We start from the raw sequence: 144,179 nt of genomic DNA, 5'->3' as shown, positions 1-144,179 counted from the left end.
TGCCGGGGCTCGGCGGATCAGTTCTCCTTGAGCTGTGATCAGATCAAGGGTGATTTGATCGAACAGTTCCTCTAGTGGACTTACATAGCGCACCAAATGCAGTAATGCAGGATCCGTCTCGTGATCTCCATTGGCAACCTGGGGTGGCCTACCATACCCGTCACGGCTGGGGTAGTAGTAGAACGAGCGACAGTTAACTCTGGGTGACACGTGCCGGAGTTGAACTATAGCCTCTCGAGCAGCTAGCTGGATGGCTTGGGGCTCAAAGGAAGTTGTCCTTCCGGTGAACCTGTAGGGGCGTTCTGGCGATAGACCCCTACCATAGACATGCACAGTGGCCCAGAATTGACGGCTCTCACCGCTCATGGGCCCTTGGTACACAACATATTCTGGGGGCTCTTCTAAGGCAAAGGCACGACGAGTGAGGTTTGCTAGCACGGTCACAAAACCTCCAAGGTTGGTTGCTGTGGTCTCATTGTGAACAATGGGTCCTGGCATTTTAGCTCGGTTTGGGGTATGGGCGGTGCTGTGCTGGTTTGAGGCTAGCGTGCCCTTTTATAGAAAAAGGGGACGGAGTCTTCCTTTGCACGCTTGCGAATGAGACATTTTAGGTGTTTGTCACTGACACGTGATTGACAGGCTGGGCTGATAGGTTGGGCACCGACTGCCAAAAGGTGTCGGGTCACTGTGTGGCTATCTTACACGAGAAGCTTGGCCGGGGTTAGGTTAAGGTCTGATGGGTTGGTTAACCTAGGTTTTTCGACCTGGCTAAGATAGGATTAGCCAATGGTCAGCTTGGCTCTGATACCAAGGTCGTCAGGACCGAATTTACGGGATATTAATTTCCGAGAAAATGGTCCTTGTGCTCACCAGCCCCAGGATTACTGTTAGCTTATGAGGCACCAACTTGATACAGAAACTCCAAGCAAAATACAAAATATGTAGTATAAGACCATTCTGGCCTATGAGTACAACAAATGGTTACTAGTGGCCGCTGGCGGAAGCGGTTTGCAGATCATCAGCGTCTATGGGACTCCATTTCCCACAGGAACAGCTGACCTGGATAACTCCTATCTTCACGAGTCTGCTATCATCACTCCCTAGTTTCCGGGGCTGTCATAGTAGGACTCCTCTCCACGCAAGAAATCTGGCCAAGACAATAGCCAGGTAAAAGCCAGTGAGTACTCTTGAATGTACTCGCAAACATTAAGAACATAGGTATAATATAACAGATAATAATGATGCTCGGAAATTTGCCATAATTACTTGTCAGTGACGAAATAAAATTTGTGATGCACGCAAGTAGGTTATTCATATAAAAATGTGAATAAGTAACCCGAGTATAGAAATAAAGTGCACCGATCGGGTGTCTGAAGCGACGCCTCGAAAGGATAATAACATGCCATAGTCCGGCGTCTGTGCGACACCACATAAAAGGCTTATAGGTAATTGAAATAACAAGCATGCCACAGTCGGGCGTCTGAGCGACACCACATAAAGGGCTTATAAGTGATTGAAATAACAAGCATGCCATAGTCGAGCGTCTGAGCGACACCACATAAAGGGCTTATATGTAATTGAAATAACAAGCATGCTACAGTCAGGCGTCTGAGCCACACCACATAAAGGGCTTATATGAGAATAATCACAGTGAATATCCAGGAGGTAGAACTGTCCCAGGGGTACTCAGTAATGTAAATAATGGTTAGTCCACAATAACAATAGTCATAATCATCGTATGTCACAGGTCATAACCAACGTTGTGGTTTAGCAATTTTTCCTCCGAAGACCGACACTAAGACCGACATTTGACCTATCCCAGACTGTAGACCTTAACCATGGACACGGCTATTCAAATAGTTATAATCTCTACATAGGGTGTACTCTTTACCCATGAGTAACGGATTCCTTTAGCCCATCAGGACTAATTCCGTCTACGGCCTTTTAGTTGAAAACACACCTGACTCGCACACACTAGCTTAACTTTACCGGTGTCTGGAATGACCCACGACACCCGTTAAGCGAAACTCTAAGTGGGGAGGCTACACCCTCGTCTAGCATGGGATCACAAAATTTATAACGCGCGCAAACTAGGGGAGCTTCCCCCTCGGCTCCAACCGGAAACACCCATGCTCCCCGACCAGGTGGCATGCCTACCGGATGCAGCCGGTATCTTCCACTATGGCCTCTCTGTACGGTGTGTGCTAGAAAGGGTTTAACAACTTACTGAACCGTACCTCCCTATGGCAGGGACAAGTGGTAGTATGAAACAAGTATGGGGGTTACCAGAACAAGACTCGATCTATGGTCGACTCAGGAGGTTTAAGTTTTCCCCACATGATTAGCACAACAAATATATTTCCACCGATAGGCAGAATCACCACGCATCATTCCTCTTCATGCCATACCGGACACAACTGTCTCGACGGGGAACTAGAGATAAGCTCGTGTCTACCCAAGACAGAGACTTTCCCGGCTTCCTTCCGGTAAGCATGAAAGGCATACGAGGGTGACTACTATCACAAACATATCAACTCCAATAGCATAAAAACATTATTATGCACTCGTGAGTATGATCATATCATCACATAAAAATAATGGATACTCCGTGTCAAGGTGGTGTTGTAACCGTATCGAATAACACACACAATATTATGCCAGGGTTCAGAATCCTTGCCTTCAATAATATGCAAGTGGGGGTGCACTTTTTTCAAAGTTGCCTTCTTCTTCAATATCCTATTTTAAGAAAATTTGAATTAACACATAGTTTAAAAACAGTACAAAATGTTGTTTGGAAAATTTTCAAATAAATATGAAAATAAACTAGACCAAATTTGAGAAACAACAGAAAAAGAATCAAGTCAGTTGGACTTATATTTAAAAAGTTATAGCTAGTCAAAGTTCAGTCAAAATCTGTTTTTAATAAAAACAGAAAAAGAAAACGGTTCGAACGAGAATACGTTTTCGGGGCAGAGAAGGCGTACTCTGGTTTTTACGTCTCCACTTAAACCACCGCGGGCCGGCTCGGGGTCACTGATAGTGGGTCCCTCAGGCCCACTGGTCAGGTTCGACTAGTCGCCCGCGCCCTCTTTCTCCTCTGGCCGAGCGGTGGTGGGGTTCGGCGACCGCCATCGACGAACGGCGCCTCCCCTTGGGGTTCTGAGGGCGGGGATGGATCCGCCAGTCTAGGGCGGTCCTCCCGGTGGTTGACAAGCTGGCGGAGGTGGAGGGAGTCGCCGGCGGCGAGCTCTGCGGCGGAGGTGGCTTCGGGAGGGATTGGGGGTTTGGGTTATGGTGGTTCCTGATCAAGTTTGAAGGGTGGGGCGGCTCCGCAAGGTCGAGGGGAAGAGGATGGTGGCGCTGGATGGGCGGGGGAGGCTCTGTTTGTGACGAATTGAACTAGAGCGTGGCGGCGGCCGAACTGGCCGGAGGTGAGGAAGACGACCTCCCTCCGTTGTTGGCTAGCTATGGGAGCGCTAGGGGGAAGGTACGGGGTTGCCTAAGGGTCTGGATGAGCTCAGGGATCATTTTATAGGTGGTCAAGGTCGGTTCCGCGGAGGCCGTGGATAGGATCACCGGCGAACCGCCATTCTGTAGTCAGGGGGGCGCGTGGCGGCGACGGGCGCTAGCACATGTGCTCCAAGATAATCTTGAGCTACTCCAGGGCAGCTGGTGCGCTGCTCTGGCTCAGGCGGCGTCGTCCATGGCAGTGGGCCGCTGCGGCCGGCGGCGGCTTGTGGTGGCGGCGCTGTGGGGCGCCAGGAAGGGGCCAGGGCGGCTCTGCAGTGAGGGAGGGGTTGGGTGCGTCGGCTGGGAGCGGGAGGGGACCAGAACGGGCGCGAAGAGGCGGCAGTGGGACGCGGTGACTCGGGCTCTCGCCCGTGCAAAACACGCGCTCTGGCCGCGCCCAGAGCACGCACGGTGACCGCTCGACGAAAAGCCCTATTGAGCTAGGAGGCTTCGATGCAACCACAAATTAACAGGGCTAGGTTATCACCAGCTAGGGGATTGGTGGACATGATGGTTTGGTCAGGGGATCAAGTTCATAACACAAACTAAAAACTAAGCCAAAACTAGCCATGCACACAAGGTGCTTGACAGAATGCCAAGGGCATCTAGGCAGCTCTTGGGGTGGCCAAAATCTCCAGATTGGGGTCTCCTTAGATGTAGGTGATGATGGCAAGGTTAGTTGGTCAAAGCTAGAAACTTGTTAGTGCATGTTTTTGAGAAAACCAATTCTGGACAGAAGGTAAATGGCATCATTGCATGAACTTAAAATCCTCCAATGGGTCCACTCTCCTAGACTTAAGGGTTTGGTAGGGTGTGCTATAAGCAGGAAAAAGAATCAAGGGAAAAAGGGCAAGTTAGAATATGGTTGCAGTATAATTCACCAAGCTGGACCAGAATGAAGATGAGGATGATTTACTCAAATTTTTCAAAGAACATCAATGGGTTTTTGCATAAAGTTGAATTATATACTACTACCAGCATCCCATAATTTTGCTGAAGGCTTTAAGGAAATATTTAAATAGGTTGTAGTGCAATTTTACAAACTGGACCAGTTTTGAAAACTTGAGGTAGGGCTCAAAATCTCCACTGACTAAAAGATATCTTTGCATAAAAGTGATGTGGGAACATCACATGACATCCCCAAATTTTGTTGAGAATTTTAAAAGAGTTTTTAAAAGGGTTGCAGTGCAAACTGAATACAAAACTCATGAAAATCCATTTTTAGAGAAATAAAGCTTGGGAGAAAATAATTATGCAAATAAGTCCACTGATAAAAGAAATGTTTTCTTGAGAGGGTATACAAGTCCAATAATATATTTGGAAAGTTCTTGGGGTAAAAACTCCATAATATCAAAGAAATGGGTGGCCCTGAAATCAAAGAAAATCCGGAAAAAAGAAAATTTTATTTCCTGGCAAAATTTTAACTAACAAATCATGGTTAAAATTTTGGGGTGTTACATGTCGTCGCCGATCGATTACATCTTCTTGAAACCTCTCGACAAATTTGTCGTGATCAGTGTCAACAATTTGACTTCTTCCAAGTTGTGTGTCGAATTCAGGATAAGTAATACCTCCCTTGTCCCCCTCGATGATTTGTATTAACATTGACAATATTCTCGCATTCCCTCCGACACAAAACTTGGTCATGTTTTGTATAGTTTCCTTTCTATCCAACTTATATATATTATGAATCTATCTTCGAGTATTACCATCTGTTAAGTCAAGAATGTTGAGGGAATTACCTAAACTATTAATTCTTGATTTAGTAATTCTTCTCACCATCACCATTCTTTTTTGGTCCCTATGTTAGTTCTAACCGGGATACCAACAGGTGAACGGTGTTGTTTGGATTCTGCCCTTCTAGCAACCCTATTGCTATGAAGTTAATGGTCCACCGTTCATTCTTAGACTAGTGGTTATCGAATCACCATTCTAACATTGATCATTGCTACCTAAGCCCATATTATGGGTGCACCTTTCAACCAATGGTTAATTGTGTATGTTTTCCTTGAGCATACGTCATTATATTATTTGGCCTGACAAATGTTATCTCCTTGTTCACATGATTGTGGAAATCCATCTTTTTGGAAATCTCGATGAATTATCCCTGAGCCCATCAGCCACCTCGTCATCCTATCCTTGGTTTAATGATGAACTCTTGTGTCGAAACTCGCTCCCATAGTTCATTTCCCAAGAATCTTACATTGTCATCTTGTCAATTTGTGTTGCACCTTTTCTTCTCAGGCATCCTAATTCTGAGGTATCCTGACATCAATCAAATCTGAATCTCGGTCAGATATGATGGTTGGGACATATTCCCAAGAGTTATAACATTGGTCTTTAACCCTATAAGGTGATGTCATGCCTCGCACACCTGGCCGGAGGACCTATTGTTATAGTTTCCATTTTAGCAAGGTTAGCCATTCTTCCATGAGGAAATTGTAAGACTTATTATATAAGTTGTTCCTGATGGATCCTTTGTGAATCCAAAGTCTGATCTTTACCCAATGACCATGTCAATGCTTTCTCGAAGCATCTCTGTGGTACTCCGATTTTCAATAAGAAAATTTGTTGCACAATGCTAAATTTTCTTTATCATTTATCCTAACACCGTTTTATGGGTAATGTCATGAAATTCCTCCTTCCTTATCATAATGGTGTTCTACTTTCTATCATGTCATGGATATCATCCTCCGCATATCCATGGGAATGATATACCCCTGAAATATGTGTGTATAGTCATTTTCCTTTCCATTTTCCTTTCCATCAGTTTATTTAACCCTTCTTGTGATCTATACTATATAAGCAGTAATATTTCCCTGCTTATGTAAACACCTTATTGTACCAATCTGTCAGTAAGACCCTGTTACTCTCCTGTACACCCCGGTTCCCAAAGTTATTCCTCACGTGTGGCCTCGTATATAATTCACGAGCCACCTCCTAAAAGATTATCAATTCTGGTATCATACACAATACATATTCCCATTGCTTTGAACCCCTTTCACACTGTGTTTTAGGCAACGAATGATTGCCTATCCGCTAGAAACTCCTCATGGTACCTTCTTACTTCGCTCTCAATATTTTCTTAAGTTTCAATTCGAGAGTTACTATCTGCCACCTTCCTCGATGTCATTGACCAGATAGTCAACCTTGCAGAGGTCCGTTCTCCTAGAATACCCACCCTTATTCTCTCATAAGTATGTTGCAGTTCCCGAAGAAAAGATGCCGACTTCATCATGATGACCCGAAGCAGAGAAATGAAGACATCAACATAATGGATCGACCTCTTCGAGAAAAGCAACCAAGACCGAGAAGATTCATTATAATTTCATAACCAGATCTGTCACCCTTACTCCACCCCTTAAATCTCGGGACGAGATTTCTTGTAGTGGAGGAGAATTGTGACATTCGGATAATTAAGCTATAGTAACCCTCTACTAATGATGCCACATCACCATGATTACTATCGTTAATCTCGCGTTGATTCAAACCCGATTCAAATTCAAATTTAAAATAAAGTCAAATTATTATTTCTTCAAACGATAAAACAAAAATTTTCTCTGGGTTGCAAATATTCACTAACATTTTTTCATGAAAGAATTAAAATTTTTTAAAATATAAATTTTCCCCTAGACATTAAATAGTGGACCAATAGCCATTTAACCAACCATTTCAATTTATAAAATTGTTTAGACTATTCCAATTGTTGTGAGACTTTTTGTACATCACCAAAATATTGCAATGGAATTACATGCCAAGTTTCAACCCTGGAGAAAGTAATCTAGTACACAAACTAAATGTAAAATAGCGAACAAAATACAAAAAAGTAAAAGAAAAGAGAAATAGGAAAAATAGACTATGCACTTAGGGCCCATATGCCACAGTGCAGCCCAGCCCACTAGTCGGGTCGTCCCTTTCCTGTATTCACCGCGCACCTCATGGACGTAGGGCGCACATCCATGGCGCCGATTGCCACGGGGCAGCCATCCGGAGCCTCTCCCGTGCCTACAAGGCTCCCCCTCGCTCCCCTAGAAGCCCTAGCGCCCTCACTTCCCCCCCTCTTGCCTCAGATCCACCGCTCGACGCACACCCGACGCCATCGTCGCCATGGAGTAGTTCCTCGCCATGGCCACCGTCGTCCTCGCCGACTGAGATTGCGCCAAGAGCTCCGCCTGCTTTTTCTTCTTCGACTTCGACCACCAGCGCAACTTGGGTGACGCTACATCGCGGGATCTCCGTCCTCTTCTTCCTCAGACCTGCCAGCGTTCGTCTTTGATTCTGGCGCCATCGAGCCCTCCCCGAGCCCGCTAAGCACCTCTACAGACTCGAGGTGAGCCCCTTGTCAAAACCCCTTGGTTCCCCCTTCGAATTCGTGTCCGTAGGCTAGCTTTCGCCATTGCCATAGCTTACCGCCGCTTTCCATGTCACCACCGCGTGCACAACTACCGCAACTCACGCCTGAGCACATCATCGTGCTTAGCATCGAGGAACCCGTAGCGATCATCCGTTGGTCCTGTCGTGCCCTCCATCGCCATTCACCATCGTGTTCGACTCTGGCCGCCGCTGCACGCCATTGCCGCCATCGCTCCGGCCACCCTCTGCCCGCTCCCTCACGCGTGCACATCCACACATGGCCTTGCTGCCAGCTACCACGAATCGCTTGCTACGCCCGCTACTGCTTGACCACGCAATAGCCATCATCCCTGAGCTCACCTTGGTTGTGCTCTTGCACGCTCGCGCCATCCTGCGTTTGGTCGTGCTCGCTGCTGCCCGTGCCCTGCTGCACCCGGTATCAGCTCGCACGCCCCTGGCCGAGCGCCACCCGCAGTCGCTGCTACCCGCGTGCGTTGTTGTTTGTTGTTCCCACGGCCGCGCTGCTCTCTGCTTGCTACTGCCATAGCTGCCTCCTCTTACTGCTGCTGCTCTTTGTTGCCATCGCTGCTGTTTTGCTGCTACTTACTACTGATGACGCTTGCTGCTGCTCTACTTCTACTATTCCTAGCTGCTGCCACCGCCGGTGGCCGCTCTAGTTCAAGCCACTGCTCACCGGGTGGTCGTAGCCACCGTGCGCCATGTGTTCGTGTGAGCCAGCCATGCACAATCCATTTTGTAGAATTGTATTGAATAATTGTTGATACAATATTTTGCCGGTACAAGAGGTATATATAAGAGCCAAGCCGCACTGGACCTAGCCCTATTACAAACCGAGTAGGAGTCCTAATCCTATTACAAGTTATATTCTAACACCCCCCCCCGCAGTATCAACAGTAGGCTCGACGGTGTTGAGACTGAAACAAATGTCTTGAAACAGAGTAGTCGCCGGGCCTTTAGTAAAGATATCAGTGAACTGGGAAGAAGTAGGCACGTGGAGAACGAGAACTTGACTAAGAGCCACCTTATCTTGAACAAAATGAATGTTGATCTCAATATGCTTGGTGCGACGGTGTCGAACCGGATTCCCTGACATGTAGACAGCTGAAATATTATCACAGTAAACAATGGTAGCTTGCTCAATAGGACGGTGCAACTCCGACAGCAACTGGCGCAACCAAACCGTATCAACAACCGCATGAGCCATAGTGCGATACTCAACTTCAGCAGACGAGTGGCACTGTCGGTGTCAAAATCGGCAGATCTTGGGTAGGGGGTCCCGAACTATGTGTCTAAGGATCAATGGTAATAGGAGACAAGGGACACGATGTTTTACCCAGGTTCGGGCCCTCTTGATGGAGGTAATACCCTTCGTCCTGCTTGATTGACTTCGATGAGTATAGGGGTTACAAGAGTTGATCTACCACGAGATCGTAATAGCTAAACCCTAATTGTCTAACCTGTATGATTATGATTGCCTCTACATACTAAACCCTTCGGTTTATATAGACACTGGAGGGGGCTAGGGTTGTACAGAGTCGGTTTACAAAGGAAGGAATATTCATATCCGCACGCTAATCTTGCCTTCCACACAAAGGAGAGTCCCATCTGGACACGGGAGGAAGTCTTCTGTCTTGTATCTCCATGGCCCATTAGTCCAGGACTCCCTCAGTAGCCCCCGAACCAGGCTTCAATGGCGGTGTGTCCGGCGTGTAGGTTGTCTTCGACATTGCAAGGTGGGTTCCTCCTCCAAATACTTCTAAGCATCTGACCCGAAGAGTTATATTCGGCTTTTCATTTAATGTCATACCATTTGGCTCCCGTGCCTCTGTCTCTTCTGCTTCCACATGTCGAATGAATACAAAAGGTCAGATTATTTTTTGCACATAACGCCCTAGCCATAAAAAAGGCGTCTATATAAAGGGATGGGATCTCAGATGCCATTCCACACTAGGCGGAAAATCCTTAGAGCTCGCTAGGAGAAACCACTCAAACATGGCTAGCGCTCCCAGTTCTTCCTTCCGCCCTCATGGCTCCGAAAAGGGCGATTGGGAGAGATGCTCAGTATCCCATGCCCAGTTGACCAAGCTCCAGGTGCGAGGCTACCTTCCCCCTGCGGATCTAGTTCGGTGCGGGCAGGATTAACTTCTTTTACGAGCGAAGCCCTGGTAGAAAATTTCCCGAATCCTTCATAAGAGGAACGAGTGTGCTTCGTTTCCTTTCTCTTGAGAGGCGTTGGATTTCCAATCCATCCTTTCCTTCGAGGTCTCCTAGAGTACTATGGCCTCCAACTGCACAATCTTATGTCGGGCTCCATTCTTCTCATCGCGGGCTTCGTCGCTCTTTGCGAGTTGTTTCTAGGCTGTGAGGCCCACTTTGAGTTATGGAGGAAACTGTTCTGCCTCGTCCCTTGCTCCCAAAAGGGATCCATATTCGAGCTGGGCGGCGCCGAGATATGGCGCACACCGAAGAAGGCTTCCGAGGAGTGGCCCTCAGAGAGGTTTTATATTGAAGACGTCGCTCTCCCCGACCCAGTCCGAATGGGCCTTCCTGAATTTTCCAGCGCTCCACTGAAGAAACGCCACAGTTGGCACCCTCGGAGCCTCAAGGAGGAAGATAACATGGAAGTCAAGATGTTAATGGACAAGATAAGAATACTCACCCAATCCGGACTATCCATTATTGAGGTCATGGAAATTTCCATAACGCGAGGCATCTAGCCACTCCAATCCAAAGGACTCCCCATGTGGAACCACAACGGGGAGGATGATACATCTCTCTACGGGCGCAAGGGTCCGGATGACTTTGCCGCCCTGGCCACCATGCTGGCGGATCTTTATAAAGGGGAGAAAGAAGAATTCACCCTCCTTAAGTGCCGGGATGGATTTTAAGCCACAACTAGTTGGACTCAAACCGACCACCTTTAACAGGAATGGTGGAAGGCCACCGCGGGGATCTATAGCCCTACTCTGCACCCGGAGAACCATATTCGGGACCTAGATCCTGGATTTCAGGAGGATCCGGATATATTTGTAGAGCTTAAAGAGGGGTGTCAGTGTCAATACCGGCAGATCTAGGGTAGGGGGTCCCGAAGTGTGCTTCTAAGGTTGATGGTAACAGGAGGCAGGGGACACGAAGTTTTACCCAGGTTCGAGCCCTCTCAATGGAGGTAATACCCTACGTCATGCTTGATTGATATTGATGAGTATGGGGGTTACAAGAGTTCATCTACCACGAGATCGTAATGGCTAAAACCCTAGAAGTATAGCATGTATGATTATGATTGCCTCTACGGACTAAATCCTCCGGTTTATATAGACACCGGAGGGGACTAGGGTTGTACAAAGTTGGTTACAGAGAAAGGAATCTTCATATCTGAACGCTAGGCTTGCCATCCATGCAAGGAGAGTCCCATCCAGACACAGGAAAGACTCTTCATAGCCCATTAGTCCGGCCCATATCTAACAGGTCGGACGCCCGAGGACCCCTTAATCCAGGACTCCCTAAGTAGCCCCTCAACCAGGCTTCAATAACGAGGTGTCTGGTACGTAGATTGTCTTCGGCATTGCAAGGCGGGTACCTCCTCCGAATACTCCAAAACAGCTCTCGAATAGAGAATGTGTCCGGCACTGTAAAACAAACACCACATATATCCGTAGAGAGTATAATATTTTGTGAGTCCAATCCACTGACGACTTTTGAGGCGTGACATCATGTCATAGCCCGGTCATTATTTCGAACCATTTTTTAGCCTCCCGCTCCACGTTTTAAGATGCGGTTTTATTGGCACGTCTTCTCGAAGCAGAGATCGTGTCCCCTTATTACGGGATTCTCATTAATATGAGCATGGATAAACCAACCATTCTATTGGCATAATCCCTTGGGAATAGGCAGGCTTTAAGGCCTATGAGGAGGCGTTTGATATTCATCACCTTTATAAAGGGGTATAGACCCGTCTTTCTCCTCCGCGCCTACTTCTTCCTCGACCTTTCCAACCTTGAGTTCTAGCACCCTGGTCTCAATCTTAATTGTTTCGAGCCTCCCAGTCATGTCCGGACAAAGCCCTCAAGGCCGGTGGGTGGCCTCCTCTATCACAGAGGAGGATATCGCGAAGCTTCGAGCGGCAAGATATCTGACCGCGGAAATCCCCCATAGGCTCCCTGCTAAAGGACAGGTTACTCCTACTCCTAGATCCGGCGAGAGGGTAGTATTCATCTCCCACTTCCTTCGGGGGCTAGGGTTCACTCTCCATCCCTTCGTTCGCTGTCTCATGTTCTATTACAAGCTAGATTTTCACGATCTAGCTCCGGACTCCTTCCTTCACATCTCGGTTTTTATTGTCATGTACGAGGCCTTTCTCCGTATTACCCCTCACTTCGGTTTATGGCTCAAGACCTTTAATGTGAAGCCGAAGGTAATTGAGGGGAAGCAAATAGAGTGTGGTGGTGCTACGGTGAACAAGCTCACCATTCCTTTTTGGCCCAAAGGCTCTTTCACGGAAGCTTCCGACCTATGGCAGTGGGAGTGGTTTTACATCACCGAACCTCATGCTACCAAGTGGGCAGCTACACCAGCATTCTGATCTGGCCCTCCGTTACATCTTGCATCATGGATTAATAAGGGGCTGGACTAGGGATCCATTGACGAAGTGCAGACGCTACAAAGCCGCATCCGGAGCCTCCTTGAAAAGGACACCAGCCTCATCAATGTAATCCAGGTAATGCTAGTCCGCTGGGTCCTGCTGTGCCAGTGACGGCCCCTCCGCATGTGGGAGTTCAATCCAGAAGGACCACGGACCCTTCAGCACTTCTTCGGCACGACGCATAAAGGAATGTGGAAGTTATTCTTCGGGGCACGAAGGAAGTTCTCGGATACTACCAAAGACATCAGCCTTGACTGCAACCATCCAGACACCTCGGTAAGCACTCTACTCCTAAACACAGCTTAGTTAAACATCCCATAGTACTGAGAAAACCATCTTCGCATAGGGCTGGGTAAAGAAGGCAGAACGAATTAGGTGTTCGGCCCCTCTTCCCGAAGACTCGGTCGATCCTGTGTTAACAAGGATGCTGGCTCCGACGCCCTATCAAGTGCCGGCGAAGGAGGACAAGTAGGAGAGCAAGAATGCCAAAGGTGACCTCCATTCTAAAGGTACACCAGACACTATGTCCTGGGAGATTGGGACTCCCTCTTCCAAAGATAAAAGAGAAGTGGAAGCTGACATCCCTTCCCCGCATGGTAAGAAGAGGACCGCCTCCGAAGATTTGGAGGTAGAGGCTCCTAAGCGTGGGAAGATGTCCTTGCCAGGCGGTTCGGGTTCGGAAGACGACGTTGACGCGTAGTTCCTCCATAAGGACAAGCCTTTAGCCGAATCTAAGTGAACAAAGGTGTCCTAAAAATAGCCCGTTCCTTTCCACTTCCAAGGGTAACATATGAAATATATGTTTGCAGTCTGACACGCAGTCTTCCTCAACAGTCCTCCTCCTCAGGGGATCTTCTTCCGGAGATGATGGAAAGAGAGACACCTCCACAAACCCTCTCGCCCAATAGGGCGGACGACTTTGAGGTGTCGTCCTGGAGGATTTCTCTTGATCAACAACTGGTGCGAGGGACAATGAAGACCACGCCTGAAGGTGATACTTCAGCAGTCCAAGGTCCGAGGCATGCAGCCCCTTCGAGGATAAACAATAAAGGCCCCGAACTACCTGGTTTACGGCCAAAGACGACTCTAGGGTCAAGCAAACACATCCCTTCGAAGGGAGTCCGTACTCCCACCGCCGCTTCTAGGAATCAGGAGGCGCCGGATACATTGATGGACGTGTTGCAACATGCGTCCATCTCAGAGGAACATCGTACCTTGATGGGTATGGTAGCTGAGAGGATTCTGTCCGCGAGAAGAGGATTGAATGGAGCCTTCACGGGCCTGCTAAGAGGCTTCGAGGTATGGAATGTAATATCTTCAATTGCACTCTATATGCAAAAAAATGCACACGTGTATAGATAGTAGCCCCTGAGACTCTGGTTGGCGTCCAAAAGGAGGCGACCAGAGGATCAAAAAATGTATGCCCAGGAAGTAATCTAACTAAGTGGAACACGGTCTGTTTCATCCACGGCGACTGCCCGTGCTACAGAGGTTCCAGATCTGAAGCAGAAACTTAATGTGGAGGATGACAACATCACGCCTATTAACAGGTGGCTCGACGAGGCGCAAGGTATGTTTTGGGCAGTCAGTATATGTATGTATAATAATATGAGCATGAAGCTAAGAATTATATACTGAGATATGCATAATTGCAAATGGTGCTACCGCGGTTGAGACCCTGCAGACTGAGCTCGTCCGGGCCAAGGAGCAAGTCAGGATGAGTGATGTGGTTGCCAAGAAGACAAGCGCTGAGTTAAAGGCCGAACAGGTTGCTCAGCGCCAATGCGAGGAGAGAATATCTACTGCTACCTCTTGAGCACTGTGTTTGTTTTCCCTTGAAGAGGAAAGGGTGATGCAGTGAACTAGCGTAAGTATTTCCCTCATTTTTTCAGAACCAAGGTATCAATCCTGTAGGAGACTACACGCAAGTCACCTCGAACCTGCACAAACAAATAAGAACCTCGCAACCAACGTGATAAAGGGGTTGTCAATCCCTTCACGGTCACTTACGAGAGTGAGATCTAATAGAGATAATAAGATAAATATCTTTGGTATTTTTATGATATAGATTGAAAGTAAAGATTGCAAAGTAAAATAGGTTGGAAACTTATATGATGGAAGATAGACCCGAGGGCCATATGTTTCACTAGTGGCTTCTCTCAAGATAGCATAAGTATTACGGTGGGTAAACAAATTACTATCGAGCAATTGATAGAAAAGTGCATAATTATGAGAATATCTAGGCATGATCATGTATATAGGCATCACGCCCGCGACAAGTAGACCGAAATGATTCTGCATCTACTACTATTACTCCACACATCAACCGCTATACAGCATGCATCTAGAGTATTAAGTTCATAAGAATAGAGTAACGCATTAGGCAAGATGGCATGATGGAGAGGGATAAACTCAAGCAATATGATATAAACCCCATCTTTTTATCCTTGATGGCAACAATACAATATGTGCCTTGCTGCCCCTTCTATCACTGGGAAAGGACACCGCAAGATTGAACCCAAAGCTAAGCACTTCTCTCATTGCAAGAATGATCTATCTACTAGGCCAAACCAAATTAATACTTCGAAGAGACTTGCAAAGATAACAAATCATACATAAAAGATTTCAGAGAAGAATCAAATATTGTTCATAGACAATCTTGATCATAAACCCACAATTCATCGGGTCTCGACAAACACACCGTAAAAAGAATTACATCAAATGGATCTCCAAGAAGATCGAGGAGAACATTGTATTGAGATCCAAAGAGAGAGAAGAAGTCATCTAGCTAATAACTATGGATCCGAAGGTCTGTGGTAAACTACTCACACATCATCGGAGAGGTCATGGTGTTGATGTAGAAGCCCTCCGTGATTGATTCCCCCTCCGGTAGAGCTCCGGAAAAGGCCCCAAGATGGGATCTCTTGGGTACAAAAGGTTGCGGCGGTGGAAATAGGGTTTCGTGGTGCTCCTGGATGTTTTTGGGATATATGGATATATATATATATATATATATATATATATATATATAGGTGGAAGATGTAGGTCGGTGGAGCTGCGAGGGGCCCACGAGGGTGGGGGCACCCAGGGCGGCAGGCACGCCTCCCTGCCTCGTGGCCTTCTTGCTCCTTTCTTGACGTCTACTCCAAGTCCCCTGGATCACATTTGTTCCAAAAATAACTCTCCCGAAGGTTTCATTCTGTTTGGATTCCGTTTGATATTCCTTTTCTGTGAAACACTAAAATAGGCAAAAAAACAGCAATTTGCACTGGGCCTTGGGTTAGTAGGTTAGTCCCAAAAATAATATAAAAGTGTATAATAAAGCCCATTAAACATCCAAAACAGATAATATAATAGCATGGAATAATAAAAAAATATAGATACGTTGGAGAAGTATCAAGGATCCCCAAGCTTAATTCCTGCTCGTCCTTGAGTAGGTAAATGATAAAAATAGAATTTTTGATGTGGAATGCTAGCTAGCGTAATTCTCAATGTAATTTTGTTTATTGTGGCATGAATATTCAGATTTGAGAGATTCAAGACAAATGTTTAATATTGACATAAAAATAATAATACTTCAAGCATACTAACTAAGCAATCAGGTCTTCTCAAAATAACATGGCCAAAGAAAGTTCATCCCTACAAAATCATATAGTTTGGTCATGCTCCATTTTTGTCACACAAGAATGCTCTCATCATGCACAACCCTGACGACAAGCCAAGCAATTGTTTCATACTTTAGTAATCTCAAACTTGTTTCAACTTTCACGCAATACATGAGCGTGAGCCATGGATATAGCACTATGGGTGGAATAGAGTATAATGATGGGGGTTATGTGGAGAAGACAAAAAAGGAGAAAGTCTCACATTGATGCGGCTAATCAATGGGCTAGGGAGATGCCCATCAATTGATGTCAATGCAAGGAGTTGGGATTGCCAGTCAATGGATGCACTAGAGCTATAAATGTATGAAAGCTCAACAAAAGAAACTAAGTGGGTGTGCATCCAACTTGCTTGCTCACGAAGACCTAGGGCATTTGAGGAAGCCCATTGTTGGAATATACAAGCCAAGTTCTATAATAAATAATTCCCAATAGTATATGAAAGTGACAAAACAAGAGACTCTCTATCATAAAGATCATGGTGCTACTTTGAAGCACAAGTGTGGAAAAAAGGATAGTAGCATTGTCCCTTTTTATTTTTATTTTTTATTTTTTGGGCCTTTCCCCTTTTTTATTTGCACTACAAAAAAATACACTTCCGTGATGATACGTGTTTGTCGCAGTAGGTCGCATTTTCTGTCATGCATGTACATCCATGATGATTTTATGACAGAATCAAGATAGTCATACCTCTGCTGTCATAGAAGTGTTCCATGACATTACCAAAATTATCATCACGGAAGTGTCCACTTCCATGACGATAAATCCCGCATCACAGAAGTGCTTTCGTCAAGGGTGACCGACACATGGCATCCACCGTAACGGAATGCCGTTAAGCTATCGGGTCGGGTTTTCGATCCAATAACCCGTTAACAGCCCCGACCAATGGGGATTTTCCTCGTGTAAAATCATCATTGGCTGGAGGAAACACGTGTCGGCTCATCGTTGGGACAGATATCATCCACTCATTGGATAGAAGGCGCATATGATACGTCGACATGTGGCACGGCCTAACAGAGGCCCATTCGTGTGAAAAGGCCGGCCCGTTTGACTTGGTCAAAAGGTGGCGGGTCGGCCCATGTAAAGCCTGTTAACGTCATGTTCGCATATATCCCATTTACAACCCGCTAACCCAAGGCCCGTTACGCCCTATCCGAATTTGGCCCAGTAGCGTCATATGGGCCACCCAATATGATTCCAGCCCGTTTTCACTTCTGGCCCATGTATGGCCCATGAAGTCTTTCGGCCCATATGAGGCCCTATGTAACTCTTGGCCTATTAACGGTCCGTGGTGAAACTGGCCTGTAATGAACAGTGTATCACTTTACACCCATTAACGTCCCGTGGTGAAACTGGCCCGTAATGAACAGTGTATCACTTTATACCCATTAACGACCCATTATTCCATTGGGCTGTTTCCAGCCCATGTTATCTTTCGTCCTTCTCAGAGCCCATTCATTCTTGGGCTCATTTCCACCATTCGTTTACTTACGGCCCTTTACTGTCATTTTTTGCTTGTGGCCCAAATTCAGCCCGTGGTTACAGTCGGCCCGTTTGTGGTCCGTTAATACGTTGGGCCGTTTTCATAGCGTCATCAAATAAGGCTTATTATTGATGGCCCGTTATGGTCGGCCCATGAACGGACGATTCCAACTCTAGCCTGTTTACGGCAATAATGCGTCCTGTTATTGGCCCATGTTTAGCCAATCGATCATACTGCCCGTATAAGGCCCATTGATGATACGGCCGTAGAAGGCCCATTGTTTCTACGACCCGAAGGCCCATTGTTTCTACGGCCCATAGAAGGCCCACTGTTTCTATGACCCGTAGGAGGCCCAGTGTCACTATAGTAAATATTAGCCCATGGTTATTATGGCCTAGTTTTAAAAAATAGGTTATTGCAGCCACTAGCAAACCGTGGAAAAAGAACTGCAATGACTACAAGCAAACAAATAAACAAGACAACAAGGAAATAAATAAGAAAGCAACTTACGCTAGGCTATCACGGCTATCACACATATTACATCCACTGGGCATCAAAGTTCACCACTAGTGCAAATAAACGCGCCGACGAAAGAATATACAAAACTGAGAGCACTTTAGAAGGCACTAGGCCTGGCCAGGTCGGGGCTCCCAAACAGCTGAAGAAGCTGAGTAGACCTTAGTTGTGTCAACGATAGATGCATCAACACTAGATTTAAGGCATGATGGTGTGCACGGCAGTCCTCTGACTTCTTCATTGCATCTTTGACTTCAAGTCTGAGCTGAGCTGAAGCAAGCTTTTCCGCTTTAAGTTGAGACTGAAGAAGTCGAACTGATTGAGGCAGTGACTGCACAGAGGTTGTCTCACACCTGCTAGTGAGTAGCTTCAACTCACTGTCTTCATCAAGACAGGACCTTGGGGTCATCTCGCTATCCTCAAGATGGTTTGGCTCACTATCTTCCCTAAAGTTATGCCTAGCGTAAGAGATACGATTCTGAAAGAGAAACAAGGAGACACGTAATAGGTTTCACAATTATATAAGAAAATAAATGGATCTGTTCTGCATAAGGAACATGCTTTTACAACTACAATTTGAAACTGGTAGTTGTTGCAAACATCCAATTAGATGTGAACAACAAAGCAAACAGTAGTGGAGGAAATGATGCATATCCAAATCTATACTAGAACAAAGTTTGAAGGCTTGAGAAGGATGAACTTACATTACATGTTAACACGGGCTAGACAAAGCCCTTCTCCATGTTGACGGAAGGATGATTCAATAAATTGCCTAAAGAAAATTCTTTATAAGCGTTGCCATTATTCTACATTTTGCAAAGAGTAAATATAGATCAAATAATAATGGAAGAAACAGAGGATAATGAAGCTCAGATGCAGACTGATGATACATAATCAAATAGCAATTAATTAAGTACAACATTACAAGGCAAAAGAGAGAGAGGTACTGGCAAGAGCAATGCAGAGCCCATTATTGTTTTGAGATCGTATGATCCTTTGAGCAAGCAGATTCATCTGAAATTAGTTTTCATACAAGAGAGAAGGTAAGGCACAAGCAGAAATTTAGGAGTTCAAATTTTGAATTGATATCATAGACAGTACCTGACGCTGGGCTCCCATCAGTTCTAATAGGGGTTTGGCCACTGGAGTAGGGGTAAAGTGTGGTACAGTTGGGCCTGTGTTTTCTGTGGCTGCTGATCTATAGGATTTAACAGGTATCACTATCTTTTCCAAATACCTAGTTTGTACTCCTTGAGGATCTGCACTCACCCTCTTTGTTTTGGATATCTATTACGAAAGAACAACATTTGACTGGAAAAACATAGTGTGACGACACATGGAATAGGTACAGAAAATGGATAGGTATGACATATACTCATATATGATGCTTAAACTAAGCAGATGGTGTAACAACATAGAAGTAATGCAAGAGGTCAGATGCAAAATATGTGCGACCAATACAACTTTGCAAAGTTAGAGCAAGCACCTTGATGGGTGAATAAGATAGGCCATCCTCCACCATGCCAAGTTTGTTAGCCAGTTTATCGTTCCGCAATATTCCTCTCGTGCGCCCATTCTCATATTCATTTTGATAATGTTCAATATCTGACATGCATGAAAACATAAAAACAAGTGAGATTTTCTTTGTAATGCAGAAGTGATTCTAATCCAATACTGCCTCCCTGTAAACCCCTTTGTGCTATCTCTGCAATTCTTTTAAAAGATGCCATGCATGCTGTAATTTGTTGTGTGCATCAATATAATGTGGCCTACTACTCAAAATATGAGAGCTCCAAAATTGATGACACTTCGCAGATTATAGCTTCAACATATAGAAAAGAAGAACAAGTCGACCTGGCCTGACAGAATCAAAATATACTAAGGGAGAACAACTCGACCTGACCAGTCAACCGCAAGAGAATAGTATCATCTTAAAGAAGAGCAGAAGAGCAAGCAGATTGAAGATATTACAAGTCTTTCAGTACAATGTCGGTTGGCCACCCATGATGAACCAGAGCGCACAAAGAAATACTATTCTTTCCGATCTCTCCATATGTGGCTCACATGCATTTTGAAACTAAAGTAGGAACATTTAGCTAACCAATTAAACATCTCTCAGTTTTACTAATATCAGCAATAATATCAGATATGAATTTGTACAACTAAGCTTGTTTAGCTCGATGGGTGGAGCAGTGCTATTACGACACGAACCACGTAGGCTGATTGTGGTCATCATAAAATGGGGAAAACATAAGCATGATGAGTACAGTGTTGACCGTGGCAGTGGGATGGCAGATCCGAAGCTGCAAACCACGAAAAGGGTAGTTAGCAACCGATGTTTGCTTTGAAATAACAACTAAGATCTGGTGTGGACAAGAAAGTACGGTCAACAAGTGACAAAGAAATGCAAATATGATGTCTCTCTATATGTCGCGACATGCATTTGGAAACTCAAGTGGGACCTTTAGCTAACCAATTAAATGTGTCGGTTAACTAATATCAGTATCATATCACAATCATATTTGAACAACTAAGATTTCGAATTCTGAGTGTTGTGTTGTTTAGCTTGAAGGGTGGAGTAATGCTAGTACGACAGAAAGCACCTACGCAGATCATAGTAGAGTAGATAAAAGGGGAAAACCCTTAGCATCAAGAGAAAAACCAGGAAAGTGGAACTAGCTGGACCAGTGGGTGGCGCACATGCTTTTCGAAACGAATATAGGAACATTAGGTGACCAATTAAACGTTCTCTGTTTTAGTGATATGAGCATCATATCAAATTCCTATTTCAACACGTAAGCTTTGGGTTGAGGTCTTGAGGAGCAGTGCTAGCACGACACGAAGCACCTACGATGATGGTAGTGAATATAAAGGGGGGAAACCATATGCTTTACGAGTATAGTGCCCGTGCCATGGCGGATCTGAAGGTGCAAATCGGACAAAGCTACTTCACAACCAATGTTTGCTTTCAACTAGCCACTACGATTTGGTACAGACAAGAATAGTACAGTAAACAAATTACGATCTATTTTCCGGGTGAGATCAATAACTTAAGCACATATGGAAGAGTACCACCTCTCTTGCGACGCTGTGTAGGCCTATGCTGATACGTTGAGGGTGCTGCGGGTGCGATGGCTGTCGGCGGCGGGGAAGAAGACTTTAGACGGCACACAGCCGGGTCGGGGGATATATCCTGTTGTCGTGGATGAGGCAGCCTTATGAGCGGTAACGGCAAGGTGGATGACGCCGCCGATGAAGCGAGAGGAGGCGATGAAAGAATCCTGGTCCAGCGCCGTGGATGAGAGACGTCCATCTCTTGCAGTGGACGACGGGGTAGGGGTAGCGGCTCCGGCAAGGTGGAGGATGTGGTGGCGGACGGAGGAGGCTAGCCGCAGTGCGGAGGTTGTCGTGCCGCCGACGGTGTATGAATGGGAAATGGAGGGGAGGGGGGATCTCAAACTTTGGGACGCGCTTCTATGAAATGGGGGAAAGTTACGAACTTATCCCCCGTTTAAAATTTCAGACATCGCGTCGGTTGGGGATAGGACGGTAATCTCGCATCTCCCAAATATTTACCAGTAACTATTTCGGGAGAGGAGAGGGTGTTTTGCCGCCCATGGTTGGCGCCCACGATGTATGAACGGGTTTGACAGGTAGGGCGGTTGTGTCACGTCTGATGGAAGTTACACATCTGCCCCTATTTAAAATATTAGCCTACATTGATTTCGGAATAGGAGAGTTTGTTTTGCCGCCCACCGTGTATGAATGGGGAAATGGAGGAAGAGACACATGTCTTTCGGATGAGCTTGAATCAAATGTGTTTTGCCGCCCATGTTTGGCGCCCACCGTGTCTGAATGGGCTCAGAGGCCGTCGTGTCACGTCTGATTGAAGTTACTAGTCTACCCCTATCGATAGCAGTGTAAATCCGGTCGATAAGGATGTCAAGTGTTAGGGGTAGACAGTAATTTCCATCTCGCAAACATTTGCTTCGGCAACCCACAAATTATAGTGGGTGTTTAGCCACTTCATTCAAAACTTGGAGAATTAGCATTCACGTTTGCCCTGGGACCTGGAAAACTAAATTCAAATCCAATTTGTATTCGATTATGAATATCCACAGATAATTATACATTTTGTTATTTATTTCTTCAAAACCACAACAAAGATTTATTCCACCTTTATATATGATTATGATTTAGAAATGTCATGATCTTCGAATTCAGTAGGTTGGATACACTCTGAGTCAAACAGTTATTTCATCCAATACAATATGCTCACACGAAAAAAAATTCACCTTATGTCAATCATACAAGTACTGAGGATTACCTCGCCTAAAAAATTTGGATCATTACAACACATGGACAACATAGGGGGTCTTGCAACATAATCCATTCAGAGACATGACACAACATGCAAGTACAATAATCTAATGACAATTTCAACTGGTATCTAAAGAAGAACTGGGATTACCTTGGGCTTCAGATAGCAGAAACAACAGGACCTCCTCTATCTTCAAATGCAAAATTCTTACTTCCTCAAATTCTTGGGTTGCTTGCATAATGCGTGCCGCTAATTCCGTAATTTCCAGCCTCAAGATAAAGATTACCTCATTCATGGCAGCCACACCATATCTTTCTACCTCTAGTAGAGCCTCAAGCACTATAATATATGTGCTCAGACTGCTCTCTGGCGGTGTTTCCTCTGAACTGCTACCATCTGGTAACATGGATGGCGCACTGCTTCCACAAATAGATTCTGGGGTTGTACATTGTGTCCTAGTGTGAAGGGCATCCTGAAAGGTTTCCGCTGGACATCAGTAAGAGATAGTTATCATATGATCCAGGCAGTAAGCTTACATGGTAAACGACGGACGAATTATTGCCGAGCATGGCAAACTATATTGAAATGGTTCGAAGCAGCATCAGCCGAAAAGAAATTAAAATGGTAAGATGAAACTAGGGATGTAAGTGGCAAATAAACGACATCTGCCAGTCCCATCTAGTTAGTTTTTGCTACCTCCCTAGTTCATTTTCCTCAAAAAACAAAAACTCTTTTGAACTATCATACCACTAGTGGACTTTAATCAGGATTAAACGGGACCCAGTTGACATCCCTAGTTGAAAGGGAGTGTACAACCGCTATATTTAAGTTGCCAAGGCATCTAAGCAGTTGAAATAATCTGAGAAAGCACTTAACAGTGTGGCCTCATATAAACTATGAAGACAGTGTTGTGATGAAGTTGAGAGGAAAAGTTAAGGACTCAAATGAAATAGGCATGCATTTCTTTACGATAGTACAACAGGCACTGCTGACATATTGACCAACTCAGGTATAGCGTAACAACAAATAAGCATTCGAATCAAGCAATACAACAAAGCAGACAACTGAACTATTTGTAATTCGGTAGGATTACATGTTGAGGGCACAACCCAAGAAAGCGGCCCACTCGCATTACATTTCACATGTACTAAAACACACTGGCTTACCATATGTTGCTGTGAAACCTAGCTACTATTGCAATGTTCTTTGAAGATATCGTCAGCATCCCGTGGTTGCAAATCTAGTTGTTGTAGTTTATTATGCACCATCTATTTAGGTAAAATTAATTTTAATCACATGCACTGGTTCGAATTGATCATCAATGGTTCATCTAAACTAATGAAAGAAGGATGTGTGCATACACGACAATATATCTGCTTCCCTCTATTTTTATGCTTGCTCGAGGTGCGAGCCCCAAAAGAACAAATATTTTGCTTGATGGGGTTGGCAGCTCCATAATTAATAGAAGCATCAAATTAGACATGCAACTTAGGAAGATCGAAAACACACAAACAAGTAATGAAGAGAGGATCCAAGCAGTGATGTAATAGCTAGCATCAGAAAATGTAGGGTAAAACGAACAAAAAGCAGCGGAACCACATGCTAGTCTGCTGATGTGTAGTTAAGCATAGAGAACATTAAGCAGACTGATGGAACCTACAGGTGGCATCAGAACAAAACTAAAGCATATTAACTATATGTGCACTGGTATGTAATTTAGCACATGTAACATGTTCATTGCCAGAAGTATGGCCCTACAGGTGCAAGCAGAATAACGCGTCTCATGAAAACCTGAATGATGCCCTGAAGAAATTCAAAGGTGTGGTGCTTATGCTAGGAAAGTGAACGTAGGCGCCCGCCGTTGGATAATAGTACCTGATTCTCGATGGCGTATGGGTATCGTTGTCATACTTGATAGCTAAGGATCGTCGATGGTGCTCATGTTGTGGTTGAGTTTGGGCCGGCTGTCACCATCGCTGAAGCGGCTTACGTGCTACGGTTGCGGCGTCTGTCGACATACAAGAAAGCTCATCTGTGGTATGTGAACAGTTGCATGATAAAGAGAAAAACCGAAGGAGTAAAAATCGAAATAACCTGATGAGGCTGCGGCGTCGGTAAAGCAGGGCCGGTGGAGTTGAATATGGCGTCCGTGGAGCGGGTCCGGTGCAGTGGACGAAGGCTTCGGCGGGCGCGTTGTACAGTGCTTTCGGTGAGGCAGATTTGTTGTGGCGGACGAGGGCTTGTATGAAGGGCCAGCGAAGGGGCGGACGAGGGAGTAAGTGAAGGGCCTACGCGGTGGTGGACGAGGGCGCCAGTTAAGCATATCCAGTGTGGTCGACCATGATGGCGGTCAAGGAGATCTAGAGCGGTGGACAAGCCAGTCACTGAAGCGGCTCCGGTGAAGTGGTGAGTTGGCAGTTGGGGGTTCAAGGTGCGGATGGTAGATCCGGCGGGGTGTGAGGTCCACCACTACGGCAGAGGAGTAGATTCGGCGGCTTGCCGTGGTTGGGGGTCGTGGAGGGGAAGGGGAGGGGCTCTAGGGAAGAATGTTGGGGGCAATGAGGGGAAAACAATGGAGTTACCAAAGCAGCCCTTTTCCGTTCATGTGGCAGGGGTAAAACAGGAATATCGCAGGGCTAAACTTTCGGGTGCGTGATATTTCGATGTGAGCGGGAAGTTTGAAAGCTTTTGGCGCCTAAAATTATAAGTATTCTGCTCTCGTATGGCCGACTATGATATCTTGGCCGACAATTTGTTTGTTTTGCACGCAAAAAATGTGCAAGTTTTGAAAATCAATGTCTCCAACTCGAAACTTAGATTGTCCATTCAATTCAAATATGGATAATTGAGCTACTACAAGCAAATACCATCATACGGTCCAATTCAAATGAAATTCCAAATGTGTTTATCCTAAATATGATGACAAAAGCAAAAATGTGTATGTTTATGAATAAAGTGGATGATTATAAAGTTTGAACATGCCCGTATGTGTATATCTCTAGGTTTGATATATGAATTTGAAATCACGAAATCCTGGCTTAAAAAATGTACCTCCGTTTAAATGAATTACAAAAGCTAATGATGGAGTCGAATTCCAAAATTCCAATCTTAGGTTTGTAATTCTGGTACATCAAGGTATATCACGCATGTTCAAAAGTATCGTTATCTCATAGTACAAACTGTGAAACAAATTTATCAACCATGAGTGCACAATATCTTAATTATGCTAAAGTCCCTCAAATATAGACACCTCACTCTTTATATTAAGTCAACCCCCCACCACCACACACACACATAGAGAAGTCGTTCTCTCCCCCCAAACACCAACACACGAGCACGTTAACACCCCTCTCTCTTGTAAAGTCCGGACCCCAACATAGGTCTCTATCACTTTATCTCTTGGGCATGCACACATCTCTTCCCTCACTCTCTAGGTCTCCCGCTATCTCTCTTACCCAAGCACACGCACTATGTAGAGTGTATATTTCCCATACACACAAAACGTCGCCCCCAAACGTCGATCTCCCTAGTTATGTGGTTCTCGCGCACTCACCTCACACACCACCCCCACTACAAACAAGCACACTTTGTCTCCTTGTGCACCACTCTCCTCTTTCTATCTCTCCCACATGCGGACCTACCCCAGCACCTTCCCTGTATACATATATGTCGTGACTCTTTGCATAGCTCCCTAATGTATAATCGTTCTCGATTTTGCACATTGTTTTCTACACCATCTATTCTAGATCTCTCATGAAGTCCCTATCACACACACGATGACTAGCTTCCCTCGCGTCTCCGTTCATAGGACAATTTTGGACAACATCAACATTGTCTCCCTATCTATATGCCATTTATGGACACAAAAGACCCCTCTCGCCCCCTCTCTTCCTCTCTCTCTCTCCATCACTAGCTCTCTCTTTCTCTCGCTCTCACACCCCTCTCCCACACACACACTCGATGTCTCTTCCAAATAGTCTGCTCCCCCCGCCCGCACCTGTGCTATCTCACTACTACACATGTCACACCATTCCCCCTTCCCTTATACTAGGTTTACACCCTGTTCAAGAATTCATCCGGTTAACTAGTTAATTTGTCGATTAATCCCTACTCATAGGGTCACCGAGTAGCCGATAAACCAAAAAATCGTCCGATTAATTGATTAAATGACCGATTAACTTGCCGATTAGCCGATTAATCCCCTACTCGCTAGCTAATAGAGCAGCTACCAGTTAACGATTTCCTCAACAATGGGTTTACATCATCAGTGGTCTCTCTACTCCACATACACTCTCTCCCTCTCACAAACAAACGCGTGCACAAACATACACAGACACGCACAAACACCCATTTATCTGGATCCTCATCTCTCCTCATGTCCGCATGTGTATCTCACACACTCACTCTCTAATTATGTATATGTGTCTCCATGTTACACAACACAAAGCCCCATGTACATGTCTCTCTCTATCCTCCACACACATAGACACAAAGAATATGTTATCATTGCCTTCTAACATATCACACACCCACTCTCTCTCTCTCTCTCGCAAACACGCTCAACAAGGGTTTCCCCGTGAATAACTTACCGTCTATTCATCAACAGTCATGGCAGTATGGCGAACACGAGATGTGAAAAAGAATAAATCTACACGTGCTTAGACCACCTAGTATGACTACTAGGACTAGAGTAAGCCAAAAAGCGCGCCGCCGTCACCCCCTCCTTGTCGGCAATGAGAAAATCTTTGTTTCACACAGTCAAGAAGTCATTGTGCTAAGGCCCGACATGCCGAGGCGTTGAATAGAATGTAGATGCTAGTTTGCGGAAGCAAGTAATGATAATACATTTGTATCTCCATACTTATATTCCTTCTCTTATAAAAGACCGAGTTGGTGATGATGGGACGTGTGCCATCTTGCAATATAGACCATCCGATCTATATCTGACGGATGGAAATTAAACTAAAAGATACCCGCACCCCTCTCCACATTTGCAGACAAGGCCTTCCCTCGTTCATCCTTATCTCCAACAAACCTCATTGTTGAGCAATTAAGAAAGGAAGCCTCTGGAACAAACTGGCCTGGTGGTCGCTGCCGGTGTTGTCAATCCCCATGCCTCTGCTCAGTCCGACCACCAACCACCACCACACCCCACTCCTCTTCACCTTATCTCATTTTCTCGAGATATCATTAGTTTTTACACATGGGATTACTCCCGCAAGGGTCAATCACAACAAGTGTTTTATAAAAAAAATGCATCTTGATGTTCCGTGCAATGCGCGGATCTTGCTAGTACTCCTACACAACACTAAGTTGGTGATGCTGGTGTGTCTGCCATCCGTCGTTTTTGACCATTAGATCTACATCTAATGATTGTGAGGTAAGTTGTTGCCTTTTCTCACCAACATCCCACTTGTCTACCAATTTGCAGAAAAACCCATAATTAGTTTCTTAAAACCAACCACATCCCTCCCTGACCTTGCCAAAATAGCCCAAGGAACATATTCTAATTGAAACATAATATATCTCTAGTGACATATGTATATAAAAATTAGAGTGTTTTGTACCAAGTTTGTGAATAAGTATTATTCTAATTATGATTCGTTGCAATGGACATGAACATTGCTAGTATTTCCAACGATGCAGTTTTGAGTTTTCCATCAAGATATTAGTCACTCATGGTTGATATTTACTTTCAATCATGTACACATATGCACTATGTAACTAGCCTTGCTTATTGGCTTCCAAAGCTTAACTTTCATGTGGTGCACCAGACATGTGGTGCGCCATTACTATATACTAATGGCGCACCATCTGTTGGTGCGCCATTAGTGTGGAAGACACTAATGGCGCACCAGGCACACGGTGCGCCACTAGTAACAAAATGTTTTTTTATTTTTTCAAACATACTAATGGCGCATCCGGGCAGAGTGCGCCATTAGTAGTTAGAACTACTAATGGCGCACCAGCCGTAGAGTGCGCCACTACTGTATTTTTTTTACTTTTTCGCAAAACTACTAATGGCGCACCGTTGCATAGTGCGCCATTACTAGTTTAAACTAGTAATGGGCACTTTTTTTTTACTTTTTGATATCATGAATATTTTTAAATTTGATGGGCACTTTTTGAATTCATGAATATTTTTTCAAATTTGATGATATTTTTTCATATTCCATATGAAAAAATATTGAATATTCCCCCTCCCTCTCGGTAGCTATCCCCCTCGCCGCCGAGCAACCCCCCCCCCCCCCCCCCGCACCCTCCCCCCGCCCCACCGCCGCCGACGACCCCTCGCACCCTCCCCCGCTCCACCGCCGCCGACGACCCACCGCACCCTCCCCCGCTCCACCGCCGCTGACGACCCCCCGCACCCTCCCCCGCACTCTCCCCCGCTCCACCGCCGCCGCCGATGATATTTTCAAATAACAAATTTGATGATATTTTTAAAAAAATTATTACTATTTTTATAAAAAATTATTACTGTTTCATATTCATATTCATTTTCTAAAAAATAATTATAAAAAATTGTAGACTACAATTATTGTTAAACAACAATTATTACTGTTTTTATAAAAAATATTACTGTTTCATATTCATATTCATTTATTAAAAAAATATACTAATGGTGCACCGGCCTGGTGGTGCGCAATTTCTATCTAAAAAAATATTTCTAATGGCGCACCGGCGGTGGGTGCGCCATTGCTATCTAAAAAAAGATTTCTAATGGCGCACCGACGGGTGGTGCGCCATTAGTAAGCTTCCCCTATAGCTAAGTCCTCCCTCTCCCTCGCCAGAGATCCCCTTTCGTCCTTTTCTCCCTCGCCAGACCCATGACGCCGCTGCCCCGAGCCCCGCCGGACTCCACCCCCGCCGCCCACGCGCCCCCGCGCCCCCACCCCCGCCGCCCCCACCGCCCCCGCGCCCCCGCGCCCCCACCCCCGCCGCCCCGACCCTCAACGTCTTCGCCTTCCTCCTCGCCGTCGGCGCCGAGCAGCGACGCAACGCCGTACGCCCCCCGACCCTCCTCCTCCCCTTCCCCTCCTCCTCCTCCCCTTGCCCCCCGCCAGCGCCGGGGCTGACGGCCCCTTCTCTGTCTCGCAGGGCAAGGTCTCCGGCACCTCTACGACACTGACGCCTCCATCGTCTAGGGCGTCCGCGCCTTCTTCCACCTTCGGCCACCGCGGCCTCACCGTCGATCCCCGCACGAGCTCGCCATCGTCTTCCTCTCGGTGAGCTGCACCGGTTCCCCTCCCCCCTTTTGTTAACTGAACATTGTCAGGTTTAGGTTCTATTAACTGAAAAAGTTTAGATTCAAAACGTTGTTGGACTGATAGGAAGTTTGTTGAACAGAGCAATCTACACCTGTAATTTCTACTGTTATGCCTCTGTTGATTGTGATCTCTGCACATGTTTAATGTCTATGCTGTTGTGCGGCTGTTATGTGTGTCTATGTCGGTGAGCTTGTGTTATGCACTTCTGCGTTTTGATGTCCCCCCTTACCTTAGTTTTTTCATCTCACTGGTCCTTTTCATTGTATTGGTCCTTTTCATTTTTGTCAAAGAGGCCCCGAGTTCTCTCTTCACTTGTGTGGTGATTGTCTTGGTCCTTTTCATTTTTTTGTCATGGCATTCTTGAGGTGCTGATGTGTCTGAGGGCATGAACCATGATCAAGTTGAGTTCAGATTTCATTAGATTAGATGGATTATCATGCCGTGTGTCCTGATAGTTGGAAATTTGAGTAGTATTGTCAACAGTAATAACTTTTACATGTTTGCATTGCTTCCAAGAGTAACAGCGGTGCTTATGACACCTTTAGGAGATCTACTCATCTCTAATCATGCTACTCAAGGATAGGAACTGTAGGCATCTCTATATATTTTTTCAGTGTCCTTTATTGGTGGTTCTATGATGTAGTCCAGATGAAACCAATTGCATGCATTGAGAAATAGAGTATTAAAACAGGACTTGACGTGGTTTTCCACTTAGCTATCTGAATTGAGAAAAAACCTAGCTTTTGCGGTCTCTGAGGCAAAACTTGCTACTCCATATACAACTAATACTACTACTAGACAAGATACTACTCCATATACTACTAATACTACTACTGTATTTCATTTCAAAGTTCAAAATGCTGGTACTGAGATTTTCATTTCCAATGAGTGATGCTTTTCCTAGCAGTAGAAAAAACATAGCAACTTCTCTGTTTTTATAAAGTTGTTCTTATATGGGTGAAACTTCACTTGTTTTTAGGCTAGTGCAGGGTGTTGCTTCTTCTGTATGGGCCAACTATGTCACAAATAAATTGTTCCTTCTTCTGTATTTGACAAGTAATGACTTTTAAAGATGATGATCATCTTGCTAGTTTGCTGGGTTTTGTCTCCGACCATTGTGTCATGATGAATTTGCAGGTACCCCGAGAGGCCCTTGAGTTTGCCGGAATGTCGATTAACTTCTGTTCTGGCAAATTCGGGTACTCCATATGTCCTATTTTTAGCAAAGGCCATGCTGAAATTTTCTGTGAATTTTAGCATGACTTTGCTAAAAATAGGACATATGGGGTACTTGCGACTAATGCATGCATCGGCGTCGACAAAACCTAAATGATGAAAGCTTAGGCTTTTAGGGTGCCTCGACATCGAAAAACCCTAAATGATAAAACCTTGGCTTTTAGGGTGCCTCGGTGTCGATAAGAACCTAAGTGATGAAAGCTTAGGCTTTTAGGGTGCCTCTGCGTTGACAAACCCTAAATGATAAAAGCTTAGCTTTTAGGATGCCTCGGTGTCGACAAACCCTAAATGATGTAGTTTTGAATTATGAACGTAGGATATGTTGTCATCATCATCGGACGATGAATGTCTCCTGGCGGAGTGCGACTGGTGCCACGACAATCGAGGTCTATGCGACATGCCTCACCTGGATGATGATCGGTGCTTCAGCATTAAGCTCGAGGAGACCTTCGAAGTTGAAACGGTACACAATGACGACAAGTGTTATTTTCATAATTAAGCATGACTTCAACTATTTCAACGTGTAATTTTCATCTTTTACAATTCGAGTATAGCTTATCCCATGCCATGCAAGACGCTATGTCTTGGAGAGGATGGATTTTGAAGACCATGAAATTTCTGAAACAAAGAAAATTCACCTAAGGACTCATCACGATGTGGACTTTGAAGTAAATCTATATAATTCTGAGAGCGTAACCCATTTTGGTTGCAAAAATTGGGAAGCATTTTGCAAGATGTATGGTTTTGATGAGGGTATGCTTATCACCATGGATCTTGGTAATCCTGACATCAACCAAGACAATATGGACATTTGGGTCCTTGTTCATACGCCTCCAGTTCTACCGCTATGTGAGTTTCTCAAACATAGTTATTAGCTAATTTATATTGTTTATTTCAAAATAGTTGACATCTTATTTCCATTGACAGCTTATTTTTATTATTCAAAGAATGTGCGGGAGATGGTAGACAAAACCCACTACACCGATGGCTCCGAATTAACAACTTGCAAGGAGAAAAATCATCTGGTCGGATTTTGTACTGACATTGAGAATTACACTATACACAATCAAACTCGTCAACATTATGGTAAATACGTGCCACTAGTGCATGTGTTCAACTACGGTAACTACCATGGAGATACCCTAGTAAGATTTTTACTATTACGACATCCGTGCATCTTTTGCATACTTCTAAAACTAGTACATCATTGCTAACTATGAAGTTATTACTATGTTTTTCAACAGATAATCCCAGAGAATTGTGTGCCTCATATTATGTATCAGAAAGGTAGTGTTAATGTTTTGAACATACAGCCAGGTCGTCTACGAATCTCAACTGTCCATACGAGATTTCTAAAAGAAGTGGAGACATGAAAATCAAAGGATGGAAAAAATGTATGGACAGTCGTAAGGAGCTTCTTGGAAGCAAAAGGAAGCGAAGCGTAAGAATTGGAGACATGATGTTCTCCATTCTCCATAATGGAGAGTCAGGGTCTATATTGTTTTATGCTATTTTAGCTTAAATAGGGTATTTAGGTCCTGCCTAATACTGATGATCATGTGCTAAGAACAATTAAGTAGGGTTGGTTCGATGACTATCAAGATGATGATCGTATGACTTGTTATGAATAACGAGTAGAAGTTGTATGATGATGATTAGTAGGACTTCTTAGGATTAGTATTACTTCCGACAAACTTGATACTCGCGGTCTCGAGACTTGTAATGTTTTATCTTTGTTCGGTCTTTTGAATTCGGAGACTAATATGATGAATTGTATTCGGAGACTAATCTTCTATTGTATTCGATGAATCTACTGTTGTTGTGTGCTACTGTCTATATTCAGTCAAATAATATATTTTGTAACCTGTGCAAAAATCAGAAAAGTAAAAAAAAACCTAATATTCATACTAATGGCGCATCACTACAGAGTGCGCCATTAGTATGCCAAGTATACTAATGGCACATCCATCCGCAGTGCGCCATTAGTGTGCCAAAGCACATGGTTAAATATGGCCCTGGGAGGCATACTAATGGCGCATGGTGTTATATACTAATGGCCCACCACTGGGTGGTGCGCCATTAGTATACCAGATACTAATGACGCACCTGTGGTGCGCCATTAGTAATAAATACTAGTGGCGTGATACTAATGGCGCACCAGTGATGCGCCATTAGTAGGCAAAACTGGTGCGCCATTAGTAGGCCTTTTCCTAGTAGTGCTAGGAAGAATCTATTGTACAAAAAATAGCAAAAACATACCCAAAATTTCTTATCCACGCCAAAAACTACCTAGTACTCCTACCGATTAGGTTCATTTAAACCCATTTATGACAGGGTTGGCCCACACGTCCGTGCTGACGAGGCAGCTTAAACCAACACATTTTGTTTGACCGTTGACACGAGGGACCCACATCTGACCTTCTATCCTGTTATTCCCCCTCAAATCATTATTTTTCCTGAACATTACTTCAAACAGTACTGACGCGTGTTCGTCGGTGGCGCCGGTGATGAGCGAGTTCGCCGCCGCTCTGCCGGACGGGCCGGACGCCTCGCTGGCCTCCACATGGGTTGGCAGGCTAGCCCGAGCGTGACTCACAAGCGAGAAAGCCGCCGCGCTGGCCTTCGCTCAAGCCAGATGGCTGGCCTGAGCACGGCGCGCGCGAGCAAGCCGCCGCGCTACCGTGCCAATCTAGCTAGCAAACCTTGCAGACAAGCAGCTAGACGGAGCTATCTTGGCTAGCTAGCGGCCGCAAGCGCCGGACGGAGCTGGCATCCGGGCTGCCGCAACATGGGCTCCGCACCGCCGGCGGTTTTGACCTCGCCTTCTGCCGGCGGCGGTAGCTACGTCCCATGGCCGAGGATGACTAGGTGGACTGGCCGGAGGTAGGAGGTCACTCCAGGATTTTTGTTGGTAAGAGCATGTACAATGGTTGATAAGGTAGTCTTATCTTAAGTCTGCCACGTATGCAAGTGGTAGTAGTTTCTTGGCATTTTAGTGGTTTCTTGCATTATTAGAGCAAGTACAATAGAGGTGAGTCAGTGGGCTATAAGAAATAAACTAGTATATTTCTGCTTAGTTGGAGGAAAGAGAAGAGGAGAGATAAGGTAAGCGGGCTCTTCGTGAAGAGCCAGCTCTAGCACGTGCTCACTTTGGGAGAATGAGAAGTGGGTCACATAATAAAAAAGTAGTACACTCTTTTGATCTATTATTGTACATGTTGGCCATAAGATGGGCTGTAGATGACATGGCACTGTCTTATAGCCAACAGCAGATGATAGGGGTTTCTTGTAAGGAACAATGTACGTACTACTAGCGACAAAAGGCGATTCTAGGTTGTGTTGTACTCCAATGAGTACTACTAGTGGTCGCGGGAGTGTATACCTCGTTTTGTGGGTTCGATCCCTGCCGAACGCATGGCGGCCTTTTTTTTAAATAGTACTACTACACTTTGCTGCGAGCCAATATTTTACATGGGTAGTTTGAGTTTTGAAGTCAAACGGACGTGCGGCCCCACAATCTGGGTGCACTGGATAGCCTGGCCACGTGAACGGGTTTTCCTTCCCAGCATCCCGTGGCTCGCGTGCTCGCCCTAGCCGCACCTCGCTTGCAGCTTCCTCATTAGCTAGTAGCATATTTAAACTAGCGCCTCCCAATTAAGCCCGAGGAGCCGGAAAAGCCTGGCAGGGCATTGGGAACTGTGCAATATGGCTCTATAGGTAAAGTGCTCTACTCCCTCCGTCTAGGTGTGTAAGTCACCTTACGAAAACCAAATAATCCCAAAACACTTAGGCACCATACATTAACTCCCTTCTCGTTTTTTGTTTTGTGGTATATCAACCAATAAGATATGTGGGCTGTGCATGCTTTCAATGACTTGAGACTACCAAACATAACATGCGGTGGTTAGTTCATTGCATGCAATGCTATTAATTAGCAGAAGGACATTAAGTTTTCTCATTTTCCTCTCCGCCTTGGTCGCGATGCACAACATAAGATGACTTACACACCTAGACGGAGGAAGTACTACCACTCTATAGCTTGTGGTGTTGCACGCATGGACTTCACTCCATTCTCGGCTCTACTATAAAAGAAATTCCTCTTGACGTGTTTTTTTGAAACGGAGGCAAAAGCTTTGCTTCATCTCATTCATAAAGAAGGAACTACTAACAAAGTTCGACGAGATCCATTACACCTCCACAAATGGAAGCGAAAAGCCTAGTCTCGCTGTATCAAATAACTCAAATGTTCTGCCCCTGCAGTAACCGTCGCTTATAAACAGGCTGCTAGTGTGTGCGTGAGAGGAGCGGCTGAGTAGGCTAGCTACGTGAGAGGAGCGGTTGAATAGAGCACCAAGAGTACCCACTAGGCCACTACCTAGGTGTACTTCCCCTGCATTGATAGCACAGCGATGGGTCTAGAGAACAGTAGTACCCTCCACTTCCAACTATAGCTCCTTGGCCCTGAGATTCAAGAGTTCAAAACTGGTGCACTATACTAGACTAGACTAGAAGTACAGTACATCGCACTACTAGTTGAGAAAAGTAGTACTAGTACTGCTACAGTATGAGTACGTACTCCTCCGTCACATAATGTAAGACGTTTTTTGACACTAGTTGGCGTGTACAAAAAATGGCAAAAACATACCCAAAATTTCTTAATCCACGCCAAAAACTACTACCTAATGCCAAAAAATTCTTACTGGTGCTATTATTTACAGTATAATGCAATCCAATAACGTTCCATAATCCCTTTCTTTCAAAAAACTCTCTTCGGGAGAGAAGATTGCTATGTCCACGCGAGCTTCTCATAGGCCAGCACCACCACATGCAGTCATGTGAGAGAGAGGGAGACATCCATGTAGCATGCAGAGAGAGGAGAACGCGGGCAGACAGCCAATGGGCTGCATGGGGCATTTATAGCTGCTAGCTCCAACTTTTTCTCCAACTTTTTCAAGATGCTGCTTAAACAGGCCATGCTTGTTGGTCTTCCATGCGTCCTCGAGGAGAAGGTTCTTCTATGGGACAATCCTTCGAGCAGTCCACCGCTCCCTGGCCATGGTTGCACATTGACTCCGCTAGAGTTTCCGATGTTGAGAGGTAGTCGGATTTTGTCCAATGAACAGGTCAGTAATGGAGTTTGATCATGTAGTACTTAGTTATTCCATTTCCATCCCATAATTTCTCCGCTGCCCACCGTCTTATATATAGGTATGGGTTGGTTCTGGCTAGCATACCTCCGGCCGGAAACCACCATCATTTTGCACAACATCCACAGCAGTGCGGCCGTTCCGGTAGACCCCTTCTCCACCATTGGGATTGGCCTTCTGGACTGGCTGGGCTTGAATACGTATGATGATGCCTACATGAGATTGAAGAAGATAGCAATTGCGGACCCGCCGACAAAGCGATGCGGCTACGACGATTACTATCTCATCGCGGTGTTCGACATAAGGATTGCCATCAATGCAAGAGGCAGTAACGGCAGAGGCTGGCGCATGTTAGCGGCGGCAGATTTGTACCCCTACACGTCCGAAGACATCGTGCGCCATCTAGGCCGCATCTTCGCGGTGACAAGCCAGGGGACTTGTTTCATCTAGTTGCCATCCTACGGTATGGGATATTACAAACGGAATGCAAAAACCATCATTTGCATCCCTAATGGTACTCCATTATTTTGCAGGGACCAATCATCCCCCGATCAAAATAAGATCACCGATCCTGGATGTGCATTTGCATCCGTGATTCGGTCTAACCTGGAACCTTGTAGCTGACTTTGGCATATTGGGATCAACTATATTCGCAGTCGTTACCCATGGTACCACTAATGTGCAACATGGTCACACAATCTACCACGATCGGACCGTCACCATCTACTCAGGTATTCCATTTTTTAACCCTCTCGCCTTCTCTTTCATTGTTGTACTAGTAGTATACTTTGTAGTACTAGTAGGAGTACTTTTTACCTTGGAGGACGCGTATAGCTAGCTAGGCCCTTGAAGACTTGAACCCACTAGCTGCCACCATTTTTGTTTTTCCATGTCTTACTATCTCATCCATGTAGCCAAGAGTGTCTATATATAATAAGCCGGTTATTTTACTTCCTCTATACCGGAGTAGTACTATTTGCTGCACAGTATTACTGACCGCCATATTTGAGCACAACATTATTATGCATGGACCTTGACTATGTACGTCACCATGTGTCCAGATCTGGGATGCCGCGTGTACCAGATGAATGGCGCCGAGTTCGACCCCCGTGATGCTACGTGGGTGCCGAGGAACACTCTTGGAGAGTACTCACTTTTCATCGGGAACAGCTACCCCATTGTGAAGGGGATGCCACCTTCCGTGCACGACATGGAAGGCCTGCCGTTCATGAAGCATGGTTGTGTCTTCAGTGCTCACCGCCGGATGAATGACATGCTGGGACACGTTATCCCTGATTTATGCCGCTTCAGCTTGGATGACTCTCCATCGTGTGGAACCGGACTAGAAAGCTGTGACAATGATTCTCGTTGCCCACCGCTATGGATCATGCCATCCATGAAGAACACCTGGGACTGGAACCTGGAGGAGGACATGTAGCCCATCTATAACGTGTAAGTGGAGTACGGTAATTGTGAACGGTAGCGCTGTGAATATATGTAGACTAGTCGTGCACAAATTTATCACATGAATTGGAGATGAACTTGTGTGGCATACTGGCATTTTCCCTTTAGAATTTATTACTAGTAAATGTGTTATGTGTACGTGCAACTTGTGTAGTTGTTGCACGGGCTCTAACACGCTATTTGAGAAAAAGAGGTGGCACAGCTTTGGATATATGTGACATGGCGGCATCATACAGTAGCATCATTCGCTATAGTTGTAGTACACTCCTACTAGGACGACAACTCCTATAAAACCTTGCGCTTGGCTCTTTGCCTCTTTGGGAGGTTCAACAGTTCGTACTCGTGTGAACCTTGCACTTGGCTCTTTGTCTCTTCGGAAGGTCCAACAATGATGATACTACAATACAATATGCTTCTGGCAATCTGACACCGATTGAACTGTTGAACGTCCACCGCGAGGGCGAGGGCGAGGGAGAGGGAGAGGGAGAGGAAGAGGGAGAGGGTGATGTAGTCAAAACCCTCTCCTCGTCCTGTGAAACACCGCGCGCGTGGGCGAGGGAGAGGTGTAGTAAGAAAGCTTCTCCTCGTTCGCTAGTTGATGGGACACATCAAAGTAGTACTAGTACTAGTAGTAGTAGTCCATACTGCGTCCTTTCCGATTAATATGGCTTAATTTGAAACGAGAAAAATACACTGGCGGTCAACGTATGTAACAATACGCTCTTTACGGTCACTATATATAGTTTTGCGGCGATTATACGATCACTAGCTCATCGTAGAGCACCGTATTGCACCCTACTGACCGGCCACATAGTTGACGTGGCACTTTGTTGACTGGTTAAATTGTCACCTGGTTTCTGGGTCCCACCTGTCAGTTGGCAGAGCAAAGAAATTAGTTAAACAAAACTTTACGCAGGCGGGGCATGAGTCCAACCCTTGCGCACGAACCGCCCTGGCTATGTATGTGAGTGCATGCACGTGTCCTCCCTCGGTCTTCCAACAAAGAGTGTACATCGGGTATAAAACAAAGAGTGTAGTACATGATGTACATCTTCACTTCCAATGCATTTAGCCTTTAATCTAAATCGATATCGATTGACTAATGCACCAACTTGTGCTGTGGGTATAGGCTACATATCTATCCTTAATTACAACATGCAACGGCCTTCATTTAATCTTCTTATCTCAATGGTCGCATGCACACATAAGTCTGCTACTTTTGGGCGTTAATTATGCCCTAGGCATTGTGTAAATCTCTAAATGTATAGTCTTTCACGGACGTAGGGAGTAGGTTGAGCACTTGAGCGTGAGCGTGTGTGTTGTGTCGTGTGCTGTGTGCCGCATGGGTGCATGAGTGTTGCATGCGTCCATGTGTACGTGTGAGTGTTGCATGTTTCATGCATGCATGCATGCATGGGGCTTACTCCCTCCCATTGACATGTTCATATTTCAAGCTTCCTCTGTTCCCTCCATATGGTGATACTCCCTTTGTTCCCAAATAGTACGGAGTAAAAGCCTCCCTCTGTTCCCGAATACGGAGTATTTGTCTTTCTACAGATTTCAACAAGTGACTAGGTACGGAGCAAAATGAGTGAAGTGAGCGTAGAGGCATAGGGATACTGTAGAAAGGAAGTCCTCGCGATCCATTATTCCCCATATCGGTCAGAGAGAACTATTCAACAAGTCTTCGTAGTTAAGTGACAATACACGCTGCAACAGATGGGACACGTAATTAATAAGTTGAACGAGCGTGTTGGTGTTACTAAATCAGCCTTACCCAGTACTGCCATCTCTTCTTCTTCCTCCTCTCTTCTTCTTCCTCCTCTCTTCCCCATCGTCGGCTGCACACCATTTACCCCCGCTCACTGCTCACCCGCCCGCGCCATCTTCCTTGGTAGCTCGCGCATACCATATCCCCTTGCTGACTGCTCGGACACATGAGGAGAAGCTTCTTCGCTCGCCCGCCCGAATCCACTTCCCCACTGGCTCGTAGGCACTGAAAACCCCAATGGCAGAACCGACTGACACGCAGAGCCACGATTGGAATTCCCTCCCCAATGTTCTCTTGGAGCAGATCAGTAGTCGTATGGACCTACTCAGCACCGTCCGTCTGGCAGCATGCTCGGTGTCTTTGTACCGTCTAATCGTCTGCAACCGGCCGGCTCTTTTCAAGACACCCTGCTTGCTGATGCCCGATCCTCGCAGGTGGCCCAGACACTGAGTTGACGATCCTACGGAGGTTGCCGTGGTGCCCCTCGACATGCTACCACTACCCGTCCACATGTCCTTCATGCGCGGCCACTATTGGGCGGGCATGAAGGCCAACTGGATCATCCTCATCCACCACACCGACAGTCCATGGCGTCTCGTGGATATCTACACCCAGCGAGAGATCACCCTTTCATCGTTGGATACCGCCGCCATCAAGCCTCATGGCCCGCCGGACACTCCTGCCTACTACGCACGAGACGCGTCAACCTTTTGGCTTGACCTCTGTTTGCAGAAAGTTGTAATCTGCGAAGTGCCCACACCATTAGAAGACTACATGGATTACAAGCTCATTGCCTTGTTTAACATGGGATTAGTTTATCTGGAATTCGGTTGCCATACATCGTTATGGCTCATCATCAATCCTGTTGAGGCAACATTTCTGTCTGATGCTATAGTGCACGATGGCATCGTTTACGCGGTCGACGCACAGATTGGCCGCCTATACTGGTGGAATCTATCATCGTGTAATTGTTCTATCTCATCTCATCTTTACCTTATGAATACGACTGCCTGTTCATTTGTTACAAATTTAGAATGCATAGCATGTCTATAACCACATCATTGCTATATGTTCCTCTCATTTCCTAGATGTTTATGACCACACATGTTATTGTTAGAGTTGATATGAGAACAATTGGCATCTAATGATTGTTAGAATACATATTATGAGCATAACATCATGATTGCTATATCTTACTCTCGTTTACAAGATTTTTATAACAACGCATGTTATTGCTTAGAGTTGATATGAGAACAGTAGTAGTAAGTGCTATGGTAGAATATGAGTAGGCGATGCCATAGTTATTTTCCTCTCATTGTTACATGATGTTTGAACCATGACATATTGCTAGAATATGAAAGCCATTGCCTTATTTTTTAACTTGGGGTATGATTATGACCATGGCATTGCAATTCTCTGTCTATGATATGTGTCACTGTTATAATAATCTTAATTCCACACATACTCTGAACGTGATTGTTTATTTTTGTCCTTTTGGTCTACTACACAACCTTCTTCTTGTAGACGTTGTTGGGCCTCCAAGTGCAGAGGTTTGTAGGACAGTAGCAAATTTCCCTCAAGTGGATGACCTAAGGTTTATCAATCCGTAGGAGGCGTAGGATGAAGATGGTCTCTCTCAAGCAACCCTGCAACCAAATAACAAAGAGTCTCTTGTGTCCCCAACACACCCAATACAATGGTAAATTGTATAGGTGCACTAGTTCGGCGAAGAGATGATGAAACAAGTGGTATGTGGATGGTAGATAAAGGTATTTGTAATCTGAAATTATAAAAACAGCAAGGTAACGAATGATAAAACTGAGCGTAAACGGTATTGCAATGCTAGGAAACAAGGCCTAGGGTTCATACTTTCGCTAGTGTAAGTTCCCTCAACAATACTAACATAATTGGATCACATAACTATCCGTCAACATGCAACAAAGAGTCACTCCAAAGTCACTAATAGCAGAGAACGAACGAAGATATTATGGTAGGGTACAAAACCACCTCAAAGTTATTCTTTCCAATCAATCTGATGGGCTATTCCTATAAGTTTCACAACAGCCCTAGAGTTCGTACTAGAATAACACCCTAAGTTACAAATCAACCAAAACCCTAATGTCACCTAGATACTCCAATGTCACCTCAAGTATCCGTGGGTATGATTATACGATATGCATCACACAATCTCACATTCATCTATTCAACCAACACAAAGGACCTCAAAGAGTGCCCCAAAGTTCTACCGGCGAATCACGACGAAAACGTGTGCCAACCCCTATGCATAGGTTCATGGGTGGAACCCGCAAGTTGATCACCAAAACATACATCAAGTGAATCACGTGATATCCGATTGTCACCACAGATATCCACGGCAAGATATACATCAAGTGTTCTCAAATCTATAAAGACTCAATCCGATAAGATAACTCCAAAGGGGAAACTCAATTCATTACAAGAGAGAAGAGGGGGAGAAGAAACATAGGATCCAACTATAATAACAAAGCTCGTGATACATCAAGATCATACCACCTCAAGAACACGAGAGAGAGAGAGAGAGAGATCAAACACATAGCTACTGGTACATACCCTCAGCCACTACTCCCTCCTCGTCATGGAGAGCGCCGGGATGATGAAGATGGCCACCGGTGAGGGTTCCCCCCTCCGGCAGGGTGCTGGAACAGGGTCCCGATTGACTTTTGGTGGCTACGGAGGCTTCTGGCGGCAGAACTCCCGATATAATATCTGTTCTGGAAGTTTTAGGGTATATGGAGTTATATAGGCAGAAGAAGCACGTCAGGGGAGCCACGGGGGCCCCATGAGACAGGGGGTGCGCCCTAGGGGGGTGGGCGCGCCCCCCACCCTCGTGGGCAGCTCCCGTATCTTCTGATGTGGGGTCCAAGTCCATCAGGTGTGCTTCCTTCCAAAAATAACTTCTCCAGTTGATTTCGTTCTGTTTCGACTCCATCTGATATTCCTTTTCTTCAAAACACTGAAATAGGCATAAAACAGCAAATCTGGGCTGGGCCTCCGGTTAATAGGTTAGTCCCAAAATAATATAAAAGTGGATAATAAAGCCCAATATTGCCCAAACAGTAGATAATATAGCATGGAGCAATCAAAAATTATAGATACATTGGAGATGTATCAGCGTCAAGTTCGATCCCACGGATCAGGAGCTGATCGAGCACCTTGAGGCCAAAGTGAGTGCTGACAGCGAGAGATTTTAGACACTCATCGATTTGTTCATACCAACCATTGACAGCGAGCACGACATATGCTACACCCAACCTGAGAAACTTCCAGGTAAGACACCGATCGGCCGTCTACTTGCACAAACATATTCCTTTGTTTATAGCTCTATTTTTCTTTTTAGACGCAGACCTGGTGAAGCAATTGCAATTTGACAGTTAATAAAAAGTGAAACAAGTGACTGCAACATGCCAAAGATGTTATGAAAATGCCAACTAGGTACACTAAAACATGTATTCCACAATACTGTAGGTATCACACTAAGTGGCCTAAGGAAGCATTTCTTCCAGTGCAATTCCAGGGCGTTCAAAAGGGGCACGTGGACGCATCGTAAGATACAGTCGGAGTGCGGCATGCACGCGATGTGGCACAAGACCGGCGATACCTTTCCGGTGATGGTCAACGGCCGGCAGACGGGCAGCAAAAAAGGTTCTGGTGCTGCACACCAACAAGAACTTCGACCAGCAGAGGACCAACTGGGTGATGCACCAGTACCACCTCGGGGACCTGGAGCAAGAGAAGGAGCGGGAGCTGGTCCTCTGCAAGATTTTCTACCAGACGAACACTAGGGCCAGGAGTAAAAAGATTATAAGTTAGTTTGGTATTGGTAGTTTTACTACCTTGTCATCCGCAAGTTGGTATTGTTGTCAACGATCTTTTGGTATGAACTTGCATTTGCTTCCAACCATCATGCCGAGGGTCGACGTGGATATAAAGCTGAATCATTTGTTTCAAAACGAATTTTCATGCACCTGATTTTTATTTGATGGGTAGCATAAGCACCCGCTGTTCGAATTCCCAGTTCTCCAATTTTTTCGAAACAAGTGCATGCACTTATTATCACGATAAAAAAATATCCGTGCTGCATCCCAGTTATCAGTCTGTACTTGCAGAATTCTCTCATTTATTGAGCACGTATATTGTTTTTTCAGGTCGAGCAAGTTTCAACTAGGCTATAGACTACCTAGGGTTGGTTTTTTTAACAGGATCAGCCCATGATGACAACGGGGCACAAAGATCCAGTGGGTATCTACTAGCCTCTGGCCCACCAGCGTTAGTTATATTTTGTCTTACAACATCCACAGGCAGTTTTTTTACTGAATCAAACACACAGCCCAGTTCTATTATCCTCTTGAAATGCATGCCCTACATCCGTTTTCTAATCTCTACCTATAGTTTTACTAGTTCATATACATGTATCATTATGTTGAAAACACATAAATTCCCTTTTCATATTTACATACTTATTTTTGTTGTTTTTCCCACCCAGTGCTGATTTTTTTACCACTGGTTTTCCCTTAAACCAACTCAATTGTCCCACGTCTTATTTGCTTACAAAAACAAAACGATTTTTTGGCAAATCAATAAGTTCTTAAAAATGTTTATCATTTCAGGATTACAATAGTTCGAACTCCACCGAAATATGCAAAATAAGGTTGAACTTTTTGACTGTGGTCCTGGGTAGAAAATGGGCTGTCATAAATTACTTAAGAATTAGCAAATGGGCTGCAAATTATAAAAAATAGCAAATGGGCTTTATGTTGTCTGCCACAGATTTGGAGGCTGACTTGTGGGCCTACTAAGTTCATTCGTACACAAGGTTTCTCAAAAAAAAACTTAGTCAACAATCGACTCTACCAGCGTCAGACCGTTAGATGTCAATCTAATGGCAATCGTGCTTCTTCAGTCTCTGATCTTCCCGCCCCAGCCGCCCAAACCAGCACCGTCAGAACCGCCTGCTCCCGCCTCCCGTGGCCGGCAGTGCTGCCGGGCAGGCCTCACGGCTCCATCATACTCGCATCCCTGGCCTGTCTATCCCTCTACTCACCCACACCTCCTGTTATTTTCCGGCGACGGCAGCCGAACCAGTCAACCCTCGTACTCTCCACTGCGTGGGCAGCCATTGTCGTGTCTTCCCCGGCTCCGTGTCGTTCCCTTTGTAGGCCTCGCCGTCGTCCACCACCCAGGTGCTCTCGACGCGGCGTGGTCAACGATGTCCATCCAACGGCCGTAGTGCTTCTTCAACCTCTAGTCTTCTTGCCCCAGCCACCCAAAGCAGCACCAGTCGTGTCGCATGCAGCCTCCCGTGGCTGGCTATGTTGTCGCGGAGGCCTCACCGTCCGCATACTACTCCCACCGCTGGATAGGCCATCCCTCCACTCACCCACTCCCCCTGTTATTCTGCGGCGACGGCAGCCTCACACCGCAGCCGAACCAGCGAACCCTCGTACTCACCTCCGCGTGGGCATCCACTGTCACGTCTTCCCCGGCTCCACGTCATCCCCTTCCTAGGCCTCACTATCGTCCACCGCCGTGGTGCTCTCGGCGCGGCATGGTCAATGTGGTCAACGACCGACTTCCATCGGAAGAGTACTGTACGTGGAGAGGCTGACAGCTGGGTCCACGGCAGCCGCAAGGAAGTGCCTCCTTATTACGCGCAAAATAATTATTCCTCCACCTGACAGCAGGGACCCATCGGACAGGCCACCAGTATTTCATGGAAAAAACGTTTCCCCCTGACAGCTGGGACCCACCGGACGGGCCACCGTATTTCGTGAAAAAATGTTTGCCCCTAACTGCTGGGACCCACCGGACGGACCACCGTATTTCACGAAAAAACGTTCCCCCCACTATCAGCTCGGACCCACCGGAAGTGCCCCCTTATTACGCACACAAAAATGAATAGCCCCCCTGCTAGCTGGGACCCACCATGGTGGGAGGCTGACTTGTGGGCCTACTAAGTTGACGGGGACGGAGGGCTTTGTCAACTTAGTCAATATGAACGATTCTAGCTCCAGTGACCGTACGATGTCCATCGAACGGCCGCCGTGCTTCTTTAATCTCTGCTCTTCCTGCTCCAACCGCTCAAACAAGCGCCAGCGAGACTGCCTGCTCCCTCCTCCCTGTGGCCGACTGTGCTGCCACGCAGTCCTCACCGCCCCACCGTACTCTCATCGCTGGCCTAGCCATCCCTCTACTCACCCACACCTGCTGTTATTCTCCGGCGACGGCAGACAAACCAGTAAATCCTCGTACAGTCATACTCCCCTCCGCGTGGGAAACAATTGCCGAGTCTTCCCTGCCTCTGTGTCATTCCCTTCCTAGGCCTCACCGTCGTCCACCGCCTTGGTGCTCTCGGCGCGGCCTCGTCAACATGGTCAACGACCGACATGCATCTGAAGTGGACTATATGTGGAGAGGCCGACAGCTAGGTCCACGGCCGCACGCAAGGAAATGCCTCCTTATTATGCGCAAAATAATGATTCCTCCACCTGACATCAGGGACCCACCGAAAGGGCCTCTGTATTTCGCGAAAAAAACATTACCGCCGCTGACAGCTCGGACCCACCAGCTATATCTTCGCACGCAAGGAAGTGCCTCCCTATTACGCACAAAAAAATGAATACTCCCCTGTTAGCTGGGACCTAGTATAGTGGCAGGCTGACTTGTGGTCCTACTAAGTTGACGGGGACGGAGGGCTTTGTCAACTTAGTCAATATGCACGATTCTAGCTCTAGTGACTGTACGATGTCCATCCAACGGCCGTAGTGCTTCTTCAACCTCTGGTCTTCTTGCTCCAGTCGCCCAAACCAGCGCCGGTTATTCCTCGTGCTCCTGCCTCCCGTGGCCTGCTGCGATGCGGCGAAGGCCTCACCACCCCCTACTAATCCCACCGCTAGCCAGGCCATCCCTCTACTCACCCACACCCCCTATTATTCTGCGGCGACGACAGCCTCACACCGCAGTGAACCAGTGAACCCTCGTACTCCTCTACGCGTGGGCATCCACTACCGCGTCTTCCCCGGCTCCGCTTCGTCCCCTTCCTAGGCCTCGCCGTCGTCCATCGCCCTGGTGCTCTCGGTGCGACATGGTCAATGTGGTCAAGGAACGGCTTCCATCGGACGTGGACTGTACGTGGAGAGGCTGACAGCTGGGTCCACGGCCGCAGCAAGGAAGTGCCTCCTTATTACGTGCAAAATAATTATTCCTCCACCTGACAGCGGGGACCCACCGGACGGGCCGTATTTCGTGACAAAACGTTTCCCCCCTGACTGCTGGGACCCACCAGCTACACCTTCACACACAAGGAAGTGCGTCCGGGCAAAAAAAACGATTCGCCCCTGACTGCTGGGACCCACCAGCTACATCTTCGCACGCAAGGAAGTGCCTGACAGTCGGGACCCACCTAGTCGAAGCGTACGTAGCATTGTCATTCTGGTCGCGAATGTGTACGTACATACTGGTCGATGTAGAGGCGTGCACGTGTCGTAGTAGAGGCACGCACGTAGCATGTACACGTACGTACAGCGGCCAGGGTGCAAGAAAGAAAATACGGCCATGTATGTGTACATACGGGTGGGGTCTCGAACGCCTACTCGCGCATACGTACGGCCAGGGCTCGTGTACATGGCTGGGTCAGAACGGAGGAACATCGTCGTCGTCGTGTTCATGGGGAGGCAACGGAATGCGTCATGTTGATGGGGAGGCAACGAAATGCGTCGTGTTCATCGGGAGTCAACGGAACACGTGGGAGCCAACCGGCTGGGTCGGAACGGAATGCGTGGTCGTGTTCATCGGGAGGGCTTGGATGGAATAGGCGATGGAAACGAGGCCTGGCGTACCGCAGAACGGAGGAAACAGACCTCCTGTGGTCGAAACGGGGGTCCTATTGATCGGGAGGGGTGTGGCGTACCACAAAACGGAGGAAACGGACCTCCTACGGTCGAAACGGGAGTCCTGTTGATCGGGAGGGGTGTGGCGTACCGCAAAACGGACGAAACGGACCTCCTACGGTCGAAATGGGGGTCCTGTTCATCGGGAGGGGTGTGGCGTACCGCAAAACGGGACTCCACAGGATACTGTTCATCTCCACCGTCGACCTCCTCCAGCCTCCACGGACTACCGTCGACCTCCTCCAGCCTCCACGGGCTCTTGTTCATCCAGCCTCCACCGCGCGCTACTCCACCGGCTACTGTTCAACCACCCCTCCACCGTCTACTGTTCATCCAGCCCTCCACACCACGGGGTCCTATTCAACCACCCCTCCACGGGCACCCCTCCATCGTCTACTGTTCATCCAGCCCTCCATCACACCACCAGGTCCTGTTCATCCAGAGGCAACGCCACCGCTCACTGTTCATCCAACCCCCCCCCCACCCGCAACGCTCACTATTCATCCAATCGATCGGCTTCAATTAGCAGCAGTAGCGAAGGAATTGCTCGATCGGGTTCATTTAACAGCTATCGATCGATCGCTCGTGTTCAGTAACGCGTAGCCTGCAATGCAATCGCTCAGGTTCAGTTAGAGCCCAACGTCTCGCTTGGGTTCAGTTAGAGCCAACGCCTCGCACACACGCACATGTGTGTACGAGAGAAACGCGCATCGCTCGGCCCCCGACCTCCCACCGTAACCAGGAACTCCCCAAAATTTTCCTCACCCTCGCTTCTACCATGGTTTTTCCGTCATAGACGGCCCAAAGAATGTCATGCAGCTGCATCTCCGGCCCGCCCAGGATGAAAAGCCCATTTTCTGTCATAGAAGTAGGAGCCCACCACATCTATGATGATACCTGGTTTTGTCACAATTATCGTCATAGAAGTGACATATGTATGACAGAAAAAAAATTTGTTCGGCCCAAAATGTCACGGATGTGTCTTTTTTTTGTAGTGTTGGCCTTTCCCTTTTTTGGGGATGATGCTCTATTAATGATGATCATCACACTTCTATTTATTTACAACTCAATGATTACAACTCGATACTAGAATAAAATATGACTATATATGAATGCCTCCGGCGGTGTATCGGGAAGGGCAATGAATCAAGAGTGACATGTATGATAAATTATGCATGGTGGAATTGCCACAAATACGATGTCAACTACATGATCATGCAAGGCAATATGACAATGATGAAGCATGTCATAAATGAAATGGTGGAAAATTGCATGGCAATATATCTCGGAATGGCTATGGAAATGCCATAATAGGTAGGTGTGGTGGCTGTTTCGAGGAAGATATAGGAGGTTTATGTGTGATAGAGCGTATCATGTCATGGGGTTTGGATGCACTGGCAAATTTTGCACCAACTCTCAAGGTGAGAAAGGGCAATGCATGGTACCGAATAGGCTAGCAATGATGGAAAGGTGAGAGTGCGTATAATCCATGGACTCAACATTAGTCATAAAGAACTCACATACTTATTGCAAAAATCTACAAGTCATCAAAAACCAAGCATTACGCGCATGCTCCTAGGGGGATAGATTGGTAGGAAAAGACCATCGCTCGTCCCCGACCGCCACTCATAAGGAAGACAATCAAAGAACACCTCATGTTTCAAGTTTGTTACACAACGGTTACCATACGTGCATGCTACGGGACTTGCAATCTTCAACACAAGTATTTCTCAAATTCACAACTACTCAATTAGCACAACTCTAATATCACCATCTTTATATCTCAAAACAATTATCAAGTATGAAACTTCTCATGGTACTCAATGCACCTTTTTATGAAAGTTTTTATTATACCAATCTTGGATGCCTATCATATTAGGACCAATTTCATAGCCAAAGCAAATTACCATGCTGTTATAAAGGACTCTCAAAATAATACATGTGAAGCATGATAGATCAATAATTTCTATAAAATAAAACCACCACCGTGCTCTAAAAGATATAAGTGAAGCACTAGAGCAAAATTATCTAGCTCAAAAAATATAAGTGGAGCACATAGAGTATTCTAATAAATTCCGATTCATGTGTGTCTCTCCCAAAAGGTGTGTACATAAAGGATGATTGTGGTAAACTAAAAAAGCAAATACTCAAATCATACAAGACGCTCCAAGCAAAACACATATCATTTGGGGAATAAAAATATAGCCTCAAGTAAATTTACCGAAGGACGAAGACGAAAGAGGGGATGCCTTCCGGGGCATCCCCAAGCTTAGGCTTTTGGTTGTACTTGCATTTTACCTTGGGGTGCCTTGGGCATACCCAAGCTTAGGCTCTTGCCACTCCTTATTCCATAATCCATCAAATCTTTACCCAAAACATGAAAACTTCACAACACAAAACTCAACAGAAAATCTCATGAGCTCCGTTAGTATAAGAAAACAAACCACCACTTAAGGTACTGTAATGAACTCATTATTTATTTATATTGGTGTTAAACCTACTGTTTTCCAACTTCTCTATGGTTCATACCCTCCGATACTAGCCATAGATTCATCAAAATAAGCAAACAACACACGAAAAATAGAATCTGTCAAAAACAGAACAGTCTGTAGTAATCTGTAGGTTTCGAATATTTCTGTAACTCCAAAAATTCTGAAATAAATTGGTGGACGTGAGGAAGTTTTATATTAATCATCTGCAAAAAGAATCAACCTAATCGCGCTCTGCAGTAAAAATGGCAGCAAATCTCGTGAGCGCTAAAGTTTCTGTTTTTTACAGCAAGATCGCAAAAACTTCCCTCAAGTCTTCCCAAAGGTTATACTTGGCACAAACACTAATTAAAAGCATAAAACCACATCTAAACATAGGCTAGATGAATTATTTATTACTAAACATAACCAAAAAGCAAGAAGCAAAAATAAAATTGGGTTCCCTCCCAAAAAGCGCTATCGTTTAACGCCCCTAGCTAGGCATAAAAGCAAGAATAGATCTAGGTATTATCATCTTTGGTATGCAATCCATAAGTGGCTCTCATAATAGATTCATAAGGTAATTTAATTTTATTTCTAGGAAAGTGTTCCATGCCTTTCCTTAGCAGAACTTGGAATATAATATTCCCTTCTTTCATATCAATAATTGCACCAGTCGTTCTAAGGAATGGTCTACCAAGAATAATGGGACATGTAGGATTGCAACCAATGTCAAGAACGATGAAATCTACGGGCACATAATTCCTATATGCAACAATAAGAACATCATTAATCCTTCCCATAGGTTTCTTAATAGTGGAATCCGCGAGGTGCAAATATAAAGAACAATCATCAAATTCACGGAAACCTAACACATCACACAAAGTTTTTGGAATCATGGAAACTAGCACCCAAATCACATAAAGCATAGCATTCATGATCTTTAATTTTAATTTTAATAGTAGGTTCCCACACATCATGAAGTTTTCTAGGGATAGAAACTTCTAATTCAAGCTTTTCTTCATAAGATTGCATTAAAGCATCAACGATATGTTTGCTAAAAGCTTTATTTTGACTATAAGCATGCGGAGAATTTAGCACATATTGCAACAAGGAAATACAATCTATCAAAGAGCAATTATCATAATTAAATTCCTTGAAATCCAAAAGAGTGGGTTCATTGCTATGTAAAGTTTTGACCTCTCCAATCCCACTGTTATCAATTTTTGCATCAAGATCTAAAAACTCTGAATCATTGGGACGCCTTTTAACTAAAGTTGACTCATCTCCAGTCCCATCATTATCAAGAATCATATTGCAAAACAAATATTTAATAGGAGACACATCAATCACTTTTAGATCTTCATCCCTATTATCATCAAGTTCTTCCGGTTGGCGTCCATCTTATTGACTAAGGTGGCCTGCTTATCCGGAATTTGGGCTATTAAGTTTTCAAGATGAGCGAACTGAGATTTCAGACCATAAAATTCTTTAGACATATCATCGAGCTCTTTATTCATGTACCCATAAAACTTTTTTATTCTTTAAGCTAGTTTCTGAAGAAATTATTATGCTCAAACTGCAAGGACATAAAACTTCTAACACTATTTTCAATTTCTTCCAACCTTCTAAGGTGAGGATCAACACTATTTGGTAAAGCCATCGCGGCAAACAATCCAACATACAAGCACACAAGAAGCGAGCAAAAAAAGGCGAACAGAAAAAGAGGGCGAATAAAACGGCAAGGGTGAAGTGGGGGAGTGGAAAATCAGAGGCAAATGGAAAATAATGTAATGCGAGGGATAAGAGTTTGTGATAGGTACTTGGTATGTCTTGACTTGCGCGTAGATCTCCCCGGCAACGGCGCCAAAAATCCTTCTTGCTACCTCTTGAGCACTGCGTTGGTTTTCCCTTGAAGAGGAAAGGGTGATGCAGCAAAGTAGCGTAAGTATTTCCCTCAGTTTTTTAGAACCAAGGTATCAATCCAGTAGGAGACTACACGCAAGTTACCTCGAACCTGCACAAACAAATGAGAACCTCGCAACCAATGCGATAAAGCGGTTGTCAATCCCTTCACGGTCACATACGAGAGTGAGACCTGATAGAGATAATAAGATAAATATTTTTGGTATTTTTATGATATAGATTGAAATTAAAGATTGCAAAGTAAACTAGATTGGAAACTTATGTGATGGAAGATAGACCCAGGGGCCATAGGTTTCACTAGTGGCTTCTCCCAAGATAGCATAAGTATTACGGTGGGTAAACAAATTACGGTCGAGCAATTGATAGAGAAGTGCATAATTATGAGAATATCTAGGCATGATCATGTATATAGGCATCATGTCCGCACAAGTAGACCGAAATGATTCTGCATCTACTACTATTACTCCACACATCGACCGCTATCCAGCATGCATCTAGAGTATTAAGTTCATAAGAATAGAGTAACCCATTAGGCAAGATGACATGATGTAGAGGGATAAACTCAAGCAATATGATATAAACCCCATGTTTTTATCCTCGATGACAACAATTCAATACGTGCCTTGCTGCCCCTACTGTCACTGGGAAAGGACACCACAAGATTGAACCCAAAGCTAAGCACTTCTCCCATTGCAAGAAAGATCAATCTACTAGGCCAAACCAAACTGATACTTCGAAGAGACTTGCAAAGATAACAAATCGTACATAAAAGATTTCAGAGAAGAATCAAATATTGTTCATAGATAATCTTGATCATAAACCCACAATTCATTGGATCTCGACAAACACACCGCAAAAAGAATTACATCGAATAGATCTCTAAGAAGATCGAGGAGAACTGTGTATTGAGATCCAAAGAAAGATAAGAAACCATCTAGCTAATAACTATGGACCCGAAGTTCTATGGTAAACAACTCACACATCATCGGAGAGGTTATGGTGTTGATGTAGAAGCCCTCCTTGATTGATTCCCCCTCCAGTGGAGCTCCGGAGAAGGCCCCAAGATGGGATCTCTTGGGTACAGATGGTTGCGGAGGTGGAAATAGGGTTTCGTGGTGCTCCTGGATGGTTTTGTGGTATATGGATATATATATATATATATATATATATAGGAGGAGGAGGAGGAAGTAGGTCGGTGGAGCTAGGAGGGGCCCACGAGGGTGGGGCGCGCCCAAGGGGGCAGGCATGCCTCCCTGCCGCGTGGCCTCCTCGCTCCTTTCTTGACGTCTACTCCAAGTCCCCTAGATCACATTTGTTCCAAAAATAACTCTCCCAGAGGTTTCATTCCGTTTGGATTTCGTTTGATATTCCTTTTCAGTAAAACATTGAAATAGGCAAAAAACAGCAATTTGCACTGGGCCTTGGGTTAGTAGGTTAGTCCCAAAAATAATATAAAAGTCTATCATAAAGCCCATTAAACATCCAAAACAGATAATATAATAGCATGGAACAATCATAAATTATAGATACGTTGGAGACGTATCATCTACCATGGCGCGCGAGCTAAAGGATGCCACTGTCCGATGTGAATTCCTCGAAAAGGATAGCAAAGTCAAAATGACCGATCTTGACAAGGCCTTACAAGAGGCGAGAGAAGCACGGTCTGAGTCTAGAGTGGCTCGGGAGGAGATCCGGCAAGCTGGGGAAGTAATGGCCGGTAAGCCCTTCTTATTACAGCCTAAATTTGGTGATCCGAAGTATGCCCGCTTAACCAAATGTGGAGTTCTCCAGACGCATTCTTGGTCTTGCCGAAGAGTGTCTCTGATGCGGCGCAGTTTTACCAGGCGCAAGAAGGACACGTAATGGAGAAGCTTTTCTAGTTGCAATTCAGCATGCCAAAGCGTCCGCTATTGCTGAACGAACAGATGGCCTAGTGGGCCGAGCTCCACAGAATGTCCAGATCTGCCATGAAGGACGTCGTGGTCCGGCTGTGGCCGACGGAGCCAATTCCGAATAGTTATTTCGGTTTGGTGCAGCGACTTGTGTTGGGGAACGCAGTAATTTAAAAAAAATCCTACACACACGCAAGATCATGGTGATGCATAGCAACGAGAGGGGATAGTATCGTCCACGTACCCTCGTAGACCGTAAGCGGAAGCATTATGAGAATGCGGTTTATGTAGTCGTACGTCTTCACGATCCGACCGATCCAAGTACCGACCGCACGACACCTCCGAGTTCAGCACACGTTCAGCTTGATGACGTCCCATGAACTCCGATCCAGCAGAGCTTCATGGGAGAGTTCCGTCAACATGATGGCGTGATGACGGTGATGATGTTGCTACCGGGGCAGGGCTTCACCTAAGCACCGCTACGATATGATCGAGGTGGATTATGGTTGACAGGGGCACCGCACACGGCTTGGAACAATCAACTTCTGTGTCTTTGGGTGCCCCCCCCCCCCGCCCCCGTATATAAAGGAGCAAGGGGGAGGTCGGCCAACCTTGGTGCGCCCCAAGGAGAGGAGGAATCATCTTCCTACTTGGAAGAGGATTCATCCTTTCCTAGTCCAACTAGGAAGAGGGAAGGGGAAGGAAAGAGAGGGAGAGGGAGAGGGAAAGAGGGGCCGCGCCCCCCTCCCCTAGTCCAATTCGGACTCCTCATGGGAGGGGGTGCGCCACCTCATGGGCTGCAGCCCTCTATCTCCCCTTAGGCCCAGTAAGGCCCAATACTTCCTCGGGGGGTTCCGGTAACCCCTGCGGCACTCCGGTTTTCTCCGAAATCATCCGGAACGCTTCCGGTGTCCGAATATAGCCGTACAATATATCAATATTTACGTCTCGACCATTTCAAGACTCCTCGTCATGTCCGTGATCACATCCGGGACTCCTAACTACCTTCGGTACATCAAAATACATAAACTCATAATACCGATCGTCACCGAACTTTAAGCGTGCGAACCCTAGGGGTTCGAGAACTATGTAGACATGACAGAGACTCGTCACCGGTCAATAACCAATAGTGGGACCTAGATGCTCATATTGGTTCCTACATATTCTGCGAAGATCTTCATTGTTCAAACCGCATAACAACATATGTTGTTCCCTTTGTCATATGTATGTTACTTGCCTGAGATTCCATCGTCGGTATCTCAATACCTAGTTCAATCTCGTTACCGGCAAGTCTCTATACTCATTCCGTAATACATCATCCCGCAACTAACTCATTAGTCACAATGCTTGCAAGGCTTACAGTGATGTGCATTATCGAGAGGGTCCAGAGATACCTCTCCGACAATCGGAGTGACAAATCCTAATCTTGATCTATGCAAACTCAACAAGCACCATCGGAGACACCTATAGAGCACCTTTATAATCACCCAGTTACATTGTGACGTTTGGTAGCACACAAAATGTTCCTCCGTTACTCGAGAGTTGCATAATCTCATAGTCATAGGAACATGTATAAGTCATGAAGAAAGCAATAGCAACAAACTAAATGAACATCATGCTAAGCTAACGGATGGGTCAAGTCAATCACATCATTCTCTAATGATGTGATCCCGTTAATCAAATGACAACTCAGGTCTATGGTTAGGAAACCTAACCATCATTGATTCAATGAGCTAGTCAAGTAAAGGCAAACTAGTGACACTCTGTTTGTCTATATATTCACACATGTACTAAGTTTCCGGTTAATACAATTCTAGCATGAATAATAAACATTTATCATGGTATAAGGAAATATAAATAACAACTTTATTATTGCCTCTAGGGCATATTTCCTTCAGTCTCCCACTTGCACTAGAGTCAATAATCTAGATTACACAGTAATGATTCTAACACCCATGGAGTCTTGGTGCTGATCATGTTTTGCTCGTGAGAGAGCCTTAGTCAACGGGTCTGCAACATTCAGATCCGTATGTATCTTGCAAATCTCTATGTCTCCCTCCTTGACTTGATCGTGGATGGAATTGAAGCGTCTCTTGATGTGCTTAGTTCTTTTGTGAAATCTGGATTCCTTTGCCAAGGCAATTGCACCAGTATTGTCACAAAAGATTTTCATTGGACCCGATGCAATAGGTATGACACCTAGATCGGATATGAACTCCTTCATCCAGACTCCTTCATTTGCTGCTTCCGAAGCAGCTATGTACTCCGCTTCACACGTAGATCCTGTCACGATGCTTTGCTTAGAACTGCACGAACTGACAGCTCCACTGTTCAATAAGAACACGTATCTGGTTTGTGACTTAGAGTCATCCGGATCAGTGTCAAAGCTTGCATCGATGTAACCATTTACGATGAGCTCTCTGTCACCTCCATAAACAAGAAACATATCCTTAGTCCTTTTCAGGTATTTCAGGATGTTCTTGACCGCTGTCCAGTGATCCACTCCTGGATTACTTTGGTACCTCCCTGCTAAGCTAATAGCAAGGAACACATCAGGTCTGGTACAGAGCATTGCATACATGATAGAGCCTATGGCTGAAGCATAGGGAACATCTTTCATTTTCTCTCTATCTTCTGCAGTGGTCGGGCATTGAGTGTGACTCAACTTCACACCTTGTAACACAGGCAAGAACACTTTCTTTGCTTGATCCATTTTGAACTTCTTCAAAAATTTATCAAGGTCGTGGAATTGTCACGGCAGATGTCCTAGTGTGAGGACTTAGTCGAGGGGCCAACGCATCTATGTGGTAGCTTGAGACGGGTTGAGCGGAATCGAGAGACGCAACACACAAGACAAGGGTTTAGACAGCTTCGGGCCCCGGGAAACATCATCCGGTAATAGCCCTATATGTTGTTTGTGGCTAGATCTCATTATGCTCATGAGAGAGTCGTGTAAGTGCATCTAGTGCCACCCGTAGTTGGTTTTGGAGTATTGACGACAAACCTAGTTGAGGGACTAATGTGTTTGTGAGAATTGCAGGATAACACAGGTAGAAGTCCCTCATTGATTCGGTTTTACTACCAGAGATGACCCCTAAAACTGTATGAAGACATTGAAGTAAAAGGTGGTATATGAAGATATTCACATTGAAGACTATGACAAGAGAAGACACTATATGAAGCCTATGGAGCTCGAAGACTTAGATCTTTCGTAGTTCTTTTTCTTTTGTGTTGAGTCATAGGAACCACCGTACTGTTAAGTGGGGTCCAAGAGAACCAGTCAGAATGACTAAAGTGATGCCTAAACCAAAAACCTATGTCTTCGAGTGAAGACTATGAGAGCGAATCTTGTCCAGAGTGGGACAAGTAAGCTTTGCTTGTAGCCCAAGTAAAGTTGTCGTGTGAGTTTGAAATCTGACCGTTGGAACACGTGTCAGTTCCTAAGTGACCCAGGGTCATTTCGGAGAAATCAGGTCGGGTTGCCAAGTGGCTATAAATAGCCCACCCCCTACAACCATAAACGGTTGGCTGCTCAGATTGAAAGCACGGCTTTTGTCGTTTGAGAGCAACCCACCTCGAAGCCTTTGAGAGAGAATTCCTTGCGAGGATAAAGCCCTAACCACCAGAGCCAGAGAGAATTGGGCATCACTTAAGTCTTATTATCTGTGTGATCTGAAGACTTATTACACTTGAGGACTGTGCATCCTCCAGCCGGTTAGGCGTCGTCTTCTGAGCTTCCAAGAGACATTGTGGATTGTCAGTGAACGAAGTCTGTGAAGGTTTGGGAGTCTACCTTGAAGACTTACCAGAGTGATTGGGCGAGGTCTATGTGACCTTAGCTCAAGGAGAATACGGTGAGGACTGGGTGTCCTGAGCTGCGTGTTCAGGACTGGGTGTCCTAAGGTTTAAATACCTAGCCGCTCCAACCAGACGTACAGTTGTCACAGCAACTGGAACTGGTCCAACAAATCATTGTCTTCAACGAGTCACTGGTTTCATCTTCACTTCCCTTTACTTACTGTTACTCCTTGTGAAGTCATTGTATGATTGCACTATCATTTGTCTTCACTGAGTGACTGCGTGTTCTGCTTGGCTTCACAATATCTTCCTACCTGATCCTTACTACCTAGCTGCTATTAGTCTTTGTGCTTTCACTTTATTGAATACTTGACTATGGTTTGCCTAGTGTAGTCTACCTTCCGCTGCATGGTAATAGGTTTAATTTTATCGTTTGTCTTCAAAACCTCTATGTTCTGAAGACTTCCATAAAAATCACCTATTCACCCCCCTCTAGTCGATATAACGCACTTTCAATTGGTATCAGAGCTAGGTGCTCCCTTGTTCTGTGTGATTCGGTTTAACCACCTGGAGTTTTAGCTATGTTGACTGCAGGGATAATTAAAGTCTCCGCTGCGTGCCCCGTCTTTGATGGAACTGAATATCCCTACTGGAAGAATAAGATGCGCATGCATCTTGAAGCCATTGACGTCGACCTATGGTATGTCGTCGAGAACGGTGTTCCCAAGGCTGGAGAAGGTGTGACTGCTGCTGATGTCAAGAAATTCGTTCAACTGGACTCTACTGCCAAGAATATCATCTGTGGTCATCTGACCAAAGGACAGTATGGCCGTGTGAGTGCTTTGAAGACATCCAAGCTGGTCTGGGACTGGCTCTCCAAGGTTAATGAAGGCATCTCAACCCAGAGAGATCAGAGAATCAGTGTCCTTCGCAACCTCTTCAACCTCTTCAAGCGAAATGACAATGAGAATGTCCAGCACACATTTGACCGACTCACTGACATCACAAATGATCTTCAAGCCCTCGGCGCCACTGAGATTACCAAACACGAAGTTGTCAAGACGCTGCTGAGATCACTTGATAGTTCGTTTGACATCCTGGCCCTGATGATTCAAGAACGTCCTGATTTCAAGACACTCGATCCGTCTGACATACTTGAGAGGCTCAACACACATGAGTTTCAGCTTTCGGAGAAAAGAGATATCTATGGTCCAAACTATGGGGGAACTCGTGCCTTGAAGGAAAAAGCTGTCTCCTCATCTGAAGAAGAATCTGACAGCAGTTCTGATGATCCTGAAGACATTGGAAGGGAACTTGCTATGCTTGTCAACAAGTTCCAAAAATTCACCAAGAAGAAAGGCTTCAGAAAGTCTTCCCGATCAAGTTCAAGGAATGATGAAGCTCCTGCTCATGACTACAAGAAGAAAACATGTCACAAGTGAAAGAAACTTGGCCACTTCATCTCTGAGTGTCCACAGTGGGACAATGAGAACAAAAAGAAGAAGAGCAAGGAATATGACTCTGACGGCAAGAAGAAGAATAAGAAATACTCAAAGTCTTCTTCCAAGTCTTCCTCAAAGCCTTCATCACACAAGAAGAGCTCATCTGGCAAGGCACATGTGTTTTATGGCAAGGAAATGGATTCAGAGGAGGAGTCTGCTTCTGAGGAGGCGGAGGTGGAGTCTGAGGAGGAATCTGATTCAGGCGTCGCAAGTCTGGCTACAGCATACGTGTAACACCCCGGATATAACTTTCCCTATTTGTACTCCAACTCTTGTCATTTCCGTCTTTAAGTTATATTTATTTCCTCGGGTTCGGGTTTTGTCTCCGTGTGTTGTTATCATTGTCATGCATCTCATATCATGTCATCATGTGCATTGCATTTGCATACGTGCTCGTCTCAGGCATTCGAGCATTTTTCCCGTTGTCCATTTTGCATTTCGGCGCTTCGTTCTCCTCTGGTGGTCATTTCTAGCCTTCTTTCGTGTGTGGGGATTAAACATTTCCGGATTGGACCGAGACTTGCCAAGCGGCCTTGGTTTACTACCGGTAGACCGCCTGTCAAGTTTCGTATCATTTGGACTTCGTTTGATACTCCAACGGGTAACCGAGGGACCGAAAAGGCCTCGTGTGTGTTGCAGCCCAACACCCCTCCAATTTGGCCCAAAACCCACCTAACTCTGCTCCATCATCTAGAGCGTTCGATCACGATCGCGTGGCCGAAAACCGCACCTCATTTGGACTCTCCTAGCTCCTCCTATGCCTATAAATAGATCCCTCCACGAAATTCCGGATCCCCCTCATCCTCAAACCCTAATCCCAGATCCGCGCTGGCCGGACACGTCCGCCCCGGCCGGACGCGTCCGCCCTGCCGCCTCGGCCACTCCCGCGGCGCCAAGTGTCACCGCCGCCGTCTTCCCCCGTGCGGCCCAGGGAAGGCCCTCCCGGCCCGCGCGCCGCCGCCTCCCGGCCGCCGCCTCACGCCGCCCCGCGCCGCCTCCTCGCGCCACTGCCGCCGCCGCGCCGCGGCGCCGCCTCGCCCAGCCGCCGCCGCCACCGCCGACCCCGGGAGCACCTCGCCGGCCTTCTCCTTCCCCCGGCGAGCCGCTACGAACTCCGGCGTCTACAGTGTTTCCAGCCAACTTCGAAATCCATGCAAACCCTAGATCTGAGGGTTGTTTTTTTTTCCAAGTCCCAGTTATTCTCAGTCAATATGCACATGTTCATAGCCCCGTAACTTTGCATCCGTAGTTCCGATTCATGCATATAGAATATCAAAATGTTCATCTCGGAGAGTACATCATTTCATTCCATTGCATCATTTTCATTTGAGCTCATCTTGATGCCCGAAATGCTGTTAGAAAAGAGCTACTTGAGTTAATTGTCAGATCTGCTACTCCATTTAGGCTTTTGTCATTTTTGCCATGATTAATGTGTGCATCATATGCCCGTGAGTTCTACTTATGTTTTGTTAAGGGTTTTGTCATCTTTCCAGAGGTGCAACCCATGTATTTTTAGGATGTGTGTGGTGACTTGTGCAAGCTTGCAAAGTGGTGCACTTGCTAATTCTGTTTTCAGGGACTTAGTGATTTCACCAAGTCCTAGAGCTGTTTATCTCATGTTGCCATATGTTCATGTTGTTTCCTAGTGATCCGTGCCTCTTTTGAGGATGATCAGTAAGGGAGTTTTGTTAATATTGTAGTGCTCTACCAATCCATGTCTTTGTTTGCATTTATGGAGCACCCTAGCTTGAGTCAATCAAGATCTACTTTTGCTACTTTGTGAATCTGGGCAGATTGTCAACTGGTTTGCAATTTTGCCGGTGATGTTGTAGTTGATCCGTGCATGCTATGCTATTGTTCTTGCCATGTCTAGCTTGCATTTTGTGCCTTCTTGATGGGTGTATGCTTGTCTTGCCATGACTTGCTCTGTAGTGAGTGCATCGAGCTCGTAAACATGCCTACTTGAGTTATATTTTAGCATGTGTCAGTTTTTCACTAAGTCTGAAACTGATTATGTTTTTGCTATGTTCACATGCTTGCAATTGTATTTTCTGATCCCTTTTGGCTCAAGGTCACTAAGGGACTTTTGTTAAGCTCTTTGAGTAGCTCCATGCCATGCTTTACTTTGCCATGTTCAGGTCCTGTAGCATGTAGTTTTGTTGCTCCGAAGAGGGCTACCTGATCTGAAATTCCAGACAAGTGTTGATTTCACTAAGTCTGAGATCTGTTTGCCATTTGCATTTTTGCCATGCTTGTTTGAACCTGTTAATGGATGATTTGGCCGTAGCTCAGTGCTAGACTTTTGTTAAGCATCTTGTGTGCATCCCTGCCATGTATTTTGTTGTCATGTTTGAGTGCTGTAGCATGTTCATTTCTTTGCATTTAGATGCCTACTTGCTGTAAATCGCAGACCGGTGTCATTTTTGAATCGCTTGCCATTTCCAAACCGTAACTCCGATTCCGGCGTTCTTTATATCGTTTTCAAGCGATTTCATCTCATCTTTCCAGTGGCACACTTGGATTTCCAAGTTGAGGCCAGGTTCATGCATTTCCTGTCATATCTTGCATTTTGCATCCCGCATCGCATCCCGCATAGCATATCATCTTTGCATTGTGTTGTTTGAGTTTGCACGTGGTTGATTGTGTCCTTGTTGCTTGTTTGTCTTGTTTGGGTAGAGCCGGGAGACGAGTTCGCTAACGAGGAGCCCGTTGAGTTTGCTTTCGAGGATCCAGTCAACTCTGACAACTGTGCAGGCAAGATGATCATACCCTCGAAATCACTACTATCTTTGCTATGCTAGTTTGCTCGCTCTTTTGCTATGCCATTGCTACGATGCCTACCACTTGCTTGCAAGCCTCCCAAATTGCCATGTCAAACCTCTAACCCACCAATGTCCTAGCAAACCGTTGATTGGCTATGTTACCGCTTTGCTTAGCCCCTCTTATAGCGTTGCTAGTTGCAGGTGAAGATTGGAGGCCGTTCCTTGTTGGAACATATATTTTACTTGTTGGGGATATCATTATATTGCTATGTTATCTTAATGCATCTATATACTTGGTAAAGGGTGGAAGGCTCGGCCTCTCGCCTAGTGTTTTGTTCCACTCTTGCCGCCCTAGTTTCCGTCATATCGGTGTTATGTTCCCGGATTTTGCGTTCCTTACGCGGTTGGGTTATAATGGGAACCCCTTGATAGTTCGCCTTGATTAAAGCTTTTCCAGCAATGCCCAACATTGGTCTTACCATTCGCCACCTAGCCTTTTCTTTCCCTTGGGTTCTGCAGACTCAAGGGTCATCTTATTTTAACCCCCCCCCCGGGCCAGTGCTCCTCTGAGTGTTGGTCCCACCGAGCGATGTCCGGGGCTACCAGGGGCAACTCTGGGCTGGCCTACCCGACGTCTGGCTCATCTGAGTGTGCCCTGAGAAAGAGATATGTGCAGCTCCTATCGGGATTTGTCGGCACATTCGGGCGGTGTTGCTGGTCTTGTTTTAACCTGTCGAAGTGTCTTGAATTACCGAGATACCGAGTCTGATCGGAACGTCTTGGGAGGAGGTCTATTCCTTCGTTGACCGTGAGAGCTTGTCATGGGCTAAGTTGGGACTCCCCTGCAGGGATTTGAACTTTCGAAAGCCGTGCCCGCGGTTATGGGCAGATGGGAATTTGTTAATGTCTGGTTGTAGATAACTTGAACCTTAACTTAATTAAAATGAATCAACTGAGTGTGTTACCGTGATGGCCTCTTCTCGGCGGAGTCCGGGAAGTGGACACGGTGTTGGAGTAATGTTTGCGCAGGTTGCTCTCTAGTTTCTCGCTCGCGCTTTGCCTCCTCTTCTCGCTCTCTTTTGCGAATAAGTTAGCCACCATATTTGCTAGTCGCTTGCTGCAGCTCCACTCATATTTTACCTTGCCATTCCTATAAGCTTAAATAGTCTTGATCGCGAGGGTGCGAGATTGCTGAGTCCCTGTGGCTCACAGATTACTATTACACCAGATGGAGGGCCTGAAGATTCCGCTCCGGGAGACGCGTATGAGCTCAAGTGGGAGTTCGACGAAGACTCTCAACGTTACTATGTTTCCTTTCCCGATGATCAGTAGTGGTGCCCAGTTGGGGGTGAACGGGACCGTTGTCGCATGTTGGGTTCTCTTTTATTTTGGCGCCGTAGTTGGGCCATGAGTGTTTGGATGATGTAATGTTATTTATGTACTTGATTGACGTGGCGAGTGTAAGCCAACTATGTTATCTCCCCTTTATTATTTATATTACATGAGATGTTGTGAAGATTGCCTAACTTGCGACATATGCCTTCAATGCGATTATGCCTCTAAGTCATGCCTCGACACGTGGGAGATAAAGTCGCATCGAGGGTGTTATAAGTTGGTATCAGAGCCTTCCCCGACCTTAGGCGCCCCATTGCTTGATCGTTTTTAGCGGCCGAGTTGTGTCTAGAAAAATGTTTTGAGTCTTTAGGAATTATATATCGGAGAGATTAGGAATTCTTTTTACTTCCCAGTCTCCTCATCGCTCTGGTAAGGCATCCTGACGTAGAGTTTTGACTTTTCTCTTCTCAAATTTCACTAAAAATTTTTTAGGATCACGCGGGTATCTTGGAATCGTTCCGATGGTTTTATGATGAGAACATTGTCTTGGTGCCTCCTGTCAGGGGTTTAGTGGAAGTGTCCCGGGGAGTTGAGCTCTGAGGTGTTGTCATCATAATTTTATCGTTGCAGTTCTGGAATACCTGAGTCTAGTACGCCGACATCGAAAATCTCTTTTATGCAGTTCGTTGGTGAGATAACCTCGACGCCACCCAGTACTGGGGCGGGAGTTCGGGAGTATCGCCATAACTTGTATAACGGATGCTTTTCGAAGGTTGAGGTAGATGGTTTCCGAAGGTTTCTTGGTTATGTGTTGAAGGATGGATACAGCTGGATGTAGGATTTGCTAGTTTGGGTGAGATATTATGCTTCCCCTGTATCCCCAACACCTGATTGCATAACCGGAAAGGTTCGGGAGTTTCATAGGTGGGAATTCTAGTAGCTCTAGTTCTTCTTCCACGGATATTGGTTTGAGATTGGGATTTCTTACCGATTATTCGTTCTTGATCCGTACCTTGTTGAATTATTTCTCTACCTTAATTCTACGTGGCTTCTCAATTTATGGATATGTGACCATTTCAAGAGGAATGCATTCGTTCATTTTGTTCGGATGTGAAGACTATATGTTGCAATTTTCATTCCGTTGGATTCAGCTTCAATATTTGTCTATCAATGTGCTAATGGTGGTCAACCTCTTCAGGATGGCTCCTCCAACGCGCACGACTCCGAATCCTGATCCGCCACCACCTCCACCTCCTCCAGAGGCATGGCAAGCTGTGATGGCCGCAACCAATGCAAACACACAGTTGATCATGCAAATTCTTCAAGAGCGCAATCAAGGCAACCAAGGGAATCAAGGCAGCAATCAGAATCACTTTGCTACACTCAACCAGTTCCTTGCTAACGGGCCAAAGACTTTCAGCAATTGTGTTGAGGCAACCGATGCTGACGATTGGCTTGTGGATCTGTGCAAGCATTTCGAGTGCAGTAACGTCAGGCCTGAGGACTTTGTCAAGTTCGCTTCCTTCCAACTCAAAGATCAAGCTGCAGAATGGTTCCAGCAGTACAAGGACTCCAGAGGTGGACGTGTTATCACTTGGGATGATTTCCGTCGAGATTTCCGAGCTCATCATATTCCCCAGAGCGTGGTTGAAAGCAAGCGTGAGGAATTCCGCAATCTGAAGCAAGGCTCTTTGTCTGTCTATGACTACAACAAGTTGTTCCAGAAGCTCGCCCGCTTTGCCAAGCAGGACGTCCCTGATGAGAAGAGCATGATATACCAGTTCAGGGGTGGTCTCAGAGAAGAAATTCAGCTAGCTCTTGTTCTCTTCGAGCCCTTGAGATACGATGAGTTCTACAACATGGCACTGAAGCAAGAGGCTGCTCAGTTGAGGTGTGATGCTTCCAAGAAGCGAGTCAGAGATGTTACTCCTTCTTCCTCTACTCAAGTGGCCAAGCAGCAGAAGTATTGGCTTCCTCCTCCTCCGTTCGTCAGCCGTATCAGCAGAAGAGCAAAGGTGGCAGTGGTTCTTCCCACCCACCCAACCCTGGCTTTCAGAACAAGACTTCGTCTCAACCTCCAAGATCGAGTGCTCCGTATCACCGTCCGCTTTCAGAGGTCACGTGCAACAAGTGCCAACAGAAGGGTCACTATGCCAACAAGTGTTTCAACCAGAGGCGTCTTCCTCCTCCTCCTCCTGTCAGATCGGCAAGTACAGCTGTGGTCAAGCATAACCCCAAGTCCGCCAAGGTCAACTTGCTGAATGCAGCTCAGGCAGAGGAATCACCAGATGTGATCATGGGTAACCTTCCTGTTAATGATATTCCTGCAAAAGTTCTTTTTGACACGGGTGCATCGCATTGTTTCATCTCGAGGCCATTTGTTTCTAAGCATGAGTTGCCTTTACAAGATTTGCCTAGACAGTTATCTGTTGTTTCTCCGGGTAAATTCATGAATGCAAGCGCTATTGCCCCAGATGTTTCTATCACTTTGGGCGATTACAAGTTTCTCTCTTCTCCGGTGGTTCTTGGTAACTCGGATATTGATCTTATTCTCGGGATGGATTGGCTTTCTAAGCACAAGGCACATCTCGATTGTGCAGCCAGGCAGATTCAATTGACTCATTCGTCTGAGGATGTAATTGTCTTTGCCGCTCGGGATAATACCATCCGTCTGTTTTCTCTCAATGAGAAGGGTGAATTGGACGCTATCTCGCAAATTCCAGTCGTTTGCGAATATCAAGACGTCTTTCCAGAAGAGCTTCCAGGAATGCCTCCGCACCGGCCAGTCGAATTCGTTATTGATCTTGAGCCTGGCACGGAACCTGTGTGCAAACGTCCTTACAAGCTCGGACCTGAAGAGTTGAAGGAGCTGAAGAAGCAACTCGATATTCAAGAGAAAATGGGTCTCATCCGGCCTAGTTCTTCTCCGTGGGGTTGTGGTGTTCTTTTTGTGAAGAAGAAGGATGGAACGGACCGACTTTGTGTTGATTACCGTCCAGTGAACAAGAAGACCATCAAGAACAAATATCCACTTCCCAACATCAATGAGCTCTTCGAACAACTCAAAGGTGCCCAAGTATTCTCCAAGCTTGATCTCCGCATGGGTTATCACCAGATTCGCATTCGTGAGCAAGATATTCCCAAGACGGCTTTCAGGACAAGCTTTGGTTCATATGAATACACTGTCATGTCTTTTGGTCTCGCCAACGCTCCTCCGACGTTCTCTCGCATGATGAACTTCATCTTCAACGCCTACACCAATGACTTCGTTTTGGTCTATCTCGACGACATTCTGGTTTTCTCGAAGAACAAGGAAGATCATGCCAAGCACTTGCGTTTGGTTCTTGATAAGCTCAGGGAACATCAGTTCTACGCCAAGTTCTCCAAGTGTGAGTTTTGGCTCGATGAGGTTCTTTATCTTGGTCATATCATCTCTGCCAAGGGCATTGCCGTGAATCCTGAGAAGGTGTCTGCAATTGTGAATTGGGAACCTCCTCAGAACGTGAAGCAACTCCGTAGCTTCCTCGGTCTCGCAAGCTATTGCCGAAGATTCGTTGAAAACTTTTCTAAGATCGCGAAGCCTCTCTCAAATCTTCTCCAGAAGCACGTCAAGTACGTTTGGTCTCCGGAGTGTGATATTGCTTTCAACACTTTGAAAGAGAAATTGATCACTGCTCCAGTTCTGACTCCGCCTGATGAATCCAAGCCGTACGAGGTCTTTTGTGATGCCTCTCTCCAAGGTCTTGGCGCAGTATTGATGCAAGAGAAGAAAGTTGTTGCTTATACATCTCGCCAGTTGAAGCCTAATGAGAAGAACTACCCCACTCATGATCTCGAGTTGGCGGCAGTTGTGCATGCTCTTTTGACTTGGAGACATCTTCTATTGGGAAGAAAAGTGGACATTTTCACTGATCACAAGAGTCTCAAGTACATCTTCACTCAGCCTAATCTCAACCTCAGGCAAACTCGATGGGTCGAAATGATTCAAGAGTATAATCCGAGTATCGAGTATACTCCAGGCAAGGCCAATGTGATTGCTGACGCTTTGAGCAGAAAGGCTTACTGCAACAGTCTGATTCTCAAGCCTTATCAACCCGAGCTTTGTGAAGCTTTCCGCAAACTTAATCTGCAAGTTGTTCCTCAAGGTTTCCTCGCCAACCTTCAAGTCTCTCCTACCTTGGAAGACCAGATTCGCCAAGCCCAGCTTCTTGATGCTATGGTGAAAAAGGTGAAGATTGGGATTGCCAAGAGTCAGTCCAAGTACAAGTGCTACCGCCTTGATGACAAGGACACTCTCTTCTTCGAGGATCGTATTGTTGTACCCAAAGGTGACCTCCGTAAAGTGATCATGAACGAGGCTCACAATTCTCTCCTCTCCATCCACCCTGGGAGCACGAAGATGTATCAGGACCTTAAGCAAGCTTATTGGTGGACTCGAATGAAGCGCGAGATCGCTCAATTCGTGAATGAATGTGATGTCTGCAGAAGAGTGAAGGCAGAACACCAAAGGCCAGCAGGTCTCCTCCAACCTCTTGCCATTCCAGAATGGAAGTTTGACCACATTGAAATGGACTTCGTGACTGGGTTTCCAAAGTCCAAGCGTGGCAATGATGCTATATTCGTTGTCATCGACAAACTCACCAAAGTGGCTCACTTTCTGCCTATCAAAGAGTCGATCACTGCAGCTCAATTGGCGGAACTCTATACCTCTCGTATTGTCTCTCTGCACGGTATTCCTCAAGTGATCTCTTCAGACCGTGGCAGCATCTTTACCTCGAAGTTTTGGGATTCTTTTCAGAAGGCCATGGGCACCAACATCCGCTTCAGCACAGCTTTCCATCCTCAAACTAGCGGTCAAGTCGAGCGTGTCAACCAGATTCTTGAAGATATGCTCAGGGCTTGTGTGATCTCCTTCGGCATGAAGTGGGAGGATTGTCTTCCTTATGCTGAATTCTCCTACAACAACAGTTTTCAAGCAAGTTCGGGCAAGGCCCCTTTTGAAATTCTGTATGGCAGGAAGTGTCGTACCCCTCTCAACTGGTCTGAAACCGGTGAACGTCAGCTTTTGGGTAATGACTTAATCACAGAGGCAGAAGAAATGTGCAAAGTCATTCGTGATAACCTCAAAGCAGCCCAATCCCGCCAGAAGAGCTACTATGATAGTAAGCACCGTGATTTGGCTTTCGAGATCGGAGATCATGTTTACCTCCGCGTCTCTCCTATGAAAGGTACTCGTCGCTTCGGTATCAAAGGGAAGCTTGCCCCTAGATACGTGGGACCTTTCAAGATTGTCAGCAAGAGAGGCGACCTCGCCTATCAACTCGAGCTTCCTTCAAACTTTGCAAATGTTCATGACGTGTTCCATGTCTCTCAGCTTCGAAAGTGCTTCAAGACTCCTGACCGCACCGTCAACTTCGAGGACATTGAGCTCCAAGAAGATCTCTCTTATCGTGAGCACCCAGTTGCTATTCTTGAAGAGACTGAACGCAAGACTCGCAACAAGTCAATCAAATTTCTCAAAGTCAAGTGGTCACACCATTCCGACCGTGAAGCTACCTGGGAACGCGAGGATCACCTCTGTTTTGAGTACCTGGCGTTCTTTTAGTCCTAGATCTCGGGACGAGATCATTTCATAGTGGTGGAGTGTTGTAACACCCCGGATATAACTTTCCCTATTTGTACTCCAACTCTTGTCGTTTCCGGCGTTAAGTTATATTTATTTCCTCGGGTTCGGGTTTTGTTTCCATGTGTTGTTATCGTTGTCATGCATCTCATATCATGTCATCATGTGCATTGCATTTGCATACGTGCTCGTCTCAGGCATTTGAGCATTTTTCCCGTTGTCCGTTTTGCATTCCGGCGCTTCGTTCTCCTCCGGTGGTCATTTCTAGCCTTCTTTCATGTGTGGGGATTAAAAATTTCCGGATTGGACCAAGACTTGCCAAGCGGCCTTGGTTTACTACCGGTAGACCGCCTGTCAAGTTTTGTATCATTTGGACTTCGTTTGATACTCCAACGGGTAACCGAGGGACCGAAAAGGCCTTGTGTGTGTTGCAGCCCAACACCCCTCCAATTTGTCCCAAAACCCACCTAACTCTGCTCCATCATCTAGAGCGTTCGATCACGATTGCGTGGCCGAAAACCGCACCTCATTTGGACTCTCCTAGCTCCTCCTATGCTTATAAATAGATCCCTCCACAAAATTCTGGATCCCCCTCGTCCTCAAACCCTAATCCCAGATCCGCGCCGGCTGGACACGTCCGCCCCAGCCGGACGCGTCCGCCCCGCCGCCTCGGCCACTCCCGCGGCGCCAAGTGTCACCGCCGCCGTCTTCCCCCGCGCCGGCCCGCGCGGCCCAGGGAAGGCCCTCCCGGCCCGCGCGCCGCCGCCGCCGCCTCCTCGCGCCGTTGCCGCCGCCTCGCCTAGCCGCCGCCGCCACCGCCGACCCCGGGAGCACCTCGCCAGCCTTCTCCTTCCCCTGGCGAGCCTCGACGAACTCCGGCATCTACAGTGTTTCCGGCCAACTTCGAAATCCGTGCAAACCCTAGATCTGAGGGTTGTTTTTTCTCTAAGTCCCAGTTATTCTCAATCCATTGCACATGTTCGTAGCCCCGTAACTTTGCATCCGTAGCTCCGATTCATGCATATAGCATATCAAAATGTTCATCTCGGAGAGTACATCATTTCATTCCATTGCATAATTTTCATTTGAGCTCATCTTGATGCCCGAAATGCTGTTAGAAGAGGGGCTACTTGAGTTAATTGTCAGATCTGCTACTCCATTTAGGCTTTTGTCATTTTTGCCATGATTAATGTGTGCATGATATGCCCGTGAGTTCTACTTATGTTTTGTTAAGGGTTTTGTCATCTTTCCAGAGGTGCAACCCATGTATTTTTAGGATGTGTGTGGTGACTTGTGCAAGCTTGCAAAGTGGTGCTCTTGCTAATTCTGTTTTCAGGGACTTAGTGATTTCACTAAGTCCTGGAGCTGTTTATCTCATGTTGCCATATGTTCATGTTGTTTCCTAGTGATCTGTGCCTCTTTTGAGGATGATCAGTAAGGGAGTTTTGTTAATATTGTAGTGCTCTATCAATCCATGTCTTTGTTTGCATTTATGGAGCACCCTAGCTTGAGTCAATCGAGCTCTACTTTTGCTACTTTGTGAATCTGGGCAGATTGTCAACTTGTTCGCAATTTTGCCGGTGATGTTGTAGTTGATCCGTGCATGCTATGCTATTGTTCTTGCCATTTCTAGCTCGCATTTTGTGCCTTCTTGCCATGCTTTACTTTGCCATGTTCAGATACTGTAGCATGTAGTTTTGTTGCTCCGAAGAGGGCTACCTGATCTGAAATTCCAGACAAGTGTTGATTTCACTAAGTCTGAGATTTGTTTGCCATTTGCATTTTTGCCATGCTTGTTTGAACCTGTTAATGGATGATTTGGCCGTAGCTCAGTGCTAGACTTTTGTTAAGAATCTTGTGTGCATCCCTGCCATGTATTTTGTTGTCATGTTTGAGTGTTGTAGCATGTTCATTTCTTTGCATTTAGATGCCTACTTGCTGTAAATCGCAGACCGGTGTCATTTTTGGATCGCTTGCCATTTCCAAACCGTAACTCCGATTCTGGCCTTCTTTATATCGTTTTCAACAGATTTCATCTCATCTTTCCAGTGGCACACTTGGATTTCCAAGTTGAGGCCAGGTTCATGCATTTCCTGTCATATCTTGCATTTTGCATCCCGCATCGCATCCCGCATAGCATATCATCTTTGCATTGTGTTGTTTGAGTTTGTACGTGGTTGATTGTGTCCTTGTTGCTTGTTTGTCTTGTTTGGGTAGAGCCGGGAGATGAGTTCGCTAACGAGGAGCCCGTTGAGTTTGCTTTCGAGGATCCAGTCAACTCTGACAAGTGTGCAGGCAAGATGATCATACCCTCGAAATCACTACTATCTTTGCTATGCTAGTTTGCTCGCTCTTTTGCTATGCCATTGCCACGATGCCTACCACTTGCTTGCAAGCCTCCCAAATTGCCATGTCAAACCTCTAACCCACCAATGTCCTAGCAAACCGTTGATTGGCTATGTTACCGCTTTGCTTAGCCCCTCTTATAGCGTTGCTAGTTGCAGGTGAAGATTGGAGGTCGTTCCTTGTTGGAACATATATTTTACTTGTTGGGGATATCATTATATTGCTATGTTATCTTAACGCATCTAAACACTTGGTAAAGGGTGGAAGGCTCGGCCTCTCGCCTAGTGTTTTGTTCCACTCTTGCCGCCCTAGTTTCCAATATATCGGTGTTATGTTCCCGGATTTTGCGTTCCTTATGCGGTTGGGTTATAATGGGAACCCCTTGATAGTTCGCCTTGATTAAAGCTTTTCCAGCAATGCCCAACATTGGTCTTACCATTCGCCACCTAGCCTTTTCTTTCCCTTGGGTTCTGCAGACTCAAGGGTCATCTTATCTTAACCCCCCCCCCGGGGCTAGTGCTCCTCTGAGTGTTGGTCCCACCGAGCGATGTCCGGGGCTACCAGGGGAAACTCTTGGCTGGCCTACCCGACGTCTGGCTCATATGAGTGTGCCCTGAGAAAGAGATATGTGCAGCTCCTATCGGGATTTGTCGGCACATTCGGGCGGTGTTGCTGGACTTGCTTTAACCTGTCGAAGTGTCTTGAATTATCGAGATACCGAGTCTGATCGGAACGTCTTGGGAGGAGGTCTATTCCTTCGTTGACCGTGAGAGCTTGTCATGGGCTAAGTTGGGACTCCCCTGCAGGGATTTGAACTTTCAAAAGCCGTGCCCGCGGTTATGGGCAGATGGGAATTTGTTAATGTCCGGTTGTAGATAACTTGAACCATAACTTAATTAAAATGAATCAACTGAGTGTGTTACCGTGATGGCCTCTTCTCGGCGGAGTCCGGGAAGTGGACACGGTGTTGGAGTAATGTTTGCGCAGGTTGCTCTCTAGTTTCTCGCTCGCGCTTTGCCTCCTCTTCTCGCTCTCTTTTGCGAATAAGTTAGCCACCATATTTGCTAGTCGCTTGCTGCAGCTCCACTCATATTTTACCTTGCCATTCCTATAAGCTTAAATAGTTTTGATCGCGAGGGTGCGAGATTGCTGAGTCCCTGTGGCTCACAGATTACTATTACACCAGATGCAATGCCTGATTATTCTGCTCCAGGAGACGCGTATGAGCTCAAGTGTGAGTTCGACGAAGACTCTCAACGTTACTATGTTTCCTTTCCCGATGATCAGTAGTGGTGCCCAGTTGGGGGTGAACGGGACCGTTGTCGCATTTTGGGTTCTCTTTTATTTTGGCGCCGTAGTCGGGCCATGAGTGTTTGGATGATGTAATGTTATTTATGTACTTGATTCACGTGGCGAGTGTAAGCCAACTATGTTATCTCCCCTTTATTATTTATATTACACGGGATGTTGTGAAGATTGACTAACTTGCAACATATGCCTTCAATGCGATTATGCCTCTAAGTCGTGCCTCGACACGTGGGAGATATAGCCGCATCGAGGGTGTTACAATACGTTGCCAAGTCCATCTTCAACACTGAAGACAATGACTTCATCACCGACACCGATGCAAATGACAAGGACTACTCCGCTTCTACCTACTACTTCATGGCACGCGGTGCCAAGGTAAACACACGCACTACTCACTATCAAACATCTTGTGATGATGACTCTGATTGTGGTTCAAAACGTAGCTACAAAACACTTGCTAAAATTGCAACTGAACAACAGAAAGCTATGGAACATATTCAAAAATTGTTAGACAGAAGCGATGATCTGTTAGGTGCTGAAATGACTCGATCTGAATCCTTAATTGAAGACATAAAAAATCTTCAAGTTAAGTATCAGGAACTTGAAAGTCGTCATGAAACTCTCTCAACAACTCATGAAAAGCTTTCCTATGATTATCTTCAAAGGAAGCAAGATCTTGAGAAATTGAGAGCGGTTCATGAAGACCTTCAAACGGAAAATGAGTCACTTCACGCCAAATAGATCAGTCCCGCTCAGGAAGGATTTGAACCACCATGTCTTAAATGCATTGAGCGTGATAATGCTATTTCTGTTGCTGAATGTTCTACTGCTACTGCTGTTGCAATATCTTCAACTATTGATGTGGTAACTAACCCCTCTGCTGAGGATACCACGCTATTGCTAATGAGAATGCCAGGTTGAAGACATTGCTTGAAATAGGGATGTACAAAAGTCTTAAAGGGCATCAGATGCTATGTGATGTCCTGAAAAAGCAGATTCTGAACCGAAGCCCTAGGAAGAGGGTGTAGGGTTCGTAAGGAAAATGAATGCAGATGGCTCTTACTGGAAACCTGAGCAGTACCCCAAAACCATGTGGGTTGCTGCAAAGGAACCTTCAGCAGATCCATTCAATCTATCTCGCTTCACTTGTGCTAACCCCATTATCATTGATGAATCCTTTGATGCAAACTATATACTGTTTAAGTATCAGAATGGTGAAGTGTTTGCCAGGTACATTGGTACTAACTGCAGGAATGGACCGCCTATGAAGAAGATCTGGGTTCCGAAAAGGTGTCTGGAGAGTCTTCCTATGAATGTCATCATGACACCTCACGTGAAGAAGACAAACCTCAGACCAAAGTCTTCATACGGTCGAAAGGCTTCATACAGACAGAGGACTCACCTGAGTCGCACTAACGCAAATGTTTTGCAGGGAAACCATACTCAGGCATATGAATATGAGAGCGGTTCATCAAACCGCCATGTTCATAAGACCAAGAACTATTCTGCTTATTCTTATGAGTACTATTGTCCGCCTGCAAGACTGTTTGCTAAGGCTTCAAAGCCAAAATTCTCAGATGCTGCACTTAGACTTATTCCTTCTAAGCCACCCTTAAAGATGTGGGTGGTTAAGAGGGCTTAACTCTCTTTTGCAGGGAAAGGTCTCTAGCAGAAAACCAAAATCGTCTGACGCTATTGCTGGGGACCTTAAACATCTTGTAGGACGCAAGATCAAATGCCCAAATGGTCTTACTATGTACTTCGTACCTGAATCGCTTGCTACTCTCCCTATTAGTCCTAACCTAGATCTAAGCACTACTAGAAAAACCCCTACTAATGGCGCACATAATATGGCCATTAATGGCGCATCTGTGGTGCGCCATTAACAGCACGCCATTAGTAATTTTTACTAATGGCGCACCACCTGGTGTGCCATTAGTATCTGGTATACTAATGGCGCACCGCGGGTGCGCCATTAGTATAGGCCAGCGTGCGCCATTAGTATGCCTCCCAGGGGCCATGTATACCCAGGTGCTTTGGCATACTAATGGCGCACCACCACTGGATGCGCCATTAGTAACCGCAGCATACTAATGGCGCACTACCCAGTGATGCGCCATTAGTATGCACTGTCATACTAATGGCGCACTGTCCTGTGATGCGCCATTAGTATGAATATTAGGTTTTTTTTATCTTTTTATTTTCTGTTTTTTGCACAGGTTACAAAATGTATAGTTTGACAAAATATAGACAGCACACATCAACAACAGATTCATCGAATACAATAGAAGATTAGTCTTTGAATACAATTCATCATATTAGTCTCCGAATACAATTCATCATATTAGTCTCCGAATTAAAAAGACCGAACAAAGATAGAACATTATATTACAAGTCTCGAGACCGCGAGTAGCGAGTTTGTCTTCACATTACAAGTCGATATCGATCATCTAAACTACCATCACATAGAAGAGAGCTGCGGTCATCACGATGAGCATCATCACGATGAAACTCGTCTTCATCCGGTTCCTCCAACACTCCCTCCCCTCTCCCGCTAGATAGCGGGCGTATCTAGATTCGGCCTCGGCCCTAGTGATGTACCCTTTGTAACTGTTACCGCTGAATCGGTGAACCTGTCTCCGACACTCCTCCCAGTCATCGTAGACTCCGGGAACCTTACCCTTGTACACGACATACGTCGGCATCGCTATGCACTAGCCAAACGAAACGTTAGTACCAATTCACAGACAATACATAAGCAATATATAATTATGCAACAGAACGATCGGAAGAGAAAAGGAAGACATTAATAGCATCGATTACATCTAAGTTGAACGACTCTCGAAACCAAAGAGACATACTACAAGTTCATTAAAGTTTAATTACAACATGAGCCAATCGATGTTTCAGAACTAGACAACTCGACTCAAGGGACCGGAGCGTGGATGAAGCCGCCGTCTATCGTGGGAGTCATGAAAGAACAGGCGTTGTCATCCTGCATTTGTAGCATTGTGTCGATGTCACTGTTGGACGGTTGATTTCTGAGGTAGAACTGCCCCGAGGTACGAAGGACATCTTGATGGATGATTTCCGCAAACTCCGACTGGATGCGAAAGAATTCTTGTCGGAGGTCCGCGTCCTGGATTGCCGACACGCTCGCGGCCCAATCTTTGAGTTTACTCGGTAGCAGAAGTTGATGATGGTCCCGTACGATCGCCCGCATGTGATGGATGGCGTAGTAGGCACCCTTCTGACCGCCAGGCGGCTGCTTGACGCAGCAGAACATCGTATTGTGGGAGAACACGTGCTTGCCGTACTTACGAATAGGCCTGGTGAAGGTGCCTCCAGATTGGGCATAGCCGGGGAGAACATCATCAAGAACCTTCTTGACATTTGTGTAGTCTACGTTCGACTGACGGTCCGGGTCGAAATACGTGGCCATGGAATATTTGGGGCTTAGGAGGATGAGCGTGCAACGTGTGTCACTGCAGAAAACACGGACTGTTAAAAGAAAAACGATCGAAAAGTAAGAATTCATATGTTAAGGGCCGGTTGAGGGGAGGACTTACTCGGGAAAGTAAGGCACGAGGAAGTTATCCTTATCTTGGTTTGCCAGAATGACGCCTTCGAGGTAAGAACTCGCGACCTGCCGGTCCCCAGCGCTGCCCAAGATCTTGGCACGCATGTAGAAGGGGTCGACTATCACGATGTCCGGGGTCTTGTCGCGAATGATCCGCATCTCCATACTCAGCGAAAATAGCCGAATGAAGGTGTAGTGCAGCGGATGAAGGTTCAACATAGCGTGGATGTCATCAAAACGCAGGACGATCGTACGCCCGATGGAGTTATCCACAAAGCCCTTGCCCTCTGGCACCTTGGCCGCGAAAACCGGGTATGCCACATCCTTCTCCCTGAGACGCCGCTTCTCCAAAGCAAGAACACTGTCATGCAGACTCCGCATAGCACCGGTTGCAGCATTGAGCATATTTGTCGGTAGCATCGCCCTACCCGCCACATGCACCCTCCTCGAGATATCCTGCGGTGAAGGTAGCCCGTCCTGAGCACGGATCGTACTCGGTGCCGGCTGGCTCGCACCCTTCTTAGTCTTTCTTTTGCGTGCCTTCTTCTTCTCCTGTAATGGGACCGAGTTCTGCTCACAGACCGCCTTCTTGAGTGTGTTGGGGCTGATAATATTTCGCACCTCGCCTATCTGAGGCTCGGTGAAGTCGGCAGCTGGAGGCGTCTCCTGAGAGCTGAACGCCAGACGGCGCCTGTTGCAACTTGGCTTCTCCGCGGTACGAGCTAGATCGCACACGTCTTTTGTTGGGTTTGGTTCTTGAGAAGGAGGCCCCATGAAGTCGCCATCGTACCCATGCTCGGCAAAGTACTGATCGACGTTGCCAAATGTATCATCATCGTCGTTCTGATCCTATGCCATATGCATGTTTGGATCCAGTGGCATAGGGATGTCCGGCACCGCTACGGCGGTCTTGCCATGGGGCCGACTTGGCGCCGGCACGACTGGCGGTGTTGTCTTTGGGGTGGTGTCCCCCGCCCCCAAACGAATCTGGCTCTTCGGTCAAAGTAGGGGCCAGCTCAGGCAGGCGCTGAGGGTCATCACGTCATCATCGTCGGCCCCGACGGGTCGAATCGGAGGTAACAAGTCGTCGCAGCCTGGCAGCACCCGAACCAGTTGAACCCTAAACAAGTTGGGTGGCATCTGGGTACCGTGGAACAAGGGGTTGCCCGGTTGAACGATTTTGCCCTTGGCGACATCGACCAAGTCGTTGTTCACGAAGTGGAGGAGAGTGCACGGAACGTCGGCGGTGCCCTGCGAAAACATGTAGGGTGTCAGGGATGCCCAGTCAAAGGCAAGGAGATGAAGTCCTCGGCCGAGAGAGGCTTAATTAGTTACCGTGATGATGGTGTCGAGCTCGGCTAATGTCGAGGCACCGCCAACGGCGGGCGTGCAGTTGACGGAGCGGCCGCTTGCTGAAGAGGTGCCGGCCGGCGTACACCCGGGTGCATTAAGCTCCCGTGCCGGCGTCGGAGACACCAATGCCGCCTCCGCCGGAGGCACCAATGGCCCCGCCATCGCATTATGCGAGTTGCTGGCCGTGAAGCTAGGAATCGGGGGCGGCCCCTGTTGGCCGCCCGCAATCCACGCACTCAACCCCGAGATCAAGGTAGGCACAAGGGCGGTGATCGTCGCTCCGAGTCGTTGTTCCACTTGCTCTTGGACAATCTCCGGAATCCGCGCCACCTGTGCCTTGAGTTCTTGAACCTCTCGCGCCTGGCTTTCCGAGCTGGTCTTTTTCTCCTTCCGCACACCAGCGGTATAGTATGACCCCCATTTTGTCGACAAGCCTTTGCCGGCCACACGACCAGCTGATGTCGGCTTACTGAGCTTATCCTTGTTCTTCATTATATTCAACCCCCTATTTAGAGTGGTGTCCCAAGGGTTGCTCTTAGTCGACCCCGCGCTACTGCTTTCAGTCGCCTGCGGAAGGAATGTGAACCATTTAGAAATTCGGCTTCATTAATTAGAATGCAACCATATGGAGCTAATTACGTGGGGGTGTATTCCTTACCAGAACAAGCTCAAGCCGCCTGGTCTTCGGATCCGTGGTAAGCTCCTTTGTTTTCGGGTCCTTCTTGTACCGGGCCCTGACAAAGTTCCTGGTCTGCTTGTCACCGTATTTATCGAAGAGGGGCGGTAGGCCTTGCTCGGCACGGTCCTCCTCCTCCTTGTCCCATATAGGCTCCGCCACTCTGTAACCGCCGGGACCGAGTGTGTGTTCCCCTATGTTCAGCTCCTGCATTTGTTTCCCCCACTCACTTGATTGGGAGCTTGCGGTGCTCGAGCAATTGATCTTGAAGTCGTTGTAGTCCTCTTCGGTGATCGAAGGATTTTTCTCCTTGATCTTCTCATAACTCTCACCTTTCTTGATCATTCTCTTCACATTGCTTTTCCAAGTAGACAGGGCCTTGCTCATCTTCGTGAGGGCAGCATTGTTCACTTTATTCCCTTTGAGGCTTGTGTTTTCGAATTCAGCGGGGAACTTGTATCGTTCGTGCAGCTTCGTCAAGAGGAGGTGGCGCAAATTCCCTCGGTCAGGATGCCTCAGGTTCTCGGTGTTGATCGAGACGGTGCTCCGGACAATGCACCCGAGCTGAAGCGAGTACCCCTTGACTATTCGTTCGGGCGCCGTTGGATTCCCGTTGGAGTCCACTTCAGTAACTTCCTCCTTGAGGGTGCGGAGCACGATCGGGCGCCGGTCCTTCCGTTGCCTCTTCGGCTGGCTGCTATCTGTGCGTGCGCCGCCATCATCAGTGGTGGCATCCTCGGCGGCACCATCAGTGGTGGCATCAGTGTGGTCATCCTCGGCAGCACCATCCGTGGTCTCAGGATCGGTGGGGAAGGCGGCGGCCTCATACAAGTGAGGTTGTTCCTCCATCTCCTGGGACAGCTCCCAGAATGCCTTGCCGCCCGAACCCCCGGCCTCATCGTTGTGGGCCATGTTTCTCTCTAAATAGAAACAAAGTTTGGTCAAAAAGTTGGTTATTGTCAAGGAACATAAATGTTCATCACTTTCCTGACATTCATTTATTCATTCTTCTAGTAAATAGGTGCATAAATGTTCTTGCCAAATGGGTTTATTTTTTGTTGATCTATATGCTCATATATGCAGACGAGGCTAGCCAGTTTTCTGCCACTCATATGCCACTGATAAAAAAAATGAACTTTCACCAGTAAGTTGTAACTTGGCAGCCAGTCAGTTTATACAACAAAGATAATCATATATTTCTATGAACAATAGACGCCAATCTGAGGATAAAAAAGCATCTACTAGTAACTAGTGCATATGATCATCACTAGCCCATAATAGTAATTAAGTTTTTTTTGTAGACAAACAACATGTTTATCTTTCAGGCATCTACATCTCAGAGTGTACCGAACAAAACCCAGAGCTTGGTGCTAGTGCTTTGCTGCTCAAATTGGGTCGAGAAGCATCTACTAGTAACTAGTGCATATGATCATCACTAGCCCATAATTCGTGTACTCCAAAAATTCAAGCAATTGTACCAAATTTTGAAAGAGATTTTTCTAATTTATATTTAAATAGAATTGGGGTATATACCTTGGAATCCTCCTAATGGAAACAGCACTAACTGGCGTCTTTATTTCAGCACGAACTGTCAGAAGACTTTTGACCTAAATAATATTTAAATGGTTCTAAGTTAGTAAAGTACATAAAGAAAGATCATCGAGTAATTCTCCATGGCATAATTTTTACCTACCAACAGGAGACCTATAACATTTCTAGGGTTTCTTGAATACACAGGTACACGGCTGTGGCCCCGGGCAAGAATTGTACCAATTGTTTCCCTGTAAATACAAGTAAAGAAGGTTCACTATAAATAACAGTATGTGATGAGCATGTCAAAGGTTGCATAGTGGAGTCCTCTCGATATATACTATTCACAACTGTTTATTAATTATAGTATCTAGGTCAAACTTTAAAATGATTACATCACCGAAGTAAAGAACCACAGATAGACAAAATGGTAAGGGAATTCAATCAGGAGCAATGGAATATGCTTGCTAGAAGAACCAACAAAATTAGAAGCAGAAAATGGCACAAATGGACAATGCAAACTGCTCATTTCAACCTTTCAACTAAGGACTTAATACTTCAACGAATCTAAAACTAATATGATTCAACTTTGTTATTTGCCATCAATAAGCATACACACACTGACCAGAATCAGTGGAATGGAGAAGGAAGCAAGCACGTGAGAGGAGGCTATGGACTTGCGGAATGGAGAAGTAAGGAGGAGGTGGTCGTACCTTGGGCATCTAGTCTAGGTCCAGCGGCGCGGTGGCGTCGAGGGAGGCGGGTCGACGGTGGTGTGGACGGGGCGGGGTCGAGGTGGGGCAGCGGCGTCGGGGCGGGGTCGAGGCGGCGTCGGGGCGGCGGGGCAGCGTCCGGGCGGCGGGGTCGGGGCGGCGTCTGGGCGGCGGGGTCGGGGCGGCGTCCGGGGCGGCGTCCGGGCGGCGGGGTCGGGGCGGCGTCCGGGCGGCGGGGTCGGGGCGGGGTCGAGGCGGCGTCGGCGCGGCGTCCGGGCGACGTCCGGGCGGCGAGGAGAGGGCGAGGGAGGGAGAGGGCGAGGGCGAGGGCAGCGGCGGCGGCGGCGGTGGATCGAGAGGCAGAGAACTGGCGAGGGGGATCGGGCGAAGGGGGATCGGGCGAAGGGGGGATCGGGCGAAGGGGGGCCACAATACTAATGGCGCACCTCACCGTGGTGCGCCATTAGCATGTCCATACTAATGGCGCACCTCACCGTGGTGCGCCATTAGTATTTTTTTATTTCAACTCGAGCCAAAAGGTTATGTAGTACCAGAACCTATCTATGTCAAGCCCACTCTACTAGCTCGACTGGTCAGCAGCCAGTTCTCACACCAGGAGGTCCTGGGTTCGACTCCCAGGCTCCACAATTTTTTTTAGCATTTAAAAAGCTGTTTGATACTTATTTATGTTTAAATATGTTCAAACTTGTTTAAATAATAACGGTAATATTTTTTTTATAAGACAGTAGCATTTAAAAAGCTGTTTGATACTAATTTTTTTATAAGACGGTGCGCGGGGTGCGGGGGGTCGGCGGCGGCGGTTGAGTAGGGGAATCGAGGGTGCGGGGGGTCGGCGGCGGCGGCCGGTGGACTGGGGGGGTGCTCGGCGACGAGGGGGGCCGGATCTGGCGAGGTGGGATAGCGATCGAGGTGGAGGGGGATCGAGATCGAGTGTCCATGAAATTTAAAAATATTCATGATAGTTCAAAAAGTACCCATGAAATACAATCGAGAAATGAAGGCTACGATTTAAATACAATCGATCTTAGCTAGCTATCTGTTCACAATCTTCTTGCCCTTCTTTTTCGCAAATGGAGTTCTTCTGTGGAACGGACGTCCTTTAGGTAGGGTGGTCCTGCTTCTTCTTGTGGTGTATGCTGCTACTTCATCATCGTCGTCATGTTCGATCCTCGGGTCGCCGTACTTGTCGAAGTCTTGCTCATTGGCTACTCCATCCATTCCGATGATCTTCCTTTTGCCTCTCCTCACGACAACACGACTGGGCTTTGGCGGGTCGGTAATGAAGAAGCATTGGTCCACTTGGGAAGCCAGTACCCATGGCTCATTTTTCGCGGTGACGTTTGCGCCCGCGGTCTTGGATTTGGCTTCGGGTATAACCATGGTGGTGAAATACCGGTCTTCTTTTATGACGTTCTTGGCCCATCTGACACGGAACATCGGGACCTTCTCTCCAGCGTAGCTCAGCTCCCAGATCTCCTCGATCCTTCCGTAGTATCTGTCCTTGTCGTTACCGGTGTAGGATTCCATCGTTACCCCGGAGTTCTGATAACCATCGCTCTTCATGTCCTTGGCCTCGGTGTAGAATGTGTAGCCGTTGATATCGTACGCCTCATAGGTCATCAGGTTGTGCTCGGCGCCCTGTGACAAGGCGAATATGAGTTGTTCTTCCGCGGAAGAATCCTCATGTAAAGGGTACGACAGAAGCTTATGCTTGAACCAACGCGTGAAACATGAGTTGTGCTCTTTGAGTGTATCTCCGTCCGTCCTCTGTTGGCCTCGGTCATTGTACGTCTTTTTAATAAAGGTTTTGTGCTCTACCACCCAAGGATCGACCACGTCTATGTGTTGTAGCGCGACTAGGTTTGCTCTTTCGAAGTCGGCGAGTCGACCCTTGAAGTCGACATGCATTTCGCGGCGACCCTCACGGTGACCCCATCCAGCGAGCCTGCCGAGGTGCCTGTTGACGGGCAGACCAACGGGGTTCTCGATGCCTAGATAATTCGTGCAGTAGGAGATGCACTCTTCGGTCAGAAAGCCCCTGGCTATGCTTCCTTCTGGACGTGACATGTTGCGAACGTATCCTTTGATGACACCATTCATCCTTTCGAACGGCATCATGCTGTGCAGGAACGTCGGCCCGAGTTGGATGATATCCTCCACTATATGGACCAGCAGATGCACCATAACGTCGAAGAATGCGGGCGGGAAGTACATCTCAAGCTCGCATAGTATCACCACGATCTCTTCCTGTAGCCTTCTGAGTTGCCTCACGCCAATCGACTTCCGAGAGATGACGTCGAAGAAGTTGCATAGGCCAAATAGCGTTTCACGGACGTGCGCGTCCATGATCCCACGGATTGCAACTGGAAGTATCTGCGTCATCAGCACGTGACAGTCGTGAGACTTCATCCCGCTGAACTTCTGCTTCGCTGGGTCTAGGTATCTGCTTATCTTCCCCGCGTAACCGTAAGGAAGTTTTACTCCTAGGAGGCAGGTGAAAAACTGCTCGATCTCCTCCTGACTTAGAGTGAAGCACGCGGGAGGGTAGTCATTTCCGGTCTTCTTGGCCTTTTTGCCTTTGCGACGACTTTCTGTGTCCTGCTTCGCCTCATCATCATCATCATCATCATCATCATCATCATCATCATCATCATATATAGCGTGAAGCTCCTGCCTGATGCCCATTGATTTCAAGTCTGCCCTTGCTTTCGGCCCATCTTTGGTCCTCTCTGGCATGTTGAGCAGGGTACCAAGCAGACTCTCGCACACGTTCTTCGTGATATGCATGACATCAAGGCTGTGAGGCACACGGTGGATCTTCCAGTACGGCAAGTCCCAGAAAACAGACCTCGTTTTCCATACCTTCAGCAGCGGCTCTGGCGCCTTTCGCTTCTTTCCCGGCTCTGGCGCCTTTTGCTTCTTTCCCGGCAGTGGGCAGTCTTTCCAATTTTTCAACAGCTTGTCTATTTCCTCGCCGCTCCTCGTACACGGGCGTTTTCGGGGTTCGGTTTCACCATCGAACAGATCCTTGCGTTTCCTCCACGGGTCATCGTCGCGAAGCCACCTTCGATGTCCCATGAACACGGTTTTCGAAGACCCGGGATCTCTATCTAGCTGGCGATACGTTGTGTCATCCATGCACCTTACGCATCCAGAAAATCCGTGGACTACCTGCCCCGCAAGATATCCGTAACCAAGATAGTCGTGCACCGTCGTGAGCAGTGCGGCTCTCATAGGGAAATATTCTTTCTCTGCGGCGTCCCACGTATTGGCTGGCGTTTTCCACAGCGTGTCAAGCTCCTCTTTCAGCAGCCCCAGATACAGATTGATGTCATTCCCTAGTTGTTTCGGCCCTTCAATTAGCATACTCATGTGAATGTACTTCCTCTTCATGCACAACCAGGGGGAAGGTTGTACATCCACACAAACACAGGCCAGGTGCTATGTGTGCTTCTCTGGCTGCCAAACGGATTGACTCCATCGGTGCTCGCGCCCAGCACGATGTTCCTTGGATCGTTCCCAAATTCTGGGTATTCGAAGTTCAATGCTTGCCACTGGCTCGCATCCTTAGGGTGACTCAGCATCTTGTCTTTTTTATCTATCTCCGGATCATTTGCGTCATCTTCTCGCTTCTTCTCCTCCCTATCCGCGTGCCAACGCAGGAGCTTTGCTACCTTAGGATCCGCGAAATACCGCTGCAGACGAGGAGTGATCGGAAAGTACCACACCACTTTTCGAGGAGCTTTCTTCCTCTTCTTGTATCGAGTGACACCGCACACCGGACATATTGTAGACTCCGCGTGCTCGTCCCGATAAATGATGCAATTGTTCATGCACACATGGTATTTCACGTGCGGTAAATCCAGAGGACACACGATTTTCTTTGCCTCCTCCAAACTGGTCGGGCACTTGTTCCCCTTGGGAAGACGTTCGTGCCAGAATGACATGTTCTCGTCGAAGCATGCGTCGGTCATTTTGTGTTTTACCTTCATCTCCAGAGCCATGAGCGTTACTTTCAGGCGGGTATCCTCGGGCCTGCATCCTTCATACAACGGAGTAACCGCGTCTAACTCAAGTTGATCCATCTTGGCTTTCTCTCGGGCGGCAGCTCTTGCGTTATCCGTCTGCTTGAGAAGCAGCTCTTGAATATGAGGGTCCTGCACCCAGCCCATCGATGGTCCAACGTCGTCTGCTCCGCCGGCATCATCATCATGTCCTGCATCTTCTACATGATGACTGTGTACAGCATCACCGTCGTGATCATCTCCTGGGGATTCTTCGTCTTCTCGCCCCCCCGAGCCGCGGTGGTTGTCTTGCTGCCCTTCCTCATTTCTTGCCCGGCCCCCATGAACGACTTCGTAGTCATCATCATCACCTTGCCACCGATAGCCATCCATGAAACCACGCAAGAGCAGGTGGTCCCGCACCTGCCCGGAATCCGGGTCCGCAATAAGGCTATTCAGCTTGCATCTTCGACACGGACATCTTATCTCCGTCTCGTTCTTTTGAAGCATCTCGGCCTTCGCGGACCTCAAAAACCTATTCACGATGCCTTCGGTCATCGTGCGGACCATGGTCGCCTGCGGGGTAGAGCAAAACGATATTTTAGAACCAAGAAAAAATTTGGCATGACTTTCCCTAAAAATAGGACCAAAAAGAATGCTTAATGCCAAAATTCTCGCCGAAACGGAAATGAATCAACATTCCGGCAAAATATTGGCAACTATCGCATTTCAAATACCGGTACACCTCCAAACACAAACACATATGCAACACCACAAACATATGCAACACCACGAACATACATAGATCTAGCTAGGCCATAAAAAGTGCATGTGCACATTGTTTGTAGGGAGAACAACATAAATATAGCTTCCCCCCTTACTTACCTAGCAAAACAAGGTAACTTAACCACTTAATTTGAATGAATCTATGGTGGAAATGAGGTGAAAAAGAGGAGGCACCCGAGACAAGGAGGAGGCGGTGGAGAGAATGAAGTGGGGAGAAAGTGAGTGTGGGAGGAGAGGCTGTCCAAAATATCTTGTTGCTGCCCACTTACTAATGGCGCACCAGCAACAAATGCGCCATTAGTAATCCAGGTTACTAATGGCGCACCCCCTGGCGGTGCGCCATTAGAACTTTTGCAAAAAAAGGAATAAAAGCAATAATAAAAAAATAACATTAGTGGCGCACCTCCTGGATGGTGCGCCATTACTAGTTACAACTAGTAATGGCGCACCACCAGGGGATGCGCCATTAGTATGTTTGGACAGGCGCACTAGTTCAAAAAAAAATTTGGTACTAATGGCGCACCGTGGTCAGGGTGCGCCATTAGTAGTTTCAACACTAATGGCGCATCAGAGGGTGGTGCGCCATTAGTACATACTAATGGCGCACCACTTGTCTGGTGCGCCATTAGTGTCATTTCCATCTATAGCCCTTTTCCTAGTAGTGAAGCTTTCATAACCCACTAGTTCGTCAAATGTTTTTGCTTCACAATGCTCTTGGTGCAGCGTATCCCCCTAACTGCACTGTAGGGTACGACACCAGCGTCTTCAGAATGGATTATTGACAGTGGGTGTACAAATCACATGACTGGCAAAAGAAGTCTTCTTATGGACTCAACCTTACGTCGATCTGACAAGAGCCACATCACATTTGCTGACAATGGTAAAAGTAAGGTATTGGGTCTAGGTAGAGTTGCAATCTCAAGGGATCAACACATGGATAAAGTCATGCTTGTTGAATCCCTTGGCTTCAACTTAATGTCTGTCTCAATGCTTTGCGATTTGAACATGATCATAATGTTTGGAAAATACCGTTGCCTTGTACTAATGGAATCTGACAAGTCTCTATTTTTTGAAGGGTATCGAAAAGATGATTTGTACGTGGTAGATTTCTCAGCAGGGCCACAGCTTGCAGTATGTCTTCTAGCAAAGGCTTCAGAATGCTAGCTCTGGCATCGGAGGCTTGGACATGCTGGCATGAGGAACCTTCACACCCTTGCGAAGAAGAAGCATGTCATAGGCATCGAGGGCATCAAGTTCAAGAAAGACCACTTATGCGGTGCCTGTGAAGCAAGGAAGATGATGAGGGCCAAACATCCCTCGAAGACAATCATGACCACTACTCGACCCTTCGAACTGCTTCACATGGATCTTTTCGGTCCCACTCATTACTCAACTCTAACTACTACTGCTTGCCTCTATGGCTTCGTTATTGTTGATGATTATTCTAGATATACTTGGGTGCACATAATCCTTTACAAGACTGAAGTGCAGGATGTCTTCAGACGCTTCGCCAATCGAGCTATGAACAATTTTGGCGCCAAGATAAAGCACATCAGAAGTGACAATGGCACTGAATTCAAGAACACTGGCCTTGATACATATCTTGATACCTTGGGCATCACACATGAATTCTCAGCCCCGTACACGCCACAGCAGAATGGCGTCGTCGAACGCAAGAACAGAACACTAATTTAGATGGCCAGAACGATGCTAGATGAATACAAGACCCCATGAAAATTCTGGCCCGAAGCCATTGATACTGCATGCCATACAATCAATCGTGTTTATCTTCACAAGCAACTGAGCAAGACATCTTATGAGCTCCTTACTGGCAAGAAGACAAATGTTAGTTACTTCAGAGTATTTGGCGCAAGGTGCTGGATCAAGGACCCACATCACACCTCAAAATTTGCACCAAAAGCACATGAGGGTTTTATGCTTGGATATGGAAAGGATTCGCACTCCTACAGAGTCTTCAATCTCTTTCATTACAAAGTGGTTGAAACAGTGGATGTGTGGTTCGATGAGACCAACGGTTCACAAAGAGAGCAGCTGCCAAATGTGCTAGATGAAGTTCCATCCAGTGAATCAATCAAGCTAATGGGAACTGGAGAAATTATACCTTCTAAAGCTCATCCTGAAGAAGAACTTATCATTTCAGCACCTGATCAACATGAAGACAATGCTCAGCCTGAAGACATTCCTTCCAACAACGACAATGAACAGCAAGAGCAAAGTCTTCGCCCTGTACATCCTCGCGTTGCCAATGAAGTGCAGATTGAAAGAATAATTGATAGCATCAATGCACCTGGTCCACTCACTCGTTCAAGGGCAACTCAGCTAGCAAATTTCTATGGGCACTTCGCATTCGTCTCAATATCAGAACCCAAGAAAGTTGAAGAAGCCTTCATGGAACCTGAATGGATTCAAGCTATGCAAGAAGAGCTTCAACAGTTTGAGCTGAATAATGTATGGGAACTGGTTAAGCGTCCTGATCCACGGAAGCACAATATAATAGGCACCAAATGGATATACCACAACAAGCAAGCTGAGCATGGTCAAGTTGTCAGAAACAAAGCTCGTCTCGTTGCTCAAGGATATACTCAAGTGGAAGGCATTGACTTCGATGAAACATTTGCTCCTGTGGCTAGACTTGAAGCCATACGCATACTGTTGGCCTATGCAAATCATCATAACATACTTCTATATCAAATGGATGTGAAGAGTGCCTTTCTCAATGGCAAGATTGAAGAAGAAGTGTATGTTGCACAACCGCCTGGCTTTGAAAATTCAAAACATCCTGACATGGTATACAAGCTCAACAAGGCACTGTATGGCCTCAAACAAACCCCTCGAGCCTGGTATGACACACTCAAATACTTCTTGAAGAGCAAAGGCTTCATACCTGGTTCCCTAGATCCCACTCTTTTCACGAAGACATATGATGGTGAACTGTCTGTGTGCCAAATATATGTCGATGACATTATCTTCGACTGCACCAATCAGAAGTACAGTGAAGAGTTTGGATATATGATGCAAAAGCAATATCAGATGTCCATGATGGGGGAGTTGAAGTTCTTCCTCGGTCTTCAAATACGACAACAACGCAATGGCATCTTCATATCTCAAGAGAAGTATCTCAAAGATTGCCTGAAGAAGTTCAGTATGCAAGACTGCAAAGGCTTCACAACACCAATGCCAGCCAAACATCATCTGGGTCCTGACGACAATGGTAAAGAGTTCGATCAAAAGGTATACCACTCCATGATTGGTTCTTTACTTTATCTATGTGCATCTAGGCCAGATATTATGCTTAGTGTTTGCATGTGTGCTCGATTTCAAGCGGCACCAAAGGAGTCGCATCACTTAGCTGTGAAGCGAATTCTTCGATATTTGGCTCACACCCCAACTCTAGGATTATGGTATCCAAAGGGCTCAGAGTTTGATCTGGTTGGATTCCCGGATGCTGATTATGCTGGTGACAAAGTTGATCGCAAGTCTACATCAGGCACATGTCACTTTCTGGGACGATCACTTCTATGTTGGTCTTCAAAGAAGCAGAACCGTGTATCTCTCTCCACTAGTGAATCTGAATACATTGCTGCTGGATCTTGCTGCGCTCAGCTTCTGTGGATGAAGCAACTCAAGGACTATGGCATTCATCTGAAGCAAGTGCCACTTTGCTGCGACAACGAAAGCGCCATCAAGATTGCCAACAACCCAGTTCAGCACTCGAAGACAAAGCACATTGAAATTCGTCATCACTTTCTTAGAGATCATGTTGTGAAGGAAGACACTGATATCATACACGTCAACACTGAAGAGCAATTGGCAGATATCTTCACCAAGCCCTTGGATGAGAAGAGGTTTTGCAAGTTACGGTGTGAGCTAAATATCCTGGAATCCTCAAATGTCATGTGATCAGGCACACATCCTAACCCTTATGCATATTGATGACTTAAATGTGCAACACACGAAGTAAAGTATATCTTCAATCAATGAAGACATACATTCTAAGTGTGAATACATTAATGTGGAATTTGACTTCGGAGCATCACGATAATTGTGCGCCGTGTCTGGGTCTAATACTTCCTATACGGTGGGTAACGCCACCACCAAACGTTCTATTTTGAAGCGTTTCACTCATGGCGTTACTTTGCAATGTCCTCACATTTGGTTTGGCTTTGATCTCAACATAGTTTCATGATTATCTTCACTATGTTGATTATATATATATATATATATATATATATATATATATATATATATATATGCTAGTGTTCTGTCCTCTACAACATTCACTTATAGCTGTGTCTTCGTGTTGAATCTTTTGAACTAAGTGAATGTGATCGGACCCTAACCTCTCTATGCTTTCTATCTCAAACTATATCTCCCCAAGTCATATGCATTCTATTGAAACTGTCGAATGTCTTCTCTGCATCCTTGTCAGCAGAAGATACAGAGACAACCATTAAGTCCGTTTTCAATGCTCATTCCTCCACATGAAATCCAGAGAAGTAGGAACGACCACCCGACAATCCAGACGTGCGTGGGACGTGGAACAAACCCCAAAATTCCGCATAATGGCCTCGTGTTCCTCAGATGCGAATTGCCAGGGGCACCTATGTAATAGCATAGTGCCGCCCCTGTGCCTATAAATACACACTCACAACGGTCATTATCTCTTCTTCCACCCTTGCACGAACCCTAGCGCCACCGCTAGCTCTCGACGACGCCGGCGACGAAGCGCTTCGCTACCGCAACCTCTCCGACACCGTCTTCACACCGACCGCGGACATCGTCCTCTCCGCCGTCGTCGTAGGTGTCCTCCGTCGCCAAGTTAGGGCACGGAAGAGTGAACTGCTCGTCCTCATCTCCCACTCCGTCTAGCAGTTCTCAGTGTGGTAAATAAAACTCCCTTTTACAGCACCGTTGATCCTATTGATTTGTCACTTTCTACCACAAGCAGTTTCTGTTCACACAAGCTAGATCTCTCTCATACTGCATCTCATAACATGCCTAGTATATTCACTTGTGCTTCACAAAGTAGTTAGATTCCTCACTTGTACTGATCTGTGGATTCGTACAAATCTGGAACCAACTTCTTATCTATGAGTGAATGTCTTCGCACGATGAGGTCAATGTCTTCTAAACAGATTTATCTTCAAAATCTTCTGAGAATGCATATGACCTCTTCCCCTTCCCTCGCACCTTAATGTTGTCACAGGTACATGTCCGTGGGAGAATCCTTTGGTTCTCATAGTCTACATTCATTTGCAGAATTCTTACAACATCACATAAATTCTCCCGAAGCCAGTTCCTGTTGGTCCAGCAAACGAAAACCTTTGAAGCCTTTGAATGTCTTGAAGCCTTTCAAGTTAAAGTTTATGGCTTCAGAGAAAGCAGCAAGGAAGGGTGGCAGAAAGCGTCGTGGTGAGACCTCCAGAGATCTGCCAGATGAACTCTCAGAAATGTACAAGACAGATCCTGAAGAGGATTACAGTCAGCGCAAGACACGAATCCAATGGATTCGAAGATATTGGGCAGAACAATGGTTCAAATACAGATTTGTGTCCCAGGAGTATGCTGAGAAAAACGCCATCAAGAGACCGTGGGGTGACATCCTATTCAAGAATCTTCTACCCAGGTCCAGAGATGAAGCCATTGCTAAATGCTTCTATCCATGCATGGTCCATGGACCACAGCCTGCTGATGCACACTCGTCGTCACTGCTATGGTGTCGTGACGACAATCTGTTCAAGCGCAACTTCCAGTTTTCTCAGAACTCAGCGAAGCAGAACAAGAAGACTTTTGGGTTAGACTTCAACCCTGGTCCCTCATCTCCAAGGGCAGATGGCACACGACATGCAGAACCCAATGTCATCGGTCCTTTTGCCAACCTTGAAGGCCTCATCACCTACATCTTGGTTCAAGGGACTGCATTGAATGAGCCTGCAGCTGACACTAAGTCTGATGACGCGCCTGCAGTGCCGAAGCCAAAGCAGTTGAAGAAGCCAAAAGCTTCAAAGCCGGCCCCTTCACCAAAAATCTCAAGGGCGAAGCCATTGGCAACTGCGCCTCCTGAAGACAGTGTGCAGTCTGAAGACTTTTCACGCGTCTCCAAGCCCCAGAAGGCCAAGATGCCTCTATCTCACACTGGCAAAGAGCTAACAGCTGCTGCCATTCTGCGCAACGATGACATTGATCTGTCAAGTGATGAAGATCTTGCAGATGACGCTCTTGAGGAACTCATCAAGAGCAAATAAGAAGCAGAAATCTTCAATGATCTGCCTCTCTTTGATGTCACCATCATCCACAACTTCATTGACGAGTGGTTTGACACGCCAAACATCAGCTTTGAAGATCTGCAGCTACCCATTGGCCTCACTGTCGCCTTCCAAGGCGCCATTGCTTCAGAACTTGCTATTGCCCAGCGCATTGTTGAACTGAAGCAGAAGATTGACTATGAAAAGGCTCAGTTCAAGAAGCATATGGCCAAGCTCAGCGTGCAAGAAGTGAAGAACTTCAAGACAATGATGCACAAGCTCAAGGAAGCCTTTGTGAAGAAGCGTGCAGAAGCTCAGGGTTCGTGTGAGCGCATGAAGACTCTGGCTGACAGATGTGTGCAAGCTTGTAATGAGACTGAGAAGCGCAAGGCATTTGGGCATCCTGGCATCGACCCCAGGATGGGCACAAAGAAGAAGAAGACGCCTGCTATGGCTGAACCTGATGCACTAAGGCAAGAAGTAGTTCCGATTGTCTTCCCAACTTGACTGACTAGCTCGAAGCCAAAAAGCCGGTCAACAGCTTCAGAGCTCAAGAAGACAAGGACTGCTGTGGCTGAAGTCAGGAAGAGGAAACACTCTGAAGCCTCTCCTACTGCCCCCTCCAAGAAGAAGAGGAAGACCAAGAAAGCTCGGGCTGCTTCCACAGAGCCCTTGGTAGTTGATCCCATTTCTAGGGTCTATCCTGAAGCGGAACGACAACTGACAATTCATGAGCCTGCTTCTACAGAGGCTCATGAAGCTGAAGACATTCCAGCAGCCGATCCCATCGCTGCTTAAGACATTGGTCAACATGACAATGTAGAAGATGATGCAGTCCTTCCTCAGCATGAAAACAGTGAACTCATCAGCATTGGTCGTCCACTGACGCCAATTGCACAGGATGCTTCATGGGCGGATCGCCCACAAGAGGAAGAAGACTATGAGGCCCAGCCCACTCCAACTCCACAGGCGTCGTTTGTGTTACGCAGGCTTCGGAAAGGTCCAAGGCCTCAAGTCTCTGCTGAAGACATTCCGGCTGCATCAGCCACAGAAGAAGTACCACAAGATCCCACTCCCCTGTTCCACCAAGAAGCAGTTCTCCAGGAGAACGTGCCTGTGACCAACCCTCCAGCTAGTCAAGTGGAGGATGAAAATCTTGAGGCTGCCACAACCAACAATGAAGCTAATATGGAGCCCTCCCCAGCAAAAACTTCAGAAGACAGCGAAGCCACTGATCCCGCCAATTCTGTTGCTGAGTCTACTGCCGGTCCCCAATTCAACTATCATGTTGAGCACAGACCTCAGGTCCAGAAGCCAATTCCAAGACTGCCAAGGTTTCCAGGTCCCGCATCAGCACCTGGCTCCTTCAACATCAATGGCTTCAGGGCAGACAACACGTTCTTCAATAGCTCCAGGAACCCCTACTCAAGGGAAAGGATACCATCTGATCGGTTCTGGAGCTATCCTCAGTGAAGCTATTACTCTTGCATTCTTTACAACCAAGGTCACATCTTCCCACACAAGCGCCTTGACGTTGAAGCTATAGCTGGTCTGCCCTGTCTAGAAGAAGCATTGGCTTGCTTCAAGCAAGTGGGTCCGCTACAGTTTGTTACTGATGAAGAGCATTGGAATGAAGAGCTGCTGCTACAATTCTATGCCACACTTCACATCAAAGGGTACAGCAGAGATCCGAAGACTTGGGTCCTGGAGTGGATGACTGGCAACGTTCATCACGAAGCCAATGCATTTGACATCATTGAGCTCACTGGCTTGCCCACTCCTGGCGATCTCTTCGAGCAAGGATGTCAGCTGCATGCTGAAGCTATTGAGAGCATCTTTCAGTGGCCAGAACCTGATATGAGTCAGATGCTCAGCATGATGAAGCCATTGCCCCAAGATGCTTCTTATCCCACAGAGTTCTTCGTTGAAGACCTTGAGTATATGCCAAGAACCATCTATCACATCATCAGGCGAACTCTCTGTCCTATCAAAGGGCACTCTCCAAATGCCAAGCTTCAGGGTGCAATGAAGACTTTGGTCTTCTATATACTTCATGGAAAATGCTTCAATGCACAGGACTTCTTCATACGCCAACTTGCTGCATCAGGCATTCATCTGTTTGGTTTGAAGTTCTACGGCCCTTGGGTCATGCGGCTGATCAAGCTGCACTCCGCCATCTTGTATCAGCCCTCAGCCCGCAACCATCGGATCTTCTTGCCTGACATGGACATGTCTACTGAAGCCATTTATTCTGAGCCTGCCAAGCAACCTCTAAGTCTTCAGAATGCAGAACATCAGAGTTTTACTCAGAACGTTGAAGGCATTGAAGCAGTTTTTCGGGTGTATCCTTTGGCTGGCACTACACGTGCACCACACCCTGCTTCCACTGAAGCCACTGACAGTGCCACTGCTCCAAGACCCAAGAAGCGCACTCGTGTTCTCAACGACCGAGAGCTTCTTGTGGCTCTACATCAGAAACAGGATAGGCATCATGACTGGCTGAAGCGTCAGATGAAAAGCCTCTTGGTGGATGTTAATCGCACTCGAAATCTTGCCACCAAGAATGCTTTCATAGCCCATGAAACCTGTCGCCGCACATGGAAAGGGCTCACGATGATGTGTTCTGAAGCTGATCTTCAAGAGGATGGCTTCTCTGAGAGATTCAAGTTTGACTCCACACCTCCTCGAAGGGCTGTGCTGCTAGGAACTCCATCCCTTGAAGACTCTGAGTTCTCTTCCTCTGCTGCCACAGTGACTGCCAGAATTATTGAGGAAGAAGACGATGCTACTTCACCGCCACCTCCTTCAGCACCTCCAAGCTCTTCTGCACCGCCAAACAACACCAACAAACCTGCTACTTCACCTACTCCTCATGGTAACGAGTAGAGGCTCTATGTCTTCAAACCTTTTTGGTCATTACTGACAAAAGAGGGAGAAGCATATGAGATTGATAGTCTTCAAGCGGGTCCATATGGGCGGGTGCCTTATATTTTTCTTCGTGCTTACAGCTCTCGTTTTTGCTACATTTGGTTCTTATGAGTTGTAACACTTAAAATAGATGGTCGTCTGCTACTTATTTGCCACCTTGTTTTGCGAAGATAAATTCCGCATGTGCGACGATAAATTCCGCACTTAGCTCATTCTGTAGACGTCCATTTTCCATTATGCATGTCATTATCTTCATATACTTTCACATGCATAGTGGATTGTCATCATAAGTTGAAGTGGATCTCCACAAGTACCACCTGCCATGTGCATTTGCATTCCAAAAGCAAATTAACTTATATGCACATCTTCAGGGGGAGCCCTTGCAACTTATGAAGACAATTCCTTATCCTTTACAATTTCATAGATTATATTCCCCGTTGAAAACTTTAACTAGTTTGTCATCAATCACCAAAAAGGGGGAAATTGTAAGTGCATCTAGTACCACCCCTAGTTGGTTTTGGAGTATTGACGACAAACCTAGTTGAGGGACTAATGTGTTTGTGAGAATTGCAGGATAACACAGGTAGAAGTCCTTCATTGATTCGGTTTTACTACCAGAGATGACCCCTAAAACTGTATGAAGACATTGAAGTCAAAGGTGGTATATGAAGATATTCACATTGAAGACTATGACAAGAGAAGACACTATATGAAGCCTATGGAGCTCGAAGACTTAGATCTTTCGTAGTTCTTTTTCTTTCGTGTTGAGTCATAGGAACCACCGTACTGTTAAGTGGGGTCCAAGAGAACCAGTCAGAATGACTAAAGTGATGCCTAAACCAAAAACCTATGTCTTCGAGTGAAGACTATGAGAGCGAATCTTGTCCAGAGTCGGAGAAGTCAGCTTTGCTTGTAGCCCAAGTAAAGTTGCCGTGTGAGTTTGAAATCTGACCGTTGGAACACGTGTCAGTTCCTTAGTGACCCAGGGTCATTTCGGACAAATTAGGTCAGGTTGCCAAGTGGCTATAAATAGCCCACCCCCTACAACCATAAACGGTTGGCTGCTCAGATTGAAAGCACGACTTTTGTCGTTTGAGAGCAACCCACCTCGAAGCCTTTGAGAGAGAATTCCTTGCGAGGATAAAGCCCTAACCACCAGAGCCAGAGAGAATTGGGCATCACTTAAGTCTTCTTGTCTGTGTGATCTGAAGACTTATTACACTTGAGGACTGTGCATCCTCCAGCCGGTTAGGCATCGCGTTCTAAGCTTCCAAGAGACATTGTGGATTGCCAGTGAACAAAGTCTGTGAAGGTTTGGGAGTCTACCTTGAAGACTTACCAGAGTGATTGGGCGAGGTCTATGTGACCTTAGCTCAAGGAGAATACGGTGAGGACTGGGTGTCCTGAGCTGCATTTTCAGGACTGGGTGTCCGGGACTGTGTGTCCTAAGGTTTAAATACCTAGCCGCTCCAACCAGATGTACAGTTGTCACAGCAATTGGAACTGGTCTAACAAATCATTATCTTCAATGAGTCACTAGTTTCATCTTCACTTCCCTTTACTTACTGTTACTCCTTGTGAAGTCATTGTATGATTTCACTATCATTTGTCTTCACTGAGTGACTGCGTGTTCTGCTTGGCTTCACAATATCTTCCTACTTGATCCTTACTACCTAGCTCCTATTAGTCTTTGTGCTTTCACTTCATTGAATACTTGACTATGGTTTTCATAGTGTAGTCTACCTTCCGCTGCATGGTTATAGGTTTAATTTTATCGTTTGTCTTCAAAACCTCTATGTTCTGAAGACTTTCATAAAAATCGCCTATTCACCCCCCCTCTAGTCGATATAACGCACTTTCAAGTTGCCGCATAGCCGGCTCTCCTTCTAGTCATGTCTAGCCTTAGCAGTTATTTTTTGTCCCTCTTGGGGTGCCCTGCCCCTCCTTATATATGTTGAAGGGGCGGGTTACATGACTAGTCCTATTAGGATTAGGATTACTCTATTACAAGTGGAGTCCTAGTCTTGCTTCCTTTGTAGGAGAATATTCCTTATGCCTTTCTTCTTAATCTGGCCCATCATAACATGAGCCAGCCTTCTGGGCCCTGGGCCTTGTCACCCATCTGAAACACCCGCCGGGTCACCAATGAGTCTTCAGGCTCATGAGTCGTCACACCAGTGAACTGCCATACACGTGAGTCGCCAATCCTTTGGCGGGTTACCAATGAAACGCCAAGTCCGGTCGGGTCATATATCCGGCTGGGTCATACCGTGGGGTATATCCCCGGCATTAGCCCCCAGTTTAATTTGGATTTATCCTTGTTAAACTGATCTGCAATATAAACACAAGAGCAAATTTGACAGGTTGTGCTCCGGGTTAAATATTCTTGTAAGCCGGCACCTGATCATCCTTAAGTCCTTGTCATTTCCTCCTTCTAGAAAATCCGGGTCAGTAGGATGGCTTCATAATCAAATTGCTTGTAGAAGAAATATTGTAAATAAAGAATCCATTTGAGTCGGTCTTCAATGTTCTGACTTGACAAAAATATTGGTCTTCAAATATTCAACTGATATTCAGCCGACTTGAAGATGTAGAACTTGCCGGTTTATGATTACCACCATTGCCGGGTTATAAAAACTGATAATTCCGGGTCATGATTATTGCCAACGCCGGTTCATGAATATTGGTGACGCCGAGTCATGATTGTTGGTGACGCCAGGTCATGATTGTTACAGACACCAGGTCAATCTGGTTTACTCAAAACTGAAAATTGGAAGATATTTCTCCCTTATATCCATATTATTTGTAGCCCCCAAGGGCCAGGTCATTATGCAATAATGAGCAGGGACTTTGTAAATATGATCATGTAGACGTGAGCAGCAATGTGTATCCCCCAAGGGCCGGCTCAGTAAGATAATACTGAGCTGGGACTTCGTATATAATTCATTGATAATAACATCATATGACGTAATCTCCACCATGGGGCTTGAACCCACGTCCATAAGGTTAAGAGCTTTGTACTCTACCAACTGAGTAGTGGATCTTTCAATATAATGGACTGAGGCTTGTGTACCTTCAATTTTTGACAGGAGCAATTGGTAGCCCCCAAGGGCCGACTCATTACAATGAGTGAGTCGGGTCTTCACTAAATTGATCAAAAAATGACTTTACATTAGCCCCCAAGTGCCATGGTGCATGCTGGCAGTGACATGGGACTTGCATATTTGATGTAATCTCAATATGAATAATGTATCCCCCAAGTGCCGGGTCGTAAGCCTGCAGCGACTCGGGACTATTCCCTCCATTGTAAAAATAAATCATGTCCATTAATAAAATAACAACCATTGCGCTGAAGCGACTTTGAAGACCTCCATCATAACATTGACTATTGATAACCATAATAAAAATCCAGCCATGTTGGCTATTAAAGATTTGAATAATATAATCTGGTTTGGAATATCGGTTCCTGTGATATTGAATTGTACTGCCGGTTTAGGGTACATGTGTAGTAAGGGTGATAACCCAATCTTTAGAAGCCAAAACTTCCAAATGTTTATGATTGTCATATATGCCGACTTATCATCCAAAGTCAAGTCGGGTCAATCAAAACCACATATATGCTTCAGATATGAACAAAAAGGTCTCAAGACAAAACCAAAGATTGTTTTCAGAAAACTTAAGCCAAACTGTGAAAAAATGAGGCTTCTGATTCGAATACAATGAGTAAACCGGACCCAAAGGGGTTAAACTAGGATTCGAATACGATCATGAAGCCCCCTAGTGGTTTTGGCGTTGTGCCGATCAAGAGGGTACCGACAGCTATGTTCTCTTTGGTTCGAATACGACCTATGTTTGAATAGGAAGCCCCCAAATGACCTTGAGACTTTTTTAACGACTCTTATTCGAATACGATCAAAGTCGTACCAAAAGGGGTTAATCTATGATTCGAATACGATCAAGAAGCTCCCTAGTGGCCTTGGCATTGCGTCGATCAAGAGGGTACCGACAGCTATGTTCTCTTTGGTTCGAATACAACCTATAATTGAACAGGAAGCCCCCAAATGACCTTGTGAGTTGTGCTCAAGGGGCACCTATGTTTTGAGCTGTGCTTTTGCAATGACTCTCTTTGGTCCCTTTAATTTTTCCTGAGAACTTGAACTTGCGAGAGATTATTCTTTTGAACCAGAAATTTTTAAACCGGATATTGAGAGCTTCAAAGCTTTGTGGGAGACAGCCTTCCCTTGAGCCAGATTTTAAACCGGAATCCTTCTTTTTAAGCTGGAAATTTTCTAACGCCTTTAAATTTGCACCAATATGGTGGTTTAGGGTCCTACATTAGATAACTTTGCAAGCCGGAGTAATTGCTCCTTTAAAGAAAGCAATATATAATATAAAAATATACTAGATGGATTTCACCTGATATGTTAGGCCAGAAATTATCCACCGCAGAGTTGATGATCACCACGGTGAAGCTGAAATCAACCACGGCCGAGTCGACCACGGGAGCAGATAAATGAGTCGGCCGCGGCATTGTAAACTGGTGCGGACGAGCAAATTGTCCTCTGCGTTGTAAGCCGGCGCATACGTGTGGACCGCCCGCGAGAGCGGACGGGCGAGTCGTCCGTGGCGTTGCAAGCCGGTGCGGTCGCGAGAGACGGCCACGGCGTTGTAAGCCGGTGCGGGAGTCCGTTGAGTAAGGATGACCTCCTATGCCGAATGATGTTGGCACGCCTCCATCTCCATGGTATAGTGCCACTTTTCAATGAATAATTCTCTTGCATATAAAATACAGCAGGGCAAAGTAGTCTTGTTCAGATAAATTAATATATGTTTTTAAAAATAAATAGGGTAAATAGGACCTGGTATTTTTACATCTGAGGCGCTCATATTGGATAGGCACATTTTGTTCCTGGACTGTGCATGCGCTTGGTCCAGTGACTTGCGCCCAGCTTCTGTGTTTCCTCTGAATATGTTCTATCAATCCCAATGGTTGGTTTGACCGCCATAGTAATATAGTGGATGATTTTTTGCTTGCTTTTGCCAGCAGTTTTGAGACGATAGCTCCATCATAGATACAACCATCTCTGAAGACCTGCAGTGCGAGTACCTCATGTTCAGTAGCACTGCTTCTCTAGATTTTGAGTGTGACTGTAGCCGAACAAGTGCTGCATTTTTCTTAGCATCCAAAATTAAATCCTCCAGAATAAGGCATAGCTTGACATTCAACTTATTAAAGATTCAAACTATTGCAGAGCTCATTCACTACTTCTGTACCTCACACATGTTGCTCCAGCAAAGGGAACTCGCAAGGGGTGAGGGCGGCGACTTGCGGCAACTCGTACCGGCGGCGACTTGAGGTAGGAGCGGTGACTCGGCGCGGCAGCGATGCACGGCCAAAGCGGGTGAATGAGGTAAGGGCACCTTGGGAACAGAGGCAGCGCACTGGCGGCTTAAGACCGGGCCCAACAGAGGAGGAGCAAGGACACGGGCATGAGTGGTGAGCCGGCGCGCATGCACAGCAGCAGCAGTTCTTTCAACTAGCACTCGTGGTAGGAGTAGCTGGTTTTGGTTTTCAGTTTTCATGCGAACAGTATTACCAACTATTACGCGGCAGCAGGCGACTTGGCAATTCGAGGCATAGCAGTAGCCGAGGAAGGGTTGGAGTCGAGGGCGGCTTGGAGTTCAGGTCGCGGGGTCGAGGGCAACTCGGAATAGGCTGGCCCGATGGTGAGTCGGCAGAGCGGGGGACCGTGACAGTGGTTTGAGGCAAAGCGGCTGTGAGCGGCTTGCAACAGAGGCAAGCAGTAGAGGCAATTGATGCCGCGGTGGATCACTGGCGGCTCATGGCTTAAGGTGCATCTTCGTGTGACGAACAGTAGTACAAAAGTAGTACCTTAATTGATTTTTAACATGAGTACTTAAGTAATCCTTGGTGGATGAATTGCTTTTTCTTCACGTGGAGGAAACAGACGAGGCTATTCAGGCATGGCAAGGTCCGACGGCGTTGTCGAGCAGAGGCGAGCGGGCACAGCCATCCAGCATCGACGGGTCAACGGAGCTGCTGCTCAGGGCGTCTCAAGGTAGAAACGGAGTCCAGGCTCGGCGTTCTACAGGAAAGGGCGGCCTGGGCGGCGGCAGCTTGATGCTCGGGTAAGGCAAGAACAAGTCCCTGGCGGCTCAAGGAAAAAAGTACGCGACAGCAACGATGATTTGGTGGCGCGGCAGTGCGACAGATCTCCCACTACAGCTGAAAATGGGCGGCTCAAGCAGAAACGGTGAAGCTCGGTTGAGCCAGCGGCAGGTTGAAGCACCGGTGCAGCAGGGGACCGCGGCCGAGCGACCGTCGGAGGCCCGTCCGGCGATAGCGGCTCAGAGACCAAAACTGAATCCGTATTGACCAAGGCTTGTAAGACGTGTGGTGATAGTTTGCCTCTGATCGATCTCTTCTTTCCTTGGTATTCACTTGTTGAACTCACGTAGTAGCTTTTTCTTCTTGGTAGATTTCCTTGTGGGCATGTAGCAATCAAAGTTAATAAAAGGAAAAAACCGATTTGGCTTCTGGTGACGATCTCGACGACTCCTGTACGTGGTAGCAGCGAAAAAGCAACCGTAATTTGATGACTTCGATACGTACAGATGAAAAACCACTTTGCACTTGGCTTTCTCGCGGCGATGAAGGAAAAAAGTGATCCGGCCACGACGGATCGCCTCCTTGCATGCGACGGCACACACAGATTTTAATTTTCTCAGACCTCATAGATTATAAATTTTGAAGTTGATGCAGATCTTTTCAACCTGGCTCTTCTTTATCTGAAAAATTATGAACTTCTCGATCCCTGGGAGAGATCCCTCCAAGAACTCAACACCACCGTGCACGAGCATCATGGTGGGTGCCAACTGTCGTGGAATTGTCACGGCAGATGTCCTAGTGTGAGGACTTAGTCGAGGGGTCAACGCATCTATGTGGTAGCTTGAGAGGGGTTGAGCGGAATCGAGAGACGCAACACACAAGACAAGGGTTTAGACAGCTTTGGGACCCGGGAAACATCATCTGATAATAGCCCTACATGCTGTTTGTGGCTAGATCTCATTATACTCATGAGAGAGTCGCCGCATAGCCGGCTCTCCTTCTAGTCGTGTCTAGCCTTAGCGGTTATTTTCTGTCCCTCTTGGGGTGCCCTGCCCCTCCTTATATATGTTGAAGGGGCGGGTTACATGACTAGTCCTATTAGGATTAGTATTACTCTATTACAAGTGGAGTCCTAGTCTTGCTTCCATTGTAGGAGAATATTCCTTATGTCTTTTTTCTTAATCCGGCCCATCATAACATGAGCCGGCCTTTTGGGCCCTGGGCCTTGTCATCCATCTGAAACACCCGCCGGGTCACCAATGAGTCTTCAGGCTCGTGAGTCGTCACACTAGTGAACCACCAGACACGTGAGTCACCAATCCTCTGGCGGGTTACCAATGAAACGCCAAGTCCGGCCGGGTCATACCGCGGGGTATATCCCCGACAGTATGTGCTTTGTGAAAGTCCAATTAAGTGTCTTGATCTATCTCTATAGATCTTGATGCCCAATATAAAGCAGCTTCACCAAGGTCTTTCACTGAAAAACTCTTAGTATCTCTTTGTGCTATACAGAAATTCTATATCATTTCCACTCAACAATATGTCATCCACATATAATATTAGAAATGCTATAGAGCTCCCACTCACTTTCTGTATAAAACCATATACTTTGATCACACTATCAAAACGTTTATTCCAACTCCGAGATGCTTGCACCAGTCCATAGATGGATCGCTAGAGCTTGCACACTTTGTTAGCACCCTTTGGATCGATAAAACCTTCAGGTTGCAACATATACAACTCTTCTTCCAGAAATCCATTCAGGAATGTAGTCTTTACATCCATTTGCCAAATTTCATAATCATAAAATGCGGCAATTGCTAACATGATTCAGACCGACTTAAGCATCGCTACGGGTGAGAAAGTCTCATCGTAGTGAACTCCTTGAACTTGTCGAAAACCTTTTGCAAAAAGTCGAGGTTTGTAGACAGTAATATTATCGTCAGTGTCAGTCTTCTTCTTGAAGATCCATTTATTCTCGATGGCTTGCCTATCATCGGGCAAGTCAACCAAAGTCCACACTTTGTTCTCATACATGGATCCCATCTCAGATTTCATGGCCTCAAGCCATTTTGCGAAATCTGGGTTCATCATCGCTTCCTCATAGTTCGTAGGTTCATCATGGTCAAGTAACATGACTTCCAGAACAGGATTACCGTACCACTCTGGTGCGGATCTTACTCTGGTTGACCTACGAGGTCCGGTAGTAACTTGATCTGAAGTTACATGATCTTCATCATTAGCTTCCTCACTAATTGGTGTAGGAGTCACAGGAACAAATTTCTGTGATGAACTACTTTCTAATAAGGGAGCAGGTACAGTTACCTCATCAAGTTCTACTTTACTCCCACTCACTTCTTTCGAGAGAAACGAATTCTCTAGGAAGGATCCATTCTTAGCAACGAATGTATTGCCTTTGGATATGTGATAGAAGGTGTGTCCAACAGACTCCTCTGGGTATCCTATGAAGACACATTTCTCCGATTTGGGTTCGAGCTTATCAGGTTGAAGCTTTTTTCACATAAGCATCGCAGCCCCAAACTTTTAAGAAACGACAACTTTGGTTTCTTGCCAAACCATAGTTCATAAGGTGTCGTCTCAAGAGATTTAGATGATGCCCTATTTAACGTGAATGCAGCCATCTCTAAAGGATAACCCCAAAATGATAGCGGTAAATCAGTAAGAGACATCATAGATCGCACCATATCTAGTAAAGTACGATTACGACGTTCGGACACACCATTATGTTGTGGTGTTCCGGGTGGCGTGGGTTGCGAACCTGTTCCGCATTGTTTCAAATGAATACCAAACTCGTAACTCAAATATTCTCATCCACGATCAGATCGTAGAAACTTTATTTTCTTGTTACGATGATTTTCCACTTCACTCTGAAATTCTTTGAACTTTTCAAATGTTTCAGACTTATGTTTCATCAAGTAGATATACCCATATCTGCTCAAATCATCTGTGAAGGTGAGAAAATAACGATACCCGCCGCGAGCCTCAATATTCATCGGACCACATACATCAGTATGTATGATTTCCAACAAATTTGTAGCTCTCTCCATAGTTTTGGAGAACGACATTTTAGTCATCTTGCCCATGAGGCATGGTTCGCAAGTACCAAGTGATTCATAATCAGGTGATTCCAAAAGTCCATCAGAATGGAGTTTCTTCATGCGCTTTACACCAATATAACCTAAACGGCAGTGCCACAAATAAGTTGCACTATCATTATCAACTCTACATCTTTTAGCTTTAATATTATGAATATGTGTATCACTACTATCGAGATTCATCAAGAATAGACCACTCTTCAAGGATGCATGACCATAAAAGATATTACTCATATAAATAGAACAACCATTATTCTCAGATTTAAATGAATAACCGTCTCGCATCAAACAAGATCCAGATATAATGTTCATGCTCAATGCTGGCACCAAATAACAATTATTCAGGTCTAAAACTAATCCCGAAGGTAGATGTAGAGGTAGCGTGCCGACCGCGATCACATCGACTTTGGAACCATTTACCACGTGCGTCGTCACCTCGTCCTTAGCCAATCTTCTCTTAATCTGTAGCCCCTGTTTGGAGTTGCAAATATTAGCAACAGAACCGGTATCAAATACCCAGGTGCTACTGCGAGCATTAGTGAGGTACACATCAATAACATGTATATCACATATACCTTTGTTAACCTTGCCATCCTTCTTATCTGCCAAAAACTTGGGGAAGTTCCGCTTCTAGTGACCGGTCCCTTTGCAGTAGAAGCACTCAGTCTCAGGTTTAGGTCCAGACTTGGGCTTCTTCACTTGAGCAGCAACTTGCTTGCCGTTCTTCTTGAAGTTCCCCTTCTTCCCTTTACCCTTTTTCTTGAAACTGGTGGTCTTGTTGACCATCAACACTTGATGCTCCTTTTTGATTTCAACCTCCGCAGCCTTTAGCATTACGAAGAGCTCGGGAATCGTCTTATCCATCCCTTGCATATTATAGTTCATCACGAAGCTCTTGTAGCTTGGTGGAAGTGATTGAAGAACTCTGTCAATGACACTATCATCAGGAAGATTAACTCCCAATTGAGTCAAGTGGTTGTGGTACCCAGACATTCTGAGTATATGTTCACTGACAGAACTATTCTCCTCCATCTTGCAGCTGTAGAACTTATTGGAGACTTCATATCTCTCATTCTGGGCATTTGCTTGAAATATTAACTTCAACTCCTGGAACATCACATATGCTCCATGACGTTCAAAACATCGTTGAAGTCCCGGTTCTATGCCGTAAAGCATGGCACACTGAACTATCGAGTAGTCATCAGCTTTGCTCTGCCAGACGTTCATAACATCTGGCGTTGCTCCTGCAGCGGGTTTGGCACCTAGCGGTGCTTTCAGGACGTAATTCTTCTAGTCAGCAATGAGGATAATCCTCAAGTTACGGACCCAGTTTGTGTAATTGCTACCATCATCTTTCAACTTTGCTTTATCTAGGAACGCATTAAAATTCAACAGAACAACAACACGGGCCATCTATCTACAACAACATAGACATGAGAAATACTATCAGGTACTAAGTTCATGATAAACTAAAGTTTAACTAATCATATTACTTAAGAACTCACACTTAGACAGATATCCCTCTAATCATCTAAGTGATCACGTGATCCATATCAACTAAACCATGTCTGATCATCACGTGAGATGGAGTAGTTTTCAATGGTGAACATCACTATGTTGATCAAATCTACTATATGTTTCATGCTCGACCTTTCGGTCTCAGTGTTCCGAGGCCATATCTGCAGATGCTAGGCTCGTCAAGTTTAACTCGAGTATTCCGCGTGTGCAAAACTGGCTTGCACCTGTTGTATGTGAACATAGAGCTTATCACACTTGATCATCACATGGTGTCTCGGCACGACAAAGTTTCGCAACGGTGCATACTCAGGGAGAACACTTATACCTTGAAATTTGGTGAGAGATCATCTTATAATGCTACCGTCGATATAAACAAAATAAGATGCATAAAAGATAAACATCACATGCAATCAATATAAGTGATATGATATGGCCATCATCATCTTGTGCATGTGATCTCCATCTCCAAAGCACCGTCATAATCACCATCGTCACCGGCTTGACACCTTGATCTCCATCGAAGCATCGTTGTCGTCACGCCAGCTATTGCCTCCATGACTATCACTACCGCTTAGTGATAAAGTAAAGCAATTAAATGGTGATTGCATTTCATACAATAAAGCGACAACCATATGGCTCCTGACAGTTGCCGATAATTGTGTTACAAAACATGATCATCTCATACAATAAAATTTAGCATCATGTCTTGACCATATCACATCACAACATGCCCTGCAAAAACAAGTTAGACATCCTCTACTTTGTTGTTGCAAGTTTTACGTGGCTGCTATGGGCTGAGCAAGAACCATTCTTACCTACGCATCAAAAACCACAACGCGGTATACTGATTGCTTTTTGATCTTCAGAAAGAACCCTGTTCATTGAATTTGATTCAACTAAAGCTAAAGAAACAGACACCCACTAGCCACCTGTGTGTGAGGCACGTCAGTAGAACCAGCCTCGCGTAAGCATACGTGTAATGTCGGTTAGGGCCGCTTCATCCAACAATGCCGCTGAATCAAGAATCAACTAGTGACGGCAAGAAATATGTATATACCCACGCCCACAACTCCTTTGTGTTCTACTCGTGCATATGACATCTACGCATAAACCTGGCTCGGATACCACTATTGGGGAAAGCAGTAATTTCAAAAAAAATCCTACGCACACGCAAGATCATGGTGATGCATAGCAACAAGAGGGGAGAGTATCATCCACGTACCCTCATAGACCATAAGCGGAAGCGTTATGAGAACGCAGTTGATGTAGTCGTATGTCTTCACGATCTGACCGATCCAAGTACCGAACGCATGGCACCTCTGAGTTCAGCACATGTTCAGCTCGATGACGTCCCACGAACTCCGATCCAGTAGAGCTTCACGGGAGAGTTCCGTCAGCACGATGGCGTGATGATGGTCATGATGTTGCTACCGATGTAGGGCTTAACCTAAGCACTGCTACGATATGATCGAGGTGGTTTATGGTGGAGGGGGGCACCGCACACGGCATGGAACAATCAACTTGTGTGTATTTGGGTGCCCCCCGTATATAAACGAGCAAGGGGGGAGGCCAGCCAACCTTGGTGCTCCCCAAGGAGAGGAGGAATCCTCTTCCTACTAGGAAGGGGATTCATCCTTTCCTAGTCCAACTAGGAAGAGGGATGGAGGAAGGAAAGAGAGGGAGAGGGAAAGAGGGGTCGCGCCCCCCTCCCCTAGTCCAATTCGGACTCCCCATGGGAGGGGGCGCAGCCACCTCCTGGGCTGCAGCCCTCTCTCTCCCTTAAGGCCCACTAAGGCCCAATACTTCCCCGGGGGGTTCCGGTAACCCCTCCGGCACTCCGGTGTCCGAATATAGCCGTCCAATATATCAATTTTTACGTCTCAACCATTCGAGACTCCTCGTCATGTCCGTGATCACATCCAGGACTCCGAACTACCTTCGGTACATCAAAACACATAAACTCATAAAACCGATTGTCACCGAACTTTAAGCGTGCGGACCCTACGGGTTCGAGAACTATGTAGACATGACCGAGACTCGTCTCCGGTCAATAACCAATAGCGGAACCTGGATGCTCATATTGGTTCCTACAGATTCACTACTAGGGAAAACCTTATACACAGAATCTTAGCAGCAACGCGGTCTAAAAACAGACGCTGCTGCTAATTAGCAGCAACGAGCTTTAGAAAATAGCGCTGCTAATGACTGAGTAGCAGTAGCGCTCTAGGTGAAAAGAGCACTACTACTATAATTGCCACGGTGTTACCTCCAGGAAAGATATAGTAGTAGTGCCCTTCCCGTGGACGCGCTACTGCTAAAGAACTTAGTAGCAGCGTTTTTTCTCAAAACTCGCTGCTGCTAAGTATGACCACAACTAATTAAGTTTAGTCCCATACTGCTAAGCGAACAAGGTGTTTACCACCTTAAATATGTTGCTTCTCAACCCATCTCGAGCACTTGGTCTTCATTGAACTATATGTGTATGATTTGTGGTTGCAATATGAATCCTCGCCTGTACCTATACAGGTACAGTGAGGATTCATGTTGACTATTTAGATTATACACAAAAAGATCAATGATGACCAATGTATATTTTTGATGTTTTTACTAAACAAAAGAAATAACTGCTTCCATTAGCAGTAGCGGTTTTCCCCAAAATGCGCTGTAGATAAGTTAGCTATAGCGCGTCTTCTGTACGTGCGCTACTGCTAGTTCGAGTTAACCCCCCCCCCCCCCCCCGCATCAAAATTTCGCTAAGTCCTCCTTCCCCTCCCCCCCCCACCGGCATGTTCCCCTACTCCATGTCGCCGCCGCCCGAGCCCGAGCGCGCCTGCGCCCTCACCGCCGCCGCCGCCGCCCGCCCTCAACCTCACTGCCGCCGCTCTCGACCACACTGTCGCCGCCCTCAACCTCACCGTCGCCGCCCTCCACCGAGCCCGCCGAGCCCGCCGCCCAGGACCGCTGCCCTCTCGATCCCGAGCCTGCCCTCGCCGCCCCTCCATCGCCGAGCACCTCCCCGCCACCGTCTCTCCCTCTGTAAGCCCCCCCCCCCCCCCCCACCCCCTCTCTCTTTGCTTAGTTAGTAGATGATTTTAGTAGTAGTAGATGTTCATTTAGGGTTCATAGATAATGATTTTTAGAAGTAGTGGATATTAACTACTAGTAGTGATGGTAAACTAGTTGTATAATTAGCAGTAGTACATGTTAATTAGTAGTAGATGTAGTAGTTAGATGTTAACTAGTAGTAGTAGATGTTCTAGTTTCTTTCTATTTATAGTAAGTTTATATTTAGTAAGAACTAGTTGAATTAATAGAACTAGTTTAGTTTTAGTTGAACTAGTTAAGTTTTAGTTGAACTAGTATAGTAAGTAAATTAATAACTAGTTGAACTACTTCATTTTTAGAAAGAACTAGTTTTTTTTTTCTTTTTATACTAAGTTTATATTTTGTAAGAACTAGTTGAATTAATAGAACTAGTTGAATTAATAGAACTAGTTGAACATGCCATATTTGGTGTTATTTTTTAGTTTAAGCAATTATTTCATGTTTTGGTTACACCTCCAAGTGGCCTATGTTTTGCCGAAGTGTTGATTAATTTCCGTTCCGGCAAATTTCAGGCGCTCGATATGTCCCTTTTTAGCAAAGGTCATGCCGGATTTTTCCGTGAATTCTGGCATGACTTGTGCTAGAATATGTACAAGTTTAATCTTTGAATTATGAACGTAGGAAATGTCGTACTCGGACGACGACAGTCTCCCGGGGGAGTGCAGTTGGTGCCACGATGATCGAGGTATGTGCGACAGGTTCGTTTAGCTGGATGAAGATCGGCGCTTCAGCATTAAGCTCGAGGAGACCTTCGATGTTGAAACGGTACGCAACAACGACAAGTGTTTTTTTCGTAATTAAGCATGACTTCAACTATTTCAATGTCTAATTTTCATCTTTTACAATTCGACTAGCTTATCCCATGCCATGCAAGACGCTATGTCTTGGAGAGGATGGGTTTTGAAGACCATGAAAATTTTCAAACAAAGAAAATACACCTAAGCACCCATCATGATATCGATTTTGAAGTAAATCTGTACAATTCTCAGAGCGTAACCCATTTTGGTTGCCAAAATTGGGAAGCACTTTGCAAAATGTATGGTTTTTATGAGGGTATGATTGTCAGCATGGATCTTGGTGATCCTGACATCGAGCAAGACAATATGGACATTTGGGTCCTTGTTGATACGCTTCCGATTCTACCGCAATGTGAGTTTCTCAAACATAGTTATTAACTAATTTATATTGTTTATTTCAAAATAGTTGACAGCTTATTTCCATTGACAGCTTATTTTGAATCTTCAAAGAATGTGCAGAAGATGGTAGACAAAACCCACTACACTGATGGCTCCGAATTAACTTATAAGGAGAAAAATCATCTGATTGCTTATTGTACTTTTTTTGAGAATTACAATACCTATTATCGAACTCCTCCAAATTATGGTGAATACGTGCCACTAGTGCACGTGTTGAACCACGATAACTTCTATGGAGATACCCTGGTAAGATATTTTACTATTACGACATCCGTGCATCTTTTGCATACTTCTAAAACTAGTACATCATTGCTAACTACGAAGTTATTACTATGTTTTTCAACAGAAAATCCCGATGGATTGTGTGCCTCATCTGATGTATTACAATGGTCGCCTTCAAGTTCTGAACCTACAGCCAGGTCATCCTACGGATCTCACCTGTGCATATCGAATTTCTGAAACCAGTGAACACATGCTAATCAAAGAGTGGGAAAATGTTTGGACATTCGTAAGGAGGTTCTTGGAAGCAACATTAAGCGAAAGGAAAGAATTGGAGACAGGATAATATGCATTCTCCATAATGGAGAGCGAGGGGCTATCTTGTTTTTTGCTATTTTACCTTAGAGAATATAGTAGGTCCTAAGAGAATGTAGAAGGTCCTATGAGGTACAATATGTTTATTATGTGATACAATGTGTTAGAGTTGAAGATGTGAGGAGTACTTGTGATTACGACTAGTGACCAATGATATGATGATGATGATAAGTTGTTAATGATATGATGATGATGATGATATTTATTATATCATTGGGTGAAAGAACCGCGGATTAGTTTCAAGTGGATGTCCGTCCACTTGAAACTAGTCCACACGGTTCTTTCACCCCGTGATGTAATAACTCATTATGATGTAAAAACAATTTGTAAATTCCTGTTGTATGAAAATTTGTGTAAAGGTGTACGAATACAACATGAAATAAAAAAGAAATAAAATACGAAATAATAGTAGCAGCGCGGGCAGAGAGAAGCGCTACTACTAATTACCAGCAGCGCTCCTCATGGAACTCGCTGCTACTAAGTCGATTTAGCCGTAGCGTGGGTGGAGGCACGCTACTGCTATTCGTTAGCTATAGCGCCTTATCAGTAGCGCACCACCCCGCGCTACTGATAGGTCTAAAACCCGCGCTGCTACTAGCCTTTTCCCTAGTAGTGATTCTATGAAGATATTTATTGGTCAAACCGCATAACAACATACATGGTTCCCTTTGTCATCGGTATGTTACTTGCCCGAGATTCGATCGCCGGTATCTCAATACCTAGTTCAATCTCGTTACCGGAAAGTCTCTTTACTCATTCTATAATACATCATCCCGCAACTAACTCATTAGTCACAATGCTTGCAAGGCTTATAGTGATGTGCATTACCGAGAGGGCCCAGAGATACCTCTCCAACAATCAGAGTGACAAATCATAATTTTGATCTATGCCAACTCAACAAGCACCATCGGAGACACCTATAGAGCACCTTTATAATCACCCAATTACGTTGTGATGTTTGGTAGCACACAAAGTGTTCCTCCGGTACTCGGCAGTTGCATAATCTCATAGTCATAGGAACATGTATAAGTCATGAAGAAAGCAATAGCAACAAACTAAACGATCATCGTGCTAAGCTAACGGATGGGTCAAGTCAATCACATCATTCTCTAATGATGTGATCCCGTTAATCAAATGACAACTCATGTCTATGGTTAGGAAACATAACCATCATTGATTCAACGAGCTAGTCAAGTGGAGGCAAACTACTGACACTCTGTTTGTCTATATATTCACACATGTACTAAGTTTCCGGTTAATACAATGCTAGCATGAATAATAAACATTTATCATGATATAAGGAAATATAAATAACAACTTTATTATTGCCTCTAGGGCATATTTCCTTCAACTTGTTCATGCGGTGCCGCGTATCGACGCCGTTAAGCAGTCAACGTGTGTCCGATATGGGGTTCCGGCAGACCCTTGAGGTTCGAACACTGGGGTGCGTGTGAAGGTTTTCTCCCTATTGATCCACGCCCTAGCTCTCTAAGATCTCGCAGACGAACATGACGAACTCTCAACACAGAAAGACACAAGATTTATACTAGTTCGGGCCACCGTTGTGGTGTAATGCCCTACTCCAATGTGGTGGTGGTGGATTGCCTCTTCGGCTAATGATGAACAGTACAAGAGGAAGAACAACCTCCTGAGGTCGAGGTGTTGTTGTGTTTGGTGAGTTTGTGTGTGTGCGGATCGGAATCAGCTGCCGACTTATGATGGTCTCGATCCTCCCTCCCTCATGGTGGTGGCTAGTTCTACTTATATAGGCCCTGGTCCTCTCCCCAAATATTGAGCGGGAAGGGAGCCAACAACGGCCAATTTGAAAGGGGACAGATAGTACAAGCTATCCTGACAAAAGGTGGTCTTCGCCTGCAAAAGGCTTTTGTGATGACGCCGTCTTGGGCTCCATGGTGACCTCCGTCTTGCTGTCCTTCTAGTCCTGGTCTCGTTGCACCAATACGGAAACATTTTCTTGATGCCTCGGTACTCCGTGCCTGCGCTTGCCCCCTTAGCACCAAAGAGGAAACAAGGACGCTGCACACGCTGGCGCCTGCCTAGCCTCGATCGTCATGGCTCACGTCACGAGGGGCCTCGTGAGGTTTGCCTTGCCTTGATCTCTCCGCCCCTCGTGAGCCTACCTGGTGAGGCTGCTCTTGAGGAGGTCTTGCGTTGTCCTCCCCGCGAGGCTTGTCCCCTCACGAGGGTTTTGAATTCCTTGTTGATGAAGATGGTTCGTACAAACCTGCCAACCCAGCCACGCCCTGGGCCACAGGCAGGCAAGTCTGGGGACCCCCGTTCCCAGAACACCGACAGTAGCCCCGGGGCCCAAGGCGCACTCGGGCTTGGCTTCGAGGCGAAGCCAAAGGGTCAAGTGCGTAGCACCGCGGGCCCCAAAAGCCTGCGGCCTCGGTTGCCGCATGGTGGTTGATTGGACGTGGGCGTCTCCGCTTCCCCATGCTGCCTTGGCAACTACCCGACTTGACAAAAAGGCTGGCGCAGACAGTGCTTGGCTTCATTGCTTCTTCCTCGCCTTGCTCCAGATCCCCTTTCTCGCTCCTTGTTGCTGAAACTTCCAGATCTGATTCTACTTTTCTCCACATCCGCGTCCAATGCCGTCACGCAAGGTCAAGTCCTCCTTGGCGCCGGCCTGGTATGAGTTAGCCCTTGACGCGCCCACTGTTACGGAGAAGAGCCTAGCCGACACGTGCTTGGTGACGGCGGGGGCGAGCAATGAGAGGGGGAAGACGGAGCTCCGGCTTGCCTCCGACGAGTCGGAGCCTGAGGGAAGCACCTTCTTCCCTTTCTTCACGAGCAGCATCGCCGCCGGGTTGGTTCCCCCTTTCTTTGACTTCTTCCTCGAGGTCCTCGACCACTTCGGGTTGCAGGTGTTGCATCTCCATCCCAATTCCACTCCTCTTCTGTCTATCTTCTCCTATTACTGCGAGGCGTACCTGGGCGTGATGTCGTCCGTGGCACTACTGCGCCACTTCTTCTTCCTCCGCGTCACCGGTGGCCACAGCTCCGGGTCTGCCAACTTCATCGTGACCGGCCAAGCCAACTCAATCTCAAACACCGGGAAGAGGGCTGACAACATCAGTGCCATATGGGTCATGATGAATGGCAAGTGCGCTCATCCATGCTTGGAACTGCCGATGGAGGCGCCCCAATCTCACAAAGGGTGGTCTTGTGCGGAGCTCGCTGATGAGCGAGCGACGTCGGTGTTGGAGCAGATGAAGTCTGATTTGAAGCCGGGCAATGCGAAAGCGGCCAAGGTGACGGGGGTAATGCTCCTAAGGGAATTCTTGAAGCTAAGCGTTGCTCCGCTCCAGGCGCGCACGCGCCCCTTGTGGAAGCTTAGAGATGAAGGGGCCAAGGTTCTTCTGAGCCCGGCGGCCCTGCCTGATGATGAGCTGACTGCAGTCCTGCGCCACTTGGTTGGGGACAACCAGGGGTACCCGCTGAGTGCCTTTCTTCCTTTGTTCTGTCGCAAGGACTGGGAGCAATTCGTTGCCTCCAGGCCGACCTTTGACGCGCGCGGGCTGGTGCCGCCGGTGTTCGCTTGGGCCTCCGCAACACCGAAGCCGGTGGAGGTGTCTTCTAACGAGTCCCGCAGGGAGGAAGAGGAGGAGGAAGACTCAGAGGAGATCCCCGAGGGAATGGGGGAGAACTCCCCCTTGAGTAAGGCTGACACCCTCCGGGCCCTTCCAGACGATGCCGAGGTCGTCGCCCGCCAGGAGGTGAGGGAGCTGCCCCCTATCCCGACAAGGGGTAGGTCGTCGTTGGTCTCTCAGGATGCTGCCTCCAACGTGGTGCCGCCCGGGGCCGGTTCCGGCGCTTCCACTACACCGTCTTCTGCTCTCGGAGCCCACGCGCCCGCTCCTCAGGCCCCGACGCTTTCGGGCTTCAGGCTCACCAAGCAGAAGGTGGACTATGTCGCAGTGGATCAGTAAGTGCTTCGAGCTTCGCCTTGTTCCTGCTTGTACTTGCTATTTTCTGACGTTCACCCTCGGATGATCAAGCCGGCATCTTCAGTGAAGAAGAGGAGGGAGGGTGCCGCGGCCGCGCCCCCCTCCACGAAGAAGACGGGCGATAGCACTCGCACCTCCCCACCTCGGTCGCCCTCCCGAGGCCAAGAGGAGCATCGGCAGGATGAACCAGCCCCCATGGCCCCGCCGCCTCCGGAAGTGCCGACACCTGGCTCTGCTGATGAGGTCCCAAGGGCTCCAGAGCCCTCGATCTTCTAGGCTCTGGTAACGGCGTCGCATCCTCCTCCTGGTGCTCCCCTGGCTCCGAATTCTTCCGCTCCCTCTATATCCTTGGAGTGTGTTTTCTCGGGGATGGCCAAGCTGCAGGAAGACCTTCTGGGTGCAGACCCACATCTAGTGACCGGGCGCCTGGAACTCGCCTCAGGTTGGCTTCACTCCGACTCGGCCATTCGAGCGTTGCTGAGCCAGGCCGCAGCGGCCTCCGAGCAGGGGAACCAAGCCGCCGCCGGAGCTGTGGCTAATCGCGAGGCGGCGCTGAAGGACGCCGAGGCTGCCCGCGACTGCTGCCGAGAGCTAGAGGATGAGTTGAAGAGGCGGCGTGATGAGCGCGCCAAGGAGGCACGCGACCGTGAAGCGAAGGAGGAGGAGATGAAGGCTCGGGAGGATGCCATCAAGGGTCGCAGCACCGAGCTGGGGGAGCTGACAAAGGCACAGGCTGCGGAGCGCAGCCGACTGGAGGAACTAGAGCAGAAGGCGAAGACGAGGGAGGCCGAGCTTGATGCCAAGGTGAAGGTCCTGGCTGAAGAGCGCGAGGCCTTCTTGCTTCTTGAGAAGAGGTCCAGCATGGCGCTGAAGTCGCTGTACGAGAAGGGCCTAGAGAAGCCGCTGACCACCGACGAGGATGGCCCTGCTCTGCTGCTTCCCCACTTGGTGAAGGCGCTTGAGGAAGTCGTGGAGGGCATCGGTCCTATGGCTGAGGCAGAGGCTCGTATCCTTTCTTCAGCTGCACTGACGCGCGTCTTTAGCCACCTGCACCTTTGCGACCCCCATGCCCGCCTCGTCGAGCTGCTGGAGCCCGTAGTTGATGAGCATTGTGCGGCCGCCGCCACAGTCGTGAAAGGTCAGGTGGAGGCACTGCTGAAGAAGTTATGCGGCTTCGTCCTTGCTCCTTTCACCGGTGATGCCACCGATCCTAAAGATGACGATGTCCAGGGGTGACTTGCGGCTGCTTTCCTGTTTCGTTCCTGTAACATGTATTAGGCCTCGTGGACGCGTTAAAACTTTAATTTGAGATTGTCAGGACGATGTGTCTTGTAATATTTGCTTCAAGATTTTGCAATTTTCTTCCTATTTGCTTTGTCTTCTGTGTCGGCAGAGCCTGGCCCCGCGCATACCTCAACCTCCATTGGGCCATCCGGAGACCAGGACGGACCAAGGAGTGAAGGGCTACGTGACCAGTTAAGCTCCTGAGTCACGATGCTCAGGAGTCCCCCTTGATGAGCAAACATCTTACAGGAAGAGTACGTGAGGATAGGTTGATGTTCTACGTTCGCAGAGCCCGGCCCCGCCCATACCTCAACCGCCATTAGGCCGACCAGAGATCAGGACGGCCCAAGGAGTGAGGGGCTACGTGACCAGTTAGGCTCCTGAGTCGCGATGCTCAGGAGTCCCCCTTGACGTGCAAACAATCTCTATACCTTGGCCCTCATCGAGGCTCAGCTCGGGAGGGGCGTGCGACGACCAGGTCTGGGAGACCTGGCTGGGTGGCGTACGCTTGGGCATGACCCGAGCACAGCCCCTGTGTCCAGCCCCCTCGCGCGGCCTTCTTGAGGGGAGGCGTTGCGGTGAGGCTGGACATTGAGCTCTGGGGCTCCCTGAGGTTGGTACGACCGCGAGGACACCCTCAGTTGTTTATCTCACCAGCGCGGAGCATAGTGATTCCGCTTGTACATGGGCATAGCCGCTCCTCGGCAGTGTCGACAGCCAACGCGGAGCATGGTGCTTCCACTTGTGCGTGGGAGGGGGGCTCCCTCTGCGGAGAGCCCCCGGGGCGTGTACAGCCCCGCCCTGGCACGTGGCTTGCACGGCAGGGCTAGACGAGGTGTATATGGGAACTCGTGAGCCAGCACGGGACTCACGAGGCCCTACCTCAAGGCGGGTTGCGCCTAGTCTTGGTTCTTGTTTGCTGTGTTTGTCCTGCGAGGTGTTCAGATGGCCTGCGCCAAATGAATTTCCTAAGGTTACCACGTGAGAGAGCCAAGCACCAACGACCCCAGGAGGTGACGTAAATGGGACTAGCCTGCTAGACAAAGCTCAGCCGCAAGATTTATCGATGCTGCAGGGACGGACCCGAGCACAGACGCCGTTCTCAGCTTACTCACGCGAAGGGTTCTGAAGAAAGACGGCCGGCGCGCGGTTCCCATGATGGGTTGCGATCGAGCAAGTAGCAATCATAGGTAGATCCATCATAAGAGCAGCAGGCTTAAGTAATGCATGGGGGATATGTGCCACCGGGTCAGGCCCGAGCAGCTTGGGAATGATGCAGCCCGAGGGGCGCTCCCAACAAAGTAAGCTAAAGACATAAATAAAAGGGGTACATGCCACAGGAACGGACCCACGCGGCCTGGGAATGATGGAGCCCGAGGGGCGCTCCCAGCTGAATGAACTTGAAAAGATGTCACCTGGTTATTATGTTGACGAAGGAGAGTTGAGGCAGCTGAAGGCGCACGGCGAAAGGGTTGCTCCTCACGAGCTACCGGGGCCCTGAGCCTTAGGAGGCTCTGGGGACTCACGTGGTTCCTTGAGGACCATCCTCATCTCCGTCCGTACAGCGTGGTGCCTGGCCTCCTGAGACGCCAGGAGGTGCCGTAGGTTGCACCTGTAGGCGGCTGATACGCTGGGCAGGCCAAAGGGCATGCGAACGTAGTTGTGCGGTGGGCCCTCACAGCGTCCCACACGTGAAGGACAGAAAAGCTCCTGAGAAGTGACCCTGCTGAGCCCTGGAATGTTAACACACACGCGCAGCTCGGCATCCTCGCCTGGATGGAAAGCTGCGCCTTGTGAGCAGTAGTCGCCACGCATGGCCCTTGGGTCTTGCAGCTCCTGGGTAATTTTGGTGATGAACTCTTGAACGGTGGGTGGTCCTTGCCCTATGTCCTCCTGAGCGAAACATGCCATGAAGCATGCCTCCAAGTGGTGCCCGAGCGCCTCCCTCGTGATGTGGGCAAGGTCTGAGGCCTTCCAGAAGAAAGCCCCCGAGCCCTGCCCAAGAAGGGCGCCGGGCGCGCCTTCCTATGCGATGGAGGGAGGCGCCCCTGGAATGGGCGCTGATCTGGACGAGGCTCCGGCTGCGACGCCACCCTCCTGAGGACCGGCACGGCGCATCTGCTTCTTCTTCTTGGGGATGGCCTCATGAGGGACCTCGCTCCTGCTGTCGGGGTCGTCGATTGCTGCAGCTTGGAAGGCATGCTCGAGGGAGCACACCACATCTCTTTCTTCACATGGGACCATGATGATCCTGCTGCTTCCCGATATCTTGAGGGCATTGTAGCCGTGATGGGTCACCGCCATGAACTTGGCCAGGGCGGGGTACCCGAGGATGGCGTTGTACGCCGGGTGGATGTGCGCGACATTGAAGTCGATGAGCTCGGTGCAGTAGTTGTTGCGCGTACCGAAGGTGACAGGGAGGCAGACCTGCCCTATTGGTGTGGTGGAACCGTCGGTCACTCCTAAGAAAGGCTTGGTAGGCTGGAGCTTGTCATAAGGCACTTGGAGGTTGTCGAATGTGTCTATGGATAGGACGTTGAGCCCTGCGCCGCCATCGATGAGGGTCTTGGTAACTTGCACGTTGGTGATGACTGGGGGCAAAGCATCGGGAGGACGCCAGCAGTAGCCGCGCACTTGAGCTGATCTGACGAGCTGAACGTGATGGGGCACTGGGACCACTTGAGCGGGTGTGTGGCTTCGAGCTTGGTGAGGACTGCATTCACTTCGCGAGCAAACTGCTTGAAGATATGCTGCGAGGCTGGGGCCTGGGCTCCGCCCAAGATGCAGGAGATGGCACGCGGTTCCTGGAAGCCCCCAGCCCCCTCGTCCTGATGGTGTTCATCATTCCTTCTTGGTGGCGGCGGCAGTGGAGGGAGTCCAGCGTTGCCTTGAGGGCGATCCTCACGAGGTTGATCTGTCCAGGCGCCCTCGCGAGGCTGATCCTGCCGATGATCCTCATGAGGCCGGTTGTGCCACTCCTGATGCGGGCCACGGTCGTCCTAGCGTCCGCCACCGTGTCCTCCTCCTCGGCCGTAGCCCCGGTCGCCGTGCTCGGGGCGTCGGCCGAAGTGTCCTTCGCGAATGGCTCGAATCTCTTGACAATCGCTGGTCTTGTGGGTGCTCAGGTTATGGAAGGCGCAGAACGGACCGTTGCTCTTGGACGACTCCGGTTGGTCTCTGCCACGCTTGGTGTCTGGTTCCGCCACGAGTACGACTGCTCCCTTGCGCTTCACGTCCTTGGCCTGGGCTTTCTTCTCCTCCGGGTCTGCAGCAGGGAGCTCGAGGAGGGAGAGGCGCCCCTCCTCAGCTCTTGCACACTTGGTCGCAATGTTGAACAGCTCCAGGGTTGTGCATAGCTCTTCATGGATAGCGAGCTCTTCCTTCATCTTGACGTCGCGGACACCATCAGAGAACGCAAAGATGATGGCCTCGTCGTTCACCTTGGGGATCTTGATCAATGCGCTGTTGAAGCGCTGAATGTACTTCTGCAGGGTCTCTCCTGGTTGTTGCTTGATGCGGCGTAGGTCGCCCGCGATCGGGGGGCGGTCGCGAGTGCCCTGGAAGTTGGCGATGAAGCGGGTGCGCATTTCGTCCCAGGAGGAGATCGAGCTCGGCGGCAGGTTCAGGAGCCAGGAGCGAGCGCCTTCCTTGAGAGCCATGGGAAACTAGTTCGCCATGACCTTCTCGTCGCTGTTGGCCGCTTCGATGTTCAGTTCATAGAGCTGCAGAAACTCCTCAGGGTTGGGTGTGCCATCGTAGCGAGGAGGTAGATCTGGCTTGAACTTGCCTGGCCAGGCGACACTGCGCAGCTCGAGGGTGAAGGCGCGACAGCCAGCCGTGGTCACTGGGACCTGCCTTGGGGTGGAGCTTGGTCTTGACGGGGTCCGGGCCCTGCCGCCGCAGGTGGCGCACGGACTTGCCGCAGCAGCCGGTCCTGGCGCGGTGGCGCGAGGAGCGGCGAAGCGTTTTGTTGTGGTCGAGGGACTTCTTGACAGCTTCTCTCCTCACACGCAGGTGTGGGACGCAGTGGGTCGCATCGCGGAGCCGCGCGTCTTGGTGCCAGGGCGCCGTCTTGGGGCTGAGGTTGTGGAGGTGCTCCATGAGCTACGTCGCCCGTAGCTGGTGGAGGGCGAGGCGGAGAAAGGGACGGCACAGGAGAGCCCCTGGCGGCGCGGACAAGCTCGGCGATGTGGTCAAGCCAGTCCTCATAGAGGTCGTCGACTGGGCGGTAGCGCAGGAGCTCGTGCGCCATGAGGAGCACAACCCATGTGTCCATGGGAGGGCGACGTGCATGGGAAGAAGAGCCGGCCGGGGTCAGCGATGGAGTTGAAGTGCGGCCGTCCCGCCGCATCGATGGGTGCAGCGAGGATGCTTGCTGCTCATTCCCCATCGATCCAGTGGCGGCATTGGCGGCGGGCGACGGGGAGCGGTGAGGTGGCCCGCTGACGGGAGCCGTCTGAGCGACGTGGGCTACGAGGGCAGCCCGGTGCTCAGCACGAGCACGGCGCGCGTCTGCCATGGAGATGACGGAGCAACGGAGCGTGGAGTGATGGACAGAGGCTTCGGCACTCCCCTACCTGGCGCGCCAAATGTTGGATCTGGGGTTCCAGCAGACCCTTGAGGTTCGAACACTAGGGTGCGCGTGAAGGTTTTCTCCCTATCGATCTACGCCCTAGCTCTCTAAGATCTCGCAGACGAACACGACGAACTCTCAACACAGAAAGACACAAGATTTATACTAGTTCAGGCCACCGTTATGGTGTAATACCCTACTCCAGTGTGGTGGTGGTGGATTGCCTCTTGGGCTAATGATGAACAGTACAAGAGGAAGAACAGCCTCCTGAGGTTGAGGTGTTCTTGTGTTTGGTGAGTTTGTGTGTGTAAGGATCGGAATTAGTTGCCGACTTGTGATGGTCTCGATCCCCCCTCCCTCATGGTGGTGGCTAGTTCTACTTATATAGGCCCTGGTCCTCGCCCCAAATATTGAGCGGGAAGGGAGCCAACAACGGCCAATTTGAAAGGGGACAACTAGTACAAGCTTTCCTGACAATAGGTGGTCTTCTCCTGCAAAAGGCTCTGGTGATGACGCCGTCTTCGGCTCCATGGTGACCTCTGTCTTGGCGTCCTTCTCGTCCTGGTCTCATTGCACCAATATGGAAACCTTTGCTTGATGCCTCGGTACTTCGTGCATGCGCTTGCCCCCTTAGCACCAAAGAGGAAACAAGGACGCTGCGCGCGCTGGCGCCTGCCTGGCCTCGATCATCATGGCTCACGTCATGAGGGGCCTCGCGAGGTTTGCCTTGCCTTGATCTCTTCGCCCCTCATGAGCCTGCCTGGCGAGGCCGCTCTTGAGGAGGTCTTGCGTCGTCCGCCCCATGAGGCTTGGCCCCTCGCGAGGGTATTGAATGCCTTGTTGATGAAGATGGGTCGTACGAACCTGCCAAACAGCCACGCCGTGGGCCGCAGGCAGGCAAGTCTGGGGACCCCCGTTCCCAGAACGCCGACGACGTGCATTGAAGGTGCACGGATGGCCCTTGCCCACGTCAAGACGTACTGGGCAAAGATGAAGGCCACCGATATTGCAACAAAGAGTCCACCCGGGGGCAAGGACCATCACACGCCGGAGCATTATTTTGAGGATGTCCTTGAGGGCGCCCGCCTGATAGAGGGTCAGTGCTCAAAAGATATGATATTCGAGTGATTGTGCCGAAATTGCAAAAACAATATTATGATATTTGTAGGCTATGTTTTTGCCTGAAGGTTTTGGTTCCTCCTGTGCAGCCGTTTTTTTGTATAATCTGAAAGTTTTCCATTCGTCGGCTTCATCCCCCTCGCATATAATATGGGGGTGTTCGTAAAAGCACTTGATCACTCTTGACCCAACTTCTTGGTCCATGAAGGAGGTGCCAATGCAGCGAACTAGGCAATCGTACTATAAGGCTTTAACACTTTCACTTAGCCATAGGAGTTTGACCGTGGGTCTACGATATAGCCCCTGGTATGTACGCGGTTATCCTGATACGATGCGTTACATAGGTGACCAGAAGAATGGTCCTTCGTTTAATACGGAAGGAATCGCGAAACATTATGATAAGTCATCGGGTGGTTGACCAGCTCTCGCCGCATCATGACAGTCAGTTTTCGTCTTTCTCTACTAAGGTGCTTGACCAGATGAACCGGAAACACAATCGCAGTAGTTCTCCCTTTACTACCTTAGCCGATAGGGAGGAACATAAGGTAGTAAGCACAGGAGACGGGCAACCCAACTATTGACCAAAGACATGATTCTGGGCTGATGCATATAAGGCCAAACTCGTGACGCCGAAGTATGCTATAAAGCTGTTTGGACTTGTCGGCAACTTCATATGTTGCCATATCGAGCCCCTGGCAATTTGTGCCGAGGTGCGTGTGTGAAAACAACCGAAGAAGAAAAATTCAGTTCTTAGGAAAAGCAAATACTGAATACGGACTATGTTCACTAGAATCTGATTGATACGTCAAACACAATCTTTCAGATTATAATGCCACTACCCGGACTATTTAACATGCCGGGGGTCGAAGGCTGAGGAAAAAGGCACTTTACAGGTTTGAAATAAAGAGTGCGGTCTACAAAAATTTATTTGGACCCCCTGTCGCACGTCTGTGTTGCCTTGCCTCGGCGGAAGAACTCCTTGGCAGGAATAGCCTTTGGTTACCTGCACCGAGATGAACTCAGAAGGAGCCTGTAAGATGACTAGGCTTTGAGTCACCTGTAGTAAAAGATAGATGATAGTTAGAAAAAAGGAAAAAAAGGCTATGGGAGTGTGGACCATATTGTAGGCCTATCCGTATTGTGACTCCGTCGATGACCAAGGTATTTTAAGTGCATAATTATGAATGCGCGATACAAACTTCGCAGCTATATGAGGCGAACGACAGAGGCTGGGCTCCTAATCCAGCTCTAAGATTGATCGGTCCTGTTTAATAGAGACCGGCTGCTTGATGGTTGATGAGATGCGTGGCTTCATGGGGCCGCTTTTTACTTCGACTGTAGTAGCCATAGTATGCTCATCTGTATGGAGGGAGCGTTTTGTGTTTCCGTTTATTATGATGACGACGCATGGACTGGGCATCTTAAGCTTTAGATAAGCATAGTGTGGGACCGCGTTAAAACGAGCAAAAGTAGTACGCCCGAGAAGTGCATGGTAGCTACTACAGAACGGGACAATATCGAAGGTCAATCCTTCGCTTTGTAAGTTGCTCGATGAGCCGAAAACGACTTCCAATGTAATTGAACCCATGTAGTGACCTTCTATGCTGGGTACTGCTCCCTTGAAGGAAGTTGTGGTGGGATTGATTCGTGAAGGATCAATGCCCATTCTGTGGACAGTGTCCTGGTAGAGTAGATTAAGGCTACTATTGTCGTCCATAAGGACTTTCGTGAGATGGAACCTGTCGATAATTGGGTCGAGGACCGGAGCTGCCGAACCTTCGTGACGAATACTTGTTGGGTGGTCTTTGCGATCAAAAGTGATCGGGCAGGCCGCCCATTGCCTAGATTTTGAGGTGACCGGCTCTATGGCGTAGGCGTCCCGTAGTGCGCATTTGCGCTTCCCCGTAGGGATGTGCGTCACATGTACCATGTTTACTATTTTTACTACGGGGGGGAATTGCTTCTGACCCCCGGTGTTCGGTTGGCGAGTCTCTTCGTCATCGCTGTCACTGGGCGGCCCCTTCCGCTTGTATTCGGCATTAAGCTTGTCGGCTTGTTTGAAGACCCAACAGCTTCTATTGGTATGATTGGCTGGTTTATCGGGGGTGCCGTGAATTTGGCAGGGTCGATCCAATATATTTTCTAGATTGGATGGTCCGTCTCTGTTTGCCTTGATTGGCTTTTTCCATTAACCTGTTTGGAGCTGCTGAATCCGGCGTTGACCACCGTGTCTTGCATTCCTTCATTATTATTTCGACGCTTGTGTTTATTGCATCGTGGCTTGACGTTGCCGTCTTGAATTTCGGAAGTGCCCGAATCACTGGTGTTGTTGCTCCTACGAGCGAGCCAGCCGTCCTCTCCTGCGCAAATGCGGGTCATCAGAGTAGTAAGGGCTGCCATGGATTTTTGTTTTTCTTGTCCAAGGTGGCGGGCGAGCCATTCACCTCGGACGCTATGTTTAAAGGCCGCAAGGGCTTCGGCGTCCGGACAATCGACAATTTGGTTCTCTTTAATTAAGAACCACATCCGGAGCTTCCTGGCTGACTCCCCGGGCTACTGGATAATGTGACTTAGGTCGTCGGCATCCGGAGGCCGGGAATAAGTACCTTGGAAGTTATCGCGGAAGGCGTCTTCCAAGTCCTCCCAGCTGCCAATGGAATTTTCAGGCAGGCTGTTCAACCAGTGCCGAGCTGGCCCCTTGAGTTTTAGGGGGGTATTTGATGGCATGAAGATCATCGCCGCGGGCCATATGAATATGGAGAATAAAGTCTTCAATCCATACCGCGGGATCTATGGTTCCATCATATTATCCGATATTCATGGGTTTGAACCCTTCTGGGAATTCATGTTCCATTACTTCATCTGTGAAGCAGAGGGGGTGTGTGGCGCCTCTATAACGGGCCAGGTCGTGACGTAGTCCGGTTGGAGTCCGTCTGTGGTTTTTCGGCCCGAACGTGATTGTGCTTGCCATGTTCGGCTTGATAGCCGTCGTTGCGTGTCGGGGCACGCCCCCATGATCCGTAGATCGATCTGGCCGGACCTGATTTATTCTTCAGGTCCTGCCGCAGGTCGTACGTGTATCCCCGAGCTGTTTTATCTCTGCCTTTACGGCGAGGTAGGATGGGCTGGTGTTTGGCTTGAGTTGCCGCTTTGTCCCAGCCACATCGTGGTCAATCAGCCGCATTACGCGCTGATACACTACTAGGGAAAACCTTACAGACAGGAGCTTACTAGTAGTGCTTTTTAAAAGGCAATGCTGCTACTAATTATTAGTAGCGCTTGGCCGCAGAAAGTGCTGCTAGTATGCGCTTAACGGTAGCGCTGTAGCTACAAAACATGCTACTACTATAATTGCCAAACTATTGCTAGCAGGTCAGGCATACTAGTAGCGCTGGTGTGCAAAAAGCGCTACTGCTATTGTACGTAGCAATAGCGCTTTCCTCTGACCAGCGCTACTTCTAAATGTAGCCACCTCCTATGACCAAAGTTTAGTCCCACCTCGCTCCACGAACATAATTTTTACCACCTTAAATATGGTGCTTCTCAAACCATCACAACCAGTTGGTCTTCATCGAACTCTATGTGTAGGATATGTGGCCGCAATAGGAATCTTCGCCGGTTCTTAAACCGGCGAGGATTCCTATTGAAAATTCAGATTCTACACAAAAGGATCGATGATGACCAATGAATTTTTTAATTTGATGTCGTAACGATCATAGCCTTAGTAGTAGCACTGGTTAAGAAAAATGCTACTGCTATTGATCGTAGCAGTAGCGCTTGTTAGAAACAAGCGCTACCACTAAATCCCTTATCCAAAACCGCCCCGCACGCGCGTCCCCTCACTTCCCCCCTCACACTCACATCGTACGTCTCTCTGTCGCCATCGCCGCCGTCCCTCCTCCTCCGTTGTCGTCATCCTCCTCCACCCCCAATGTGCCTCCCTCCTCCTCCCCCTCCTCCTCCCTCTCCCCCGGCGGACGCCTCCTTCTCCCTCCTCCTCCTCCTCCCTCTCCCCCGGCGGACGCCTCCTTCTCCCTCCTCCTCCTCCCTCTCCCCAGCAGCCCCCTCCTCCTCCTCCCTCTTCCCAGCGCCCCCCTCCTCCTCCCTCTCCGGCGGCCCCCTCCTCCTCCTCCCCTCCTGCTCTCTCCTCCTCCTCTCTCCTCCTCCACCTCCTCCTCCCTCCTCCTCCTCCTTCCCCACCTCCATCTCCCCCTTTCTGTAAATAGAATAGGAAGTTTTTAGATTTTTTAGATTTTTTTAAGTAAACGTAGGTTTTTAGTATATTCTGTTTTTAGAAAATCTGAATAAGTAATTTGAATAGAATAAAATATGAAGTTGAAAAAAATAGTAAATGTAGGTCTTTTGAATAGAATAGGACATTTTTTGAAATTTTGAATAAGTAATTCTGAATAGAGTGAGGTTAAAAAATAGGAAATGTAGGTCTTCTGAATAGACTAGGAAATTTTTAGAAAATTTGAATAAGTAAATTTGAAAAGAATAGGAAATTATAAGTAATTTTGAATAAGAAAATTTGAAAAGAATAGGAAATTATAAGTAATTTTGAATAGAATAATTCAATGTAGCTTATGGAGTTTCACTATCTCCTAAGATGACGATAATAATGTTTTTTTATATATTTTTTTTGCAGAGATCAAGGAGCCCCTGCATCATCCCCGTCGCCGTCCCCGTCACCGACCCCCTTCGACCTTCGACATAGTATGAACCCTAGTTATGATCGAAGCATGTTTAAAATGTAGGTTTTTAATTAGGTGTAGTTAATAGAATTTGGGTGTATATTTTGAATGCTTATTGAATGCTCATATGATGTAGATATAAACATGTATATCTTGTGTTGCTCAAATAGGATATGTGCTTGCCCAAGTGGCCGGCCATGTTTGAAGGTTACACCTCCTATAGTGGCCTATATTTTGCTGGAGTGTTGATTAATTTCCGTTCCAGCAAATTTCAGGCGCTCGATATGTCCTTTTTTTAGCAAAGGTCATGCCGGATTTTTCTGCGAATTCTGGCATGACTTGTGCTAGAATATGTAGGAAATATCGAGTGGCCTGGATTTTCTTGAAAAATAATTAAACGACATTTCGGGTTGACTTTAAGTCTGTCGAGGCTCCATCACCGAAGGTCGAAAAATCAGTGAGGGATTGTATCCACCATATATGAGAGAGGACGAAGAAGCCCGACTGTTGTCGTGGGGGTCGTTTCTCCTTCTTTTCCTTGTGCTAGACCTTTGTTATGCACTAGGGAAAGGAGGAGTAAGGACCATCACTGACGTTCGCAAATGTCAGAGAGGAATCAGTGAGGGAGAGTCTCCACCATATAGACTCGTCAGACCGATAGTCAACCCGTGATGAATAATAATGATCTAATTTAATTTTTATAGTACATATATTGAATTGTACAAGTTTAATCTTTGAATTATGAACATATGAAATGTCGTCATCAGACGACGAAAGTCTCCCGGGGGAGTGCAGCTGGTGCAACGACGACCGAGGTCTGTGCGACAGGCCTCACCTGGACAAAGATCGGCGGTTCAGCATTAAGCTCCAGGAGACCTTCAATGTTGAAATGGTATGCAATGAAGAAAAGTGTATTTTCCGTAATTAAGCATGACTTCAACTATTTCAACGTGTAATTTTCATATTTTACAATTTCAGTAGCTTATCCCATGCCATGCAAGACACTATGTCTTGGAGAGGATGGGTTTTGAAGACCATGAAAATTTTGAAACAAAGAAAATTCACCTAAGGACCCATCATGATGTGGATTTTGAAGTAAATATGTATAATTCTGAGAGCGTAACCCATTTTGGTTGCAAAAATTGGGAAGCACTTTGCAAGATGTATGGTTTTTATGAGGGTATGCTTGTCACCATGGATCTTGGTGATCCTAACATTGACCAAGACAATATGTACATGTGGGTCCTTGTCGATACGCTTCCAATTCTACCGCTATGTGAGTTTCTCAAACATAGTTATTAACTAATTTATATTTGTTCATTTCAAAATAGTTGACAGCTTATTTTCATTGTTCAAACAATGTGCAGAACATGGTAGACAGAACCTACTACACCGATGGCTCTGAGTTAACTTATCAGGTGAAAAATCATCTGGTCGCATTTTGTACTAATCTTGAGAATTGCAATATCTATTATAAAACTCCACCACATTATGGTCAATACGTGCCACTTGTGCACGTGTTGAACTACGGTAACATCCATGGAGATGTCATGGTAAGATTTTTTTAGTATTACGACATCCATGCATCTTTTGCATAAATTCTTTTGAAACTTAACTACATTGCTAACTACGAAGTTATTACTATGTTTTTCAGTAGAAAATCCTGAATGATTGTGCGCCTCATCTGATGTATCAGAATGGTCGCCTTGATGTTTTGAACATACAACCAGGTCATCATACGAATCTCACCTATCCATATTGGATTTCTAAAAGAAGTGGAGACATGAAAATCAAAGAATGGAAAATGTATGGACAGTCATAAGGAGGTACTTGGAAGCAACATTGTGCGAAAGGCAAGAATTGAAGACATGATAATCTCCATTCTCCATAATGGAGAGTCAGGGCCTATCTTGTTTTATGCTATTTTACCTAAGAGAAGGTAGTAGGTCCTAGTTAATAATTCTCATGATCATGTGCTAAGAACAACTAAGTAGGATTGGTTAGATGACTATGATGATGATGTGGTATCGATTAGAAGTTGTATGATCGATGATGATGAGTATGACTTGTTATTATGATACCAATGATGAGTTATTTATTATTATGATCGATGATGCATGATGCTAAGTTGTTATATGAGCATGATTTTTTATTATATATATAACAGTGGGTGAAATGAACCTGGATTAGATTCAAGTGAAGCCAACAGGTGGTGCACATCGAAAGTACTACTAATCCAAACTAGATCAAGTTTGGATTAGAGTAGTACTTTCGACATGCACCACATGTTGCCTCCACTTGAATCTACTCCACGTTCATTTCACCCACTGTTATATATAATAAGTAATCATGGTCATAAAATCATATGATGAAAGTACTGTATATAAAACCACACAATGAAAATAAGCTGTATTTTTAAAAATATAGGAAAATTTAGCAATAGCGCCTTTTAGAACAAGCACTAAGTAGTAGTAGCGCTCCCTTTCCAGCACTACTTCTACTAGTTAGCTGTAGCGCCTTAGTGGTAGCGCTGGACCCAGCGCTACTGCTATGCATATTTCAAGCGCTACTACTAGGGTTTTCCCTAGTAGTGATAGTACGAGCTCAAGTGCCTCGTCATCGAATTGAGGTAGCAGTTTACGCTTCGGGTAACTTTTGGTTGGGCACTCGAGGCCGTATTCCTCTGCTGCCAGGACTTTAGTCCATCTCTCGTTGAGTAGATCTTGATCAGCTTGAAGCTGCTGCTGCTTCTTTTTCAGGCTCCTTGAAGTGGCTATTAGCCGTTGCTTAAAGCGCTCCTGCTCGAGAGGTTCCTCAAGCACGATAAAGTCTTCATCGCCGAGGCTCACCTCATCCTCGGAGGGTGGAAGGTAATTACTGTCCTCTGATAACCCACAAGTATAGGGGATCGCAACAGTTTTCGAGGGTAGAGTATTCAACCCAAATTTATTGATTCGACACAAGGGGAGCCAAAGAATATTCTCAAGTATTAGCAGCTGAGTTGTCAGTTCAACCACACCTGGAAACTTAATATCTGCAGCAAAGTGTTTAGTAGCAAAGTAATATGATAGTAGTGGTAACGATAGCAAAAGGTAATGATAGCAAAAGTAATGTTTATGGTATTTTGTAGTGATGATAGCAATAGCAACGGAAAAGTAAGTAAGCGAAGAACAATATATGGAAAGCTCATAGGCAATGGATCAGTGATAGATAATTATGCCGGATGCGGTTCATCATGTAACAGTCATAACCTAGGGTGACACAGAACTAGCTCCAATTCATCAATGTAATGTAGGCATGTATTCCGAGTATAGTCATACGTGCTTATGGAAAAGAACTTGCATGACATCTTTTGCCCTACCCTCCCGTGGCAGCGGGGTCCTAGCGGAAACTAAGGGATATTAAGGCCTCCTTTTAATAGAGTACCGGACCAAAGCATTAACACATAGTGAATACATGAACTCCTAAAACTACGGTCATCACCGGTAAGTATCCCGATTATTGTCACTTCGGGGTTAATGGATCATAACACATAATGGATGACTATAGACTTGCAAGATAGGATCAAGAACTCTCATATATTGATGAAAACATAATAGGTTCAGATCTGAAATCATGGCACTCGGGCCCTAGTGACAAGCATTAAGCATAGCAAAGTCATAGCAACATCAATCTCAGAACATAGTGGATACTAGGGATCAAACCCTAACAAAACTAACTCGATTACATGATAAATCTCATCCAGCCCATCACCGTCCAGCAAGCCTACGATGGAATTACTCACGCACGGCGGTGAGAATCATGAAATTGTTGATGGAGGAAGGTTGATGATAATGATGGCGACGGATTCCCCTCTCCGGAGCCCCGAACGGACTCCAGATCAGCCCTGCCGAGAGGTTTTAGGGCTTGGCGGTGGCTCCGTATCGTAAAACGCGATGAACCCTTCTCTCTTATTTTTTTATCCCCGAAAGCAAATATATAAAGTTGGAGTTGAGGTCGGAGGAGCTCCAGGGGGCCCACGAGGTAGGGGGGCGCGCCCCCATCCTCATGGCTAGGGTGTGGGCCCCCTGGTCTTCATCTTTTGCAAGGATTTTTTATTATTTCCAAATAGAAATTTCGTGAAGTTTCGGGTCATTTCGAGAACTTTTGTTTCTGCACATAAATAACACCATGGCAATTCTGCTAAAAACAGCGTCAGTCCGAGTTAGTTCCATTCAAATCATGCAAGTTAGAGTCCAAAGTAAGGGCAAAAGTGTTTGGAAAAGTAGATACGACGGAGACGTATCAACTCCCCCAAGCTTAAACCTTTGCTTGTCCTCAAGCAATTCAGTTGACAAACTGAAAGTGATAAAGAAAGCCTTTTACAAACTCGGTTTGCTCTTGTTGTTGTAAATATGTAAAGCCAGCATTCAAGTTTTCAGCAAAGATTATGAACTAACCATATTCACAATAACGCATAGGTCTCATGTTTACTCATAGCAATGGCATAATCAGCTAGCGAGCAATAATAATAAATCTCGGATGACAACACTTTCTCAAAACAGTCATAATATGATATAACAAGATGGTATCTCGCTAGCCCTTTCTGAGACCGCAAAACATAAATGCAGAGCACCTTTAAAGATCAAGGACTGACTATACATTGTAATTCATGGTAAAAGAGATCCAGTCAAGTCATACTCAATGTAAACTAATAGTAATGAATGCAAATGACAGCAGTGCTCTCCAACTGGTGCTTTTTAATAAGAGGACGATGACTCAACATGAAAGTAAATAGATAGGCCCTTCGCAGAGGGAAGCAGGGATTTGTAGAGGTGCCAGAGCTCGGTTTTGAAATAGAGGTGAATAATATTTTGAGCGGTATACTTTCATTGTCAACATAACAACCAAGAGATGGCGATATCTTCCATGCTACACACATTATAGGCGGTTCCCAAACAGAATGGTAAAGTTTATACTCCCCCTCCACCAACAAGCATCAATCCATGGCTTGCTCGAAACAACGAGTGCCTCCAACTAACAAGAGTCCCAGGGGGAGTTTTGTTTGCAATTATTTTGATTTGATTTGCATAAAGCATGGGACTGGGCATCCCGGTGACCAGCCACTTTCTCGTGAGTGAGGAGCGGAGTCCACTCCTCTTGAGAATAACCCGCCTAACATGGAAGATACGGACAGCCCTAGTTGATACATGAGCTATTCGAGCATACAAAACAGGATATTTATTTGAAGGTTTAGAGTTTGGCACATACAAATTTACTTGGAACGGCAGGTAGATACCGTATATAGGTAGGTATGGTGGACTCATATGGAATAACTTTGGGGTTTATGGGATTGGATGCACAAGCAGTATTCCCGCTTAGTACAGGTGAAGGCTAGCAAAAGACTGGGAAGCGACCAGCTAGAGAGCGACAACAGTCATGAACATGCATTAAAATTAATCAACACCGAATGCAAGCATGAGTAGGATATAATCCACCATGAACATAAATATCATGAAGGCTATGTTGATTTTGTTTCAACTACATGCGTGAACATGTGCCAAGTCAAGTCACTTAAATCATTCAGAGGAGGATACCACCCTATCATACCACATCACAACGATTTTAATAGCATGTTGGCACGCAAGGTAAACCATTATAAGCTCCTAGCTAATCAAGCATGGCACAAGAAACTATGATCTCTAGTTGTCATTGCAAACATGTTTATTCATAATAGGCTGAATCAGGAACGATGAACTAATCATATTTACAAAAACAAGAGGGGTCGAGTTCATACCAGCTTTTCTCATCTCAGTCAGTCCATCATATATCGTCATAATTGCCTTTCACTTGCACGACCGAATGATGTGAATAATAATAACAGTGCACGTGCATTGGACTAAGTTGGAATCTGCAAGCATTCAATAAGCAGGAGAAGACAAGGCAATATGGGCTCTTTTGTCAGATCAACAATAATGCATATAAGAGCCACTTCAATAATTTAATCATGGCCTTCTCCTATCGACCCCCAAAGAAAAGAAAAGAAATAAAACTATTTACACGGGAGAGCTCCCAACAAGCAAAAGAAGAATAGGAAATCTTTTTGGGTTTTCTTTTTAATTACTACTGCAAGCATGGAAATTAAAAGTAGCTAAAAGATACAACTATTTTTTTTAGTTTTTCTTAAAGTTTATCAACCACACAAGAAGAAAGCATAAAAAGGAAATAAACTAGCATGGATATTACAATGAAAAAGTATGAGCACCGACATCTAGCAATGAGTGTGTAAACATGAATATAGTGTCGGTGAGAAATACGTACTCTCCCAAGCTTAGGCCTTTGTCCTAAGTTGGTCTAGGGCCATGGCTGGCCTGGCGAATATCCATAATAATAGTTGGGGTCGTACTAAGATGCAGCGGCTATCGCCTCCTGAGCTGCAGCATGGCGACGAGCGGCCTCCGCCCTCCTCTCATACTCATCTGCCTCCTCTCTGGTAATAACATATCTTCCTTTTGCCTGATAATCAAAGAAGGCAGGAGCAGGGAGAGTAATACGGACAGCACGGTGTCTGTCAAAGATTAAGCGATACTGGAGAGGTGATTCATTCCTCTCAACAAACTAGTGGTGAACCATAGTATTAAAGTCTAGGTAAGCAGGAGGCAATTCAATATCATCATTGTGTATGGTTACACTAAGAAAATCAGCTAAGCGGGTTGCATAAATTCCACCAAAGAAATCTCCATTAAATCTATTAACATGCAACCTACGTGCAACAATGGCTCCCAAACTATAAGATTTATCTCCTAACACAGCACTCCTAAGAATACTAAGGTCAGGCACACACATGTGACATGCCTCATCTTTACCATTAATGCATCTACCTATGAAGAGAGCAAAATAATGTATAGCAGGAAAGTGAATGCTCCCTATGGTAGCTTGTGTTATATCTCTAGATTCCCCCACAGTTATACTAGCAATAGAATCTCTAAATTCATATTTGCGAGGTTCCCTGACACTACCCCATTGTGGAAGTTTGCAAGCAGTGGTAAAATCCTCTAAGTCCATAGTGTAAGAATTTTCATAAAGATCAAACAGGACAGTTGGAGAATTACATGAAGATGAAAATTCAAACCTCCTCACAAAGGAACTGGTGAGATAGTGGTACTGACGACATTTTTCTTCCTCGAAGCTCACAAGATCAGCGTTACACAAATATGTGTTACATTCTTCCTTAATCCCCACTCGATCCATGAAGTCCTCTGAAGGCCATTCACAGGGCCGCACTGGGGCGTCCCTTGGTGGCTCATCATCGGCATCACGCATTGCAAGCCTGGGCTCTTGTTTCCTTAAAGAACCATCTTGGTACATTTTCCTAAACATATTTCTTCCTCTGAATTTTTTTGAAATTTTTAGTAACTTCAAAATAAAAGTAAACCAAACTCAACAAAATTGATAGCAACTACTCCTACAAGTGCCTAGAGCCTATATCATGCATCAAAACTACTTTTAACCATATAAATTTGACATGCAAGCTCAAGAACAGGGTCACCTAAGCAGCACAAATTTGCAATGAATAAAGAACTAGAACAAAAACTAATTGGACCAATGGAGGAGTCACATACCAAGGAACAATCCCCCAAGCAGTTTTGTGAGAGGTGCTTTGAGCAAGGAGATCGAAAATGGCAGCAAAATGAGCTAGAACTCGTGCTTGAGCTGGATATTCGTGTTTTTGGGAGGAAGAAGGAGTGTGTGGGTGCAGGAATAAGTGGAGGAGGGAAACCGTGGGCCCACGAGGCAGGGGGGCGCGCCTAGGGGGTAGGGCGCGCCCTCCACCCTCGTGGCCAGGTGGGTGCCCCCCCTGCTGTGTTCTCAGTGCCAAATATTCTCAAATATTCCAGAAAAATCATATTTAAATTTCATGGCATTTGGAGAACTTTTATTTTCTGGGTATTTTTATATTTCATGGATAAATCAGATAACAGATGAAAGATACTTATTTTTATTTTATTTAATATAAATAACAGAAAGTAAAAGGAGGGTGCATAAGGTTGTGCCTTCTAGTTTCATCCATCTCATGCTCATCAAAAGGAATCCACTAACAAGGTTGATCAAGTCTTGTTAACGAACTCATTCCGAATAACATGGAACCGGAGAAATTTCGAATAACACTATGTTACCTCAACGGGGATATGCACATCCCCAATAATAAGAATATCATATTTCTTTTTGACAGTAGGTAGAGGAAATTCAAAACCTCCAATAATAATCAATGGAATTTTTCCGATAGAGTTGATACTATGAACTTGAGGTTGTTTCCTCGGAAAGTGTATCGTATGCTCATTACCATTGACATGAAAAGTGACATTGCCTTTGTTGCAATCAATAACAGCCCCTGCAGTATTCAAAAAGGGTCTTCCAAGAATAATAGACATACTATCGTCCTCGGGAATATCAAGAATAACAAAGTCCGTTAAAATAGTAACGTTTGCAACTACAACAGGCACATCCTCACAAATACCGACAGGTATAGCAGTTGATTTATCAGCCATTTGCAAAGATATTTCAGTAGGTGTCAACTTATTCAAATCAAGTCTACGATATAAAGTGAGAGGCATAACACTAACACCGGCTCCAAGATCACATAAAGCAGTTTTAACATAATTTCTTTTAATGGAGCATGGTATAGTTGGTACTCCGGGATCTCCTAGTTTCTTAGGTATTCCACCTTTAAAAGTATAATTAGCAAGCATGGTGGAAATTTCAGCTTCCGGTATCTTTCTTTTATTAGTAACAATATCTTTCATGTACTTAGCATAAGGATTCATTTTAAGCATATCAGTTAATCGCATACGCAAAAAGGTAGGTCTAATCATTTCATCAAAGCGCTCAAAATTCTCATCATCCTTTTTATTGGACGGTTTGGGAGGAAAAGGCATGGGTTTCTGAACCCATGGTTCTCTTTCTTTACCATGTTTCCTAGCAACAAAGTCTTTCTTATCATAATGTTGATTCTTTGATTGTGGGTTATCAAGATCAACAACAGGTTCAATTTCTATATCATTATCATTGCTAGGTTGAGCATCATCATGAACATTATCATTAACATTATCATTAACATTATCACTAGTTTCAAGTTCATTACCAGATTGTGTTCCAGCATCAGAAATAGAAATATCATTGGGACTCTCAGGTGGTTCAGCAATAGGTTCACTAGAAGCATGCAAAGTCCTATCATTTTTCTTTTTCTTCCTTTTAGAAGGACTAGGTGCATCTATATTATTTCTCTGAGAATCTTGCTCAATTCTCTTAGGGTGGCCTTTAGGATACAAAGGTTCCTGAGTCATTCTACCAGTCTAGTAGCCACTCTAACAGCATTATCATTATTCTTACTATTTAATTCATTGAGCAAATCATTTTGAGCTTTAAGTACTTGTTCTACTTGAGTGGTAACCATAGAAGCATGTTTACTAATAAGTTTAAGTTCACCTTTGACATTAGCCATATAATCACCCAAGTGTTCAAGCATATTTGAATTGTATTTCAATTGTCTACCAAACTAAGCATTGAAGTCTTCTTGCTTAACCATAAATTTATCAAACTCATCTAAGCATGGGCTAGCAAACTTAGTAAATGGGATTTCAGCTTTATCATATCTATAGAGGGAATTTACCTTTATTACCTGTGTCAGGTTATCGATACCATGTATTTCTTCAATAGGTAATGGATTAAGATCATATGTTTCTTCAACAGGCGGTAAATTAAGACCGTGTATTTCTTCAATAGGAGGTAAATTCTTAACATCTTCAGCTTTTATTCCTTTTTCTTTCATAGATTTCTTTGCCTCTTGCATATCTTCAGGACTGAGAAATAGAACACCTCTTTTCTTCGGAGTTGGTTTAGGAATAGGCTCAGGAAGCGTCCAATTATTTTCATTTGTCAACATATTATTCAATAGAATTTCAGCTTCATCCGGTGTTCTTTCCCTGAAAATAGAACCAGCACAACTATCCAGGTAATCTCTGGAAGCGTCGGTTAGTCCATTATAAAAGAAATCAAGTATTTCATTCTTCTTAAGAGGATGATCAGGCAAAGCATTAAGTAATTGGAGAAGGCTCCCCCAAGCTTGTTGGAGACTCTCTTCTTCAATTTGCACAAAATTATATATATATATACATATATATATATATATATATCCCTCAAAGCAGCTTGTTTCTTATGAGCAGGGAAATATTTAGCAGAGAAGTAATAAATCATATCCTGGAGAATACGCACACAACCAGGATCAAGAGAATTAAACCATATCTTAGCATCACCCTTTAATGAGAACGGGAATATTTTAAGGATATAAAAGTAACGAGTTCTCTCATCATTAGTGAACAGGGTAGCTATATCATTTAATTTAGTAAGATTGCCACAACAATTTTAGATTCATAGCCATGAAAAGGATCAGATTCAACGAAAGTAATTATATCAGGATCAATAGAGAATTCATAATCATTATCAGTAACACAGATAGGTGAAGTAGCAAAAGCAGGGTCAGGTTTCATTCTAGCATTAAGAGATTGCTGCTTCCATTTAGTTAATAACCTCTTGAGCTCGTATCTATCTTTGCAAGCTAAAATAGCTAGAGCAGCTTCTTTTTGAAAAACATAACCCTCGAGAATAACAGGCGATTGATATTTATTAGGGGGGGAGTCTTCATCGTCACTTTCATCAATATTATCAGTTTCAATATTTTCATTCTCTCTAACCCTAGCAAGTTGTTCATCAAGAAATTCACCCAAGTGGCACAGTAGTATCAAGAATAGAAGTAGTTTCATCATAAGTATCATGCATAGCAGAACATGCGACATATCAAAACGAATAGCAGAAGCAGGTTTAGGTGTCGCAAGCTTACTCAAAACAGAAGGTGAATCAAGTGCAGTGCTAGATGGCAGTTCCTTACCTCCCCTCGTAGTTGAGGGATAAATCTTGGTTTTTGGATCTCTCAAGTTCTTCATAATGATAAGCAGATATAAATCCCAAGTGACTCAAAGAATAGAGCTATGCTCCTCGGCAACGGCGCCAGAAAATAGTCTTGATAGCCCACAAGTATAGGGGATCGCAACAGTTTTCGAGGGTAGAGTATTCCACCCAAATTTATTGATTCGACAAAAGGGGAGCCAAACAATATTCTCAAGTATTAGCAGCTGAGTTGTCAGTTCAACCACACCTAGAAACTTAATATCTGCAGCAAAGTGTTTAGTAGCAAAGTAATATGATAGTAGTGGTAACGATAGCAAAAGTAATGTTTTTGGTATTTTGTAGTGATGATAGCAATAGCAACGGAAAAGTAAGTAAGCGAAGAACAATATATGGAAAGCTCGTAGGCAATGGATCGGTGATAGAGAATTATGCCGGATGCGGTTCATCATGTAACAGTCATAACCTAGGGTGACACAGAACTAGCTCCAATTCATCAATGTAATGTAGGCATGTATTCCGAATATAGTCATACGTACTTATGGAAAAGAACTTGCATGACATCTTTTGTCCTAGCCCCCCGTGGCAGCGGGGTCCTAGCAGAAACTAAGGGATATTAAGGCCTCCTTTTAATAGAGTATCGGACCAAAGCATTAACACATAGTGAATATATGAACTCCTCAAACTATGGTCATCACCGGTAAGTATCCCGATTATTTTCACTTCGGGGTTAACGGATCATAACACATAATAGGCGACTATAGACTTGCAAGATAGGATCAAGAACTCTCATATATTGATGAAAACATAATAGGTTCAGATCTGAAATCATGGCACTCGGGCCCTAGTGACAAGAATTAAGCATAGCAAAGTCATAGCAACATCAATCTCAGAACATAGTGGATACTAGGGATCAAACACTAACAAAACTAACTCGATTACATGATAAATCTCATCCAGCCCATCACCGTCCAGCAAGCCTACGATGGAATTACTCATGCACGGCGGTGAGCATCATGAAATTGGTGACGGAGGAAGGTTGATGATGATGATGATGGCGACGGATTCCCCTCTCCGGAGTGCCGAACGGACTCGAGATCAGCCCTCCCGAGAGGTTTTAGGGCTTGGCGGCGGCTCCGTATCATAAAACGCGATGAATCCTTCTCTCTTATTTTTTTCTCTCCGAAAGCAAATATATAGAGTTGGAGTTGAGGTCGGAGGAGCTCCAGGGGGCCCACGAGGTAGGGGGCACGCCCCCACCCTCGTGGCTAGGGTGTGGGCCCCTGGTCTTCATCTTTTGCAAGGATTTTTTATTATTTCCAAATAGACGTTCCGTGAAATTTCAGGTCATTCCGAGAACTTTTGTTTCTGCACATAAATAACACCATGGCAATTCTGCTGAAAACAGCGTCAGTCCGGGTTAGTTCCATTCAAATCATGCAAGTTAGAGTCCAAAACAAGGGCAAAAGTGTTTGCAAAAGTAGATACGATGGAGACATATCATCCTCCGAGTCTTTGTTTGCAGCCTATTCATCAGGGCTAACTTGCCCATCTTCCTGCTCGACTTGTTCAGAGTTTGGCTCGACGGGGTTTTCTTAGTCTTCGGCATCATCCGGAGTGTTGTTGTCTCTCGTGCCGGTATTGCTGTCTTTGATGCGGCGTGATTTAGAGCGGCGCCGTCGGTGTTTTTGTTGTGTCTCGGGAGGTTTATCCCCTACTGGATTTTTCTCATTATCATTGTCACCCTCCTTGGGTGTATCCACCATGTACACGTCATACGAAGAGGTGGCCGTCCAGCATCCGGTAAACGACGGGTTTTCAGCTTGCTCCTCTCTAGCATCATCGTCCATACCGTCGATGTCTTCGGATCTGAAATCGAGCATGTCAGTTAAGTGCTCTACTATGGCGATGAAGTGGGTGGTGGGTGGGACGTAAAATTCTCCGCTCTCAGCCCCTAGTCCGGGCTGGGCGTAGATCGGACGTTGCTCCTCCGTAATCACAAGGGATCGCATCAAGTCCACAATCTCGCTTAAAGGCGAGGTTTGTTGAGGGAGAAAAGAGTCCGTGGAGTATGGCAGGAAGAGAATTCCTCGGCCGAGCTCACACGATGCTGACTCCGAGAGTTCGGACCCAGTGTCTGGGGTAGAGTTCGGCTTGGTGATGGTCGCCGGCGACACTGGTTCCTCCGGCTCCCTTGTACTGGGCCTAGTGGCCGCAGATAGTTCGGCGGGTTTAGAAATCTCGTCTTCGGTCCTGGCGAGGCGCTCCGGCTCTAAGGCCAGAGTGGAGGCTGGGGTCGTGAATCCTTGGAAGATCAAGTCTCCTCGAACATCAGCAACATAATCAAGGTTTCCAAAACTAATCTGGAGACCTGGGGCGTAGCTGTCGATCTGCTCTAGATTGCCAAGCGAGTTGGCCCGCAGTGCGAAGCCACCGAATACGAAGATCTGGCCGGGGAGAAAAACCTCGCCCAGGGCAGTATCGTTGCAGATGATGGATGGAGCCATCGAACCTTTTGGCGGCGACACAGTGGAACTCTCAATGAAAGCACCAATGTTGGTGTCAAAACTGGCGGATCTCAGGTAGGGGGTCCCTAACTGTGCGTCTAAGGTTGATGGTAACAGGAGACAGGGGACTCGAAGTTTTACCTAGGTTTGGGCCCTCTTGATGGAGGTAATATCCTACATCCTGCTTGATTGATATTGATGAGTATGGGGGTTACAAGAGTTGATCTACCACGAGATCGTAATGGCTAAAACCCTAGAAGTCTAGCCTGTATGATTATGATTGCCTCTACGGACTAAACCCTCTAGTTTATATAGACACCGGAGGGGACTAGGGTTGTACAAAGTTGGTTATAGAGAAAGGAATCTTCATATATGAATGCTAGGCTTGCCATCCATGCCAAGGAGAGTCCCATCCGGACATAGGAAAGAATCTTCTGTCTTGTGTCTTCATAGCCCATTAGTCCGTCCCATATCCAACAGGTCGGACGCCCGAGGACCCCTTAATCCAGGACTCCCTCAAGGGGGTCTTCTATCAGGCGAGCTATGATGGCACAGAGGTGGCCATTGTAGCCGATTACCCCGGTCTCCTGCCGTCTTCCCACGTAAGTGCCCAGGGAGCATCTCCTCCAAAAGAGCTTCCTCGTAATGCCTCACCCACCGCACTGTCTCGTGCTCTGAAGTGGAGGTGCTCGGCACGCCATGCTGCACCAGAGGCATCTCATAAGAGAGCGGCGCCTGCGCCGGGCGGGTCTTCAAAGAGGTAGGCAGATGACAACACGGCTGAGCCTTCATCAAAGAGGTATGGATTCAAATACACCCCCTAGCAGTCACATCGAACTGTGACATTGTCCAATGTGTTTTATCAGGAAGAGTGTTTGCGAGACTATGTCTGGGGATCCTACCGATCGCGCCTCTACCAATCAGGTTCCAGACCCTGCCTCTAGGGCAGGGGCTGATAAGGGAGTGACGCCGGATTGTCATCCTTCAGAGGATTCGTATGACATGTCCGTCAAGAACTCTGAAGTAGAGAGCTCCATGAATCATCGGCTATGGAGGGCCGCTCTTCGCGACCCCGGCTTTGCCGAAGAGGCATTCAATGCCTTCAGCTCGGCTGATGCATGCATCCGAGCTGCTCGGGATGGGCTTGCAAGAGCCATTGACCAGTATTTGAATGATATGTGGGTAAGTATGCATTGTATAGATCTAGTAACCATATACTAGTAGCCCCCGAGACTTGAAGTAGTTGAAAGAACTGATTTAAGGATCATTGTATAATCAGGTACTCACGGAGAAGAACAACATGCTATCTCGGGAGCTGGAACAGTGCCGGACCCAGCTAACTGTTGTTACCGCCGAACTAGGGAAGTCCAAGGAGGCACCGACTGGTAAGGTTCCCTTCTATCATGTAATCATGTGCCAATCGTGTTTATATGAATAAACATTGTTGTATTATATGATGGCAGGCTCGTTGGCTCAGATGTTAGAGAAGCTAAAGGCCCCACAAGCAAAGAAGGAACATGCCGAAAGGCAAGAGGCTGCTGGTCAACATGTACTGACACGGACCAGGGACGAAAAGAACAAGCTGCGGGATGCCAATACCCGGCTCGGCGAAGAGCTGAAGGATGTGCGGGCCCAACTAGCGGATGCTATAAAGGAGAACAAAAAGCTTTGAGGCGGCATATTCAGTATTCCTTTCAACTTATTGTCGTACAGTTTGCTGAGACGACTTCTGATAAGTTTATTCCTGTAGGTATTTTGATTGGGCGGCCCGAAGAAGAGGCATCCAGCTTCCAAGGCGATCTGTCACAAGAGTTGTCCCAAGTGTATGAGCGAGCATGGTAAGCGATGCAGAGCGTTGCCAAGGCTTTATGGCCATCCGCATCCCCTCCAGGAAGTATGGAGGAGCTGGTGAAGCTATTCAAGGGAGCTCGGCGCCGCTTCAGATTATGGAAGATATCGGCTTGCCGGGAAGGCGCACGAGAGGCCTGGGCCATGGTGAAAACACGGTACACCTGACTTGATCCGAATCATATGGCCCGGGTTGGACCTCGGGGGTCGGATGGACAAGAGATTCCAGTGAGCTTGGTATATGACCAAGTAAAGATAGCCACGAAGTTTTCACAATAGGACTGTAAACTAGACAGCCTGTTAGACGGTATAGAGGAAGAAGTTTTTGAGTCCAAGTGACTATGAAGTTCAATTGACAATTTTGTCCCTAGCCGAAAACTGTAAAACGATTGTCATGGCAGACCTTTTCGCTTCGACCTCTCGACCCGAAGGTGCAGAGTGTTTCCGAATACCGGACCGTCAATAAATACCGAGGCATGCGTGGAAACCAGGCATAGGGGTCATAGTTGCTTGAACAGACAAGTTGTATTCGGCTAGCTATGTTATATTACTTATTGATCGTAAGAAACATATTCCAGAGAGAATAGTTCCGTTAAGGGTTCCTTTCCCTGGGTGAACATGCGTTAGTATGCATGCCCAAACTGTGATTCGAAAAATCGCAGTATACATAATATTTGGGGGTTCATAGTGCAACGAGGGTAAAACGTCTGTAGTCCGCCGACCGATTATTCCCTTAAGAACACTAGCTTTCGGCTTCACCCAGTCTGAGGTACAAGTCCGGATGACCCGCCTGTAACAATCGCAGAGGTGCTCCCTTTATGCCCTAGCCGTACTAATGGGAACGTAGGGCATAAGCACAGGAGCCAGGCAACCTAGCTTGGCAAAAACTTTAGTCATAAAGGTGCATATCATGGCGAAGAAAGGGTATACATGAGAAAAGGACATATATGTGGTGAGCTTGATGCTCGGAAAATGATAGTAAGCTTCTGTAAAAGAAGCCCCCGGGTGTTATGGGCGTATACATTTAAGGATGTGTACCTCATAAGTGTGTGGTCTAGCCGCACAAGAGCTATAAAGCTAAAGAAAAATATTTAAAGAGAGAGAAAATGAAAAGAGGAGCAAAAGAAAATGAACAATGAGTCTGGCTCTAGGCGTAGAATCTTCGGAGTCTGGCGGCATTCCACGGGTTCGGCTCTAACCGATTATCCGATGCATCATGCAGATGGTACGCACCTCCAGTGAGAACTTCATCTATAATGAAGGGACCTTCCCACTTGGGCTTGAGTTTGTCCTTTTTCATCTCTAGCAAGCGTAGAACGAGTTCACCAACATTGTAAGTCTTGGCCTGCACCTCTCTGCTTTGGTATCTGCGAGCTTGTTGTTGATAGAATACGGAACGGGCCTTTGCAACATCGTGCTCCTCCTCCTGGGTGTCTAGACTGTTCTGCCAATCTAGCTCGGCTTCTCTCTCTTCGTACATGTGCACTCGAGGTGAGTCATGAATAATGTCGCAGGGCAAAACAGCCTCCACGCCGTACACCATGAAAAATGGCGTGTAACCGGTAGTGCGATTGGGCGTGGTCCGCAGCCCCCAGAGTACGGAGTCGAGCTCCTCGACCCAGTGTTTGTCTGACTCTTTTAAAGACCATACTAGTCTAGGCTTAATGCTGCTCATGATAAGACCATTAGCTCATTCGACTTGATCGTTCATTTGGGGGTGATAGACGGAGGCATAATCGAGCTTGATGCCCAGGTTAGCACACCATTTTTTCACTTCGTCGACTGTAAAATTGGAGCCGTTATCGTTGATGATGCTGTATGGGACACCATAATGGTGTACAGTGCCAGATATAAAGTCTATCACTGGTCCGGCTTTGGCCGTTTTAACTGGCTTGGCCTCTATCCACTTAGTGAATGTATCTACCATGACCAGCAGATATTTTTTCTTATGGCTTCCCCCTTTGAGGGGTCCGACCATATCAAGCCCCCAGACCGCGAAAGGCCAAGTAATAGGGATTGTTTGTAAGGTGGTAGGCGGCATATGGCTTTGATTGGTGAAAAGCTGGCAGCCCACACAATGTTGGACAAGGTCCTGTGCATTTGCCCGGGCCGTCGGCCAGAAGAAACCGGTACGGAAGGCCTTGCTTACAAGAGCCCGGGCTGCGGCCTGGTGACCGCCAAGACCAGCATGGATTTCGGCCAAGAGTTGTCGTCCTTCTTCTTCGGAGATACATCTTTGAAGTATTCTAGTAGCACTCTTGGTGTAGAGCTCTCCTTCATGAACCTTGGAGGCTTTTGAGCGCCGAATGATGCATCGAGCCTCATTCTGGTCCTCAGGGAGCTCTCGCCAATTAAGGTAGGCCAAGAAGGGTTCGGTCCATGGGGCAATTACAACCATTATTAGGTGGGCCGATGGTGTTGTTTCGGTGGATGAGCCCCCGATGATATCAGAATTGTGTACGGATTCTTGGGGTATAACCGGATCCAGACTAGTGTTGCCGCTCTCATCCTACCACACCACGGATGGCTTGAAGAGCCTTTCCAAAAAGATGTTAGGAGGGATGGGGTCACGCTTGGCACCCATGCGAGCAAGGACATCCGCCGCTTGATTACTTTCTCGAGCCACATGATGAAACTCGAGTCCCTCGAACCGAGCCGATATTTTGAGTACGGCGTTATGATAGGCCGCCATCTTTGGATCTTTAGCGTCAAAGTCTCCGTTTATTTAGGATATTGCGAGGTTTCAATCCCCGCGCACCTCCAGGCGTTGTATGCCCATAGATACAGCCATCCGAAGACCGTGCAATAAGGCCTCGTATTCGGCTGCATTATTGGAGTCTGTGTATAATATTTGGAGTACATACTAGACTGTGTCTCCTGTGGGGGACGTTAAGACAACGCCCGCTCCTAAACCCGCCAGCATTTTAGAGCCATTGAAGTGCATGACCCAGTTGGAATATGTAACATACTCTTTAGGGAGTAAGGCCTCTGTCCATTCGGCGACGAAGTCAGCCAATACTTGGGATTTAATGGCTCGGCGTGGCTTGTATGTGATATCAAATGGCAAGAGCTCAATGGCCCACTTGGCAATCTGGCCTGTAGCGTCGCGGTTGTTTATTATGTCATTGAGTGGTACTTAGGAAGCCACCGTGATCGAGCACTCTTGGAAGTAGTGCCATAGCTTCCGGGATGCCATGAAGACCGCATATGCTATCTTTTGGTAATGAGGGTACCGGGATTTGCATGGTGTGAAGACAGTGGATACATAGTATACCGATTTCTGAAGTGGGAATTTATGTCCGTCCTCCTCTGGTTTGACGACAATCACCGCACTCACCACCTGGTGTGTTGCAGAGATGTATAATAACATGGGTTCACCGACATTCGGCACGGACAGGATCGTGTTACTCGCTAAAAGAGCTTTTATTTCTTCCAGTCCGACCATTG

This window comes from Triticum aestivum, chromosome 5A (assembly GCF_018294505.1).
Source record: "Triticum aestivum cultivar Chinese Spring chromosome 5A, IWGSC CS RefSeq v2.1, whole genome shotgun sequence".
Lineage (NCBI taxonomy): Eukaryota > Viridiplantae > Streptophyta > Magnoliopsida > Poales > Poaceae > Triticum > Triticum aestivum.
This window is presented reverse-complemented; position numbering follows the sequence as displayed.